Raw genomic sequence first — 144,179 nt, forward strand, 5'->3', positions numbered from 1 at the left:
CTGTACTCTAACACACGCGTCCTTGTTCCACTTATTCTCACTCACTCACGAAGGAAAAAGAAGCATAGAGGAATCTACACTCTAACACACGCGTCCTTGTTTCACTTATCCTCACTGACTCACGAAGGAAAAGAAGCATAGAGAAAGTGACGTGAGAATTGTAGAGAGAGAAAGAAGAAGAAAAAGAAGAAAGGGAGAAGAGAGGAAGGAGGAGGGTGCAGCGTCTTCCCTCATCGCCGCTGCCACTGTTTAGCCTAGAGAGAGAGAGAGAGAGAGAGAGAGAGAGAGAGAGAGAGAGAGATGCGGAGTGAGGGAAACGATAAAAAGTGAGGGAAGGAAGATGGACGAAGGTGTGGCAGTCTCCTTCGCCGCTGTTGTCACCACCGGGATCACATTGAAAGAGTTGCAAAAGGGAAGAGAAAACCGAACTTGAGGGAGAATGAGAATGGTTTTCAATGGGAATAATAGAGGAGAAATGGGTCATCCGCCGCTGCCACGGTCGCCGGAGAGTCGTATGCCGCCGTTGGAGTCGCCGTTCTGTCATTGTCAACTTTGAAAGGAGACACCACAATTGTTGTCTCCGAAAGCACCATCCTCCCTGTTCTGGTTCCAATTCCTCCATTCCTGAAACTCTACTGCTGGTTCTGCTTGGAGGTTGCTGCTGGCTGATTGATAGTGGAATGATGAAGCTGTTATGTTGATGGTGCATTCTAGCTAGCCGCTATTGCTACGATTCCATCTCCGATTTCTTTTAATTTCAACAAATTGAGGTAGGAGATATATTTTTAAAATTAAATATTTTAATTCTTGAATGACTATAAAGTTTAGTAAATAATTGGAGATATAGTTATTAATTGTTTGATTTGCGTGTTTGAAATTTTGTTTGGAGCTGTGAATGTGGATAGTGTTGATGTTATTGTGAAATTGATTGTATGTGTGTAAATACAAGTTTGTTTGATGGTAATGTACACTTTTGTAAACTTGTTTGGGAACTAATGGCGACTGAAAATTTTGATTTGGCTTGATGATATTGTGTTGGTTGTTGAGTTGAATTATGAGAAGCTAGGATTGGACTTGAAAATTGTTGAAGGATTGAAGTTAATTGTTAAACCGATTTCTTAAAATCCGATGTAGTAACCTCATAAATAAATTAAGTAATTCTATGATGACTGAAATTGCGTGGTGCTAAATTAGGAGAAAACTAAAGTGGGTCTAGTTGCTCGAGTCCAAACTTGAGAGGATTTCTAAATTAAGTGTGGAATAGGCATGGCAACGGGTACCCATGAGGGCGAAAACATGCCCCCACCCCAACCTCCATATTTAGTCCTGTCCTTGTCTCATTTTTACAACGGGTATCGAGGACTCCATATCCGCCGGGGACCGTGGACTCCACAATATCTGCGGATTTTTAAAAAATTAAAACAAAAATTGAAAATAATGAAAAAAACATATCAAGCATCATGTTCATAGTCTCCACAGACATTGACGACAAAAAGACATTAACAACATATTCATAGTCTCCAAAGACATTAACAATAAAAATATTTAATATCAAACATATTCATAAAACAACCAAAGTACCAAATATATCCAAAATCTACAAAGCATAATTTATCATACTGTAGAATTCTCAAGCCTTTTTTCATGATATAATGATAGTGATGGTAGATTTCGATTTGTTTGAATCCTACATCAAAATGAAGAATAAAATTAAAAGTTAAAATCGTAAAATAAATCAAGAATAAGTCAATAATATGAAAAAATAGTATTGTATATAATTTAGTATTTTCCTTACATCAACATCTACTTTAATGCTATTAATTGTATAGCACTCAAACACTATGTTAGCTGTGGTTTCAAGCTCATTCGAAAGCTAATCTTGGTTATACATTAAAGCCTGAGAGGCTGAGCGTTTGACCGTTTGAGGAGAGGAGATGAGAAAAATCTGAGGAGAGGCTCTGAAGCTAACATATATGAGATAATGAGAATGAGAACCGTAACCATCAATGAAAATTCAAAAGCTTCAGAGCCTCTCCTCAGATTTCTCTCCTCTCCTATCCTCTCCTCGAACGGTTAAACGCTAAGCAAAAAACCAGTCTTTTCATATATATTAGGGCATTTTAGTCTTTTCAAATAAACAGAGGTTAAACCAGTTTCCACGGGGTGGGAATCTCTACCCCCTACCCCGTTTATTATACGGAGCCCCATCCCCCGTCCCCCATTTCCAAGCCCCATACCCCCCTCCCGGTGGATAAATCCCCACAGGTAGCCGCCTTGCCAGGTGTTTTTGCTATCCCTATGTGGAATTAGTTATAAATTTTCGAAATTAGAATCTTAAATCTATTTTTCTGCATCATTATGAAAAGTGCAGCAACTTTAAATGATTATAACTCTTTTCATAATGATCAGAATTACGTGGGACAAAGTTTAGGGTGAACCTAGGATGTCTAGAGTTAGATTGGAGAATTGTGGGGTAGTTCGTTAACTGTGTGAATTATGGTAAATTTTTGAAGTATGGTTGTTGAAACTTTTTTGCTGCAGAATTTTGAGCGGGACAACAATTTTTTTGCCTCGCCACGATTGCTACAAATTGAATTTTGAGATCAAACTAATTTTGTTTGAAAGTTTGATGAATCTAGTTTATTTTTTTGAAAAGTATTATCTGAAGCAGAGAAAATAGTTTTCCAGCACTTATGTCAGCAACATCCAGTACTCAACTCCTAGAACTGAACACCTATTGCGTTTCAATCAAATATAAATAAAAGCTTGGTATATCTAGTGTTCAGTCCAAATTTTAGGGTGATCTAAGTTTTAATGAGTAAATTATGCTACTTGAAAGAAGTTGTATTCGTTAGTTTTTAAAATAGAATTGTGCAAAAGAAGAACTAGTTTCCAAGTTACATAACTCTTTCATTAGGAATGATATTGACCTGGAACTAATTGCAAAAGAAACTTAAACGAGTCTAGTTGAACCATGTTAATTTTGAGAGTTATTAGATTTAAACTGAAATTTATATTGGTTTTTGAATTGGATATTGCTGCTGTCTTTTTTGGTTTTTGAAAATGCATAACAACCTTTTTTGTAAAAATTATGTAAAATCTAAATTAAATCAGAATGCATTGGGAATAAAACTAAAACAAAGTATAGTGTTTCTAAGATACCTATATTATGAAAACGGGCTAGTACGTAATCGTTATGTGACGTATAGGAACCTTGTAAAGCAACAAGGTGTAGGGCTACTGTGAAATAGGGGAGCCACGGTTATTCCTTCATTTTTGGAGCAAGAATGGTTAGAAAATTATAATCTTTAGATTAACAGAAACCTTAGTCCGAGACGGTCGTGTGAGTATAAAATTTGTGTGGTTCTGACTTTTGAGGTCATTTGATATTTTTAAGGTAGGAAAAAAATGGATTGTCAAGACTGTTTTGGTGACAGCCTTGGATATGAAATTTAAAAAAGGAATTTCGGTATTATTGCTAAATATCTTGAAAGTACTAATATAAGAATCAATGTAAAAACTTAAATGACTCTTTGGAAAAAGATAATTGACTATTAATTTTTAGATTATAGAAAAAGTGAAATTATTGGTCTGTAAGATTTATGGTTAACTATGATATGATTATCAATTTGGCAAGGACGTGAGTTTTGTCTCACTTCGTGATTGTGATACAAAAGAAGATCTTATCCTGATTAAATGTCAATGATTTAAATATTTATAGAATAAATGTCTTGATTTTAAATTTGATGAATGGGGCCTTATCCTAAATATTTGATGAATGTAAGATTGTGAATGATTGTCCTAAATATTTGAGAATTGGATAATTGTATGTCTAGCAGGGATGGTGATTTTATCTCCATTAAGCAAACCCCTGTATAGCCCATCCGCAGACTGGTTGCTACCGGAAGAAGGCAGTTCTTTCTCCTCCGAATCATCCTTCTCAGACTCCTATAGGACCTCTTTCCCGCTAAAAGAACTGCTACTATCATTTTCGCTTACTAGTAGAGGTCTGTTGGCATTGACTAGCACTAAAGCTTCACCCAATGGTTCGTATTGGGCCTGTAGCTGCTCCGCGGGAGAAAGTGGTGCCTGTGACTCTAGAAGTATAATCACCTCAGGAGGAAGCTCAGATATGTACATATCATCATAATCAGGCACAGGTGCCGCCTGATTACTGGCTCAGCTGGAATAATCCGAGTGGAAAAAGGTTGAGTAGGTACATTCGGGATGTAACCATGAAAGGAGAAAATCATACAACATATCCGGATCAAAGTACGGGCTATCAAGAAAGTGTAGAAATGGTTTGTCTCGTAATACGTATAGTCTGATGCAAGACTCTCCAACATTGTAGCTACCGAAGCTGGAATTTTCGTACACATAGGACTGCGACATCTCATAAAACATTACTCCCGTCTCCATTTGAAGTAAAATGATTGGGATAAGAACTTGGGAGTTTTCAGTAATGTTGGTGTGAGGCTCAATTCGGTTTACCTGAATCTTACTGAAAACTTCCAAGTTCTTACCCCAACTCTTTCCCTTCAAATGGAGACGGGATACTATTCTATGAGATGTCGCAGCCCGATGTGTACGTATTTAGCCTTTTTCCGCTCAGTTCATTCTAGCTTAGCCAGGTAATCAAGCGGCACCTGTGCCTGATTATGATGATGTGTACATACTTGAGCTTCCTCCTGAGGTGATTATACTTCCAGAGCTACATGCACCACTTTTTCCTGCGGAACAACTACAATTCCAATACGGATTACTAGGTGAGGCTCTAGTGCTGGTCTATGCCAACAGACCTCTGTTGGTAGGCGAAAACAGTAGTTTTTTTACTTAGCATAGACATTGAGTAGTCCCTCACTTTTGTTAGTAAATCAAAGAGATTAGGTGAGTTTAGAGATGTTAGTTTGGGTGTCAATTTAAAGACTTTTTATATGGGCTAAATCCTAGGTGCCGTATATTCATATATGTACATATTTATTATATGAGGCGTAGACTGTAGACTAACTGAATCTATATGCATGTTAATGATGATAATTTACTTTTTGATGTATGATATGAGTTGTGAATATTTTGATAGCCTTAGTTATATTTTTGTTGTTAGTTATTCTTATATGGTTTGCTATGTTTATTCAACTACGTTTTTTAAAAAATTATCTCGTAAAATAACTATGTTTTAACAACATAGTTACTAAATTAAGATATGAATTTTGTATAGTATACCAAAAGACAAAAATTAATAATTTTTTTATTATGTTTCTTCCTATATATATTATTATTATTGTTGTTGTTGTTGAATAAAGTTTTTCATATAAGTAATATCATTCAATTGAAACTGAGACAACAGACATTTTTGTGATAAGATTTTTTTAGTTTAATTATTTTATTAGTTCTTTAGTTTTATTGAATTTTTAATTTAATCATTATACTTTTTTCTTTTTAATTAAGCTTTTATAACATATCTAATTTTGTAATTAAGTCATTATCATAATAAAAAATTAAAAACATTAGAATTAACAGAATATTTTGTTAAATAAAATGAATATACTTAATACTTGACTGAATATTCTATTTTATTTAATAAAATATTGTGTTAATTCTATTTTTTTGCCGCAATAAGAACTTAATTACAAAATTTGATATGATATAGGAACTCAATTAAAAAATATATAAAGACCTAATTAAAAATTTAAAAAAATTATAGGAACCGACGAAATAATTAAATCATTTTTTTCCAAAATTTTTTCTCATCTACCCTCTCTTTAGCTTAGGAAAAAGTTTTTTGTCCCATAAATGTCTAAATTACAATTTTTATTTAAAATTATGATTCTAACTTACAATTTATAGTCATTAATTAATCATCTTTTTATCCACAATTTACCACAATAAACATATATAAATAGTGATTTTGTTCTATAATTTAAACACGAATTTTATATATAAAATTCATGGTTTTGTTTTACAATTTACATGTGTATCTCAAATTATTGTTTAAAATAACGATTTACCTTAGAGAAAAAGACATAAATATTACCAAAATCACTCTATAAGAATTCAAGTAAAAAAACTCAATATATCCAAATAAAAATAACAATATTGGTCACAAGAAATACCACAAACAGAACTAAGAAGGATTTCCATGATTACATCTGCCAAACATGTGATTACAAAAGTTATTGGTATAATTTAAGGTTAATTGAAACAAAAATTGAGAAATATTAATAGAGGAGTATTAGAGAGCGGTAATTTTTATGATTTGTAACTATCAAATAGTCATTAATAATGATTTTAATAGTATAAGATTGATGTGAAATTTTATCTAATAGCTCATTTTTTTTTTTATTAATTATATACTGACCAAAATTTAATAAAGTTACTGATCCCCTAAATTTTTAATATTGTCAATAACAACAGTGTAAAAAGGAAAACGTGGAGACAAAGTCGCAAAAGTAAGTAAGAAGCTAGAGATGTTGAAATTGAAATTCCAACTAGCGTAGCAGCCCTAGCTAGGTCATCAACTCAGAATTTGGCATAATGCCATTGAAGACTACAATTAGTACTGTTAAATGTTGTACCCTGAATTCCATATATGACATTGTTTAGTTATCAAATCAAATAATGATATATGAACATTTTTAGTAAGCCAAGCGCTATAAACGTGCGTGCATTCTTCCTACCCTACAAATATTTATATATTATTTAGTTGGATCATTCTAATATACCTACATTAAGATAATTATGGTAATTATAATATTTTTTAAAAAGTATTATTAAATTTAAAGTAATACTTTAGTAATATTTTTTTAAAAATATTGTTAAAAATGTATTATTAAAATATATAAAAAAAGATAATTTTAATTTTAATAATATTTATATAATTATCATAATCATAAAAAATATAAAAAATACTAAAATCCACTTATTTAGTTAATTAAAATATTAGATGAAAAACACAAAATACTAGATTTTTTTTCCAACAAAGAGATTGTCCATCAAACTAGATTCAATATACTGAACAAATGAAAAGGATATAATGATTTTGAAAGAATATAAATATTTGGACACTATAAATCAATGTATTAATGAACTATTAAAAAATCGTAAAGAGAAAAACCAACAAGATAAGTCATAATTTCTTTTTATCAAATATAAGTGTTCATTTAAAATGAATAGAGTTTACAGGTAGACTTATTTGTGCCAGCAATAATTTAAAAAAAAATGGAATTCAACACAGAAGATGATTTTTAGAGGAAGAAATGGGCAAAGAGGAGGACTAAATTACCCCAAGATCGAGGAACTGGATGCGAACTAAAATTCAATCCAATTCAAACAAATTGGCTATCAAATAAAAAGTAAAATAATTTAGATGAGATTGCATCTCATTCTCAACGAATGATAACAAATTATATATCGGATATATTCAATTAGGAATTTCTTAGTTAAACTCTTTTTGAGGCGATGAAAATTTAGCTTCTCTCAGACATAGAATTTCGAACTAGTTGGTGAAGGATATGTGCAAGGAATTCAGATGTTCAAGTTAATAATTTTAGGTTAAGAATTTGTTTGGAAAGATTTAAAAGTTTATTTTTTATTTTTTATTTTTAAATTATTAAAAATTAAAGTATTATTGTTTGATATAATTTTTAAAATTAATTTATAATTTTTTAAAAAATTATTAAAGTATTTAAAAAAATAAAAAAACTTTTTTTTTCTAATTAAAAGCCGATATATCACCACAACTTTAAAATAAGCATTTTTGTAATTAAAAATTAAATATAAAATATAATATAAGTTCTTAAGTTATATTTGAACGTTGTACTTAAGACAAAAATACAGAGATAAAGATATAAAGATAAAAAGATAGATCAGAAATAATTTTTAATATTTTTATACTTTTGTATTATGTTTGAAAGTAGTAGTGAATAAAAACTTGTCAAATGTCTTTATTTTATATTTGAAAAGATAGATATAATTAAATAAATACATAACAAAAAACATTATATTCCTTTCGATTTTTTTTAAAAACCTATAATATTTTTTCGATCAAATCCCATCTTGTAATAAAAGAAAACTCTTTTCTTTGTTCTCTTGATTTTTTTTATTAAATTTCAATTAGTTCAATATTTATTTTTTCACTTTATATTCATACTCTTTCTTCATCTTCTTAACCCTTCATTTTCTTTACTCCACCTTCATACTGGATCTTCCTTTATTTTGTTCGTCTTTTCATCTTTTTCACTCTTTCTTTTTCAGTTACATACCAATAAGCATTAGAGGGAAGCAAACTTTAGAGACGATGAAGCTAAGATAATACAGATGATAACTAAGAAAAAGAAAAGGAAGAAGAAAAAAAGGACAAACTCTGGTATTTGTAAAATATATTAGAGATAAAGAAAAAAATAATTAAAATGGCCTCTAAATTCTGTGTCTCCATATATTTTAAGTGAAGATTGATAGAGAGATTTAATTAAAAAATATATATAAAGTTGTATTTTTATTTTTGTCTCTTAAATCAAATATATTATAAAATATAGAATTATTCTTTGTTTTTGTCTCTGTAATACATCTAAATACAGCTTTATATGTTAAGCTCATTTTTTAAAAAAAATTAGTTAAGTTGTATATTCAAATTAATATTGAGAGGGGGTGAGTTTGAAAAAATTTGCATTTCCCTTCCCAGAACCAAAAAGTCTTTCACAATGAACATCTATACATAATCTACTATAATTTACAAGCCTCCTTGAATACTTCATAAAATTGGATCGAATTACTTAACTAAAAATACTAATACGTAATTCCGTAAATATACTCCATGCTTGTGAGAGGACTTTAAATCTCAATAATTCTGTAACAGTGTAAGCATATTCTAACTTTAATAAGTTGATATATGTCAAATTCATTTAAGTATTGATGAAAAAAAATTAAGAATGATCAGACATTTTGGTGTTAAAAGTATATAAACACCAAGATTCTAAACTATTAACATTATAAGACTCGTAAATTTTATTATCATACAAGATGACTAATTGAATTTTGATGAACACAAAAACACGAGTTAAATATCATTATTTTCTTTGAATTACAAATATTCTCGTCCTCTTCCTCCTCTTTGCAACCTGATAATATCACCAATAAGACAATTGAAACTCTTATTTGTTGGCATACGATTGATTCTTCGACCATTATTTAAAATTTTAATCGAATACGAGAGTGATGTATGAACACCCCTGATCCATCAAGTTAACACGATTATTTTGGGAAACAATTATTTATTTATTATTATTCATATTGATATATTAAAAGATGTATCAATTGACCGTTCCACCTATATATTTCCGCACGAGGCAAAATTAAAGTGAGCCAGCCGTTTAAGCCGAGCCGAGTAAACGGTGAGATATGTCCGTACATGAAGGAATAGTGTCCGGTGTCCCATTATCATTATAATAATATTCATACATATCTGAAGGGTTTTCTAAGACATACCACTAATATAGAGTCCATTGATAGTTACTAATTTCTTGACCGTTGAATAAGAAAATCTTCCAATTAAAGGTAATCGAACGGTGGATAAGGTAAGGACCATGAATGGAGCTTAATAAGATGGAGTATGATAAAGAGATGAGATATGTGAAACATCCTCGACCAACAACGTCCCAATCGCTGATGCTGCTGCTATATATAACCTTCCAACCTTCACTCTCACGTCTTCCACGTGTCTTTTTTTAATTTGTCACATGCTTTATTTTTTTCCATTTTAAAGTTTATTTTAAAATATATTAGATTTTGTAAATTGATACCCGTGGACCGTGGTATTAATTATGACAAAGTATTAAATTTTAACCATCTTATATACATAAAAAAATTTAATTATTTATATATTAAAATATATGTAAAGTAATATATGTATTTATATATAAATATATGGTGATTAATTTTGGTCTATACATAAAATTTTTTATTAAAATTTTGAATTTTTTTCTAACAAGTGATTTAAATATATTTTTAAAGATACTACAATTAGGAAATTCGAAAAAATATATGAACTAAATGTATATTTTAAAGTTTATTATATATTAAATGTCTTGAGAAAAAAATTAAACTTTTTATTTTTTAATCCAACAGTTAGTTAAAACTCATTAACTAAACCCTTAAATGAGATTGAATTAAAAATAACTAAAAATTTGGAAAACTAAAATTGTAAATAAAATAATCAACTTATTTTTAATCCCAAATCACTTTTGAATTTTAAAAATATCTTATTGGCCTAAATATTTTAATTTAAATTATTTGATAACCTAATAAACATCTATATGCAGATGGAAAATTATTTTAACTTGGTCAAAAGCTCTTGTTTAAAATTTGAGTTTTACTAAATTTTAAAAGAGAAAAGGACAGATTTTGATTATGCCTACCATTATTGAAAGGGATTCAATAGTTTGGTTGTCCAATCCTTTTTTTTTTAATAACATAATTAACAACTTGTTACTAAGGCCAAAAGTGTGAAAATATTTTATTGCAGTTTATTTTCACCAAGTGTAGGCTGTGTAGCTGCACCATTATCTTATCTTTCGCTATTTTTCATGTCACTGTATTTTGTATTCTTATCTCTTTTACTTGATAAAAATGCCACTTCACAATATAGTGTTTGATAAATCACTATTCAATCCTAAAATTTTATACATATTACTAAAATTTTTTTACCACTGAACTACTGCTAATAACTTGTGATCTTAATAAATAATTTTTTTAAGAGAATTATCTTCCTTAAAATCTATCTCTGAGTCTTTATTATCACACGAATACTTCTTTGTTAAAATTATTATTAAAATTTTATTATTACAAATTTCACAAATTCAATTTAAAATTTTATACTTGCTATGTTAGGAATTATTATTTATCAGATTTGTTATACATTTAAACAATATTTTTTTTCAAGTCTAACTAAGTAGATGCAACACCAACAAAAATCACTCTCATTAAAAAGAGTGTGATTATACACGCACACATCTTTCTTCTAATCAAGTCATTTAGGGCTTCACGTTACCGTCGTCTTCTTTTTTGCATTCCTCCTCCTCCTTCTCCTTTTGCTCTTTTTCCTTTTTTTTCTTCGCGTGTTTTCGCCTCATCGTCATTCTTTTGTTGCTGCTGTTATTGTTGTTATTGCAGTAGAAGGTGAGGAGAAAAAATTTTGAATTGTGCAGGACAATGAATCATAAATACACTTTAATTCACTCAAAAATGAACTAAAATTATGTAATAATTGCAATACAATTAACTCAGAAATGAAACGAAATTACATAATAATTGTGACACAATTAACTCAGAAAAAAAAGAAGTAGAGAACAATGATAAAGAATCTGCAGGTTTGAGAAGCAATGTATGTAAATAATAAAATATTTCCAATATGAACTTAGAGATTTTCGCATGTAGATTTCAAGTTCAACTGAGGAGAATTTAGCTACAATAGAGGAAAAAATAAAAAAAAAGGCCTTTTAGAGAAAAGGAGTATATTCATGGTATCTTATATTAAATTCATAATTCATATCAGTATTGTTTGGGAGATTTCATTTTTTGGGGTTGTGAAGGTTGATGAAATGCTTTTTTTCTCTATTTTTGTAGAATACTTGAAAAATATTCATTGTATGCATTATTTCTTGTTATTTTTTTATTTAATTTTACTGATTTTCTAAGGTCTTGTCCAAGAGCTAAACTCAAATTTAACACATAAACTCAAAAATTGTATTAAATTTGAGTAAATCAAGAAGAATTTTGAAAAAATAAAATAAGAAGAAAAAGATGAAGAAAAAAAAATAAAGAAGAAGAAACAAAAAAAGATGATGAGGAAGAGGAGAAAGAGTTTTGAATTGTGCAGGACAACAAGTCCAAATGCACCTTAATTCACTCAGAAATGAACCGACATTATATAATGGATTGCGACACAATTAACTCATAAATGAACAGAAAATTACCATAATGATTGCCATACATAAACTTAGTTCGAAAACAAGCACACAAACAAGACTAAATCATGAACAAAAACACATCCAAAATCAATTTTGGATTAGACAATGTCATTAATATGTTTCTTCTTTTTTTTATTTGATATTTTCTTCTCTTTTCCTTAGTTTTATTCCTTTCAAGAGAGTAAATAAAAAAGAATTTTGAGAAATAAAATAAGAAGGTGAAGATGAAGAAGAGGAAGTAGTAGAAGATGAGGAGAAGTGGAGAAAGAGTTTTGAATTGTGCAAGACAATGAGTTCAAATACACTTTAATTCACTCAGAAATGAACCGAAATTATATAATAATTGTGACACAATTAATTCAGTAATCAATCAAAATTACATAATAATTACGATACAATTAACTTAGTTTGAAAACAATCACACGAACAATACTGAATTATGAACAAAAACATATCCAAAATCAATTTTGGATAAGATAACATCATCAACATGGAAAAATTCAACAACAATAACAATATCGACAATATGTATAAAAAGAAGATTATGATAACGAAAATGATAATAATTATGATGATGATGGAAGAGGAGAAGAAAAAAGAAGAAAAAGAAGAAATTCAAAGGAGAAAAGAAGGAAGAGGTGGTGGTAGAAAGAAGAAGAAGTGCATAAATTTAAAATATTTGATTGAACTTGATTATAATTATGACTTGGATGTAGAATTTTATTGATTATTTATGTCCTATTATTAAACTACTCTTCCACCTTAGCTTATGACAATAATAAAGAAGTTTTGTAGCCTACAAATTCAGTCCAATAGAATACATAAATTTAATTATAATTTTAATCTTTATTATCTTATCTTTTTTTTAATCTTATCTTTAGTTGTTCTTATCTTATCTTTATTTACTTTTATCTTTCATAAGACAATACTTTATATATATTTAATTTTACCTTCATAATTTACAATACAATTCAATCAATCAATAAAAATTCTTTTCTTTTCTTATTCTTTCACAATGTTATTGAAAAATTCAATACTATTAACAATTATAACAATGGTTATGTTATGGAGGATAAGACTTAATAAAGAGTATAAATGATTTTTTCATAATGAAAATAAAAATAACAAATACAAATACAATAGAATTTTACATTTTTGCAAATGCAATACAAAATTTTTAAAAACATTTAGCTACAATTTTAATTTTTCATTAGGCTTCATTATTTGCCAATAACTATTTTTTAGAGTTTAATTAAAGAACCAATTTTTTTAACTAATATTAGCTGATTTTTTTTGAAAGTGATATTTTTATCTTAAAGTTTTATATCATAAAGTTTAAATTATAAATTATTCAAAAAATAAAAAATTCTATAAGTCAAACGCTAATAAATTTGAATTTAATATTAATTAATTAAAAATTAGTTTCAATTTCTAAATACAAATTCATTTTTTTAAATTTGGATCTTTTAAATTTTAAATTTGTATTTTAGAGAGTAAAGTGTGATCTTTTATCTTTAAATACTTTATCTCTCATATTTATTCTTGGTCCTACCTATAAAATAAATGGTGAGAGATCACACTTTATTCTCTAAATCTCATTTTCTTATAAGAGACTTTTAATATGCAAAAATTAATTATATTAACATATACAAGAAATGGTTTTCCGATATTTTTCTATTTTGTTTTTTTCCCTCTCTGACACACTACACACTTTCTCTCTCCTCCCACTTTTGAAGTTGAAAGTTGAAACCTTTCTCTCTCTCCGTCCCAACCCAACCCAACACACACTCAGAAATCAGAATATCTTCTTCTTCTTCTTCTTCTTCTTCCTCCAAACCTCATCAACTTGATCATCTACTCTCTCACTCTCTCACTCAGTAAATTCCTTCGTACTTTCACTTCTCTCTCTCTCTCTCTCTCTCGTTCACAATTTTAATTTTGTTTTAAAATAGAAAAGGAGGAAAAAAATGTTGGTATTTTTTTTAACTTCTGTTGTAAGTTGCTTTTGATCTTCTTTTTCTCTTTATTTTTTTTTATTTAATGTTTATTATCTTATCTCACTTCTCTTTCCTTTCCTCTTTTAGATGAACTGCACCGAAAGCTCAGCTTCTCACTGAAGCAAAAGCCTTGAACTTGTTTGAAAATAAAAAAAGGGGTGAAGGGGGCATGCCTACTTTTTAGGGTATAGGAGAAGGAAGAAGAAGAACAACAACGACATCATTGATTCTTTTCAGGTTCATCTCAGAAGAGGGGAAAGAAAAAAAAACTATTTTTTTATTTGTTGTTATTATATATTTTTGCCTCCCTTTTTTGTTATTGGTGGCTTTAGACGAAAGGAGCTCAAGTTTGAAGAAGCTTTGTACTTTGTGGGGCTCTAGATGCCTTTTTTTGTTGTTCCTGATGTTGAATTTCATATATAACTCAGAAGAATTGGGGTTTGGTTCTTTATTTTGTTGATGATGTTCATGTAGAAAGGAGAGGATTCTGGGAGGTTGGTTTTTGTCTTGATTTTTGTATTTTGAAAGTAAAGTCTTTTTCTTTTTATACTTTGATTTTCATTGTTTGATTATTATGTGGGTAATGATTGAAATGAGGAATTGGGGTGTATAGTTTTGTAAGGTTGCAGCATGAGTTTCAGAGAAGAATCGGTTCCGGAAAGCACTGAGTCAAAATCAGTGAAGCAAAATGGGTTCATAACAGATACTCAGTTAACAATCGATGAGAGCCTTTTGGTTGATCCAAAACTTCTGTTTATAGGGTCCAAGATTGGTGAGGGAGCTCATGGTAAAGTCTATGAAGGAAGGTTAGTGGCAACAAAAACCCTTTTGAATTTTGATGTTAATTGTATTTCATGCCTTAAGTATTTAGTTTTGAATAATGTTTAGTTGTGATTTATGAATTATATGATAGGATACTTTGGCGCCTTTTAATCCATGTAGCTGATTCTATGTAATGGGGCAAGTATGTAAGACCCTGATCCTGCAGTTGTGGGATGCATGTCTACAATTTAGTTTTTCATAATTAATTAATTTTATTTCTCATATGGATCATTTTATTTAAAAAAAAAAATTGGATGATTAAGTGGTTGGTTTAATCAGTGAATATCTAACGTCACAAATTTCAATAACAATGTTGGGATTTTCCCTGTTCACTGCTTTGACTTATATAGGATCAACTATAAAATATGACCATGTCTATGGTATTGAGTTTACCTAAGAACAATTGACTTCAAACTCTTGATTTTTTGTTTTTAGGTTCCAATGAAAGGTCAAAATTGAACTGCTCATGGAGTACCATTCCAACTGTTATAGCTATTTGTATGTGTATCAAGTTATGTAGGTGTGGATTTAATGATTTTCCAGGTATGGAGAGAGAATTGTTGCAATCAAAGTTTTAAATCGTGGGAGCACTTCTGAAGAAAGAGCTTCCCTTGAAAATCGGTTTGCTCGGGAAGTTAATATGATGTCTCGTGTCCACCATGAGAATCTTGTTAAGGTGAGTTCTATTGTAGCTATTATAATTTCTCTCTGTGTATTGAGAAGTTATGTTATATTCTTTCGCTCGGTACTAGTATGAGTGATGATTTCCACTCTTTAGAAGATAATGCTGTCACTGATTGTTTTTTTCTTTTTATTTTTCTTTTATGGTTGCAGTTTATTGGAGCTTGTAAGGATCCTTTGATGGTGATCGTTACAGAATTATTGCCTGGGATGTCACTGAGGAAATACTTAACAAGTATCCGTCCGAAGTTACTAGACCTTCATGTTGCTATAAACTTTGCCCTTGATATTGCTCGGGCCATGGATTGGCTACATGCCAATGGGATCATACATAGAGATCTGAAGCCCGGTACTATTTTGCGTAATTTGATTAATATCATTATTGTAATTTGGTTTATTGAAATTAGATGTCTGTCATGGATGTTGTGGCCTTAGTATCCTTAGGTATTTCGGGTCTTATTTTGCTTCATTGTGAATTTGGTAGTATTAAATGTTACAAAACAGGAAAGTCTACTATTTAATCATAGATTAAAATTTAATGATAGTGATTTTATGTATTAATGCTACAGTGCAAAATATAGGTATATGTGATGTATTGAAGCCATGTTGTGTTAGTGTGGTTCTCTTCAACTTTGTTTTTGAAACTTTGACAATGCAGACAATCTGTTGCTTACGGCAAATCAGAAGTCTGTTAAACTTGCAGATTTTGGTCTCGCAAGAGAAGAATCCGTGACTGAAATGATGACAGCAGAAACCGGAACTTACCGATGGATGGCACCAGAGGTATGTTGTAACCTTGGAAGTGCTGATAAGGCTAGCTCTTCTTTTGGTGTTTAGCACCTTTGTTTATTGCATCACCATTATAATTTACTCAATCCAATGCTACCGTGTCACATGTTGACGTCCTGTTTATTCAAATTTCTTCTAATGAAATGACATTGCTCAAAAGCATTTCAAGGTATTTTAATCACTGAACAGATAAAAACCACACATTTAAGACCCTTTAGGGAGCTAAATTTTGATTGTTAAAACTATGCTGTTGATTTTTTAGCCGTTTTGGAGTTTTTCTCTTATTAGTTCTTACTTTATTTTGCCTGCTCCTTTTCGCAGTTGTATAGTACCGTGACATTGCGCCAGGGAGAGAAAAAGCACTACAACAACAAGGTTGATGTGTATAGCTTTGGTATTGTTTTGTGGGAGCTACTAACAAACCGCATGCCTTTCGAAGGGATGTCGAATTTACAGGCTGCTTATGCTGCTGCATTTAAGGTATTAAATTTGAAATATGGAGTTGTAGTTGATTGTTTCCCCTTACCTTATTCATGTAGTTCTCTACTCCAACATTTCTAATATATGCTGATGTTGAAAGATAAAGGTAAGAAAGTAATTTTGATAGTCTCTCAACCAATTAGGAATCATCGTGTATATGATTTTTGAAGTAATTATTGCCGGAGTCACATATTTTGAATAACGTGACAATATATGATTGGATTAAAAGGGGAGCCTGGTGCACAAGCATCCTGCGTTAACGGAAGGTCCGGAAGGGTGGCACCCAAAAGGTGTAACGTAGGCAGTCTAACCTGATAATTATATTAGTGATCGGTTCCACGGCTTGAACCCGTAACCTTGAGGTCACATGGAGACAATATATGATTGGATTGACGGTGTAAAATCCTTACACATATGATATATTAAATGCTTGATTGAAATATATGTATTGGCTAATCTTGATATGGTTTGTGTTTGAGGTTGCAGCAAGAGAGGCCTAGCATGCCTGAAGATATATCCCCGGATCTGGCCTTCATCATACAATCATGCTGGGTTGAAGATCCTAACCTGAGACCGAGTTTTAGTCAGATCATTCGCATGCTCAATGCATTTCTCTTCACGCTTTCGCCACTGTCTCCTCCCATGCAAGAGCCTGATGAAATCGAGCCTGAGGAAGCCACGACAAGTAATGGTACCATTACTCAGTATTCCGCCCGGAACAGAGGGAAGTTCGCTTTTATTCGCCATTTGTTTTCTTCAAAGAGGACCAAAAACTAACATCAAGTGATAACCTTTTTTTTTTTTTTCCTTCCCCCCCTTATAATCTCCCTTTTGGTGTAGATGAAAACTGAAAAAAGTTGCAATGGTATTATGGTATATAATTTTAGTGCATTTATATGAGTAACCATCTAAGGTGACAACTAGAAAGAATGTAACATGCTCCACAAAATAGAATAGAATGTTGTTCATAGACTTTTTTTTGGAAAGAGTAAGAAGAAAGAAATAGAATTGTTTAAAACACTTTTTTTTGAACATTTGCTTTGTTTTGATAAATATGATTAATTATTGTGTAATGATTAACAGTAAATCAGTTATTAATTTTTTTTAAGGGACTAATGTCTTTGTCATTGGATGGTGCATGGCTTGTATTTTTCTACTCATTTGTGGACGTTAGCTGAAGACATCACTTTGAAAATGATATGAAATTGTTAGAATGTTATTTTTCAAACAAAAATTTGGTAAGGAAAAAAAAAGGGGTTTGTTCAAATGTAATATTCTTTCATTCATTCCCTAGGAAAATTTTCAGAGTAGTTTTTAAGATAATTTATGTTGTTGACCATTAGATTTAAATAATCTTATAGTTTACGCCAGAAAGAGTAACGTGTCAATATGTATTTTAATTTGTCAATATTTTTTCATTAATATATGCGAATATCCTACAGTTATGGTGGAAGTTTGGTATCATGATTTTTTCAACGGGTCTAAACTATAAACTTCAATCTGAAATAAGATAAGTAGTAGAAGGTAGGTGTTTGAAGTTAAAGCTTTGTTTGTATGTCTTCAACTTTATTTATAAATAAATAACTATGTTATGTATGCATTAAAATTAGTTGCTAAAATTAATCACTAATATAAAATACATATTAGAATATAAATACGCATTAAAAATAAATTAAATCACACAATTTTTTATAAATATATTAGTGGTTAATTTTAGTACCTAGTTTTAGTGTATAAATAGTATTTTTCACAAATAAAAGCATATTGATATGCATGTGTTTGCCTACCAAGATGATTGTAGATTTTATTTTATAATATTACTAAGCACAAAAAAAAAATTTACAAGAAAAAATATTATTAGGGACAAAGACATTGCCATGCCAACACATTCTCATTTATTAAAAAGTAAATAATGAGTTGTAATTGATACAAAATTTATTGGGAATTTAATAGATGAGTAAGGTTTAAAGTTTTTTCAAAATAAAAAATTAAGCATAAAAAACTAAGCATGCTAATTAAGATGTATATTTTCTTAACATAGGGCCAACTTAATATTTTCACATCGTAAATATGATAATAGTTAATTTATAATTTAACCTATTGAAAAGGCCTGATCATTTTAAGCATGTATATTAAGAAAGTATAGAAAACAATGACAATTGTGAACAAGGTGAATAATAGATTAAAAAAGAAAGTAAAATTATAATTAAAAATTAGATTATTAATTAATTATTTAATTTTAGATTTGTAAAATTTGAAAAATTAGAATTAGCAATTAAACTTATTTACACTACGTACGGTTACTCTTAATCTCATCATAACCTCCCAATCTCTAATTTTTTTCTCGCCGCCACAGCCTCACCTGCGCTGTTGCAACCCCCTCCCCTCGCCGATCGTGCCAACGCCACCGTGGGCTCCCGCCGACACCATCGAAACCTCAAATTGTGTTGCTGTTCCTCGATAACTGTGGTGGATCCTTCCGCAGCCGCCTCGTATGTCCCCCTTTTTGCTGCACCCGCCGACACTGTCGTAGTCTCACCATGAATAACAACCCCTGCATTTTCCTCATGTAATCGTGGATGGAGTTCATTATGGGTAAAGAAATTTTTACTGCACCATCCTCATTAATCATTGATGATTCTATTCTTTCAGATAGCAAGTGCGCTGTACTAGGGACAACAATTCAAGTAGGTAATGAATTAAAGTTTTATTTTGGATGCGGATGTTTAGTTTCATACAAAATCGAATGGTTGTTGTTGGTGCATATGATTATTTTAATGAATAATCGGATAGTTATTTTATTAGATTCAGTTTAAGTGTAAATAGTTAATGAATGCGGGATGTTCAGTTCTCTAGGAAGCTGGATGTTTATTTTAAGTGTTACGTAAATGGTTGTTTTGTGTACAGGAGAGGCAAAATCCATTCACTCAACTAAATACATTTCATGAACACTCTTTTTAAAGTTAAAAATCTGGCCATCAACTAACCTATTGAAGTAGCGAGTGGGCAGAGTGCGACACCGGTGATGGTGTCTACCGTGCCAACCAGCGACAAAAGCAAGAAGGAATATGGTAACAAGTATCTCCGGTGAGTGGGTGAGCGTCGCGCGGTGATGGTGGATGGTGAGCCAAGCAGCGCTTCAAGGGAGAGCACAGAGCCGACCTTCTTTCCCGTGGTGGTTAAAATCGACGCCGAGGTTAGTTTCCGGAGAGAAAGAGAGATGCACGGGGCACGACGGATGCGCGACGGAGAGGCGGAGCCCATCTGCGATATTGGCTGCCGGCGAGGGGGAGAGATGTGCAGGAGAGGGGGCTACTTGCTGAGCGGTGATGGCGTGATGATCCTAGGGGGCGAGGATAATGGCCGGTGAGGGTGCGATTGACACTGATAAAGTGGGATGATTGATGAAGGTGGGGTGGCAGAGGGTTTGGAGAGAAGAAACTGTTTGAGTAAATTGGTTTGGTAAATTAGGGTTTGATATGGTTAAATTTTTTGAATAATTGGGTGGCTTTTTTGATTTGGATCTATGAAGCACGGACACTTCGCTGAGTTGCCGTATCCGTGTGTCGGACACATTTCGGATATGACACTCACCGACACTCGTCCGACATGCGTGTTTGCTGTGTCCGACCGTGTCTTAATAAAAAATAAAAAATTCTTTTCCGGACATGCTTGAACACACTTAAATACCATCTCGTGTCAGCGTGTCAAGTCTTATTCTTAACATATATTCTTGAAATAAACTTAGATATAGTATATATTTTATTTATTAGAAAAAAAATATTTTAAATACTTGATATAATTAAAATAAGACATTAAAAATAATTAAAAAATAATTTATATTTTAATATCAATAAAATATCAAAATATCATTACGATTTATCCAAAAGATACTTTATATTTTATATGTATGCGTATCCCTGTGTCTTATAAAATTTTAAAATTTGCGTGTCGGCGTATCTCGTGTCGTGTCGTGTCGTGTTCCGTATCCGTGTCAGTGTCTGTGCATCATAAATTGAATAATTTAGGGAGTATATTTTTTATTTTTTACTTGTATTAGACCAAACTCTTAGCTAATTATTTACATTGTTCAAATTATCTACCTAACGAAATTGATAAAATGCTGTACTTAACGTTTTGTAAATGGCAATTGCCAAGTGATATAATTCACCTTGTTATACAGTTTTGTTGACTAGTGTAGTAGCAACGCTTTAAAACTATTTGAGTGATACCAAATTAGTTTTTAAAAAATTCTGATGGATATATTAATTTTTAATAACTTTTAATTATTAAATAGTTTTTAAGATTTTATTCTGTTAGAAAAAATAATTTTTCATGTCAAAGTTCTTCCCTACATGAGGCATTAATATACAAATTTTAAAACCTTTCGTGTTTTCTTTTTCAAGTAAAAAATGAAATTAATTTAACTTTTTGTTTTTAATTTTTAATTGATGAATTTTATCTTTAAAAAAGAAATGATAAGATTTGAAAAATAAAAGCATCGGGAAGGGTGCTAACTTTACCAATTTATAAAAATGTTAACCTTTTTTTTATCAATTGATATTGATAAGTATGATATTTTTACATAATATTTTTTATGTGACTTTGAAAATAGGTATAAATATTCACAATTAATTTGTTTAGCATCGTTCACGCACATAACAACAATACAATACAATTTCAGTATGATTTTTTCAAAACAATTTTGTCACGCACTACGAGTCAATTTAAATTTTTAGAATCTGTCAAGATATTGTTATGCACACCATTAGAATTTTTTATAACTCTTAAAATGCTTTATTACATGCTAAATTATCTCGTCATTTTATTAGTGAGATATCACTCTAGACATTCAAATAAGAAAAACTATTATATTTAAAATTGGTCTATATCATTACGGACATCGAGCCGGAACCAAATGATGAAAAAGTTTGTCGTGATTGTATAAATCTCTGACAAACTATTTCAAGAAAATTTACGAATACAAAAGATGATAAATACTGTAAATAAAGATTAATATATGAATCCGTATTCTGACAGCATCTTTTACTGTGTTCAGAATTTCTCTAAACGGTATTATTGTCTAATTTTTATAAGGATAAATATATGAAATCATCAATCAAAAAATAAATAATTTAATTAATTTATAATTATATTTAATTAATTTTATTTGTTTTTAATTTATAATATTTGATATTAATTATTTCTCACCCCAAATTAAAATTTTGAATGATACGTTAGAAAAATAGGGACGGGAATCACGAAACTCTGCTTTCAATAATTCCGATTCTTAATATATAAAAAATTTTATAAAATATATAAAAAATATTTATTTAATATGAAAAAGAAACATTCTGATACTTAATAGAAGAAACATCTTAATACTTAGCATAAACACTATCCATGTAAAAATTTTAGATTCATCCAAAAAGACATTTGACTAATTTTTAACTGATACCCTCTTAATTCCTTAGTATTGTTATTGCTATAATCATTTAACAAAGATATCCGATCAACCTACTTGTCCATACAAATTTCATTATTTAAGTAACAATGTTATATAAAATAAAAAGTATAATATTAAACGCATGTACATCACATAATACAAGTAACAATACTGGCAAACCAGTGAAAATCGTAGGGATCGAAAAATCAAAATTAATAAAGGCATCTGCTTTCAAATTCATTTTTGGAGGAGAAGCAATAGATTATTTATGTCTTTACAATCAAAACGCGTTGCTCCGATATAGTGATAATATAGACGGAGAAGACATGTCGAACTCAATCGAACTCTCTTATGCGATCGAAGTCACAGAGCAATAGTAAATATTTTTAACGGACTCTAATGTTAGATTTATTATAGAATAAGATCGTTCCAAATAACAACATAATGTAAGTTTTAAATTGTAGATCATGATCGGAATTTTTATTTGTACTTAGTCTTCATTTTATATATAATCAATTACACTATATGTCTATTAACAATTACATAGTCATACAGAATATATTTTAAACTATAAAATATATATAAATTAAAATAAGTTTAATTATTCTATTAGTCTCTATAATTTTATAAAATTTTTAATTAAGTTTTTATACTTTTTTTTCTTTTAATTAGGTCTCTGCACTAATTTTTTTAATTAGGTCCTTCTTGACAGTAATTAGCTTAATTTTATAAGGATCCAACTAAAAAAAATTTGGTATAGAAATCCAAATAAAAAACAATGTAAGAACCAAATTAAAAAAAATTAATGTAAGAATTTAATTAAAAAAATATAAAAATTTAATTAAAATTTTACAAAATTATAAGGACCAATAGAATAATTAAACTATTAATATATATATATATATATATATATATATATATATATATATATATATGATTAGTTTGATAATTAATTTTGATGTATATATAATATTTTTTATATATATTATATAAAAAGAATTGAAAAAGGGGATCAAAAAGTTGGGAAGATAGTGGCAAGTGGTGGGTTGAATCCATATTGAAACACAAATTATGCCAGACATCTCTCCACTCACAACCAAACCCAAACTGTCAGGAGCCATATACCATACTTTTTGGCATTTTCCGGTCTTAGAATATCTCAATCAATATTAATTTAATTTGATTATGTTATTCATGAATTAACTTATAAATATAAAATTGTTTTATTTTTTTATGAGTGATTAATTTTTATGTTTTTATAATATAGTGTTATATATAAAAGAATGTTATGTATAAATGATTGATTTTGTGAATTATATATAATGATTACACTAAAATAAAGATATGTATTTTAAATTTATTGTAAACTCATAGTTTATATTTCTTTTATGTTTAATAATTACTTGATATAATTATAAAAATCTGAAAAAATAGTTTAACAATAATGGTATAATTTTAAGTTCTTTTCAAAACATTTGAAAAAAGAGTTTAACAATAATTTTGATACTTAAGTAAAATATTTGGGACAGTGTTGAAAGTTGATAATTTATTGTAAGAAAAATATGAGAAAATAAAGGAAAGGCCAACATGCATACACATCGCGATCATGCTTATTCTGTAAACGGATAAGATCCCTACAGGCTACAATATCACTAAATCTCAGAAGGTAAAGTCACGTAACCTTTTTTGGCATGAAAAATTGAAAGGCAACTATTATACATTGATACTAATTTCAATTTGTCTTGAAGAGAATTTAGCATTTAACATTATAAAATGTCATCAGCACCTACTCCATTACCATTTTAATACAATAATAATATGAACTGTATATAGAGTTGGCTTACCTTCAACTTCAACATGTATAGCTTACCATAAATAACACGACACATGATTAATAGCAACAATGCTTTTTATTTGTTTTTCAAAGGATAAGGTTTGTTTTGCTGTCTCTTTTCGAAAATGTTAAGAATACAAAAAAAAAAAGTTAAAATTTACTTTATTTAATATTTATTAGTTATCACAATAATTAAAAAATATTAAATAGAATAAATAATGACTATTTTTGACTAATTTTTTTGTTATCAAATATTTCTGTTTATTTTTAAGAGGAATGCTAGGGCCAGCAACTTTTGAGATTTATAGTCATCAAATAGCCATCAATGAGGTTTTTAGTGGTGTGAGATTAGTGTGAGATTTTATCTAATGGCTCACTCTTTTTTGCTGGTTACATGCTGGCCAGAATTTGATAAAATTGCTGGCCCTCTAGACTTTTCCTATTTTTAATTCCCCTTCTTAATTAGTAGAGATGTTCGCGGTGCGGTTTAGTTCGGATTTAAGGAAAAAAATCATCCGATCCGAACGCTTAATTTATGTGCGGTGCGGTTTGGATTGGATGAACTTTTTTTAGAAATCCGATCCGATCTGATCCGATTACAAGCGGTTTGGATCGGTTTGTATTTGTGGTTTTTTAAATAAAAAATTAAATACATATAACAAGTCTTAACATCAAATTTTAAATAATCAACAATGACATATCAAGTCTTAACAATATCTTAAAAAGCCAACGATAACATAACAATAGAAATAAAATCTTAACACATGAATAATAGTTTAATTAAAATAAATAAATAAATATCTTAACACAATATCTTAACACAACATAGGTTAATTAAAATAAATAAATAAATAACATTTTGAATAAAATATTTATTAAATAATAATAATACATGAATTATAGAAAAATGTATAACAAATTGAACATGTTATAAGTATAATTGTAAATATAATAATAAAATAATAATATTATAGTATATTGTGCGGTTTGGATTGGATTGGATCGGTTATGAAAAGTAGATTCGAAATCCGATCCAATCCAGCGGTTTGCAAAAAATAGAATCAAATCAAATCCGAATTAATGCGGTTTTAATCGGTTTTTGGTTTGGATTGGATTAAATGAGTGGTTTAATTTGGATCGATTTGAATTTGAACACCCATAAAGAATAGTATTGTAAGTGATATTACCAGGAGAACAAGCAAAATCAGTCATTTGGTTCATGAAGCTAAGAGCATCATTAAAATTATTATCAAGACAAGAACCATGGATCAAGATGTTGAAGGTGGTGGTATTTGGGGTTATACCGAGCTTAAGAGAATCGTTGAAGACTTGTTTGGAGAGGTGAATGGAATGAAAGGAATGACGGTGGCGGCGGACGAGGGAGGAGAGGAGCGAGTGGCAGGTGAGGAGGTTGGGTTTAATGCGGAGGTGCTTCATCTTGTTGAAGAGCTGGAAGGCGAGGTCGGGGTGGTCGGAGAGGGCGTAGGCGGAGAGGGAGGTGTCGAGAAGTGGCTGCGGGAGGCGGGGGCGGCGGAGGAGGAGCTGGTGGAGGGAGTGGCGGGGGTGGTCGGAGGAGATGAAGTTGAAGAGGAGGGAGCGGGCGGAGGAGTAGCGGCGGTGGACGAAGAGGCCGGGTAGGAGGGCGAGGAGGGGCTCAGGGGAGGATAAGAGAGAAGGGTGGGGAGAGTGGTGGAGGATGTGGAAGAAGGAGAGGAGGGTGGCGGAGTGGGTACGGTAGAGTTGGGTGGAAGAGAGGACGGAAAGCACCGTGGGGAGGATGAGATTTTGGATTAAGGGTTTGAGCGCGATGTGGAGGTCACGGTGGCTGGTGAGGATGGTGGTCACCGTTTTCAGCAGCTAAACATCCGATGAGGTTGCGACGGCTGCATCGGTGGTAGTGGTCATTTTTATCGCATTAGAGTTCAGGGTGGTAATCAGCTAAATGGTGAAGGAGCTGTTTCCCCTATTTTATTTATTCAATTTAATTATTTTTTATTTATTATTTTATATCTTAAATAAATACAATGTAATTTAACTATCTACATTTTATCAAGTTTTAATTATTAAATCAATTGTTCACCCAAAAAAGTTATTAAATCAATTTATAATTTCTATTTAGTTGGGCATTAATTTTTTAGCTTAATTTTGATATAAAATTGTCTGGTAATGTTCGCTGTTATCTCTTGAATAATCATACCAATAATGTAATATAAAATATGATTATTTTTGCTAATATTATATTATGTAATTAGATATATGTATAAAATTATTTTATATTAACAATACATTAAAATTATTTTATTTTTATATTAAATTTTAATAAAAGATTAGCAGTAATATTCCAACTCCAATTTGAAATATTTTTTAGTTAGACAACTTAATATTCAACAAATTTTAATTGTCAAATTAGTTTTTAATATTTTATTTTGTTATATATATTAATTTTAGATCAAATTTTGATAAAATGATAAATAAATTAATCTTTATTATTATTGTTATTTAATAAACATATAAAAACTCTAAAAATTTAAAAATTTATTTTTAGAGTAAAATTTTATAACGATTCTTGAGATTCAAATCATTATCCAGTGTAGTCTTTGAAATCCCAATTTTATCATTATAGTCTCTCATATGTAATTCCGGACACTATAATGATCTTGGGCATCTTTCTGGTAATGTTTCCGTTGTCGGGTATTGATATAGCATCACCTTACCATGCTAGAGGGTTTAACAGCTAACTTAGCTAGTATGATTTCAATTTATACCTAACTTGGTCACTTCCTTTATATTTAACCTAACTTCTCAAATCTTCAAAAATGTTAATTTTATCTTCTTCTCCTTCAATATTTATACCATAACAACTCCATATCACTATCCAAACTTATTTATACAAAAATCAATTTATCTTACTCTTCAATACTTCAATTCTTCATTTAGAATCTCAGATTTTTATAATATGATACTCCCAAATCTCTTATTATCGTGACACTCTTGCAACCTTCCAATATTTAAGCTACCGTAATCTATTCCCAACTCCATGGCTTGCATGTTTGAATTTGGAGTGGCGGCCACGACTATGAGAGCCTCTCCTACGTCTCTCAAGTTCCATTTGTTATCATTAATTTCATAAACTATAAAAAGATCCGAATGGAGATAGAGAATAAAGTAGCATGGATTCAAGTTGGTGCAACTGTTGGTGAACTTTACTATAGCATTCGCACCAAAACTAAAATTCTAGCTGTTATAGCAGATGTCTGCACTATTGTAGGAGTTTGAGGACAATTCAACAGGTGGTTATGGATTCTTGATTCGAAAATATGGATTCTCTGCTGATAACATAATCGATGCTTACATAATTAATGTGAATGGTAGGTATTGAATTTGAAAAACTAATATTTGATTAAAGTGATGAACAAACATTATTAGGTAATTATCAATTGTTTGTGTGATTTGGTTGGTTTAATATGCAGAAAAATAAAGTCAATAAACATGGTCCAAAGAACAAATCATCAAACCCACACAAATACAAACCTTGGTCCATTATAACTAAATCAAGCCCTATAACAAGCCTCTGAACCAAATAAGAGAAAAAAAAAAGAAAGATGGCCCAAATCATCCAAAGTCCATTCGGTGATCACAAAGCCAAAGCCACACACTTCACTAGGTCACCTTTCAGAAACTTAAACTCAAAATTTATTTCAATTAATTTTCTTGAAACTTCCACCGAAAGCCAAATCTTCTCTCTTTTCTCTCTTCATTGGTCACATCACTCACTCAACAAGGAAGAGAGCAGAAAATAAAAACGGTAGAAGCTAGGTTGTGGTGAATAACAAAAAGGTGGTTTTCAAATCCAAGTTTAAAGAAAGGCTACAAGCAAGAAGCTAGTCTCATTCGGTCAGAGAACATCAAAAGGTTTCTTTCCCCATTTGTGCTACACTAAGGAACTGTGAAGAATACCAAGCTTCAAGCTCAAATCAAGCAACCATGGAGACACTGGGTTAAAGATGATTAGAAGCTCATCCACGGACCAAATCCAAATTTGGGGCCAAAAAAACAATCTATGGTCAAGATTGAAGGAACTTGAAGTAAAATGATGAGAGAGAATGGGTAGGTTGCATGCAACAGAATCGAAGTTCTTTCTCTCTTCTGACCAAGCCGCTGCAAGCTCTAAGGATTGGAGAAGAAGACAGCATTGGGTTTGAACTTGATTCAACATTGGAAGCTTCACTCTTTTATAATAAGGGTAAACGGCCAAGGGTTGAAGGTAAGAGAGAAAAATAGAACACTGAGTTCAGTTCTCATAGCTACCTAAATTGTTTTGAGTTCTTCTCCTTCATGATTTACATGTTGTATTTTTTTCTCAGTTTAGTCTGTTTGAGTCTCATTGAAAAAAAGACAAATATGGTGAGATTTGTAAGAAAAAGTCAATGAGAGGTAAAAGGCAGTGAGTTAAATTTAGAGAAAAAAATCATAAGATGTCTCAGATTTTCTTTGTACATCTTTCTGTTTTGTGTCATGATCCTGTGGGGATTCCCTTGCAAGTTGGGTTAGCACTTTGCTGTTGAAAGCTAGGTTGAGTCCTAGTCAAATTCACATTGGGTTAGAATTTGAATTTGTCCCAGATAAGATTGGGTAGATCCTAGAAAATTATTAGTGTTTGTAATCTTGTGAAAAAGATAGTGAAATTCCGTCATAATTGTGATAGAGATTGGATGTAGGCTACATTGCACTGAGTAGATGAATTAGGATACATCTAGGTGTCACTATTTCTTCCCTTCTCTATTTCTGTTTTTGTAAATTCAGGAGACAAAAAGTGGAGTCTCTTATTTCGACAGGAGACAAAAGTAAAAATATCTCTTAAGTTCTTTTAATAAAACAGAAGTAATATTCAACAGAAAAGGAGGTCAAGATTCAATCCTCTCTTTTTCTTAGTCACTGATAACCATCAGTAGGTTTCTTGACAGGGAAGCTCATGGATAAAGATCTTTTCTGGGCAATTAAAGATGGTGGTGGAGCAAGCTTTGGAGTGATCTTAGCATGGAAGATCAAACTCGTTCCAGTTCCATCAACCGTGACACCGTTCAGTGTTTCCAGGACGTTGGAACAGAATGCAACGAAGCTTGTTTATAAGATGGAAAGTAGACTCGACAATAATCTAGCGTGGCAAGATGATACCACGTTAGCGCTGCGGTAGTTGAGTCATTACTAGAAAGATGTCTAGGAACCACTGCAGTGTCTGAAACTATATCTGGAGGCTACAATGGTGAAATTAGGATCTCGAATACCACATTAGATAATGACCTAAATCTTAGAGACCATTCTAAAAATTTACTTTTTATTTTCAGCATGTAGTTAAATAGTATGATGCGAGATTAATTTGATAAGTATAATAAAAATTTAAAAAGCGAATTTAAAAATTAAAATTTGTAGAAAACCAAAATGTTCAATTAAAAATTGATTGAAAATATTCTAAAAAAAATAGTATTTATTATTATGAACTTAATTTCGATGTACTATACGTACATTTAATCATGTAACATTACATTAATAAAAATAAATATTTTTTATATTAATTTCGTAAATATTTTGCGATGTTCGTGTGTCAAAATTAAACTCTATTATTATTAATAAAGTTACAATAATCTCCAAAACATTTAAAATTTTTATATCATAAATAAAAGTTTAAAATTTGTTTAGAACTAATATTCTATAAAAAAAAACTATGGTACATAAGAATTTTCCATGTTATCCTCTAAAATATTAAAAAAAGCAGACAAAGCAAAAGAAAACCAGAAGTTCCTATGGAGGAGACAAAGGCAGTGACGCTGAAGCCAATCGAAGCAACTCCGTCGACTTTCAAAGACTACGGTTAGGTCATCGAGGCTTTGCCGGACGGCGATGAGTTCGGCCCCCATGATGCTCAGTTGGACCTTTCCAAAGGGATTCCCAGGTTTCCTTTACCATCACCAATTTTTTACTCTCTAATCAAGCTTCAATTTTTATCAGCTCACAAGTATTCTAATTCCCTTTTCATACACCCTTTTGCTCCTTGTTTATTCTGGTTGGATCTTTTTCTGTCTGCCTAATTAGCTATATATAAAGTGAAAATCTTGGATAATGAGTATTATTAGAGGTTTTATTCAACTATAGATTAGTTAACTTGTATTTGATTAATCAATGAGAGGTGTTCTGTACTAATCTCTGTTCCCAATTTGTGTTATATTGGCAATATGTGAATACATAAGCATGAGTTCTTACTTCTGATTCTGCATTGCTATGCATAGTGTTTGTCCACTAGTTTAGTTTAGTTTAGTTTAGTTGAGATAGTGATTAGATTCCTTAATTTTAGGGTGATTTTGAGCTCCAACGTATGCTCCAACTTCCTGAAATGACTTTATATATAACAGGTTTTACATCATGCATATCGAAAATTATTCGCTGAAGTTTTCGAATATTACACATCATACAAGTGTGACACAATGCCTTGGTTCTATTGGTGGCCATGCTTGGTATCTTGGAGTTGCTAAGCCATCCATTGTTGAATCAGATGAACTCAAGGATAACACCGGAAAGAAGATTGTGCAATCATGATGTGGCCATTCGTACGTGCCTCTTGCCATTGATGATGTCCAAATCTTCAAGGTTTCTGGCTCCAAATTTCTTAAGCTTAATCGTGGGACATGGCATGTTGGCCCTATATTTAAAGAAGATGCAATGGACTTCTACAATCTGGAATTGAGCAATACAAATGTAAGTTTTTGGATTTCCACTAAAACTGAGACTTCACTTCTGCTTGAGATTAGCCACCAGATTTAGAGGGAAATGAAGCCAAGTTTGATTGTTTTATTTTATCTTTTTGTTCATGCATAAGGTAGATTTTTCATGTGACTTAATTCTATATACAGGTGATTGATCATACCACACACAGCTTTAAAAAAGATAATGGAGTGGTCTTTTTGATCGATGATTAATATCATAGCTTCCTCAAAGCATTTCAACTGATTATGTATACTGTGTATAATGTAATAAGAGTATAATACCACTCATGATACTGTAGTACAATTTATGAAATTTTATTATTGTGCTTCAATTGGTGTTTTCATTTTACATGAGCAAATACTTTTCTATGAGGTTGTTGACTATCTAAATAAGAGTATATTCTGATTTGCCATCAATAAACACTGAGCTTGTCTATGGTGAAAAAGAATTCCTGATTATGATAGAATTTAGAAATGGGTCATCCATAAAATTCATAATAGTCATCAGATATATAATATATTGAAGGATACAATTTTGTTTTAGTATCAAGATAAACTTTCTCAAAATATGTGGATAACAGTAGTTTTGAAAAAGTGATCAAATCAAAGCTTTAGTTTATTGCAAGATGAATATTGAAAAAAGTTGTTCTACTTTGATTTATTTCCAGAGCACATAATCTGAAGTAGAATGCCATAATACGTTGCTATGAGAAGAAAATTGTTGCTGTGACATGGAAATGAAAGACTAATAAAAAGCAATCAATCTCCACTGTAGAAGTTTTTACAGCAAATAACTCTTGAAATGAGTACTATACAAATTTGTGAATCTAGCATTTATAAATCACAATAAATTCACCAAAAATAAACTATATCAAGAGATCACACAGCTTTTGTTTACTGAGATAGATTGCTCTATCCTAAAAAAGAATGAAAATAAAGGTGCTATAATTATCAGAATTTTCAATAGAAGTTGCTGTCCTATCTGGCAGTGTTTCAACAATAAGTAACTCATTCAGCAGACCCCATCAACTGCAAAACAAGAAATTAAGATGGAACTTTATAATTCATTTCAGAGGATATTTATACTAAAATATATGGTGAGTAGTGTCTCTCACCTTGAATATATCTCCAAACATCCCTATGGGATTCCTTCTCTGTACTCCAAAAAATTTCTCTGCAATGTCATCTAGCATCTAAATCATAATTTTAGCATCGTGCCAGGACAAAAACGATCAATAAGTATCGAGTTCGAGTGTATTGGATGTGTGATCCAAAATCATTCGCAACCACTCACTTTTATTTACAATATCAACATTATATTAAAAAAAGAGTAAGAATCACTGGTTGCACATACTCATAGAACACATTAAATGTGTTTAAGGATCATGCAAGTTAGCCAACAACAAAAGATGATAAAACTAAAAATGGCTTGGTATTGTGAGTTAGCTGACCTCATGAAATGCAGGTTCCCTGTCAATACTTAACTTATAATTTACTCTCAACATATTAAAAAGAGGCAAAGCATCTCTCTCCATCCTACACCAAATTAGAAAGTTACGAAAATTCAGAAAAGTTCGCATGTAGCATGACCAATGAAACACTACAATAGAAAGTATGCTTCATTATTTCTAAACATAGAACAAAAATTGCTCAATGAATCAATGAAGGATCACAGGCAGCTTACGTTTGCAAAAGATAAGTGATGAACTGCATTAACTCTGACTTTGGAAACTCAATCTCGGTGGATTCGATTTGTGTCTTTACCGCTTCAACTAGTAGGTTGGCATCTCTCAAATTACCTTGGCACAAATACCTGTCATGCATTAGGAAACCACAGAAAAAATAAATAAATAAATAATCATAAAAAGAAAAGGGAAAAAAAATATCTACGGACTAGAATTGCAATGCAAAGAGCAAACGTTGTATAAGTATCATAAGGGAAAGAGAAAAATGATCATATAGGCAAGGAATCCTAAGTGAGAATTAATTTCTTAGTGCCTTTACCTTAAAACCGCTCGAGCAATCGCCAGATCATCTTCACCAGGATAGCACTATAATATTATGGAAAGCATATCAGTTTAACCTTCCTCCTAAGCTTATGCCAAGAATGTTTAATTTTTTCAGAAAGGATAAGTTCAAAATTGCTTGTAAGTTTGTATGTCTGAACAGAATTTGTGAAGCTCCTAACAAGGAGAAAAATAAAAACGGCATGGAGGTGTATACCTTGCCCAGAAAGTTCACCAGAGTAGAAGCAAACTTCTTTGGATTATTTTCTCTCGTAAAATGATATGTTACTTTACCTATATCCTGCATTTAAAAAGTGTATTGATATTCATTCAAGTGTAAGTGAAGCTTTCCACTGCGGAATACAAATTCATAGATCTATCAGCTCCAAAGAAGAATAAAAATGGAGTTGCTTCCCTCTTCCAGAAAAGGAATTCTATCTAAACCCCAGAACCGTCAATTATATTTTATTTCAAAACCCAATTAAAAACGAGCCACCATTTCTTACTTTTCAGACATTAGCCACCGCTTTATCTGCTATGCAATGAACATTTACATTATTATCTAAACTGTGTTCCAAAAATACTTCCTTCAAACAAACTGAGAGTATATTGGTGAAGTTTATATTTCTTCCTCTCATCTTATACCTAATTTCTTTTTTAATTATAACATCTGCCAAATTTCTAGGATGGACAGTAAACCAAATCATCCCAAATCATCAATGTTTATTTGTGTTACGTTAATTTTTTAAATATTCAAACTAAAAGAACTTTTACATATCTCCACTGACATGGGTTTCCCCCCACCAAAAATCATGCACAAGACAAAATTCAAACAGATGTTGGCAAAGCAAAAGGGGCTTGAAACAAACTCTAGAGACACAGGTATGGTCATTAGATTTAAGAGGAATGACAATGAACAAGCACTTGAAGCACCATTTTGAAACATACCACCTCAGGACTTTCCAAATATATGTATTCGGCTAGCATAATGTGCAGTTCAGGAGATCCATTACTATCTGCTCTATATTCGGCTGACCATCTGAATAGTGAATACAATACCAACCAAGCCAGAAATATTATTCAGAAGGAACATGTGATTTTATATATGGGATAAACTTAAACAGCACATATGCTGGATATTTCTATTTTGTGAAGTCTCACCTGATAGCATCTTTTAAGAATGAGGAACAGCCTTCAACACGTGCCTTTGCCGTTCCGATGTCTTTAGAAAGCTGCTGCACATCATCAACATCCCACAAGTGTTGTGGTAGTGGAACCCGAGAAAACGCCTGATAGATTTTCTTGACAAGGTCTATCATTGAGATTCATCAGTAATAAGTAGCAGATTTCATGGTTAAATATTGAGAGAGAGAGGTATGCGTATTTCTTTTCTACACTGACAAAGGGAGACCTTAAAATCATTTAAATTTCGACACACGTAGACACAAGAGTAATAAAACACTGATAAAAGACAAGATTAGAGCGCACCAAGTGTTTTTTCATCATAAGGAATTTTCCCTTTCACTAAGGTCTCCACATACATTGAAGCAAGCTCTGCTCTGCATGTAACCTTAAATATAGAGAAATGGAGCATTAGGCTTTGTCGTTTGTCAAATGTAAAAATCATTGAAGAACAATTCATCATAAAAATTAAAATTTGATTCCTGATTTTAAAATATGTGAAAATTATATAGAGCAATCAATCTAAATAAAAGGACTCATGATCCTCCATTAACCATTTTTCCTTTCCCACACCAAAAATGAAAAAACAAAAAAATGAGCTCATAGATTCTCTCACAAACATCACAACAAAGAAAACAGTCATGCACAATCAACATCTACTTGTCTGATACACTTGCAAGGAAACTAGATAATAGTTATCCTATATGCCTAAATAAAGGTCAAAAAAGTATATCTAGAAAGGCATTGATATAGAAGATGTACAACCTGCCCATGAGTCAATTGAAGGCAAGCTCCTGAATGTAGGATATCTAATGCTTCAGAATACCTCTCAGCAGATACATATCTGCAGCAAAATATTTTTTCTTCATCAATGTTAACAACTTAAAATTGATGCACATGTATTAGTTAGTAGAGAGTTGGAGACCACAGTAATGAAACTTCTCAAAATTATCCTCTTATGACTTAAACAAGCACATATCTATTTGGACGATATAAGAAAAGTACACTCCACATATTAGAAGAACAACAGGTTTTATTGGAGAATAAAAATACATAAGCATAGGGGAAGTTATATACTAAAAGAAACAATAACAATACAAAAAAAGAAAAAAAAGAAAGAAGAACATCAAGCAAAAGACTAGCAAAGCACCGTAGAGATTTAAAAAATTAAAGACTATGTTACACAAGGGACATAATAGGGAAAAAACTATAGATCCATGAAAATTTCAGCAACTCAATCTACCTATCGGCACCAAAAAACATCATAGGTTGTATACTGCCAAATAAATTACCTTCTTTTCTCCTCCCTAAAGTCTAAAGTGGCATATAAGAATATATTCCTTCAATATGCTTTTTTGCGTCTTCAATAGCCCATCCATTAACTTGAAATACGCAGATTTATTCAAACTAACTCCTTTCTGCTCTGATTTTTGAAATAGTTTCATTGCCTCTTTGTACTTCCCTTGAGTACAAAAATTACTTATCTGTTCTGTGTAATCCATGTCACCTGAACCAAGAATTTGTGAAGTGTCTTCACTTATCATATTTGGACTTGTCTCTAGGAGTTTTGACATGAATTTCTTTGCTTCCTCAGTTTTCCCAGCATGAGTAAGTGCACCAATGATGGCAGTATAAGTATATCGGTCCGGCCCCAATTTTTTCTTCTTCATCTCAGTCATGAGGTCAAATGCTTCATCAAGTTTCCCTTCTTTGCAAAGGACGGAAATCAACGTGTTGTACGTAACTGCATCAATGAGCTTACCTTTAATGATGCATGTGTTAAATAAATTAAAGGCCTTCTCGAACATACCATGTTTGCAAAGCCCTCGTAGAAGAATGTTACATGTAATAACATCCGGCTTGCATGAGTTCTCAACCATTCTATTATAGAACAAGAATGCTTTCTCTATTGCTCCCTCCCAGCAGTAACCATGAATAATTATGTTACACATAGCTTCATCGGGGGCCAAACCTTTATCTAAAAGCTCATTCAATTTATCTATAGCCTGATCAGTTTTTAAAGAATGGCACAACCCCCTAATTATAGTGTTATAAGTGACAACACTAGGAATGATCCCCTTCTTCTTCATCTCATCCCAAAGCTTCAGAACTTTGTTTGTTTATTCATTTTAAAATTATCCCATGATTAGAGTTCCATAGGTTACCTCATCGAGAATATAACCTCGCTTTGCGGCCTTCATAGTCAACTCGTATGCCTCTTTGAGCAGCTTCTCCGTGCACAATTTGTGCACTATAGTGTTCAGAGTAAAAGTATCCATCTTTAAACCTTTTCTTTCCATTTCATCCATCATCTTAAAAGCTTCTCCCAGATTTCCTGCTTTACAATAACCATTGATCATAGTATTATAAGTAAAACAGTCCGGTGAAAATCCACTCCCCACCATCTTTGCCACGACACAGCCGGCTTCATCCATCTTACCTTCCTTACAATACCACTTCACAATTATATTGTGAGTCACCGCGTTCGGCTTGACTCCCTTTCCCTTCATTTCCTCAACCAACTTGAATGCCTCCAAACTCCCCCGCCATTGAAAACAGCCGTCAATCAGAGTATTGTAGGTAACCTCATCCGGCATCACCCTCAGACTCTCCATCTCATCCCTTAGGCTAATCGCCTCCTTGATCTTCCCCTCATCGCACAAACCCCTCATGATTGTATTATAAGTCCAAATATCCGATACCATGTCGTTCGCTCTCATCAACTCGACAACCTCGGCAGCCTCCATCAACCACCTCAACTTACAATAGCCATGAACCAAGATATTATAGGTGTTCCTATTTGGGGGAACCCCGCTACCTTTCATCTCTAGCAAAACCTCCCTAACCTTACTCAATTGGCTCTTCCTACACAATGCATCAAGAATAGTATTGTAAGTGATATTATCAGGAGAACAAGCAAAATCAGTCATTTAGTTCATGAAGCTAAGAGCATCATTAAAATTATTATCAAGACAAGAACCATGGATCAAGATGTTGAAGGTGGTGGTATTTGGGGTTATACCGAGCTTAAGGGAATCGTCGAAGACTTGTTTGGAGAGGTGAATGGAGTGGGAGGAATGAGGGTGGCGGCGGACGAGGGAGGAGAGGAGGGAGTGGCAGGTGAGGAGGTTGGGTTTAATGCGGAGGCGCTTCATCTTGTTGAAGAGCTGGAAGGCGAGGTTGGGGTGGTCGGAGAGGGAGTCGGCGGAGAGGGAGGTGTCGAGGAGTGGCTGCGAGAGGTGGGGGCGGCGGAGGAGGAGCTGGTGGAGGGAGTGGCGGGGGTGGTCAGAGGAGATGAAGTTGAGGAGGAGGGAGCGGGCGGAGGAGTAGCGGCGGTGGACGAGGAGGCCGGATAGGAAGGCGAGGAGGGGCTCAGGGGACGAGGAGAGAGAAGGGTGGGGAGAGTGGTGGAGGATGTGGAAGAAGGAGAGGAGGGTGGCGGAGTGGGTGCGGTGGAGTTGGGTGGAGGAGAGGACGGAAAGCACTGTGGGGAGGGTGAGATTTTGGATTAAGGGTTTGAGCGTGGTGTGGGGGTCACGGTGGCTGGTGAGGATGGTGGTCACTGTTTTCAACAGCTGAGCATCCGATGAGGCTGTGGTAGCTGCGTCGGTGGTGGTGGTCATTTTTATCGCATTAGGATTCAGGGTGGTCATTTTTATCGCATTAGATAAAAGGGCTTAAGAAAACCAGAGAACGATTCAAAGGTGAAGTAAATGAGTAAAACGTAACTCATCCTATGCAGATTTTATTTTCCTTTTAATCTAAACCTTTTATATAGTAGCAACAAAACCATACCCGCTAGAAATAAAAAAAAAATAACATAATAATAGTAATAAATAAATCAAAATAATGTGTTTGTGATTCAAGCAAATCAAAATCATCAAAAAACATGATTTTTCAGCCAAATGCAACATCGGGTACTGTTGATGAAACCATGAAAAGGGCTAAATTACTATGATGAGATTTTCACTTTTGTTCAGTTTGGACCCAAAAATGAAAAGAGAAGATTGATGGGTATCGTACCTCTTGAGCCGGAGGTAGTTCTAATCTTCTGGATCTATGCCGCGACATGGCAACGATGATGCTCTTTCCTGCAATCCCCTTTTTGATGAAGCTCAAGAAAAATTAGAGCTTTTTCGGTTTTTCCAAATGGAAACTAAACAAAAATTGAGAAAAATAAAAAAAAGTTGCCCTTTTGAAAATAAAAAAGATTTTCTATTTATATAAGGACCAAAGGGGTAATTTTGGCTTTTACCTGAGGGACTAAAATAAAAATTTCGAAAAAGTTTGATAACCGATGTTGTTTCGAAGCTTTTGAAGATAGAGCGAGGGGGTGAGAGAATTTTGGAGGAAGATGGGTGGCGTTGGTGCTATGGTGAAGGGAGCTTCATATTCATATGATGTGTTTTGTGGTAGCTTTTTAAGGTCTCCGAGGTTAAGCTTTAGCATTCATAACAAGAAGGAGAAGTTGTTGAAGTTCAGGAGCTTCTCATCAAAGAGCACATATTCCTCTCTCCAACCATCAGATGTGTCTCGTTTGGCAAAAACAGCTCAAATTTCTCTCACCCTAGATGAGGTTTATTTTCTTTCTTTGTGGTATCGTGTATTTTATGTTTCACTATTTTGGGGTTTGGCATTTTTTTTATTATTTTGTTATTTGCAGGTTGAAGAATTTGCTCCAAAGATTCAACAGGTGATTGACTGGTAAGTATGTTCCCGGAATCTTACTATTGTTGAGCAATCACAACATCAGTTAGAATTTAGGTTTTAGTATGTTGGAATTTGAATTTAGTTTGATTAATATCTTAATCTTTGTACTATATAACTCATTTGAATTCGAATTATGAGGGTTTGTAAATTTGGTTGAGCCAAAGAATTTGCTACTTTTTTTTAAACTATGTTTCTTATGTGTTAAATTCTTTGAAAATATCAAAGTGCAGAATAAAACATTCAATTATGGTATAGCTAAAACCCAAGGAGGAATTGAGCAACTGTTGCAACTGTTGGAAGCTTTACATTTTTGTATTTTAGAGGAATTTTGCTTTGTTTGATTATGTGGATTGGTTTGTGTTGCAGGTTTGGGCAGCTTCAAGATGTTGGTCTCCAAAGCATTGAGCCCTCTATTAGAGCAAGTTCTCAATATCCTTCATCATTACTTTTCAGCTACTAGTGTTTACATGCTTATCTTTGATAGCATTCACTTTGATGTCTTGCAATATTTACACACCAAAAAATATGGTGTTTCTGAACACCAAATCTAATCCAATAGTGAAAAATAGAAGTTTTGAGTGTTAAATGGATGCCGGATTAAAATCCGATAGTGATAAAGTAGGTGTTGCCACCAAGTACAAGAATTTGGCATTCAAAGATCATTTTTTCACCCGGATTGCAAAACATAATGCAGCTTAAGAAATGGTTTATCCTAATCGATTCTCTTAAACATCCTAGTAATTAATAAATGAAATAAAATTTATTGCCTTTTAATAATTCAAGACATTGAGAGTAAATACGACTTAATTAGAATGTAAAAAGCATGTTTACAGTTTATGATGAAAAGGATATCTTATAGTTGTCCGGTTCCATCATAAATTGTTACTTCTTAATATTAAACGACAATAGCAGCAAAACTTTATCCCACTAACTAGATAAGGTCGACTACATATATTGAATAATGCTATTGCGTCCTATTATTTATCATGTGTGCAGTTACTACTTTACATTCATTTTTTGGAAATGCAAGTTTGATGCTATTGATGTCAGTTAGCCAATTTTTTCAACTAGTTTTACATGGTGGAGTGATTGATGCTGTTCATATAATACATCATTTTCTTTTCAATCATTTAAGAGTGTTTTCCTGTTCTCAATAAATTTTTCATTCCATGGTATGTGTTCTTTTACACGAGAGCAAACTAGGAATGGAAATAGGATTGATCATTGGCTTGCCTTCATAATTGGTAGTTCCTAAACTTGTTTTTTCTAACAATATCTGCAGAGACCGAAAACAATTTGTGCGACAATATTCCGGAAACATTTGAGCACACACTACAAAAAAAGAGCCTATGGTCACGGTAAAAAACCGTGACCATAGCTAGTGAAAAGGGTGACCATAGATCTATGGTCACGGTTTTGGACCTATGGTCACGGTTTTTTACCGTGGCCTATTCCTTCGTGGCCATAGGTCTATGGTCACGGTTTTTTTACCTATGGTCACGGTTTCTATGGTCACGGTTACAATTTTCAAATTTTGACACTTTAGGCCACGGTTTTTAACCGTGACCATAGGGCAATCTATGGTCACGCATAAAAACCGTGACCATAGCCATATCTATGGTCACGGTTTTGACCGTGACCATAGAAAAACCGTGACCATAGCCTCTATGGTCACCCTTCCTTAAAACCGTGACCATAGCCTTATCTATGGTCACGGTTTTGGCCGTGACCATAGCTTCTATGGTCACCCCTCCTCAAAACCGTGACCATAGCTTTATCTATGGTCACGGTTTTGGCCGTGACTATAGAGCCTATGGTCACCCCTCCTTAAAACAGTGACCATAGCCATATCTATGGTCACGGTTTTGGCCGTGACCATAGCCTCTATGGTCACCCTTCCTTAAAACCGTGACCATAACCTTATCTATGGTCACGGTTTTGGCCGTGACCATAGCCTCTATGGTCACCCCTCTTCAAAACCGTGACCATAGCCTTATCTATGGTCACGGTTTTGGCTGTGACCATAGAGCCTATGGTCACCCCTCCTTAAAACCGTGACCATAGCCTTATCTATGGTCACGGTTTTGGCCGTGGCCATAGGTTATCTATGGTCACTTTATTTTAAAATGGTGACAATAGCCTGTTTTGTTTTATGAGCTTTAATTTTTTTTAAAGCATAATCACATCTCAAAATAATGATAATCACAAAATAAATCTAAGAACAAGAAATGTAAATCATAAAAGTTTCATTATAAAATAGATATGTTTAATTTTAGTCTAAACAACAGAAATCAAAATAGAGTGTAATATATCCAATTACATGTAATACCGAGTAAAGTCTCTTTTCAAAAAGTACAGAACACATCAAAAAATTACATTTAGATAACTAAAGTGTAAGACCCATTCCATGTCATATTTGTATGGAACATATTTTCTTCACATCATGTCTTCCTGCTAGCAAAAGAAATAAACATGTTAAAATAGAGCAAAAATGCTTTTGATAATGCAATACATATGCAGCAAAGTTTAATAAGTCAATTAACTTTAAAATTTCAACCACTAAACAGGGAGTATTTGCTAGGGTTTTGATGAGCCACATAAAAAGAAAATCTTAGCCAAAACTTATACATACATGTCCCTCTTTATATAAACAACAAAGTCCAATTGAACATTCAACAACTCTGTGATCCATCAAGGTTAAATACATCACCTAAAATAAAAAAAAATGAAGTCAAAACTGCTTGAAGAGGAAGTAATGAATAAGAATTTAAATATGAAAACCAAAGCCAATTTTAAAAAATCACAACAACCAATTTTAAAAATCTTAAAAAAGCAATGGCTTTGTTTTATAATTAATAATGATCCCCCCTGGATTTTTACTTAAATGTTTAGTTAGGCCCTATATATGCGAAGTCAGTTCTTATTTTTATTTATCGAAATTTTCAAACATTCCACATTTAATTACAAAAGGAATCAATAAATGTTATAAATGTCAAAAGGAATCTATAATTTAACAAAAACAGCTAAACAAGTAAACATAGCCCTCGTGGCACTTGGCAGTTTCTAAATGGGAAGAAAATGATACATAGTATGGTCATTATCAAATTATTATCAAAATCCATGCAGCCACAGTTTGGTCCCCAACCAACCCTCTAATTAAAAGAATGACAAAGAAGTCAACAATAAAATGAATAAAAAAAGTAAAAAACTAACTTGAAAGACAAAACTCAACAGAGGTAAAAAAGGACACTAACTTTACCCGATGAATTCGATGACTTTGCCGTCTTCGTCCTTGATGGGTGAAATTGTAAGTAGGTTCCAGAAGGGCATCCCATCCTTCTTGTAATTCAGCAACCTTCCATAGTAACTCTTCCCAGCTTCCAATGCTTCCCTTATCCAAAGCCAAAGCAACAACCAAACTTCTTTATCACAACAACCAAATTTTTCTATCACAATACCAAATTCAGATCTCTATTAGAAAATCATTTTAAGCCATTTAACTTACTTGGAAACCGATCATTTTGTACAAAATCGAGGAAAAAAATAGCTAAGCTAATAGTCCTATTCCAAAGACAACTATGTATGTTTTCTCTACACCTGTATTTGAAACCACATAATTGAAAAATAAAATTCATATTGACACATGGATTAGAGAAAAAGGTTTTGCAATTAATTTCATATAATCTATGAACTAACATTCTACTGTAAAAAGTAAGTAAAATTGAACAGCATGAATATGACAAAGAACTTATTACTATATACCCTTTGTTTTTGTTGAGTCTTGAAAACTCAAGGCATGAATGTAAAACTTGACAATGATCTAGTTATACTTTTTATGTTGTTTGAACTGATATTAGAGGCCAAAAACTCACAGTGTCCAGCTTTGTTTCTCAATCTCTCTGTCCCTTTCATTCACCAATCTGCACATGGTACTGTAATGTGGAACTGAGATAACTGTTTTGAACAAAGACAAAGGACTAAGTGTGAAAACTGAAAAGTCAAAACCAAAATGGATCATCTAATCAGCATATCCAATTAGTGGCTCTCAAATAAGTACTACCAATAATGTCATGGCCAAACACCTTTCCATAACTAACTAACTAACTAACCTTGAGATACGAGACATCGAGAACTTTCAAATAGAAGCACTTCTTGCAAAGAAGGTCAACGCCAAGATCAGAAATCTCAAAGCACCACTTCAAGCTGAGGCGCTCTAATCTGCTGCAACCAACAGCGATCCTGGCCAACCCAATATCAGTGACACCCAATCACAAACAATTGAAAAAACTTAGCTAATTGCAAATTTTAAGACTTGGAACTTTTACAGACTTGAATGATCAAACTAAACCATCGTCAAATTTAGAGGTTTAGAAACAGTTAACATTGTTCAAACTTACTGTCACATTGAAACATTTATATTTAATTAGATCTACATAAGAGTTATCCATGTAGTACAACATTCTTATTTAATGTGATTCTTGTATGAAACAGAGATGCAAGTATGAGCAATAAGTAAAGAATCAATCTTAGAGATTTTAGTCTATGACATCTAAAAATTAACAATAAAATTAATTTTATTTGTATTGAATAGCTTCAGCCAAAACAGAATCAATATTTTCCTATTTGAATCAATGACCAAAACAGAGCAGTAATCAAAATAGAAAATGAATTTCCAGCCAGAGAATCAGTGACCGAAATAGAAAATACACTTCCAGCCAGAGAACTAGGGACCAAAACAGGCAGCATTATACCAAATCAATATTCAAATCAAAATAGAAACCAAATCAACTAAAATCACATAACAAGAGACACTTGAGTTACCTAATTAGAGGTTGGGCCACAACAAGGAGGTAGAGAACCAGTGACAGGGCGTGATTCAAAAGCAGCAAAGTCCAGAAGGGCAGACGATGGCGTGACAGCAGAAGCAGGAGAGGTGACAACCCACAAACGACGAGGAGAAGCATCGATTGTGACGACGAGGACGACCATTTCACGCAGATCCAATGATGACGACGGCGATGGAGCTGATAGTGACGAGGGCTGGAGGGCTCCTCTCCAGTGGCTGCAGCGCTCTCTCTCTCCTTGCGTTATGACTCTCCCGACGGCGATACGACGGCGGCGACGGTGGCGGTGACACCCACCGGCGCCGTCTCTCCTTTTCCCCCTCTCCTTCCTTGTCCTTCTCCCCCCTCTCTTCGAGCTCCACCCTTTTCTTTCTGTCTGTGTACATGGTGAGGGCTGAGTGTGTGCGTAAATTAGGGGAAAAAGGGTTGGCTTAGGGTTAGAGTTTGAAGAGTAGGTACATTAGGTTTTTATTTGGAAATTTTAATAAAATTAAGGTATAGAGTAGATATTTTTAATAAAATTAGAAATAATTAAGTTATTAAAATTTTAAATTTTAAATAAAAAATATCTAAATATTTATGAAAATTATATAAGTTGTGATCAATTTTAAATTTAAAATTTTATAATTTTGATTTAATTATTTTTTGATAAATAATTTTTTGAAAATAAAAGTATGAATAATTATAATAAATTACAAATAATCTGTTATTTATTTTCTAACAAACGGGGTTTTTAAGGTTTAATGATGAGTGTTGAGTTATAGTGGGTTCTATTTTTATAATGAGATGGTGGAGTTGTAAAGACAATAAGAGTAGATGATGGCGACAAATAACATAATAAAAAGTGAAAGTGAAGGTTAGAATTAGGATTTTTACTTTTTATATTTATTTTTATTTTTAAATTTTAACTATTTTTATTTATATTTAACAATTAATTTTTTTAATTTAAAAAATTAATTTTTAGTCAACAATTAAGATTTAATTATTAATAAAAATTATATACTAATTTTATAAAAAAATATAAAATAATATATATTAATTTTAAAATTTAATCATTTTAGGCCACCCCCAAAACCGTGATTATAGACCCTTTTAGGTTACTCCCAAAAACCGTGACCATAGACCCTTTTAGGCCACTTGTAACACCCTAATATTCAAATCCTTATGCTCGAGTCATAAGTCAATGATATTACGGTGGTACAACTCTCAGGTGGATTTTTAATACATAAATATAGGTAATTTTGAAAGGAGTATTAATCAAGAAGCCTGAAAAGAGTAGAAATAAAATCGCGAAGACGTATCACTCACGTTTCGATAACGAAAAGATAAAACGTGAAGCCGAAAGCGATATACGGATAAGGCATAAAGGAGATTAAGAGATAGATAACAGATAGATTTATATAACATAAGTAATAGCCACTAGTCGCGACCCGCGAAGTTTAGGCCGGCTAGGGTACAGTATGAAAGTAGTTGACAACACGTACATCCTAATCTCTCCCAAAGGAAACATAAGAGCCTCTATAGGCAAGTTCCAAAAGAGTTCAACACATAGTATAATCCTTTCAAAACAAAGGTGGAGAGATTCTAAGCAAAACACAAAGTAGAGGAAATAAATATCTTCGCCGTCTCTCAGACGAACCGCAGCTCACTTCTGAGCACCTGAACCTGTATCTGAAAAACAAGAGATATATACGGAATGAGAACCCCGGGCCCATGGGTTCCCAGTACGGTAAAAGTGCCAAATAAGTTCAATGCACTGCAATAAAAACTCACTAAGCATCCTAAACTCCTTTTCACCAAGTATCCAGCCTAGATTCTCACTAATCCATAAATAGGCATCTGTCGTAAGGGGATACTAAATCTAGTTCATGTTACACACGTTTCCCAACTTTCTGATTATTCCACGAATCAGACTCAGAATCATAAGCAAAGCCATCACCAGTTGTTCTGCCTTAGCAACTCTATATCAATACATCATACCCTCGCCTGGAGCTAGTGAAATCACATCACTGCGTCTACCCAGGGGGCTCAAATGATCTCATTCAAAAATCATCATCATCATGCAATCGCATCATCAATTCATCTCATCAAGAACAGCCCTCAACATACACCGACACCAACATGTGGATCTCTCAGTTGTACAAACACAAGCAATACAGACAAGTAATACACAAATAAGGTACAAGTAGAACAAGTAGCACATAATCAGGTAACATAGCATATATAATGTAGAAATCTAAAACAAATAGGCAAACCCAAACAATTCAAACATATGCAAATGATGTATGCCTGCCCTATGGCTGATGATATCATCTGTCGGTTATATAGCCAACCCGACACGTCCTGGTAGCTAACCATGGACAGAAACACCCCTTGCGGAGCAAGTAGGTTTGAGCTACAACCTCCTTGCTACTACCCGCTCAGCCCAGAGCCAGTGGAACAACCACTACTGCGGCTACTACCCAGGCGGGTGTTTAACAGCTCAACCTGGAGCGAGTGGATTCACCACTACTACCGCTACTACCCAGGCGTCACAATCTCTGACCTGGAGCAAGTGGGACGAACCACAACCCTTGCTACTGCCCAGGTATCTCAAGCATTAACCCGGAGCAAGCGGGACGAACCACAACCCTTGCTACTACCCAGGTATCTCAAGCATATATTCATTCAATCTCAATTCATATTATCAATCCTCATTGTTATCAAATCTCAAACATTAACCTGGAGCAAGTGGGACGAACCCCAACCCTTACTACTACCCAGGTATCAGAGTTACATTCATTCAAAACTCCATAATTAACTCATTTATCATAAACATCAGTTTTTGTCTCATACCCGGAGCAAGTGGACTAGCCACTGCTACTACCCAGGGAAACTCGCATCTCAGATAGTGGAAGTGCAAATCACAATTATCAATAATTCAGCATAAACATGCATGAATTCTCATCCATGGATCAACATCCATATCAGCCATCCGGCTCACGGTTAAATCCATAACCAGCCATATTCATAGCATACACAGCTATTCCGGCTCACGGTTCAATCCAGAACCAGCCAATTCATAAACAACTACGGCCCTTCGGCCAATGGCATAACAAGCACTTCCACCACCATCCCCCACATCTCCCATAATCATCAATGATCCTCATTGATTATTCATTTTCCCCTTGCTTCACTCGCAAGTTACCTCATTCACTAGCCCTTCTCGAATAGCTAGGCATATCATAATGATTTAAGATATAAGTGGTGAGATCGGAGGCTTAGAAGTATGAGATTTGGCTTTTAAAACTCAAATATCAACTTTGGCATGAAAACAATGCCACGCGTACGCGTACTCCACGCGCACGCGTGGATGTCCTTAAAAACTCATCGACGCGCAAGCGTCATGCACGCTAACGCGTGGATTAGAAATTTGCCAAATCGACGCGCACGCATCAACCACGCGTACGCGTGGATACTCTCGTGCCCCAGGCACAAAGCTGGCACAGTTCTGGCACAACTCTCTGGAAAATGGCTGGGCATTGGGTGCAGCACTATCGGCGCGCCCGCGCACATCACGCGCACGCGTGGATGGCGTTTTCTGGGAGATCGGCGCGTACGCGCCAAGTGCGCACACGCGCAAGGGGTTATTCTGCTAAAAATTTTCTAAGTTAAAAACTGCAGAATTCACAGCTTCAACCCCCAATCTTCCGACGGACATAACTTCCTCATTTTAAATCGTTTTTCACCCGTTCTTCGAACGGCATGGACATCCCGGATCCAACTTCATTTATAAACAGATTTGGCACAAAACAAAGATCCGTAGTCCAAGTTATGTCCCGTCAAAGCATGCCCAAAAACCATATTTCCATATAAAACTACAAAGTGCCATTTTCAAAACAAGCCATTTTCAACTCTTTTCAAAATCAACCAAAACATGCCAATTTCAACCCTTTTTGATACCAATCAAAATATACCAAAATCAACATCAAGCCTCCTCAACTCATACATTAACACCTTACCACAATTCACAAACCGCCATATAACCATCTTTACCTATTTCAAACAAATGGCTAAATTACAAACATATCAACATGTCATACATCCTTCCTCATCCCAATTTCCAACAATACTATTTCCAATCAACCATCATTATACATAACCAATAATCATACTCACATATATGACCACATAATATATCTCAACCAAAATCAAACATACCTCATCTATACTATTTCACCCAAAATTTACCAATTTCACACTTCAATTCCTCAAACCTCATTATTCAATAACCAACCCAATCATTCATATATTCATTATATGAAACTCATCCAATCACTTGTGTCATCATACAATGCACACATCAACTTACCTTTCTTACCTCTTTCCGGCCTCCGGCCCAAAATATACGGCCTCCGGCCCAATTTCACAATTTAAATGCATAAATCACAAATCAATACTCATTACCCAAAACATCAAATTTTCAATACACCAAGCATACAAGGCCACACAATTCTCAACCCAATCATTAATTCACATTACATATCAACTATGCATATTAGCACCAACCATTTACACAATCCAAACTTAATCCTAGGGGCATCTAGCCTAGGAATTCTCATCACACCACACGGTACTTAAATGAAACTTAAACCGTACCTCTTGTAGACAAATCAATTGAGCCTCTTCTTTAGAAGTCTCCACCAACCTTAGTCCCAAGCCTCACCAAAGCTCCTCAAGCAACACCAATCTCCCAATTGTGCACCAAGATCATCAAATACACTAACATAACCAATATCACATACATACATCAACCTAGGGCTCATAAAAATCGCAAATCACAAGGGTTTGAGCACTTCTTACCTCAGCCCATATGAGGTAGGGATAGAACCCACTTAGAATCCATGTTGGAGTATCCCTAAACACCCAAAATCACAAGATTTCAACACTAACTTCCCAAAAACGTGTAACAGTGGTGAAATTCGAAAACTGGGCAGAGATGAATGGAATACTCACCACAAAACTTAGATATAAATGTAGAGGATGAGAAGAGCGACGCGTGGCCGCAAACGGCTCGTCAATCGGAGCTCCGTAGCTCAAGTTATGGTGGTTTGAAGATCAAAGAGAGTTAGGTTTTCTCTCTTCTCTTCTCTCTTCTCAATTCAGCGCCCCAACCCTTCTTTTTAGGGTAAAATGAGCTGAAATGCTCATAACTAATGTTTATATATGTTGGGTCTTGGGCCCACTTAGGCCCAATTCACTTATTTTTGTCCGTTGACCCAATTTTGGACCAAAACCTTTAACATTAGCGCTCTAAATCGCACTTCAAATATTTCTACCTCCCCTAATTATAATTTCTCATTTCTTAATCTTATTTACTCATAATCAATTTTCTCAGCTGCAGCACCAGACAGGTCTCAGCCGGTACTGCCGGTCAAAATTCCACTGCGCGCTTTTACGCAGAAAACTATGTCTTCCGACTCGGAAAAATTCACTGAATCCAAATATCATATTTAAATCATCAAATTCCAATTGCCAAATCTTCCAACCATATTCGCTCCTACTTAACTCATTATTTAATTAATTTCGGTTAGACCGGGTATTACATTCTACCCCCCTAACAGAAATTTTCGCCCTCGAAAATTCCATCCATCCCTACGAGTACGCGAGCATAGTCTACCTTTATATCAAACACATAACAGTTCCAAGGTCCTTTTACTCTGCGCGCTTCCGTTGCCGCGCTCTGATTTCTTTATTCCTGAGGGTCTCGGTCGTTCGTTCAACGCCGACCAACAATCTCGTTCCTTACTTTTACCGTCTCATCAATAATATTGCTATCCTCGTTAATCATAGCCATCATCCCACATCGCTATAATTAATCAAAGATTTATTCGTTTTTAGAATTCAATGAGTTTGGACTAACAAGCTGACAAACTCTTAAGAATCCGCTTTCCTTTAATAATCTATAAAAGCTCTCGAGACGCATTTCTTTTGTTGAAGTTACTCAGATCAAAAATCATTTTCAAAAATATAACCAACACTCCTTCAATTCTTGGGAGAATTTTTTAACAGCACCTCCCCAAAAATTGGAGTTCACCACCCGTCACGGGTTCCCTCAAACCAATCTCAGTACCGCATTAGTATTGCAATTTAAAGGTTTCCAAACGATATCTCTGAAACCGATCATTACAAATCTTGATCAAAATCCAAGGTCACCATGACCAATCATCATAGCACTCATCTCTTGAACACGACAACTTGCACTCAATCATCATCTAAATCCGATTACGCATCAATGATAATTTTCTCATCCGTTTCAGAACCGTTAAGGCTCACAGCCACAATTAATCCCAATTATCTAGAATCATTATCTGTATAAGCTCACTAAACTTTTAAGTACTCAAAGCATAAAGCATTTTTTTTTAACCATACCCCACTTTTCCTTATTATTACCATACTATGCTAACGCTTTAGCAAGCTTTCGCTATGCCACTTTGATTTCTCGTCAAGTATTAGTTTCATCACTTATTTCCTCAAGTACTAAGCCACAACTTAACTTGACCGACAATTCAAATCGACGTTTTCAAATTCATCATTTAGGACCATCCCTTATCTATTTAAATCAAGGAACTAAAAGTCACGGGTCAATCCGTTTTACCAAAAATCTAGAATTCATCCAACTACATAACAAACACAACACATCATTCTCAACAGAAAATCATTTACATCATAGGCATTTATCCATTTGTATTAAGGCAATTCCTTACTCGGACCATCCGGTTTACTTCTCAGTCTAATATTAAGTTCGACAGTCCCAATTCTACTGTACAGGCGGTATTATAAAATCATGCACTGTCTTTTAAGCTTGATGATAATAATTACCTCAATCTTACTGTCGCAATCGGCCCGTATCCTGACTCCCCCCTTGTTGGCAATTTCTTGATACATGCCCTGGTAACCCGCACTTGTAACATACGCCTAACCCCAATCGGCATGGCCTATCTGGGTGATGACTTCCACATCTCTGACAGCTCAAAACATCCGAAGCAGCCACTATTTGTTTTTCCCTACCTTTCCCTGGGGAATTCCTATTCGTCGCAAGGTCATTTCGCCTTTGGGGAAAACGTTGTGGGTATCCTCTTCTCTTAAACTCTTGACCCCTTGTTGGGTACTTTTGATTGTGCTCCCTGCGGTGGGACTCCCGACGGTCATTCTTTGCCTCAACAACCTTCCTCACACATTCTTCAGCAATACGGCTCTTGTTCACAAGTTCAGAGAAGACCCTAATCTCCATCGGTCCAACGGAGCTCAGGATTTCACTTCGAAGTCCTCCTTCATACTTAATACACTTCCATTCCTCAGAGTCTCCCGGGGTCCCTTGACACATACGAGAAAATCTGAATAACTCCTCAAATTTATCCGTGTACTCAGATACGGACATTGTACCCTGCTTCAGTTGCAGTAATTCAAGTTCCTTGACCGTTCTAGCAGAATTCGGAAAGTACTTCTTATAAAATTCCACTTGGAAGGCACCCCAGGTGATAGGATCATTCCCCTGCTGCAGGAGACGTCGAGCCCCTTGCCACCAATGCGATGCTTCCCCCGTGAGCAGATAGGTAGCAAATTCAACACACTGCTCTTCAGGCACCAACTGCGCTTGCAGTGCTCGCTCTACGGCCTGAAACCAAGTGTCAGCTTCAGTCGGATTAGTGGTTCCCTTGAACTTAGGTGGATTAACCTTTAAGAAAGTTGCCAGTGTCATCGGGCCTTGAGCTCCTCTTCCACCATTGCCATTATTGTTTATCTGTTGCCCAAGAGCCTCCGCAGTGGCCTGCATAGCAACAGCCATATTCTCCAACGCCGCCATAAGGTTTACCGGGTTATTCGGGTTGACTTCTGGTTCCTGCGTACTAGTACGATCTCTCTCACGTCCCTGACTGGGTCCACGAGGCGCCATCTGGTTCCTATACACACCAAACAATCGATATCAAGTTGATCAGTCTCAATATCGGAAGTATAGTGCTTCAAAGTACCAAAGGTACACTCATGGACTTCATGCTAGATGTATCAGTTAGATACCCTAACTAGCACAGGCACAGACTCAGAGTATGCATTGAAGCATAAGCAGTTCCATCCCTCAGGCTCACGAGGACGAACTGCTCTGATACCATAATGTAACACCCTAATATTCAAATCCTTATGCTCGAGTCATAAGTCAATGATATTACGGTGGTACGACTCTCAGGTGGATTTTTAATACATAAATATAGGTAATTTTGAAAGGAGTATTAATCAAGAAGCCTGAAAAGAGTAGAAATAAAATCGCGAAGACGTATCACTCACGTTTCGATAACGAAAAGATAAAACGTGAAGCCGAAAGCGATATACGGATAAGGCATAAAGGAGATTAAGAGATAGATAACAGATAGATATATATAACATAAGTAATAGCCACTAGTCGCGACCCGCGAAGTTTAGGCCGGCTAGGGTACAGTATGAAAGTAGTTGACAACACGTACATCCTAATCTCTCCCAAAGGAAACATAAGAGCCTCTATAGGCAAGTTCCAAAAGAGTTCAACACATAGTATAATCCTTTCAAAACAAAGGTGGAGAGATTCTAAGCAAAACACAAAGTAGAGGAAATAAATATCTTCGCCGTCTCTCAGACGAACCGCAGCTCACTTCTGAGCACCTGAACCTGTATCTGAAAAACAAGAGATATATACGGAATGAGAACCCCGGGCCCATGGGTTCCCAGTACGGTAAAAGTGCCAAATAAGTTCAATGCACTGCAATAAAAACTCACTAAGCATCCTAAACTCCTTTTCACCAAGTATCCAGCCTAGATTCTCACTAATCCATAAATAGGCATCTGTCGTAAGGGGATACTAAATCTAGTTCATGTTACACACGTTTCCCAACTTTCTGATTATTCCACGAATCAGACTCAGAATCATAAGCAAAGCCATCACCAGTTGTTCTGCCTTAGCAACTCTATATCAATACATCATACCCTCGCCTGGAGCTAGTGAAATCACATCACTGCGTCTACCCAGGGGCTCAAATGATCTCATTCAAAAATCATCATCATCATGCAATCGCATCATCAATTCATCTCATCAAGAACAGCCCTCAACATACACCGACACCAACATGTGGATCTCTCAGTTGTACAAACACAAGCAATACAGACAAGTAATACACAAATAAGGTACAAGTAGAACAAGTAGCACATAATCAGGTAACATAGCATATATAATGTAGAAATCTAAAACAAATAGGCAAACCCAAACAATTCAAACATATGCAAATGATGTATGCCTGCCCTATGGCTGATGATATCATCTGTCGGTTATATAGCCAACCCGACACGTCCTGGTAGCTAACCATGGACAGAAACACCCCTTGCGGAGCAAGTAGGTTTGAGCTACAACCTCCTTGCTACTACCCGCTCAGCCCAGAGCCAGTGGAACAACCACTACTGCGGCTACTACCCAGGCGGGTGTTTAACAGCTCAACCTGGAGCGAGTGGATTCACCACTACTACCGCTACTACCCAGGCGTCACAATCTCTGACCTGGAGCAAGTGGGACGAACCACAACCCTTGCTACTGCCCAGGTATCTCAAGCATTAACCCGGAGCAAGCGGGACGAACCACAACCCTTGCTACTACCCAGGTATCTCAAGCATATATTCATTCAATCTCAATTCATATTATCAATCCTCATTGTTATCAAATCTCAAACATTAACCTGGAGCAAGTGGGACGAACCCCAACCCTTACTACTACCCAGGTATCAGAGTTACATTCATTCAAAACTCCATAATTAACTCATTTATCATAAACATCAGTTTTTGTCTCATACCCGGAGCAAGTGGACTAGCCACTGCTACTACCCAGGGAAACTCGCATCTCAGATAGTGGAAGTGCAAATCACAATTATCAATAATTCAGCATAAACATGCATGAATTCTCATCCATGGATCAACATCCATATCAGCCATCCGGCTCACGGTTAAATCCATAACCAGCCAATATTCATAGCATACACAGCTATTCCGGCTCACGGTTCAATCCAGAACCAGCCAATTCATAAACAACTACGGCCCTTCGGCCAATGGCATAACAAGCACTTCCACCACCATCCCCCACATCTCCCATAATCATCAATGATCCTCATTGATTATTCATTTTCCCCTTGCTTCACTCGCAAGTTACCTCATTCACTAGCCCTTCTCGAATAGCTAGGCATATCATAATGATTTAAGATATAAGTGGTGAGATCGGAGGCTTAGAAGTATGAGATTTGGCTTTTAAAACTCAAATATCAACTTTGGCATGAAAACAATGCCACGCGTACGCGTACTCCACGCGCACGCGTGGATGTCCTTAAAAACTCATCGACGCGCAAGCGTCATGCACGCTAACGCGTGGATTAGAAATTTGCCAAATCGACGCGCACGCATCAACCACGCGTACGCGTGGATACTCTCGTGCCCCAGGCACAAAGCTGGCACAGTTCTGGCACAACTCTCTGGAAAATGGCTGGGCATTGGGTGCAGCACTATCGGCGCGCCCGCGCACATCACGCGCACGCGTGGATGGCGTTTTCTGGGAGATCGGCGCGTACGCGCCAAGTGCGCACACGCGCAAGGGGTTATTCTGCTAAAAATTTTCTAAGTTAAAAACTGCAGAATTCACAGCTTCAACCCCCAATCTTCCGACGGACATAACTTCCTCATTTTAAATCGTTTTTCACCCGTTCTTCGAACGGCATGGACATCCCGGATCCAACTTCATTTATAAACAGATTTGGCACAAAACAAAGATCCGTAGTCCAAGTTATGTCCCGTCAAAGCATGCCCAAAAACCATATTTCCATATAAAACTACAAAGTGCCATTTTCAAAACAAGCCATTTTCAACTCTTTTCAAAATCAACCAAAACATGCCAATTTCAACCCTTTTTGATACCAATCAAAATATACCAAAATCAACATCAAGCCTCCTCAACTCATACATTAACACCTTACCACAATTCACAAACCGCCATATAACCATCTTTACCTATTTCAAACAAATGGCTAAATTACAAACATATCAACATGTCATACATCCTTCCTCATCCCAATTTCCAACAATACTATTTCCAATCAACCATCATTATACATAACCAATAATCATACTCACATATATGACCACATAATATATCTCAACCAAAATCAAACATACCTCATCTATACTATTTCACCCAAAATTTACCAATTTTCACACTTCAATTCCTCAAACCTCATTATTCAATAACCAACCCAATCATTCATATATTCATTATATGAAACTCATCCAATCACTTGTGTCATCATACAATGCACACATCAACTTACCTTTCTTACCTCTTTCCGGCCTCCGGCCCAAAATATACGGCCTCCGGCCCAATTTCACAATTTAAATGCATAAATCACAAATCAATACTCATTACCCAAAACATCAAATTTTCAATACACCAAGCATACAAGGCCACACAATTCTCAACCCAATCATTAATTCACATTACATATCAACTATGCATATTAGCACCAACCATTTACACAATCCAAACTTAATCCTAGGGGCATCTAGCCTAGGAATTCTCATCACACCACACGGTACTTAAATGAAACTTAAACCGTACCTCTTGTAGACAAATCAATTGAGCCTCTTCTTTAGAAGTCTCCACCAACCTTAGTCCCAAGCCTCACCAAAGCTCCTCAAGCAACACCAATCTCCCAATTGTGCACCAAGATCATCAAATACACTAACATAACCAATATCACATACATACATCAACCTAGGGCTCATAAAAATCACAAATCACAAGGGTTTGAGCACTTCTTACCTCAGCCCATATGAGGTAGGGATAGAACCCACTTAGAATCCATGTTGGAGTATCCCTAAACACCCAAAATCACAAGATTTCAATACTAACTTCCCAAAAACGTGTAACAGTGGTGAAATTCGAAAACTGGGCAGAAATGAATGGAATACTCACCACAAAACTTAGATAGAAATGTAGAGGATGAGAAGAGCGACGCGTGGCCGCAAACGGCTCGTCAATCGGAGCTCCGTAGCTCAAGTTATGGTGGTTTGAAGATCAAAGAGAGTTAGGTTTTCTCTCTTCTCTTCTCTCTTCTCAATTCAGCGCCCCAACCCTTCTTTTTAGGGTAAAATGAGCTGAAATGCTCATAACTAATGTTTATATATGTTGGGTCTTGGGCCCACTTAGGCCCAATTCACTTATTTTTGTCCGTTGACCCAATTTTGGACCAAAACCTTTAACATTAGCGCTCTAAATCGCACTTCAAATATTTCTACCTCCCCTAATTATAATTTCTCATTTCTTAATCTTATTTACTCATAATCAATTTTCTCAGCTGCAGCACCAGACAGGTCTCAGCCGGTACTGCCGGTCAAAATTCTACTGCGCGCTTTTACGCAGAAAACTATGTCTTCCGACTCGGAAAAATTCACTGAATCCAAATATCATATTTAAATCATCAAATTCCAATTGCCAAATCTTCCAACCATATTCGCTCCTACTTAACTCATTATTTAATTAATTTCGGTTAGACCGGGTATTACACCACTCCCAAAACCATGACTATAGACCCCTTTAGGTCACCCCCAAAACCGTGACCATAGACACTTTTAGGTCACCCTTTTTTGAAAAACCGTGACCATAGCCCCTTTTTGGTCACTGTAAAAAACCGTGACCATAGACCCCTTTAGGTCACCCCTAAAACCGTGACCATAGACCCTTTTAGGCCACCCCTAAAACCGTGACCATAGATCCCTTTAGGCCACCCCCCAAAACCGTGACTATAGACCCTTTTAGGCCACCCCCAAAACCGTGACCAAAGACCCCTTTAGGTCACCCCCCAAAACCGTGACCATAGACCCTTTTAGGTCACCCTTTTTTGAAAAACCGTGACCATAGCCCCTTTTTGGTCACTGTAAAAAACTGTGACCATAGACCCCTTTAGGCCACCCCCAAAACCGTGACCATAAACCCTTTTAGGCCACCCCCTAAAACCGTGACCATAGACCCCTTTAGGCCACCCCCCAAAACCGTGACTATAGACCCTTTTAGGTCACCCTTTTTTGAAAAACCGTGACCATAGACCCTTTTTGGTCACTGTAAAAAACCGTGACCATAGACCCCTTTAAGTCACCCTCAAAACCGTGACCATAGACCCTTTTAGGCCACCCTTTTTTAAAAAACCGTGACCATAGGTACTCTATGGTCACCCTTTCCAAAAAAACCGTGACCATAGCTTTTTTCTTTTGGTCACCCTAAAAAACCGTGACCATAGAGGGTCTATGGTCACGGTTTTTTACCGTGACCAAAAAAACCGTGGCCATAGACCCAAAATGTTGTAGTGACAGATGAAAATGAAGTTATCCATTAATCATGCCAACAATGTAATATAAAATATGATTATTTTTGCTAACATTATATTATGTAGTTAGATATATGTATAAAATTATTTTATATTAACAATACATTAAAATTATTTTATTTTTATATTAAATTTTAATAAAAGATTAGCAGTAATATTCCAACTCCAATTTCAAATATTTTTTAGTTAAACAACTTAATATTCAACAAATTTTAATTGTCAAATTAGTTTTTAATATTTTATTTTTTTATATGTATTAATTTCATATCAAATTTTGATAAAATGATAAATAAATTAATCTTTATTATTATTGTTATTTAATAAACACATAAAAATTCTAAAATTTTAAAAATTTATTTTTAGAGTAAAATTTTATAGCGATTCTTGAGATTCAAACCATTGTCCACTGTAGTCTTTGAAATCTCAATTTTATCATTATAGTCTCTCATATATAACTCCGGACACTATAGTGGTCTTGGGCATCTTTCTGGTAATGTTTCCGTTGCCGGGTACTGACATAGCATCACCTTGCCACGCTAGAGGGTCTAACAGCTAACTTAGCTAGTATGATTTCAATTTATACCTAACTTGGTCACTCCCTTTATATTTAACCGTAACTTCTCAAATCTTCAAAAATGTTAATTTTATCTTCTTCTCCTTCAATATTTATACCATAACAACTCCATATCACTATCCAAACTTATTTATACCAAAATCAATTTATCTTACTCTTCAATACTTCAATTCTTCATTTAGAATCTCAGATTTTTATAATATAATACTCCCAAATCCCTTATTATCGTGACACTCTTGCAACCTTCCAATGTTTAAGCTACCGTAATCTATTCTCAACTCCATGGCTTGCAGATTTGAATTTGGAGTGGCGGCCACGACTATGAGAGCCTCTCCTATGTCTCTCAAGTTCCATTTGTTATCATTAATTTCATAAACTATAAAAAGATCCGAATGGAGATAGAGAATAAAGTAGCATGGATTCAAGTTGGTGCAACTATTGGTGAACTTTATTATAGCATTCGCACCAAAACTAAAATTCTAGCTGTTATAGCAGATGTATGCACTATTGTAGGAGTTTGAGGACAATTCAGCAGGTGGTTATGGATTCTTAATTCGAAAATATGGATTCTCTGCTGATAACATAATTGATGCTTACATAATTAATGTGAATGGTAGGTATTGAATTTGAAAAATTAATATTTGATTAAAGTGATGAACAAACATTATTAGGTAATTATCAATTGTTTGTGTAATTTGGTTGGTTTAATATGCAGAAAAATAAAGTCAATAAACATGGTCCAAGGAACAAATCATCAAACCCACACAAATACAAACTTTGGTCCATTATAACTAAACCAAGCCCTATAACAAGCCTCTGAACCAAATAAGAGGAAAAAAAAAGAAAGATGGCCCAAATCATCCAAATTCCATTCGATGATCACAAAGCCAAAACCACACACTTCACTAGGTCACCTTTCAGAAACTTAAACTCGATTCATTTTAATTAATTTTCTTGAAGCTTCCACCGAAAGCCAAATCTTCTCTCTTTTCTCTCTTCATTGGTCACATCACTCACTCAACAAGGAAGAGAGAAGAAAATAGAAACAGTAGAAGCTAGGTTGTGGTGAATAACAAAAAGGTAGTTTTCAAATCCAAGCTTAAAGAAAGGCTACAAGCAAGAAGCTAGTCTCATTTGGTCAGAGAACATCAAAAGGCTTCTTTCCCCATTTGTGCTACACCAAGGAACCGTGAAGAATACCAAACTTCAAGCTCAAATCAAGCAACCATGGAGACACTGGAGTTAAAGATGATTAGAAGCTCATCCACGGACCAAATCCAAATTTGGGGCCAAAAAAATAATCTACGGTCAAGATTGAAGGAACATGAAGTAAAATGATGAGAGAGAATGGGTAGGTTGCATGCAACAGAATCGAAGTTCTTTCTCTCTTCTGACTAAGCCGCTGCAAGCTCTAAGGATTGGAGAAGAAGACAGCATTGGGTTTGAACTTGATTCAACCTTGGAAGCTTCACTCTTTTATAATAAGGGTAAACGGCCAAAGGTTGAAGGTAAGAAAGAAAAATAGAACACTGAGTTCAGTTCTCATAGCTACCTAAATTGTTCTGAGTTCTTCTCCTTCATGATTTACATGTTGTATTTTTTTCTCAGTTTAGTCTGTTTGAGTCTCATTGAAAAAAGGCAAACATGGTGAGATTTGTAAGAAAAAATCAATGAGAGGTAAAAGGCAGTGAGTTAAATTTGGAGAAAAAATCATAAGATGTCTCAGATTTTCTTTGTACATTTTTCTGTTTTGTGTCATGATCTTGTGGGAATTCCCTTGCAAGTTGGGTTAGCACTTGGCTGTTGAAAGCTAGGTTAAGTTCTAGTCAATTCACATTGGGTTAGAATTTAAATTTGTCCCAGATAAGATTGGGTAGATCCTAGGAAACTATTAGTGTTTGTAATCTTGTGAAAAAGACAGTGAAATTCCATCATAATTGTGATAGAGACTGGATGTAGGCTACATTGCACTGAGTAGCTAAATTAGGATACATCTGGGTGTCACTATTTCTTCCCTTCTCTATTTCTGTTTTTGTAAATTCAGGAGACAAAAAGTGGAGTCTCTTACTTCGACAGGAGACAAAAGCAAAAATATCTCTTAAGTTCTTTTAATAAAACAAAAGTAATATTCAACAGAAAATGAGGTCAAGATTCAATCATCTCTTTCTCTTAGTCACTGATAACCATCAGTAGGTTTCTTGACAGGGAAGCCCATGGATAAAGATATTTTCTTGGCAATTAAAGATGGTGGTGGAGCAAGCTTTGGAGTGATATTAGCATGGAAGATCAAACTCGTTCCAGTTCCATCAACCGTGACACCGTTTAGTGTTTCCAGGACGTTGGAACAGAATGCAACGAAGCTTGTTTATAAGATGGCAAGTAGACTCGACAATAATCTAGTGTGGCAAGATGATACCACGTTAGCGCTGCGGTAGTTGAGTCATTTCTAGAAAGATGTCTAGGAACCACTGTAGTGTCTGAAACTATATCTGGAGGCTACAATAGTGAAATTAGGATCTCGAATACCACATTAGATAATGACCTAAATCTTAGAGACCATTCTAAAAATTTACTTTTTATTTTCAGCATGTAGTCAAACAGTATGATGCGAGACTAATTTGCTAAGTATAATAAAAATTTAAAAAGCGAATTTAAAAATTAAAATTTGTAGAAAACTAAAATGTTCAATTAAAAATTGATTGAAAATATTCTAAAAAAATAGTATTTATTATTATGAACTTAATTTCGATGTACTATACGTACATTTAATCATGTAACATTACATTAATAAAAATAAATCTTTTTTATATTAATTTCGTAAATATTTTGCGACGTTCATGTGTCAAAATTAAGCTCTATTATTATTAATAAAGTTACAATAATCTCCAAAACATTTAAAATTTTTATATCATAAATAAAAGTTTAAAATTTGTTTAGAACTAATATTCTGTAAAAAAACTGTGGTACATAGGAATTTCCCATGTTATCTTCTAAAATATTAAAAAAAGCAAACAAAGCAAAAGAAAACCAGAAGTTCCTATGGAGGAGACGAAGGCGGTGACGCTGAAGCCAATCGAAGCAACTCCGTCGACCTTCAAAGACTACGGTCAGGTCATCAAGGCTTCGCCGGACAGCGACGAGTTCGGCCCCATGATGCTCAGTTGGACCTTTCCAAAGGGATTCCCAGGTTCCCTTTACCATCACCAATTTTTTACTCTCTAATCAAGCTTCAATTTTTATCAGCTCACAAGTATTCTAATTCCCTTTTCATACACCCTTTTGCTCCTTGTTTATTCTGGTTGGATCTTTTTCTGTCTGCCTAATTAGCTATATATAAAGTGCAAATCTTGGATAATGAGTATTATTAGAGATTTTATTCAACTATAGATTAGTTAAGTTGTATTTGATTAATCAACGAGAGGTGTTCTGTACTAATCTCTGTTCCCAATTTGTGTTATATTGGTAATATGTGAATACATAAGCACGAGTTCTTACTTCTGATTCTGCATTGCTATGCATAGTGTTTGTCCACTAGTTTAGTTTAGTATAGTTTAGTTGAGATAGTGATTAGATTCTTTAATTTTAGGGTGATTTTGAGCTCCAACCTATGCTCCAACTTCCTGAAATGACTTTGTATATAACATGTTTTACATCATGCATATCGAAAATCGTTCGCTGAAGTTTTCGAATATTACACATCATGCAAGTGTGACACAATGCCTTGGTTCTATTGGTGGCCATGCTTGGTATCTTGGAGTTGCTAAGCCATCCATTGTTGAATCAGATGAACTCAAGGATAACACCGGAAAGAAGATTGTGCAATCATGATGTGGCCATTCGTACGTGCCTCTTGCCATTGATGATGTCCAAATCTTCAAGGTTTCTGGCTCCAAATTTCTTAAGCTTAATCGTGGGACATGGCATGTTGGCCCTATATTTAAAGAAGATGCAATGGACTTCTACAATCTGGAATTGAGCAATACAAATGTAAGTTTTTGGATTTCCACTAAAACTGAGACTTCACTTCTGCTTGAGATTAGCCACCAGATTTAGAGGAAAATGAAGCCAAGTTTGATTGTTTTATTTTATCTTTTTGTTCATGCATAAGGTAGATTTTTCATGTGACTTAATTCTATGTACAGGTGATTGATCATACCACACACAACTTCAAAAAAGATAACGGAGTAGTCTTTTTGATCGATGATTAATATCATAGCTTCCTCAAAGAATTTCAACTGATTATATATACTGTGTATAATGTAATAAGAGTATAATACCACTCATGATACTGTAGTACAATTTATGAAATTTTAGTATTGTGCTTCAATTGGTGTTTCCATTTTACATGAGCAAATGCTTTTCTATGAGGTTGTTGACAATCTAAATAAGAGTATATTCTGATTTGCCATCAATAAACACTGAGCTTGTCTATGGTGAAAAAGAATCCCTGATTATGATAGAATTTAGAAATGGGTCATTCATAAAATTCATAATAGTCATCAGATATATAATATATTGAAGGATACAATTTTGTTTTAGTATCAAGATAAACTTTCTCAAAATATGTGGATAACAGTAGTTTTGAAAAAGTGATCAAATCAAAGCCTTAGTTTATTGCAAGATGAATATTGGAAAGAGTTGTTCTACTTTGATTTATTTCCAAAGCACATAATCTGAAGTAGAATGCCATAATACGTTGCTATGAGACGAAAATTGTTGCTGTAACATGAAAATGAAAGACTAATAAAAAGCAATCAATCTCCACTGTAGAAGTTTTTACAGCAAATAACTCTTGAAATGAGTACTATGCAAATTTGTGAATCTAGCATTTATAAATCACAATAAATTCACCAAAAATAAACTATATCAAGAGATCACACATCTTTTGTTTACTGAGATAGATTGCTCTATCCTAAAAAAGAATGAAAATAAAGGTGCTATAATTATCAGAATTTTCAATAGAAGTTGTTGTCCTATCTGGCAATGTTTCAACAATGAGTAACTCATTCAGCAGACCCCATCAACTGCAAAACAAGAAATTAAGATGGAACTTTATAATTCATTTCAGAGGATATTTATACTAAAATATATTGTGAGTAGTGTCTCTGACCTTGAATATATATATCTCCAAACATCCCCATGGGATTCCTTCTCTGTACTCCAAAAAACTTCTCTGCAATGTCATCTAGCATCTAAATCATAATTTTGGCATGTCAATTGCCGCATTTTAGCATCGTGCCAAGACAAAATTGATCAATAAGTATCGAGTTCGAGTGTATTGGATGTGTGATCCAAAATCATTCGCAACCACTCACTTTTATTTACAATATCAACATTATATTAAAAAAAAGTAAGAATCACTGGTTGCACATACTCATAGAACACATTAAATGTGTTTGAGAATCATGCAAGTTAGCCAACAATAAAAGATGATAAAACTAAAAATGGCTTGGTATTGTGAGTTAGCTGACCTCATGGAATGCAGGTTCCCTGTCAATACTTGACTTATAATTTACTCTCAACATATTAAAAAGAGGTAAAGCATCTCTCTCCATCCTACACCAAATTAGAAAATTACAAAAATTCAGAAAAGTTTGCATGTAGCATGACCAATGAAACACTACAATAGAAAGTATGCTTCATTATTTCTAAACATAGAACACAAATTGGTCAATGAATCAATGAAGGATCACAGGCATCTTACGTTTGCAAAAGATAAGTGATGAACTGCATTAACTCTGACTTTGGGAACTCAATCTTGGTGGATTCGATTTGTGTCTTTACCTCTTCACCTAGTAGGTTGGCATCTCTCAAATTACCTTGACACAAATACCTGTCATGCATTAGGAAACCACAGAAAAAATAAATAAATAAATAATCATAAAAAGAAAAGGGAAAAAATATCTACGGACTATAATTGCAAAGCAAAGAGCAAACGTTGTATAAGTGTCATAAGGGAAAGAGAAAAATGATCATGTAGGCAAGGAATCCTAAGTGAGAATTAATTTCTTAGTGCCTTTACCTTAAAACTGCTCGAGCAATCACCAGATCATCTTCACCAAGATAGCACTATAATATTATGGAAAGCATATCAGTTTAACCTTCCTCCTAAGCTTATGCCAAGAATGTTTAATTTTTTCAGAAAGGATAAGTTCAAAATTGCTTGCAAGTTTGCATGTCTCAACAGAATTTGTGAAGCTCCTAACAAGGAGAAAAATAAAAAAGGCATGGGGGTGTGTACCTTGCCCAGAAAGTTCACCAGAGTAGAAGCAAACTTCTTTGGATCATTTCCTCTCATAAAATGATATGTTACTTTACCTATATCCTGCATTTAAAAAGTGTATTGATATTCATTCAAGTGTAAGTGAAGCTTTCCACAGCGGAATGCAAATTCATAGATCTATCAGCTCCAAAGAAGAATAAAAATGGAGCTGCTTCCCTCTTCCAGAAAAGAAATTCTATCTAAACCCCAGAACCGTCAATTATATTTTATTTCATAACCCAATTAAAAACGAGCCACCATTTCTTACTTTTCAGACATTTGCCACCGCTTTATTTGCTATGCAATGAGCATTTACATTATTATCTAAACTGTGTTCCAAAAATACTTCCTTCAAACAAACTGAGAGTACATTGGTGAAGTTTATATTTCTTCCTCTCATCTTATACCTAATTTCTTTTTTAATTATAACATCTGCCAAATTTCTATGACGGACAGTAAGCCAAATCATCCCAAATCATCAATGTTTATTTGTGTTACGTTAATTTTTTAAATATTCAAACTAAAAGAACTTTTACATATCCCACTGACATGGGTTTACCCCCACCAAAAATTATGCACAAGACAAAATTCAAACAGATGTTGGCAAAGCAAAAGGGGCTTGAAACAAACTCTAGAGAAACAGGTATGGTCATTAGATTTAAGAGGAATGACAATGAACAAGCATTTGAAGCACCATTTTGAAACATACCGCCTCAGGACTTTTCGAATATATGTATTCGACTAGCATAATGTGCAGTTCAGGAGATCCATTACTATCTGCTCCATATTCGGCTGACCATCAGAATAGTGAATACAATACCAACCAAGCCAGAAATATTATTCAGAAGGAACATGTGATTTTATATATGGGATAAACTTAAATAGCACATATGCTAGATATTTCTATTTTGTGAAGTCTAACCTGATAGCAGCTTTTAAGAATGAGGAACAGCCTTCAACACGTGCCTTTGCTGTTCCGATGTCTTCAGAAAGCTGCTGCACATCATCAACATCCCACAAGTGTTGTGGCAGTGGAACCCGAGGAAACGCCTGATAGATTTTCTTGACAAGATCTATCATTGAGATTCATCAGTAATATGTAGCAGATTTCATGGTTAAATATTGAGAGAGAGAGAGGCATGCATATTTCTTTTCTACACTGACAAATGGAGACCTTAAAATCATTTAAATTTCGACATACGTAGACACAAGAGAAATAAAACACTGATAAAAGATAAGATTAGAGCGCACCAAGTATTTTTTCATCATAAGAAATTTTCCCTTTCACTAAGGTCTCCACATACATTGAAGTAAGCTCTGCTCCACATGTAACCTTAAATATAGAGAAATGGAGCATTAGGCTTTGTCGTTTGCCAAATGTAAAAATCATTGAAGAACAATTCATCATAAAAATTAAAATTTGATTCCTGATTTTAAAATATGTAAAAATTAAATAGAGCAATCAATCTAAATAAAAGGACTCATGATCCTCCATCAACCATTTTCCCTTTCCCACACCAAAAATGAAAAAAAAATGAGCTCATAGAGTCTCTCACAAACATCACAACAAAAGAAAATATTCATGCACAATCAACATCTACTTGTCTGATACACTTGCAAGGAAACTAGATAATAGTTATCCTATATGCCTAAATAAAGGTCAAAAAAGTATATCTAGAAAGTCATTGATATAGAATATGTACAAACTGCCCATGAGTCAATTGAAGGCAAGCTCCTGAATGTAGGATATCTAATGCTTCAGAATACCTCTCAACAGATACATATCTGCAGCAAAACATTTTTTCTTCATCAATGTTAACAACTTAAAATTGATGCACATGTATTAGTTAGTGGAGAGTTGGAGACCAAAGTAATGAAACTTCTCAAAATTATCCTCTTATGACTTAAACAAGCACATATCTATTTGAACGATATAAAAAAAGTACACTGCACATATTAGAAGAACAACAGGTTTTATTGGAGAATAAAAATACATAAGCATAGGAGAAGTTATATCCTAAAAGAAACAATAACAATACAAAAAAAAAGAAAAAAAGAAAGAAGCACATCAAACAAAAGACTAGCAAAGCACCGTAGAGAGTTAAAAATTAAAGACTATGTTACACAAGGGACATAACAGGAAAAAAACTATAGATCCATGAAAATTCCAGCAACTTAATCTACCTATCGACACAAAAAAACATCATAGGTTGTATACTGCCAAAGAAATTGCCTTCTTTTCTCCTCCCTAAAGTCTAAAGTGGCATATAAGAATATATTCCTTCGATATGCTTTTTCGCCTCTTCAATAGCCCATCCATTAACTTGAAATACGCAGATTTATTCAAACTAACTCCTTTCTGCTCTGATTCTTGAAATAGTTTCATTGCCTCTTTGTACTTCCCTTGAGTACAAAAATTACTTATCTGTTCTGTGTAATCCATGTCGCTTGAACCAAGCATTTGTGAAGTGTCTTCACTTATCATATTTGGACTTGTCTCTAGGAGTTTTGACATGAATTTCTTTGCTTCCTCAGTTCTCCCAGTATGAGTAAGTGCACCAATGATGGCAGTATAAGTATATCGGTCTGGCCCCAATTTTTTCTTCTCCATCTCAGTCATAAGGTCAAATGCTTCATCAAGTTTCCCTTCTTTGCAAAGGACGAAAATCAACGTGTTGTACGTAACTGCATCAACGGGCTTACCTTTAATGATCCATGTGTTAAATAAATTAAAGGCCTTCTCGAACATACCATGTTTGCAAAGCCCTCGAAGAAGAATGTTACATGTAATAACATCCGGCTTGAATGAGTTCTCAACCATTCTGTTACAGAACAAGAATGCTTTCTCCGCTGCTCCCTCCCAGTAGTAACCATGAATAATCATGTTACACGTAGCTTCATTAGGGGCCAAACCTTTATCTAAAAGCTCATTCAATTTATCTACAGCCTGATCAGTTTTTAAAGAATGGCACAACCCCCTAATTATAGTGTTATAAGTGACAACACTAGGAATGATCCCCTTCTCCTTCATCTCATCCCAAAGCTTCAGAGCTTTGTTTGTTTGTTCATTTTTAAAGTATCCCATGATTAGAGTTTCATAGGTTACCTCATCAAGAATATAACCTCGCTTTGCGGCCTTCATAGTCAACTCGTATGCCTCTTTGAGCAGCTTCTCCGTGCACAATTTGTGCACTATAGTGTTCAGAATAAAAGTATCCATCTTTAAATCTTTCCTCCCCATTTCATCCATCATCTTAAAAGCTTCTCCCAGATTTTCTGCTTTACAATAACCATTGATCATAGTATTATAAGTAAAACAGTCCGGCCATTCTCCACCATCTTTGCCATGACACAGCCGGCTTCATCCATCTTACCTTCCTTACAATACCACTTCACCATTATATTGTGAGTCACCGCGTTCGGCTTGACTCCCTTTCCCTTCATTTCCTCAACCAACTTGAATGCCTCCACACTCCCCCGCCATTGAAAACACCCGTCAATCAGAGTATTGTAGGTAACCTCATCCGGCATCATCCTCAGGCTCTCCATCTCATCCCTTAGGCTAATCGCCTCCTTGACCTTCCCCTCGTCGCACAAACCCCTCATGATTGTATTATAAGTCCAAATATCCGGTACCATGTCGTTCGCTCTCATCAACTCGACAACCTCGGCAGCCTCCTTCAACCACCTCAACTTACAATAGCCATGAACCAAGATATTATAGGTGTTCCTATTTGGGGAAACCCCGCTACCTTTCATCTCTAGCAAAACCTCCCTAACCTTACTTAATTGGCCCTTCCTACACAATGCATCAAGAATAGTAGGGGTGCTCGCGGTGCGGTTTAGTTCGGTTTTAAGGAAAAAAGTCATCATATCCGAACGCTTAATTTATGTGCGGTGCGGTTTGGATTGGATGAACTTTTTTTGGAAATCCGATCCAATCTGATCCGATTACAAGCGGTTTGGATCGGTTTGTATTTGCGGTTTTTTAAATAAAAAAAATTAAATACATATAACAAGTCTCAACATCAAATTTTAAATAATCAACAATGACATATCAAGTCTTAACAATATCTTAAAAAGCCAATGATAACATAAGAATAGAAATAAAATCATAGGTTAATTAAAATAAATAAATAAATAATATTATTTAATAAAATATTTATTAAATAATAATAATACATGAATAATAGATATTATAGTACATTGTGCGGTTTGGATTGGATTGGATCGGTTATAAAAAGTAGATTCGAAATCCGATCCAATCCAACGGTTTGCAAAAAATAGAATCCAATCAAATCCGAATTAATGCGGTTTTAATCAGTTTTCGGTTTGAATTGGATTGGATGAACGGTTTAATTTGGATCGTTTTGGATTTGAACACCCCTATTAATTGGTACAGAAAGTTTATTAAGATATATAATGATATATACTTTGGGATAAAAATCAATATGAATTAAATAATACGAATAATAATCTCAAAATTATAACTTAAGATCATTTAAACTCGAAATAAGATATGTATAATTACAGTTATATTATTAACAAGAATGAAATTATTAGAATTACTCATTATTTTATGAGCCAATATACTTCCAAAAAGAGATACTTTTAAGCCGGCCATAATTTTAAGTCTAATTTGGGAATTAGACGGTATTGAAGTTAAATAATATTTGTGTTAAGGAGTTGACCAATTTAACTAGCGAACCCAACCTTTTATTTTAAAATAATTAATCAATTAAAAATTTAGCCACAATTTTTCAAAAAGAAAAAATGACAAAATTAACTAAATTTAATTTCGGTTGAAAAAAATTAGTTTTCAAATTATTTGGGTTTTAGTACAATTTTGGTATTTATGAAAGAAAATACAAACGTCAAGTATATGCACTTTTTTATTTTAAATATTGGGGAGAAGATGGTGTATTATCACGTTATGAGTGTCTATGGTGCTACACCAAACTGTGATGGCTGGGCTGAAGAAATCGGACGGATCGATTTCACCACGGTAATCGAACGGTCCGATTTAGGGGCTGGGAAGGAACACAAATCGGATGGTCCGATTTGTACCCCCAGCCAGGTATCACGCATGCAAGTATGGTCCCGCACCCCTTGTAGCTAGAGTTTTGTGATTGCTGAACCCCCTCCCTCATTCTTTCACTTTCAGCAACCCACCAAAGTTTCTTCTTCTCCAACCCCTCTCTAACCCCACAGCAGCTTCTCCATGGCCTCCATTGATAACGTTTAAAATAAAAAAAAAAAATTACACCACTCTCTAACAATGCCTAGAAGAAGAAGAAGAATAAAAGATGTTAATCGTCCGGAGCTTCACATTGCAAATTATCTTGATCATCCTAACTATGTAAGTTTTTATTGTAAAAAAATTTATTTTAAGTAAAATAATAATAATTATTAAGTTAGAGATTAATAAATTATTATGATGATAATGTTAGAAATTAGTGTAGTAGTAGTGTCTGAGTATTTTAATATGATTAGTTAAATTTTAGGAATTAGTAATGTTAGAGTATAATGATACAGAGATTAAAGATTAGTGTAATAAAATTATTTAGAAGAAAGGATTATGATATATTATAATAAAATAATAAATTAATTATTGTTGTTAGCAAAATAATTAAATTAATGATAATAATAATACTGTTATTAAAAATGGAGATATAATAAATAAAATAATTAATATTAATTATTATTACTGAATTTATTAGAATAATAATAATAATAATAATAATAATAATAATAATAATAAGTCATACTGATGGTTTTATTATTTTTATTAGGATACGGTTCTAATAGAATAGAATAGATAGATACCAATGTGTGATAATAAATCGTTTAGTTAACATTAATTGTTAGTAATAAATAAATTTTTGTAGTAATAATATTTATTTATGATTAAACGTTCCTAGGATAGTAAAATAATTATTATGATTTAAGTATTATTAAATTAATTATTTTTGTTATAAGTAAAACATAAATATTTAATAAAGGATTAATGATTGATTTATTGTTATATGTATATTGTTAGAACATAATTGAATATTACTTGAATGTTAGTATATAATATGATAGTTATCTATTTAACAGTATTGTTATTATTATTATTTTTATTGGTTGTGGTTGTGGATACGTTTTACTGGTTATTTGGTAATGAAAGTTCGATTTGATCAATTTAATTTGATAATTAATTAAAATTATGTTTGTGTTTAGGGTTCTCGAATGTTGCAATGTGACCACTACATGCCGCCGGATCGGTACAATCCAATAGTGGAGGGGTATTTACGGGACACCGGCTTTTATCATGTTTCACAGATTGGAGTTGTCCAATGTCAGTCGGCATTGATTAATGCTCTGGTCGAGAGATGGCGCCCTGAGACGCATACTTTTCACTTTTCGGTTGGTGAGTGTGCCGTGACACTAGAGGATGTGGTGCTAATTCTTGGTCTTCCGACAAATGGTTTGCCAGTTACGGGACCAACACTGAGCAGTTATGAGGCTTTAGAGGCTGAATGCTTGGATCAGTTTGGTGTTGCACCTATGAAGACAGATTGCAGGGGAAGTTTCATTAAGTTGGTTTGGTTTCGAGCATTGAAAAATCGATTAGTGTTGGTTGATGAGGTCCAGATTCATAGGTACGTGAAGTGCCATATAATGTTATTGTTTGGGACCGTTATGTTTGGAGATAAGTCTGCAGCAGGAGTGCACTGGAAGTTTCTGCCGTTACTCCATAACATTGGCGGGATCATACAGTTCAGTTGGGGATCGGCCTGCCTGGCACACCTGTATAGATCGTTGTGTAGAGCAACTCGTGTCGACTGTAAGGAGATTGATGGACCGCTGACACTGTTGCTTGCCTGGGCATGGATCTGTCTACCATTCATTGCGCCGATTCCAAGCAATCCTCAAATCTTTCCGATTGCAAATAGGTAAATTTAATTACTAGACGCTTTGAAATAGTGTATTTTACCTTGTATTGATAAATGTAAGTTAACGAATCGCTTGAAGTCAGGTGGCAGAACTGGGAACGTGAGAATCGGCCATACAGATATCGTACCCTTGATCACTATAGGAGATATCTGGATCTTCTGCAAGAAGGACAGGTTTGTTGTAATAAATAAGTAGTTTTTTTCGTTTACTCGTGTTATTATTCTATGTGTAATCGTTGGTTACTTGTATAATGTGTGTAGTTTGTTTGGGAGCCTTATGCAATTGGAAGGACCGATCCGGACGTGATTCCTCCTGACATCCGTCAGCATTCTGCTATTTGGAGTGCCAGAGTTCCACTTATATCTTTTGAATGTATTAAGTGGCATGCATCTAATAGACTGAGGAGGCAATTTGGTTTGGCTCAAGGGGTTCCTGATCAGGAGCAAGACCTAGGTGAAGCACACGGCGAAGTTCTGACAGGTCCGAAGAATTAAGATTGGTCTGGAACCCACTCATTCTGGGTTATGCATTGGATGAATCGGTATAGCCATGTTCTTGTTGAGCACATGGTGCCGTCACATCATCAGGCAGATATCTACTTGCAATGGTACCGAGGTACATATGGTGACCACCTGCATCTGTCACAGATTGACCCTGAAGAGAATCAGCACGGTGATCCTATGCATGATCCGGAGAATCAACAAGAACACCCACCGCCACCACCATTGCCACCGCAACCACCACCGCCCCCCTCACAAACACAGGCACAAGAAGCGCCTGAGCAGTTTACTCCATACATTCCTGACACGCATTCTGTGGATTACTTGACTCCACCAGTATATCAGCAGTACTGGAGTGTCCCGCACCAAGAAATAGGTGAACAGGGTTCGTTTACCCAGCTACTTGGTTTCATGGCTCCTGTGCCAAGTTACTCACATCCAGCTTACGGATCCATTCCGACCGACCAGATGGCCCAACCGAGTGGGATTGCTCCAGGTAGACTCTCATTGGATACGAGACCTCGACAGCTCACTTCTTCTGGTACCTCCGGAGGTAGACTTTCTGTTGACTCTAGTATGAGTGATGATGCCTGGAGGGGTATCACACAGAGCAGAATTGAACGTCGTGTTCCGATGAATCTCATTTTAGAGAGCTACCAGCCAGGTGATGAGGCCAATGATGACTTTCTGGTTCACCATCCTAGTGGGGATGAGGTTGCAGATGAGGATGATGATGAGGATGAGGACGACGATGAGGATGAGGCGGATGGTGAGGATGATGATGATGGGGGTGATGGTCCGGACGATGGTACAGCGCCTACTGAAGGTAAAACAGTTTGTTGGATATATTGGTTTGATTTTGATCGGATTAGTCAGTTATGGAATTAATTGTGTTGATAACAATTTGTTGATTATTATTAGAGTTGATTATTGATAATTTGAGTTGATTATTGAATTAGTTGTTTGTTGAATTATTTGGTTATTTATTATTTGAATTATTTGGTTATTTATTATTTTACTTGATTAGTTGGTTATTGAATGTTTTCACAGGTACAAGCACTAGCGATAAAGGAAAAGGATACAACCTTAGAACTGACCCCCCTCGTCGGAGTGCTAGTCGGTATACCCCATCTGCTTTTAAAAAGGTTGCGAAGAAATGCAAGAAATTAGTCAAAGATGTAAGATGGGCGATCAGAAAATGATGTTGGACCTACTTATGTACCCTGTGTTGGAATTATTTATTTAGAATGTATTTCACTTATTTATGTATCATGTGTTGGACTTATTTACTTAGAATGTATTTCACTTATTTATGTATCATGTGTTGGACTTATTTACTTAGAATGTAATTGACTTATTTATGGAAATGGTTGAGAACAAGTTTGAGAAATATTTGGTTGGGACCCGAAAAGGGTAGCGAAGTCCGAGAATTAGAGGAGATGTTGTCGAAATTTTATAGAATTAAAAGTTTCGTTCGTAGTAAATGTTTAAAAAGTCACACAATAACGTAGTACAATAACGTCACATATGAAAGTCATACAATATATAAAAAGTTCAAATTCATGCACTAAATCAAGTGACCGATATGGCCAGAGCTCTATTGGGTGGTCGCACCCGGATTATTTTCACCACCACGTTGACGACATCTACTACGGCTGTGGCCCTCGGCCCCGCATTGCTTACATCTCCTAGGACGACGCAACATCCGAGTGTCCATCTCATTCAAGAAACGAGTCATCCTTGGCCGACCTTTGGATACCCGTCTAAAGAATGGATTACCAACGAATCGAGGTCCATGATAAACGGCCATGTTATTGGATTCCCAAGTGGCTTAAACCTAGCCCTGTATACTCGTCGAACCTAGTCCATCTTGTAAACATCATGTACATACAGTTGCCAATCCAGACGTTGGTTTGCACAACAAGCAAACACATGTCGACACGGAAGCCGGTCAACTTGGAACTCACCACAGTCACACCGTTGTTGACGGAGATCCACGGCATACTCCACATCACTAGGACACTCACGCACTTCGAATATCTCATTCTGTCGGTCAAAGCAACTAACTTGAATGTTACCGGCAGCCCGCTGATTTGCATGCAGTTTGGAGGTTACAATCTCAGAGAACACATGTCCTGCATTAATTCTAGCCTGAGCCTCAGCTCTTTTCCGGGTGAACAATTCATTAAGCCTGTAAAACATTGCCTTCACAAGTGCAGTGACTGGAAGATTGCGAGCCCCTTTTAGTACCGAATTGATGCATTCCACAAGATTGGTTGTCATATGACCCCATCGATATCCCCCATCAAATGCTAAAGCATACTGCTCACGCGGTATGCGATCCAACCAGTTGGTATAAGCCTCCCCCTGCTCACGTAAACGCTGATAACGCGTCTCGTACTCGCGAATTGTTCGCGAGTAACCTGTCAATTAAAAAGTGACCCACCATAAAAAACCTCATCATAATAACTGAGTTAAGGAGTAAATGTAATCGTAACTATCATACCTATGTTGACGATAAGCTTCTGCAGATACGGAGCCTTGAATTTTCTCAGAAAGTTTGACTCTATATGTCTGATGCAGAACATATGAAAAGCTCTGGGAGGAGACCAAGCTCCGTTACTTCGATCAATAGCAGACCTAATGGAATCGTGTCGATCGGATATAAGGCCCACACCATCACATCTCACAACATGTTGTCGCAAGTTACTAAGGAAAAAGTGCCAGGCCTCAGATGTTTCTCCCTCAACTATCGCAAATGCAATCGGCACGATGTTGTTGTTGCCATCCTGTGAGACTGCAACCAACAAACAACCCTTGTATTTTTCATACAAATGAGTTTCGTCTACCTACACTATTGGCTTGCAATGTCTGAAGGCTCTAATACAAGGGTAATAACTCCAGAAGACTTGGTGAAGTACACGAATATTACGAACCAAGTCATCTCCCTGATACGCAGGCATTGTTTGGAAATGAACAACTGCGGATGGCTCCTTGTGACACATAGCCTCAAACCATATCGGCAAGGCTTCGTACGAAGCTTCCCATCCTCCGAAAATTGACTCCACTGCCTTTTGCTTTGCCAACCATGCTTTGCGATAACTAATGGTGTAGTTAAACTTTGACCGTACTTCCGCAATCACTGATTTTACCCTTATAGACGGGTCAACTTCTACCAATGGCTTTATTGCTTCTGCAACTATGTTGGAATCCAGCTTCGAATGATCTTGAGAAATGGTGGCCCTAGTACAGGTGTGACTACCATTGTACCTCTTTATCTCCCAACAGAACTTTCTGGACATCTTGCTCACCCTGATCAGCCAATCACATCCTGCACCATACTGGGTGCATTTAGCATAGAATGTCGTGGGTTCTGACTCATGCACCCGATAATCTACACCTCTGCGAATTGTATATCTTTCATCGCCTTAATTACTGCCTCCCTAGAACTGAATTCCATTCCCACAGTAAATTCACCATCCGGCAGAAGGGGAAGCTCTGCTGCAATCACATCACAAATATTACAGTTGTCAGCAATAATAATCTAATAATTAAATGCCCTGGCCTGTCAGGTCGAACCACCCGATCTGGTAAAATCGGACCGATCGAACCGGTCGATCCAAATGAACCGAGCGGTTCGGTCGAACCGACCAGTCCGGTCAAACCAGTTGGTCCAAACGAACCGGACGGCTTTGTCGAACCGGCCAGTCTGATCAAATTGATCTGGTCCGGTGGTGCACGAAATTGTGATCATCAATGGTGCCATCAACATGGTACGCTCAATTGCAATCTCAACTCTTTATCACAACTTCGCACTACTAACCAGCAAGTGTACTGGGTCGTCCAAGTAATAAACCTTACGCGAGTAAGGGTCGATCCCACAGAGATTGTTGGTATGAAGCAAGCTATGGTCACCTTGTAAATCTTAGTCAGGCAAACTCAAATGGTTATGGAGGATATATAAATAAAACATAAAGATAAAGATAGAGATACTTATGCAATTCATTGGTGAGAAGTTCAGATAAGCGTATGAAGATGCTTTGTCCCTTCCGTCTCTCTGCTTTCCTACTGTCTTCATCCAATCCTTCTTACTCCTTTCCATGGCAAGCTGTATGTTGGGCATCACCGTTGTCAGTGGCTACAATCCCATCCTCTTAGTGAAAATGTTCAACGCACCCTGTCACGGAACGGCTAATCATTTGTCGGTTCTCAATCAGGTTGGAATAGAATCCATTGATTCTTTTGCGTCTGTCACTAACGCCCAGCCTTCAGGAGTTTGAAGCTCGTCACAGTCATTCAATCATTGAATCCTACTCAGAATACCACAGACAAGGTTTAGACCTTCAGGATTCTCTTGAATGCCGCCATCAATTCTAGCTTATACCACGAAGATTCCGATTAAGGGATCTAAGAGATAAACATTCAAGCCTTGTTTGCTTGTAGAACGGGAGTGGTTGTCAGGCACGCGTTCATAAGTGAGAATGATGATGAGCGTCACATAATCATCACATTCATCAAGTTCTTGAGTGCAAATGAATATCTTAGAACAAGAATAGGCTGAATTGAATAGAAGAACAATAGTAATTGCATTAATACTTGAGGTACAGCAGAGCTTCACACCTTAATCTATAGTGTGTAGAAACTCCACCGTTGAAAATACATAAGAACAAGGTCTAGGCATGGCCGTGAGGCCAGCCTCCTAATGATCTAAGATAGCATAAGACTAAAGATAGCTACCTCGATGATAATACAATAGCAAAAAGTCTTATTTATAAAGAACTAGTAGCCTAAGGTTTACAAAGATGAGTAAATGACATAAAAATCTACTTCCGGGCCCACTTGGTGTGTGCTTGGGCTGAGCATTGAAGCATTTTCGTGTAGAGACTTCTCTTGGAGTTAAACGCCAGCTTTTGTGCCAGTTTGGGCGTTTAACTCCCATTCTTGTGCCAGTTCCGGCGTTTAACGCCGGGAATACCAAAGCTGATTTGCAACGCCGGTTTGGGCCATCAAATCTCGGACAAGGTATGGACTATTATACATTTCTGGAAAGCCCAAGATGTCTACTTTCCAACACCATTGAGAGCGCGCCAATTGGGCTTCTGTAACTCCAGAAAATCCACTTCGAGTGCAGGGAGGTCTGAATCCAACAGCATCTGCAGTCCTTTTCAACCTCTGGATCAGATTTTTGCTTAGGTCCCTCAATTTCAGCCAGAAAATACCTGAAATCACAGAAAAACACACAAACTCATAGTAAAGTCCAGAAAAGTGAATTTTAACTAAAAACTAATAAAAATATACTAAAAACTAACTAAATCCTACTAGAAACATACTAAAAACAATGCCAAAAAGCGTATAAATTATCCGCTCATCACAACACCAAACCTAAATTGTTGCTTGTCCCCAAGCAACTGAAAATCAAATAAGATAAAAAGAAGAGAATATACTATAGACTCCAAATTATCAATGAAACTTAGCTCCAATTAGATGAGCGGGACTAGTAACTTTTTGCCTCTGAATAGTTTTGGCATCTCACTTTATCCTTTGAAATTCAGAATGATTGGCTTCTTTAGGAACTCAGAATCCAGATAGTGTTATTGATTCTCCTAGTTAAGTATGATGATTCTTGAACACAGCTACTTTATGAGTCTTGGCCGTGGCCCAAAGCATTCTGTCTTCCAGTATTACCACCGGATACATACATGCCACAGACACATAACTGGGTGAACCTTTTCAGATTGTGACTCAGCTTTGCTAGAGTCCCCAATTAGAGGTGTCCAGGGTTCTTAAGCACACTCTTTTTGCCTTGGATCACAACTTTATTTCTTTCTTTTTCTTTTTCTCTTTCTCTTTTTTTTTCGTTTTTCTCTCTCTCTTTTTTTTTGAATTCATTGCTTTTTCTTGCTTCAAGAATCATTTTTATGATTTTTTAGATCCTCAGTAACATGTCTCCTTTTTCATCATTCTTTTAAGAGCCAACAATTTTAAGATTCATGAACAACAAATTCAAAAGACATATGCACTGTTCAAGCATACATTCAGAAAAAAAAAGTATTGTCACCACATCAAAATAATTAAGCTAGTTTTAAGGATGAATTCGAAATCATGTACTTCTTGTTCTTTTGTAATAAAAACATTTTTCATTTAAGAAAGGTGATGGATTCATAGGACATTCATAACTTTAAGGCATAGATACTAAGATACTAATGATCATAAGACACAAACATAGATAAACATAAGCATAATTTTCGAAAAACAGGAAAATGAAGGACAAGGAGATTAAAGAATGGGTCCACCTTAGTGATGGCGGCTTGTTCTTCCTCTTGAAGATCTTATGGAATGCTTGAGCTCCTCAATGTCTCTTCCTTGCCTTTGTTGCTCCTCTCTCATGATTCTTTGATCTTCTCTAATTTTATGGAGGAGGATGGAATGTTCTTGGTGCTCCACCCTTAGTTGTCCCATGTTGGAACTCAATTCTCCTAGGGAGGTGTTGATTTGCTCCCAATAGTTTTGTGGAGGAAAGTGCATCCCTTGAGGTATCTCAGGGATTTCATGATGAGTGGGATCTCTTGTTTGCTCCATCTTTTTCTTAGTGATGGGCTTGTCCTCATCAATGGGGATGTCTCCCTCAATGTCAATTCCAACTGAATAACAGAGGTGACAAATGAGATGAGGAAAGGCTAACCTTGCCAAGGTAGAGGACTTGTCCACCACCTTATAAAGTTCTTGGGCTATAACCTCATGAACTTCTACTTTCTCTCCAATCATGATGCTATGAATCATGATGGCCCGGTCTATAGTAACTTCAGACCGGTTGCTAGTGGGAATGATTGAGCGTTGGATAAACTCCAACCATCCCCTAGCCACGGGCTTGAGGTCATGCCTTCTCAATTGAACCGGCTTCCTTCTTGAATCTCTCTTCCATTGGGCGCCCTCTTCACAAATGTCTATGAGGACTTGGTCCAACCTTTGATCAAAGTTGACCCTTCTAGTGTAAGGGTGTTCATCTCCTTGCATCATGGGTAAGTTGAATGCCAACCTTACATTTTCCGGACTGAAATCTAAGTATTTCCCCCGAACCATTGTAAGCCAATTCTTTGGGTTCGGGTTCACACTTTGATCATGGCTCTTGGTGATCCATGCATTGGCATAGAACTCTTGAACCATTAAGATTCCGACTTGTTGAATGGGGTTGGTAAGAACTTCCCAACCTCTTCTTCGGATCTCATGTCGGATCTCCGGATATTCACTCTTTTTGAGCTTGAAAGGGACCTCGGGGATCACCTTCTTCAAGGCCACAACTTCATAGAAGTGGTCTTAATGCACCCTTGAGATGAATCTCTCCATCTCCCATGACTCGGAGGTGGAAGCTTTTGCCTTCCCTTTCTTCTTTTTAGAGGTTTCTCCGGCCTTAGGTGCCATAAATGGTTATGGAAAAACAAAAAGCAATGCTTTTACCACACCAAACTTAAAAGGTTTGCTCGTCCTCGAGCAAAAGAAGAAAGAAGAGAGTAGAAGAAGAAGAAATAGAGAAGATGGAGGTGGCTTTGTGGTTCGGCCAAAGGGGGGAGAAGTAGTGTTTAGGTTGTGTGAAAATGAAGGAGTGAAGATGGGTTTATATAGGGGTGGAGAGAGGGGTAGGGTTTGGTTATGAATGGGTGGGTTTGGGAGGGAAAGTGGTTTGAATTTGAATGGTGAGGTAGGTGGGATTTTATGAAGGATGGATGTGAGTGGTGAAGAGAAAGATGGGATTTGATAGGTGAGGGATTTTTGGGGAAGAGTGGTTGAGGTGATTGGTGAATGGGTGAAGAAGAAGAGAGAGGGTGGTGGGGTAGGTGGGGATCCTGCGGGGTCCACAGATCCTGAGGTGTCAAGAAAAAGTCATCCCTGCACCAAGTGGCGAGCAAAAATGCTCTCTGTGCCAATTCTGACGTTAAACGCCGGGTTGGTGCCCATTTCTGGCGTTTAACGCCAGCTTCTTGCCCTTTCCTGGCGTTTAACGCCAGTCTGGTGCCCCTTTCTGGCATTAAACGCCCAGAATGGTGCCAGACTGGGCGTTAAACACCCATTTGCTAGCTTCACTGGCGTTTAAACGCCAGCAAGTTTTCCTCCAGGGTGTGCTGTTTTTCTTTCTGTTTTTCATTCTGTTTTTACTTTTTCAATTGATTTTGTGACTTCCCATGATCATCAACCTACAGAAAACATAAAATAACAAAGGAAAATAGATTAAATATAACATTGGGTTGCCTCCCAACAAGCGCTTCTTTAATGTCAGTAGCTTGACAGTGGGCTCTCATGGAGCCTCAAAGATACTCAAAGCAAAGTTGGAACCTCCCAACACCAAACTTAGAGTTTGAATGTGGGGGTTCAACACCAAACTTAGAATTTGGTTGTGGCCTCCCAACACCAAACTTAGAGTTTGACTGTGGGGGCTCTGTTTGACTCTGTTTTGAGAGAAGCTCTTCATGCTTCCTCTCCATGGTGACAGAGGGGTATCCTTGAGCCTTAAACACAAAGGGTTCTTCATTCACTTGAATGATCAATTCTCCTCTGTCTACATCAATCATAGCCTTTGCTGTGGCTAGGAAGGATCTGCCAAGGATAATGGATTCATCCATGCACTTCCCAGTCTCTAGGACTATAAAATCAGCAGGGATGAAATGGTCTTCAATCTTTACCAAAACATCCTCTACAAGTCCATAAGCTTATTTTCTTGAATTGTCTGCCATCTCTAGTGAGATTCTTGCAGCTTGTACCTCAAAGATCCCTAGCTTCTCCATTACAGAGAGAGGCATGAGGTTTACACTTGACCCTAGGTCACACAGAGCCTTCTCAAAGGTCATGGTGCCTATGGTACAAGGTATTGAAAACTTTCCAGGATCCTGTCTCTTTTGAGGTAATTTCTGCCTAGACAAGTCATCCAGTTCTTTGGTGAGCAAAGGAGGTTCGTTCTCCCAAGTCTCATTACCAAATAACCTGTCATTTAGCTTCATAATTGCTCCAAGGTATTTAGCAACTTGCTCTTCAGTGACATACTCATCCTTTTCAGAGGAAGAATACTCATTAGAGCTCATGAATGGCAGAAGTAAATCCATTGGAATCTCTATGGTCTCAGTGTGAGCCTCAGATTCCCATGGTTCCTCATTAGGGAACTCATTGGAGGCCAGTGGACGTCCATTGAGGTCTTCCTCAGTGGCGTTCACTGCCTCTCCCTCCTCTCCAAGTTCGGCCATGTTGATGGCCTTACATTCTTCTTTTGGATTCTCTTCTGTATTGCTTGGAAGAGTACTAGGAAGGAGTTCAGTAATTTTCTTACTCAGCTGTCCCATTTGTGCCTCCAAATTCCTAATGGAGGACCTTGTTTCAGTCATGAAACTTTGAGTGGTTTTGATTAGATCAGAGACCATGGTTGCTAAGTCAGAGTTGTTCTGCTTAGAATTCTCTGTCTGTTGCTGAGAAGATGATGGAAAAGGCTTGCCATTGCTAAACCTTTTTCTTCCACCATTATTGTTGTTGAAACCTTGTTGAGGTCTCTGTTGATCCTTCCATGAGAGATTTGGATGATTTCTCCATGAAAAATTATAGGTGTTTCCATAGGGTTCTCCCATGTAATTCACCTCTTCCATTGAAGGGTTCTCAGGATCATAAGCTTCTTCTTCAGATGAAGCATTCTTAGTACTGCCTGGTGCAGCTTGCATTCCAGACAGACTTTGAGAAATCATATTGACTTGCTGAGTCAATATTTTATTCTGAGCCAATATGGCATTCAGAGTATCAATCTCAAGAACTCCTTTCTTCTGATTCGTCCCATTGTTCACAGGATTCCTTTCAGAAGTGTACATGAATTGGTTATTTGCAACCATTTCAATTAGTTCTTGAGCTTCTGTTGGCGTTTTTTTCAGATGAAGAGATCCTCCAGCAGAGCTATCCAATGACATCTTGGACAGTTCAGACAGACCATCATAGAAAATACCTATGATGCTCCATTCAGAAAGCATGTCAGAGGGACACTTTCTGATTAATTGTTTGTATCTTTCCCAAGCTTCATAGAGGGATTCTCCTTCCTTCTGTCTGAAGGTTTGGACTTCCACTCTAAGCTTACTCAATTTTTGAGGTGGAAAGAACTTTGCCAAGAAGGCATTGACTAGCTTTTTCCAAGAGTTCAGGCTTTCTTTAGGTTGTGAGTCCAACCATATTCTAGCTCTGTCTCTTACAGCAAAAGGGAATAGCATAAGTCTGTAGACCTCAGGGTCAACCCCATTAGTCTTGACAGTGTCACAGATTTGCAAGAATTCAGCTAAAAATTGATGAGGATCTTCCAATGGAAGTCCATGAAACTTGCAATTCTGTTGCATCAGAGAAACTAATTGAGGCTTAAGCTCAAAGTTGTTTGCTCTAATGGCAGGGATAGAGATGCTTCTCCCATAGAAGTCGGGAGTAGGTGCAGTAAAGTCACCCAGCACCTTCCTTGCATTGTTGGCATTGTTGTTGTTTTCGGCTGCCATGGGTTTTTCTTCTTTGAAGATTTCTGTTAGGTCCTCTACAGAGAGTTGTGCCTTAACTTCTCTTAGCTTTCGCTTCAAGGTCCTTTCAGGTTCAGGGTCAGCCTCAACAGAAATGCTTTTGTCTTTGCTCCTGCTCATATGAAAGAGAAGAAAACAAGAAAATATGGAATCCTCTATGTCACAGTATAGAGATTCCTTGAGGTGTCAGAGGAAAAGAAAAATAGAAGGAAGAGGTAGAAAATTCAAACTTATCAATGAAAGATGGAGTTCAAATTGTGCATTTGAGGAATAGTGTTAGTCCATAAATAGAAGGATGTGAGAAGAGGGGAAAAAATTTTCGAAAATTAAGTAAAAGATTTTAAAAACATTTTGAAAAATACTAATTGATTTTCGAAAACTAAGAGTGGAAAAGAAATCAAGTGATTTTTGAAAAAGATTTTGAAATTAGAAATCAAAAAGATATGATTGAAAACTATTTTGAAAAAGATATGATTAAGGAGATATGATTGAAAAGTTATAGTTTTAAAAAGATGTGATTGAGAATATATGATTTGAAAAACAATTTAAAAAGATTTGATTTTAAAAATTAATGACTTGGCTAACAAGAAAAGATATGATTCAGACATTAAACCTTTCTCAACAGAAAAGGTAGCATACTTGAAATGTTGAATCAAATCATTAATTGTTAGCAAGTATCTTTAAAAATGGAAAGAAATTGATTTTGAAAACATATGATTGAAAAGATATGATTTGAAAAAGATTTGATTTTGAAAAATTTTGAAAACTTGAAAAAAATTTGAGTTCAAAATAGAATCTTCCCTCTTGTGCCATCCTGGCGTTAAACGCCCAGAATGGTGCACATTCTGGCGTTTAATGCCCAAAGCACTACCCTTTTGGGTGTTAAACGCCCAGCCAGGCACCTTGGCTGGCGTTTAAACGCCAGTTTGCCTTCCTCACTGGGCGTTTTGAACGCCCAGCTTTTTCTGTGTAATTCCTCTGCTGTATGTTCTGAATCTTCAATTCTCTGTATTATTGACTTGAAAAGACACAAATTAAAATTTTTTTTGGATTTTTAATGAAGAATAATCAAAATGCAACTAAAATCAAATAACAATGCATGCAAGACACCAAACTTAGCAGTTTGTATACTACTGACACTAACAAAATGAGAATGCATATGACAAAACACTCAAGTCAAGAGAATTCAAAGATCAGAGCAAGGAAATCATCAAGAACATCTTGAAGACCACTTAAGACACATGAATGGATGCAAGAAGAACAGAAACATGCAATTGACACCAAACTTAAAATGAGACACTAGACTCAAACAAGAAATATTTTTGGATTTTATGATTTTGAAATTTTTTTTTATTTTTCAAAAATTAAGTGGAAAAGAAAATAAAGATATCAAAATTCTTAATGAGAATTCCAGGAATCATACAATGTTAGTCTAAAGCTTTAGTCTAAAGAAATTAGACATGGTTAGCCAAGCTTTAGCAGGACATTACATTCAAGAGCTTAATTGATGAGAATCAATCAGCTTTGGTGATGATAATAACATCGCCTTGAAACACTAGAATTCATTCTTAAGAACTCTGAAGATAAATACCTAATCTAAGCAACAAGATGAACCGTCAGTTGTCCAAACTCAACAATCCCCGGCAACGGCGCCAAAAACTTGGTGCACGAAATTGTGATCATCAATGGCGCCATCAACATGGTACGCTCAATTGCAATCTCAACTCTTTATCACAACTTCGCACTACTAACCAGTAAGTGTACTGGGTCGTCCAAGTAATAAACCTTACGCGAGTAAGGGTCGATCCCACAGAGATTGTTGGTATGAAGCAAGCTATGGTCACCTTGTAAATCTTAGTCAGGCAAACTCAAATGGTTATGGAGGATATATGAATAAAACATAAAGATAAAGATAGAGATACTTATGCAATTCATTGGTGAGAATTTCAGATAAGCATATGAAGATGCTTTGTCCCTTCCGTCTCTCTGCTTTCCTACTGTCTTCATCCAATCCTTCTTACTCCTTTCCATGGCAAGCTGTATGTTGGGCATCACCGTTGTCAGTGGCTACAATCCCGTCCTCTCAGTGAAAATGTTCAACGCACCCTGTCACGGCACGGCTAATCATCTGTCGGTTCTCAATCAGGTTGGAATAGAATCCATTGATTCTTTTGCGTCTGTCACTAACGCCCAGCCTTCAGGAGTTTGAAGCTCATCACAGTTATTCAATCATTGAATCCTACTCAGAATACCACAGACAAGGTTTAGACCTTCCGGATTCTCTTGAATGCCGCCATCAATTCTAGTTTATACCACGAAGATTCTGATTAAGGGATCTAAGAGATAAACATTCAAGCCTTGTTTGCTTGTAGAACGGGAGTGGTTGTCAGGCACGCGTTCATAAGTGAGAATGATGATGAGCGTCACATAATCATCACATTCATCAAGTTCTTGAGTGCAAATGAATATCTTAGAACAAGAATAGGCTGAATTGAATAGAAGAACAATAGTAATTGTATTAATACTCGAGGTACAGCAGAGCTCCACACCTTAATCTATGGTGTGTAGAAACTCCACCGTTGAAAATACATAAGAACAAGGTCTAGACATGGCCGTGAGGCCAGCCTCCCAATGATCTAAGATTGCATAAGACTAAAGATAGCTACCTCGATGATAATACAATAGCAAAAAGTCTTATTTATAAAGAACTAGTAGCCTAAGGTTTACAAAGATGAGTAAATGACATAAAAATCTACTTCCGGGCCCACTTGGTGTGTGCTTGGGCTAACACTAAAGAGTAAAAATTTTTAGATTATTTGATTCTCCATTTTATAGAATTTGAACGCAGAAATTCATTATTCTTTATTTTGGACTTAATTATTTAAGCCGGATGAAAGGAAACTTTCACGTCCGATTTTGAAAGGGGGAGATCCCATTGATCCATTGGTTGGATCCTATCCAAATTTTTCGTTTGCTAGACCCGTCGTTAAAAAGCCTACTTTCTTACGATTACGAGGTTTATTCGAATATGAAATCCAATCCTGGAAATATAGCATACCACTTTTTTTTACTATACAGGGTTTCGATACATTTCGAAATAGAGAAATTTCTAGTGGAGCGGGTGCTATTCGAGAACAACTAGGCGATCTGGATTTGACAATTCTTATAAATTCTTCATTAGTAGAGTGGAAAGAATTAGGAGAAGGGGGATCCACGGGCAATGAAAATGAATGGGAGGCTCGAAAAGTTGGAAGAAGAAAAAATTTTTTGGTTCGACGTATAGAATTAGCTAAACATTTTATCCGAACAAATATAAATCCGGAATGGATGGTTTTATGTCTCTTACCAGTTCTTCCCCCCGAATTGAGACCCATTATTCAAATCGATGGGCCAGGTTGTCTCTTGCCTGCCCGTGGATTCAGCAGCAGTTCGAAAGGTTGACCTATTCGGGAATCTCCGGATCTACGCTTATTTTCAACTCCCCGAAGCATTTCGTCGCTTACTACGCCCTTCCTCGTCTCTGGGTGCCTAGGTATCCACCATAAGCCTTTCCTCGTTTGAACCTCGCCCTTAACTTGAAGGCTATGCCATCCTAAGGTGCTGCTAGATGGAAGGATCTTATCAACGTCCATGAATAATAAATCATAGCATAGATCAAACTGCCGAATCGGAAAAATTGGGTGCTATCATATAGCATAGCTTTGTATCGGCTAAGTTCACGAGTTGGAGATAAGCGGAATTATTCAGAGAATCTACAAGAAGATAAAAAAATACGAGATTATATCAAGAATTATATAAAAATAAATATAAGAATATCTTCTGGTGTCGAGGGAATAGCAGGGATAAAGATTAAAAAAAGAATTGATTTGATTCAAGTCATAATCTCTATGGGATTTCCAAAGTTATTAATTGAGGGTAAGCCTGGAAGAATAGAAGAGTTACAGATGAATTTACAAAAAAAACTCAATTGTGTGAACCGAAAACTGAACATTGCTATTACAAGAATTGCAAACCCTTATGGACATCCTAATATTCTTGCAGAATTTATAGCCGGGCAATTAAGGAATAGAGTTTCGTTTCGTAAAGCAATGAAAAAAGCTATTGAATTAACTCAACAGGCGGGGACAAAAGGAATTCAAGTACAAATTGCGGGACGTATCGACGGAAAAGAAATTGCACGTGTCGAATGGATCAGAGAGGGTAGAGTTCCTCTACAAACCATTCGAGCTAAAATTGATTATTGTTCCTATACAGTTCGAACTATTTATGGCGTATTAGGGATCAAAGTTTGGATATTTGTAAACAAAGAATAATCCAATTCTCCTTTTCTTTTTCTTTAAGGTTCCTTGTTTCGGTAAAACAAAAAAATGATAATTTTGAAAATTTTATAAGATTGAATAAAAAATATCAATTAATTTTTTTATATAAATATAATTGCTATGCTTAGTGTGTGACTCGTTGATTTTTTAAAGTGGTTAGAGTTCGACAATAAAATAAATGACTTATAGGATGAATTCATTAATAACTAAGTACTAACCAACTCATCGCTTCGCATTATCTGGATTTAAAGAATTAATCTAAAAATCGAAATAAAATCAAGATATCATATTTTGGTAGTAGAATTATAACAACTGAGATATTGGATAAAAAAAAATAAAAACGAATCTGATTATAAGTTGTAAAGCAATAAGAATATACAGATAAAAATGAAGGGTGAAAGAAAGAAAAAAGATATATCAATGATATAGAATTCGAATATGTAAAGGTCTTATGGTTATCTCATAAAAAGGGGAAGTGTAATAAAGCATCAACATTAACTAAATCCATATATAGATATATATATTCCCAAAATAAACAAATCAAGAGCACCGAGTCAATAAAAACTGAGAAGGTTGATTCAAGAAAAAAGAAATATATATAATTTGGAATTGTATTTGCGAGGCTCCATTGTAGAATTCCAGACCTAATCATCAATCGAGAAGCGATGGGAACGACGAAAACCGTGAATACCTAAGATTCATTTGACGGGAGGGATGGCGGAACGAACTAAGAACCAATTCATTTTTTTGAAGAGTCGCAGGATAACCCTAGATTACATCTAAAATAAAATGGATAAGGAGTAAATATTCGCCCGCGAAATCTTTGTTTTTTTATTTCGAAATTGAGCCAATCCAATACCACCAGAAATAAATAAAATAAGGATTTGTTAGAATCTTATGCTCTAATAGAACAACATTATCTAGTTATATATTTAACTATATATAGGGGGGGCAAATTTTCTAATAAATGTCTAGTTCTATATAAAAATCAAAACAAGATATACTAATTTCCAATTGATCAATCAATCCTATGAAATATTAAAATAAAAAAACCTCGTGATTCAATTATTCATTAAACATATGTATATACGGTATATTTTTTTATTGGTATTGGTTAAATCCATTTTTGTAATTGTTTTATTCGCGAGGAGCCGTATGAGGTGAAAATCTCATGTACGGTTCTGGAATAGCGATGGGATTTCTAAACAACCATCAACTATAACCCCAAAAGAACCAGATTCCGTAAGCAACATAGAGGAAGAATGAAAGGAATATCCTATCGGGGTAATCATATTTGCTTCGGAAGATATGCTCTTCAGGCACTTGAACCCGCTTGGATCACATCTAGACAAATAGAAGCAGGTCGGCGGGCAATGTCACGAAATGTCCGCCGAGGTGGACAAATATGGGTACGGATATTTCCAGACAAACCAGTTACAGTAAGACCAACCGAAACGCGTATGGGTTCGGGAAAGGGATCTCCCGAATATTGGGTAGCTGTCGTTAAACCCGGTAGAATACTTTATGAAATGGGCGGAGTCGCAGAAAATATAGCCAAAAGGGCTATCTCAATAGCCGCATCAAAAATGCCTATCCAAACTCAATTCATTATTTCAAGATATTAAATAATAAAAACCAAAGGAAAGAGGTCTTTTGGAGGAAAAAACATGGCAATTTTTCCTTTCTTTTGTTGAATAGAGAATATTTTTTTTACTTCAAGCCTTGGACTGAAAAACCAGATAAAATAAGAATGATATGATTCAACCTCAAACCCATTTGAATGTAGCCGATAACAGCGGAGCCCGCCAATTGATGTGTATTCGAATCATAGGAGCAGGTAATCGACGATATGCTTCTATTGGTGACATTGTTGTTGCTGTAATCAAGGAAGCGGTACCAAATATGTCTTTAGAAAGATCAGAAGTGATTAGAGCTGTAATTGTACGTACTTGTAAAGAACTTAAACGTAGCAATGGCATGATAATACAGTATGATGATAATGCCGCGGTTGTCATTGATCAAGAGGGAAATCCAAAAGGAACTCGAATTTTTGGCGCAATCGCCCGGGAATTGAGACAGTTAAATTTCACTAAAATAGTTTCATTAGCACCTGAGGTATTATAAGAAAAAACATTTTATTATTTAATGAAAATGAAATAGATAAATTAATAAATTATGTCTTACACATATATCTAATTATTAATAAAATTGGATTTCGTTTTTTATTTTTTTAATATATATTATTCTTTTTGAATAAAAATAAGTATAAAAATAAATATAGAAATATAAAAAGAAATATATAAATAAGATATTATATAGATATCTTTCTATTAAAGATATATTCTATTAAAGATATATAAATATACTAGATATCTTTCTTTAATTTTAACTAAAATATTTTCAAATTATATTACTCTAATATATATTAGAAAATATAGAACACGGAGCATGCTGATTATATCAAAAGTAAGTAAAGGGTAACATTTATTTTCCTATGGGTAAGGACACCATCGCCGACATAATAACCTCTATACGAAATGCTGACATGAATGGAAGAGGAACGGTTCTAATACCATCTACTAACATTACTGAAAACATTGCTAAAATGCTTTTACGAGAGGGTTTTATTGAAAACGTGAGAAAACATAGGGAAGGGGGAAATCTTTTTTTAGTTTTAACTCTACCATATAGAAGAAATAGAAAAGGATCATCTAAAACGCGTTTGAATTTAAAACGGATCAGTACTCCTGGTCTACGAATCTATTCTAATTATCAACAAATTCCAAGAATTTTAGGGGGGATGGGAATTGTCATTATTTCTACTTCGAGAGGTATAATGACAGATCGAGAGGCTCGATTAGAACGAATCGGCGGAGAAGTTTTATGTTATATATGGTAATCTTTCTGATATCCGAATTATAGAAAAAATTCTATCAATTTTTGTAAAAAAGTAAAGAGAGATAAAACAAAACACAAGTCTCTCATATCACTCCTCATACCTTAATGAATGCGTGAAATGGGTTTAACAGGAATTGTTATAAAGAAACGGATTCATGAGGGTTTAATTCAATATTGCTGAATCAATTTCCCCTGTGGGGTATGTTCGGGGTTGGTTCATTTATTTTCAATTTTAATAATGAAAATATCAGTCTAGGCTATATTTCTGAAAAGGTTCAACATACTCTTTATATATATTTCTACCACAGAGAAATAAAAATGCAAGTATAAATTCTTTAATTAGACTTTTTTTTAACTTCAATATTATTGGTTTTGAGGGGTACGATTAGAATAGAAGTTAAAAATTGAAGGAAACCTTATTTTCTTCCATTAAAATGGATCCGAGATTAAGTTGAAGGAATGATAAATATGAAAATACGGGCCTCTGTTCGTAAAATTTGTGAAAAATGTAGATTGATCCGTAGACGAGGTAGAATTCTAGTAATTTGTTCCAATCCAAGACATAAACAAAGACAAGGATAAGGATAATATTTCCACAAAAGCCACAAGAGAGGGCTTTGAATTATAAAGGACTGGGTGCGCAAATAAAAAAAAAATAAAAAAAGATATAGATATTGAAATTCAAACTTTTTTTTACATGAAAACTTAGAAATTATATAATATTCTCTATTATATATGATATGATTTTATAGTAATATTGATTATATATTAATATTTTTGAATATGTGAAAATTTCAAATTATTGAATGAATATAGAAATTTTATTTCGAATATTTCGAAATTTTCTTATATATATAATATATATCAATGATTATATATATATAGATTAGAACTATTCTAATAGAATACAATATAAAAAAGAGATATTAGATAGAGAGATTTTGGGGATCTAAAATTGGAAATTCTATTTTTGTTAGTTGTATATTAACACAAATATAATGCCAATTTTGAGAATATTAATTCTAGTTTCTAATTAAAAAAAAGAAATATAGTAAAACATCTGCTTTTTTGACATGAAATGAATATATCCATACATCTCAGACTTCCTTTTAGGTTATGAGATAATAATTATGAAATAATAAAAAGATAATAAGATATGGCAAAACCTATACCCAAAATTGGTTCGCGTAAAAATGGACGTATTGGTTCACGTAAACATGCTCGTAAAATACCAAAGGGCGTTATTCATGTTCAAGCTAGTTTCAACAATACCATTGTCACTGTTACCGATGTACGGGGTCGGGTAATTTCGTGGTCCTCCGCAGGTACTTGTGGATTCAAAGGTACGCGAAGGGGAACACCATTTGCCGCCCAAACCGCAGCAGGAAATGTTATTCGAACAGTAGCGAATCAAGGCATGCAACGAGCAGAAGTCATGATAAAGGGTCCCGGTCTCGGAAGAGATGCGGCATTAAGAGCTATTCGTAGAAGTGGCATACTCTTAAATTTTATACGGGATGTAACCCCTATGCCACATAATGGGTGTAGGTCCCCTAAAAAACGACGTGTGTAATGTAAAACAAAAGATAAAAATAGAAAACATAGAATAAATTTCAAGACAAGAGAAATAAACAATTCAAGGATTTGAAAAAAAGAATTGATTACTATGGTTCGAGAGAAAATTAGAGTATCTACTCGAACACTACAGTGGAAGTGTGTTGAATCAAGAGTAGACAGTAAGCGCCTTTATTATGGACGCTTTATTCTGTCTCCACTTATGAAAGGCCAAGCTGATACAATAGGCATTGCGATGCGAAGAGTTTTGCTTGGAGAAATAGAGGGAACATGTATCACACGTGCAAAATCTGAGAAAATACCACATGAATATTCGACCATAGTAGGTATTCAAGAATCAGTACATGAAATTTTAATGAATTTGAAAGAAATAGTATTGAGAAGTAATCTGTATGGGACTCGAGACGCATCTATTTGTATCAACGGTCCCGGATATGTAACCGCTCAAGACATCATTTTACCACCTTCTGTGGAAATTGTTGATAATACGCAACATATAGCTAACCTAATAGAACCCATTAATTTGTGTATTAGATTACAAATCGAGAGGAATCGCGGATATTGTATAAAAAGACTAAAAAACTTTCAAGACGGAAGTTATCCTATAGATGCAGTATTCATGCCTGTTCGAAACGCAAATCATAGTATTCATTCTTATGTGAATGGGAATGAAAAACAAGAAATACTCTTTCTCGAAATATGGACAAATGGGAGTTTAACTCCTAAAGAAGCGCTTTATGAAGCCTCCCGTAATTTGATTGACCTATTTATTCCTTTTTTACATGCGGGAGCAGAAAACTTGAAATTAGAAAAAAATCAACACAAAGTTACTTTACCCGGTTTCACTTTTCATGATACATTGGCTAAACTAAGAAAAAACAAAAAAGAGATAGAATTAAAATCTTTTTTTATTGACCAATTAGAATTGCCTCCCAGGATCTATAATTGTCTCAAAAGGTCCAATATACATACATTATTGGACCTTTTTAATACCAGTCACGAAAACCTTATGAAAATAGAAGATTTTCGGATAGAAGATGTAAAACATATCTTGGACATTTTAGAAATTCGAAATTGAAAGAAAAGCATTTTGCATAAATTGGAAATCCATTAGGTTTTTTTCATCTTTTTTTTCTTTCTTTTTTATAAAAAAGAAAGAAAAAAAAGATGAAAATATGGAGTTTGAATCTTTATCTTTAGAAAAATTTAGAAAAAATCTACATACTGAGAGTAGGTTCAAAGATGTATCTAGAGAGTAGTCCTTTCAAAGTGAATTCTCCCTAGATACCCAATATATATGAGATTTTAATTCACAAGTGAATCAATTTAAAAGAGACCTAAAGTTAGGGATTTCTCAATAGGTAATGTTGCTCCAACACCCAACCAAAGGGCTACTGCAGTACCAATCAAAAAGATGGTTGTTGATACTGGACGACGAAATGGGTTTTGGAATTTATTAACATTCTCCAAAAAGGGTACTGTTAATAATCCTGCGGGTACCGAAACCATTAAAAGAACGCCCAATAACTTATTGGGCACTGTACGAAGTATTTGAAATACAGGAAAGAAATACCATTCCGGCAATATTTCCAAAGGAGTTGCAAATGGATCCGCGGGTTCCCCAATCATTGATGGTTCTAAAACTGCTAAACCTACGTTACAAGCAATAGTACCTAGAATAACTACGGGAAAAATATATAAAAGATCGTTTGGCCATGCGGGTTCTCCATAATAATTATGACCCATTCCTTTAGCCAATTTCGCTCTTAATACAGGATCATTCAAGTCAGGTTTTTTTGTTATTGGGATAGGTGAATTCTTATTGATCCATCCTCCGAAAGAACCGGACATGATAATTTTGCATCATCCGGCTCGAGCATCAATCAAACGAACCGAGTATACCTATAGAAAAGTTTATATGTAAGAAAATGGACTCGATTCTGTTTTACGGAGTTACACAACTATCTATTGTGAAAAACTCATTTCTTATTTGTAAATGCTCAATACCCAAGTAGGCTTTCTTAAATTTATAGTGCTTTCTGGGTCATCTCAGACCTTGATATTTTTGCCCCCCTCAAAAAAAGATATCGGGACTTTTTAACATACATTTACATATTAAATTAAAGGATTTACTTGTTACTAATGGAATCTAACCCCTGTTCTTCTTTAGATCTACTTGTTTCACTCCGATAGTATCATAAATCGAGTCAATGCATAGGAAATGAATGCATTTCAATACTATTAAGTTAAGTGAAATCGATAAGACGGAATCCGTATTAGACCACTTCACTTATTTTAGTTTTAGTGGATCTTACGAAGCCCGGTCATCCAGGACATGATCAAGTCTGATCATAGAAAAGAATCTCTTCAAGTGAACCGGCCTATCCTCTGTAGGGGGGCTTGCGCGGTGGTTGGAACAAAGAGACACATTTTATTGCAAATTAAAATGTGGCAGATATGAAAAAGTTATCCATCTGCGCGATCCAATCAATAGTTCAAGTCACACACTCCCATAATCCGTTTTTTCTTCGGAGAATCCCCCTCAACTATCAACTATTCGTGTATGTCAAATAAAAAAATAAGACGCTAATTTTGTTAAGTCTTAAGTTGCAGGGAAATATCCAAATACATGTCTTATTTTTTTTAATAATCCATATTTGTAGCAATGAAATACTTTTGTTCCTCCCCAAAATAAAAAATGATTGATTAGAAATATCTAGGATCCATATTCTCTATAAAGGACCGGAGATGCCTTGCTTACGTATCATTGGAAAGTGCATTAACATAAATACAGCAGTAAGAAGAGGTAATACAAAAGTATGTAAACTATAAAAACGAGTCAAGGTAGATTGTCCTACACTAGCACTTCCCCTTAATAATTCCACGACAGACGATCCTATTCCGGGAATAGCTTCGGGTACTCCTGTTACAATTTTGACTGCCCAATAACCAATTTGGTCCCAAGGTAAGGAATAACCAGTTACACCAAAAGATGCGGTCAATACAGCCAAAACAACGCCCGTAACCCACGTCAATTCACGAGGTTTTTTAAAACCGCCGGTAAGATACACACGAAATACGTGCAGGATCATCATTAAAACCATCATACTTGCCGACCATCGATGAACAGATCGGATTAACCAACCAAAGTTAGCCTCAGTCATTATATATTGAACCGAAGCAAAAGCCTCAGTAACGGTCGGACGATAATAAAAGGTCATAGCAAACCCCGTTGCTACTTGGACTAAAAAGCAAGTAAGTGTAATTCCTCCTAAACAATAGAATATGTTGACATGAGGAGGGACATATTTACTAGTTATATCATCGGCAATCGCCTGAATCTCAAGACGTTCTTCGAACCAATCATAGACTTTATTGAAAAAGATCATATTCATATTGTGTGTTTTTTTTTTAATGAGCCTAATTGTTGGTTTTTGTAAGGAATTGATCTAGTTTTTTCATATGAATCACATTTTTTTAAATCTTTATTTTGAATGACATGACGTTTATGGATTCTATTTCTCCATTTTTGTGGCACTAATCTAGACCATCTTCTCTGAGATAAATCATATTGATAATGACTCTTTAACAACCAATTTGTCCATTGATTCATTAGAGAATTGGGGGGTTCTTGGATATAAATTGAAAATCAAATATTCTTTGTATTCCAAAAAAATAATCTTTTATTTCATTCTTAAGAAAAGGGGATTTTCGATGATATGCAAAAACATATTTTAACTTATATATGTTAATAACTCACAATCAACCACCAGTTATCAAATTTGAAAAAGAGTCAGAAGAAATGGTTCGATCCTCTTATTTTGATTTCTCGAACCGAGAGATCCATGAATCGGGATCTTAATGCATGTAGATACAGATGGTCCAATGGGAGCAAGAATTTCCAGGAACATTTAGAACTTCTCAGTTCTGAGCAGAATAGCCGTTTTCAAGTAGTGTTCGATCGATTACGTATTAATCAATATTCGATTGATTGGTCTGAGGTTGAGGTTATCGACAAAAAAGATTTGTCTAAGTTACTTTGTTTCTTTTTGTCCAAGTTACTTCCTTTTTTGTCCAAGTTTCTTCTCTTTTTGTCTAACTCACTTCCTTTTTTCTTTGTGAGTTTCGGGAGTATCCCCATTCATAGGTCCGAGATCCACATCTATGAATTGAAAGGTCCGAATGATCCACTCTGTAATCAGTTGTTAGAATCAATAGGTCTTCAAATCGTTCATTTGAAAAAATTGAAACCCTTCTTATTGGATGGCCGTGATACTTCCCAAAAATCGAAATTCTTGATCAATGGAAGAACAATATCACCATCTTTTTTCAATAAGATACCAAAGTGGATGATTGACTCATTCCATACTAGAAAAAGAGACATTATTCAGATAGCTAGAATTCTTATTATAACTATCAAAAAGACTTTCTGGTTCACTTAGAAAAGAAGGATCATTAGAAATCTCCAAAAATTGATTTTCAATATCAAAATATATGGAATAACGGTTCCTTTGGCTATTGTTATCCCTAACTAAAAGAATTTTATCAGATAGGAAATTTCTAATGTTCCTGACACCGACTAAATAATCAACATTACTGTAACTAGAATTGTCACTATCATTCCAGCTAGGAAAGTCTTTTTCCATATCAATCAAAATTGGGTCTTCACTTGCACTGGTATTTTCAACAGGACCAAAACTATCCATTGAGTTACTTAGCCCACACCTGTATTCTAACTGCCTATAAAACAGCATAGAATTGAACCACCATTTTTCCATAGAGTTTTTCCTCTATTACCATTAAAATACAATAGATGAATAGTCATTCGAAGAAAAATCATTAAACATAAATATAGAATATTCAAAATATTCTATCACATCTTTTTACTAATATATATAAATCCAATCACTAGGATTGGTAACTAGTAATAAGTTAATAAGGAGCGAGTGGGTATATAAAAAAATCATTCTTTTTGGTGAGAACACATAGTATTATTTCACTATGTATGTCACTATATGTGCTGGAATTCCTTTTCATCAATTCTAGTACCCCTCTTTTATTGCCCCCTCTTTTTTCTTCTAATCTAATCCTTTTCTCTTCATTGTATTTAATAGAAGTAATAGAATTATTGGGGTAATAGAATTATTGCGACAATTTTGAATTGGTATTTACTTGGTCCAGGATCTTTTAGCTTTTCCTTGAATCATTAGGTTTAGACATTACTTAAGGGATCTTAAATCGTTTCAAATTCAAATCCAATATAGCACCTATGGGTACATAAGAAATGTATTGAATCGATTCATTAAAAAGAATCGATTCGATCGCAACTTCGAACATGGAATTCAAAGGTATCAAATAGAAAATGATACTATGAATCATAGAACTATAATGAAATACACGATCAACCACCAGTTATCAAATTTGAAAAAGAGTCAGAAGAAATGGTTCGATCCTCTTATTTTGATTTCTCGAACCGAGAGATCCATGAATCGGGATCTTAATGCATGTAGATACAGATGGTCCAATGGGAGCAAGAATTTCCAGGAACATTTAGAACTTCTCAGTTCTGAGCAGAATAGCCGTTTTCAAGTAGTGTTCGATCGATTAAGTATGTTTGTCATTCTAAGTGGTTATTCCAGTCTGGGTAATCAAGAACTTCTTATTCTTAACTCATGGGTTCGAGAATTCCTATATAACTTAAGTGACACAATAAAAGCTTTTTCCATTCTTTTATTAACAGATTTATGTATAGGATTCCATTCGACCCATGGGTGGGAACTAATGATTGGTTCTCTCTATAAAGATTTTGGATTTGCTCAGAATGATCAAATTATATCTGGTCTTGTTTCCACATTTCCAGTCATTTTAGATACTATTATAAAATATTGGATTTTCCGTTATTTAAATCGCGTATCTCCATCACTTGTCGTGATTTATATAATATTTTATATATTAAATTATGAATATATTTAATAAAATTAAATGAAATAAATATATATTATAGATAATATATATAATAATAATTAAAATTAGGAAAAAAAAAAAAAATCAAATACAACTTCCAAAATCCTTATTTTATTTGAACTTATCTAGTTCAAAATCCTTCCAGTCTGAAAAAAAAAAAGAGGAAATGAGACTTTCATACAATATCTTAATTGAATTCTATGTAATGATCAATAATTTCAGTTTTATTCTATTCTATATCTATATGGATATTAAACTCCCAGCAACAATCACTTTTTTGAGATGGAATTGACGAACAACTAATACCATTAATAGTGTTTATGAATGTCGAATAAAAAAAATGGGGCGTCGCCAAGCGGTAAGGCATCGGGTTTTGGTCCCGCCATTCGGAGGTTCGAATCCTTCCGTCCCAGAGCATATCCATTCATGATGTATATCCTATTTGAATAAAAATTGTATCTCGGGATAAAAATGACCCTGCTCGGATCTGGTGTATCATAAGGGATTTGCCTTTTCTATTGATTCCTCCGGATTGGATCAAAAACAATTCTTGAGGGGGGTATTCAACTCCAGGGATGAGTCGAAAAATAAATCTTTATTGTTTCTACCTCCTCTTTTTTATGAAGAGAATGAATCTTTTTATCGAAGGCTCATAAAAAAATGGGTCCGGACCTCTTGCGGGAATGATTTGGAAGATCCAAAACCAAAAATAGTGGTATTTGCTAGCAACAACATAATGGAGGCAGTCAATCAATATAGATTGATCCGAAATCTGATTCAAATCCAATATAGCACCTATGGGTACATAAGAAATGTATTGAATCGATTCATTAAAAAGAATCGATTCGATTCCTTGTAGGACAACTTTATAGGAAAATAGGAAAGGAGGGGCAGAATATAAAAAATTCATTATTATTCTCACTTCAAGTCTGATTGAAGAACAAAATCTGATAGTTATATGAGTGAAATCAGACAGCTTCTATAGAAATAGAAATTCGAGATTCTATTTAGATAATTTACAAATACTATATTAGATTAGATAGTAGATTACCAGCCTATTATATATATATAATATATATATAATATATATTATATTTATCTTATATATATTATATATGGGTATATGGTCCGTAATTCTTCGCGGATAACCCCAATTTTGGTTTAATAGTACATCCCAATAGGGGGCGACCATACTTTTGTAATTTATCTCTTTCAACTTGGATGCCATGAGGCGGACCTTGGAAAGTTTTAATATAAGAGATAGGGATTCGCAAATCTTCCAGACGTAGGGCGCGAAGGGCCTTGAACCCAAATACATTACCTACAATGGAAGTAAACATGTTAGTAACAGAACCTTCCTCAAAAAGGTCTAAAGGATAAGCTACATAGGCAATATATTGATTTTCTTCGCCAGCAACCGGCTCGATGTTGTAGCATCGTCCTTTGTAACGATCAAGACTGGTAAGCCCATCGGTCCAAACAGTTGTCCATGTACCAGTAGAAGATTCGGCAGCTACCGCGGCACCCGCTTCTTCCGGAGGAACTCCAGGTTGAGGAGTTACTCGGAATGCTGCCAAGATATCAGTATCTTTCGTTTCATACTCAGGAGTATAATAAGTCAATTTATAATCTTTAACACCAGCTTTGAACCCAACACTTGCTTTAGTCTCTGTTTGTGGTGACATAAATCCCTCCCTACAACTCATGAATTAAGAATGACAGAAATAAAGCATTGGGTCGAACTCTTCTTTGGTGTCAAGGTAATAGCTATGAATAGTCATCGACTACCGGTAAAGGGTAGAAGAATGCGACCTATTATGGGACATACAATGCATTACAGACGTATGATCATTACGCTTCAACCGGGTTATTCTATTCCACCTCTTAGAAAGAAATGAACTTAAATCAAAATACTTAATAGCATGGCGATACATTTATACAAAACTTCTACCCCGAGCACACGCAATGGAGCCGTAGACAGTCAAGTCAAATCCAATCCACGAAATAATTTGATCTATGGACAGCATCGTTGTGGTAAAGGCCGTAATGCCAGAGGAATCATTACCGCAGGGCATAGAGGGGGAGGTCATAAGCGTCTATACCGTAAAATCGATTTTCGCCGGAATGAAAAAGACATATATGGTAGAATCGTAACCATAGAATACGACCCTAATCGAAATGCATACATCTGTCTCATACACTATGGGGATGCATTGAAGCATTTTCGTGTAGAGACTTCTCTTGGAGTTAAACGCCAGCTTTTGTGCCAGTTTGGGCATTTAACTCCCATTCTTGTGCCAGTTCCGGCGTTTAACGCCGGGAATACCAAAGCTGATTTGCAACGCCGGTTTGGGCCATCAAATCTCGGACAAGGTATGGACTATTATACATTGCTAGAAAGTCCAGGATGTCTACTTTTCAACGCCGTTGAGAGCGCGCCAATTGGGCTTCTGTAGCTCCAGAAAATCCACTTCGAGTGCAGGGAGGTCAGAATCCAACAGCATCTGCAGTCCTTTTCAGCCTCTGAATCAGATTTTTGCTTAGGTCCCTCAATTTCAGCCAGAAAATACCTGAAATCACAGAAAAACACACAAACTCATAGTAAAGTCCAGAAAAATGAATTTTAACTAAAAACTAATAAAAATATACTAAAAACTAACTAAATCCTACTATAAACATACTGAAAACAATGCCAAAAAGCGTATAAATTATCCGCTCATCATCCGGTCGAACCGGCCTGTCAGGTCGAACCACCCGGTCTGGTCAAACTGGACCGGTCGAACCGGTCGGTCCAAACGAACCGGTCAGCTCGGTCAAATCGGCTGGTCCAAATGAACCGGAAGGCATTGGTCGAACAGGCCGGTCCGGTCGAACTGATCCGGTCCTATTAAACCGGCCGGTCAGGTAGACCTGTCCAGTCTGGTCAAACCTGTTCGGTCAAACCGGCCGGTTCACCCGAACCGGCCATTCCGGTCTCCTTTTTTCAATAGGGACGTAAAACAGTACATTTTTCAGCCTACATGTACACTTCATAATTCAACGTTAAAGAATTACTAATTACATGCTATATTTTGCTAATTACCATTGTCTTAACAATTTCTCCTAAACTAATAACCCATGTACAAATCATACTTTCAGAAATCTTAATTTAAATTAATGGCGCACCTGCATTTGCATATTGAGGAAACTCCGGTGCATGCATGGCCTCCAAATCCAACGACCGCATGAAACTCGGCTCCACAAACGGTTGCTGATTTGCTAGTGCATTTGCCACATCCACCACATCTGCCACATCTCCCACCATAGCCTCGTCAGCTTGATCTTCGTCTACACCCGGATCAACGACCACGTAGTTACTTTCGAACTCTTCTTCACTATCACTATTGTAATCCTCCAATTCAATATCTCGGTCTGCTGCAGATTGCTCGAACTCGATATACAGTTCGATAAATGATACTCGCGACCGACTTTCGAGATACACTGAAAACATTTCTTGCATGCTCGCTTCGTCTGTCACGTATTTCCTTTGAAATTGTACGAACCCACCAAAGACAGATATAGGATATCTGTACAGAATACACGATACAATCCTTGTTGTTTGAGAATCTATCTTCTCACAAATGATACCTTTTAATTCTTCAAATGACAGTGTGAATGGAATAATAATATCTAATAGATTTTCACACACAAATTTCACTCCTTCTGACGTTTGTAATAAAATTTGACCATGATAATACACTTTTAATCTTACTCTATCATCCATGATAATAGAGAATAAGAGATCTACAAAAAAAGATGAAAAAGAGATCTACAGAGAAAAATTTGAGAGTTGGCGAAGAAGAAGAATGAAATGGGCTGCTCAGCTTGAGTAGGTAAATATATATATATATATATATATATATATATATATATATATATATATATGACACTCAAATCGGACCGTCCGACCGCATGCATGATCATTCGATATTTTTAGAACAAACAAATCGGACGATCCGATTACGAAACAGCCCGCCAAAAATTTTTTAAATCCAGAAATCGGTGGGTCCGATTTGAGTTATTTTTTGAATTCCTCCCTTAAATCGTATGGTCCGATTTCATTGTACCAAGCAATCAATTTACCGGTAAAGGCGATGGTGGAATTCAAGGTCATGCTTGCGACTACTACTCATTTCTCATTATCTCCATATAATAACAATAGGAAAAATCTAGGGGACAATAATTTTATTAAATTTTGGTCAGCATGTAATCAATAAAAAAAAGTAAGTCATTAGATGAAATTTCACACCAATCTCACACCATTAAAATTATTATTGATAGCTATTTGATGACTATAAATTACAAAAGTTACTAGCTCCTTAGCATTGCTCATAACAATATATAATATCATGCAATTGCCCCAATAAATTAAATATTATTTACTCATTCCTCATGCCCCTTTGGAGATATCTTTTAGGGGCGAGTTAGACTATTTAATTTACATGATGCATTGATATCACTAATAGTTTTAGGCATAGCATTTAAGATTCATAGTATTTTTTTATAAATATTTGTAAATAAAAAATGATTAGAAATTATAATTCATTTTTTTAAATTATTCTCTTAATTTTGAAATAAATAAAATTTAAAATTTTTTATTCTTTTAATATTTTTAAAAATAACATATATATTTAAATTTTTAACTATTTAGATTTTAAAAAAATAATTAGAAGAATGAATTAGAATTTTTAAATGTCTATACTTAAACATAAAAAATATTACAAATTTTATATCTCTTAAGAATAAGTTTTTAAAATATTTTTTAGTATGGGATATTTTCATTCCTTAAACTAGTTTTTAAAATGAATTAGAACTATGCTAAATTGACAATTCTGAAATAAATAAAGATGAAAATTCAGGTACAGTCAACTTCACGTAAAATTGATAGTTAAAAATTGTAAAATAATTTAATTGATTTGACTAAGTTTTTATTTAACTATTCTCAATTATCAATTTTACGTAAAATTAACTGCACGTGAATTTTCATCTAAAATAAATAAAAAGAAAAAGGCAAATGGGGTGGCAATGTTGCACTAAGTCATGATCACGTTCACGGGTTTTAATTACAATCTTTTGAGTCGTATCCAATTTGATGAGTTATCATCATAACAAAACCCACTATATAAGGCATCACTCCCATGCATTGTGTCCACCCTCGTGTCAAACCTCACAAGATTCACAACACAACCCACTACTGCTTTTACTTTCCACCAAAACAATATTATTGTAAAACCCTACTTTGGTCATAATATATTACTATATCTCAAGACAAAGCCAAAACACAATGCTAAAATTCAACACTCTTAAACATTTCACTCTCTTTCTTGTTTTCTTGATTGCTTCCGCGGCCGCGGCCGGAGGACACGGCGGAAGAAAACTCCTTTGGGACATGTCAAGTGGTAGGGCACCCTCCTCAGGGACACCTAACGGTGCGTCTGGGTCGGGTCATGGTCCAAACTAGGATTACAGTTGAGGATGGGGATCCGCACCCGGGGCAGGATGGGGGTATGGCTCCGGATCGGGCCGCTCCCCAACAGGTTTGGTGGGTAGAGGCTTCGGATATAGGTTTGGATCTGGGACTGGATCCGGATCCGGGTACGGATATGGATTCGGAAGTGGCAGAGCTCATGGAGGTGGATATGGGTCAGGAAGTGGTTCTGGTGGTGGTGCAAACAACGGTAACCGGTCACCAAATTCAGTATCTCGGGACAGAACCAACCATCATGGCTAAATTTATTGGCTCCTACTATATAGTTCATAGTATGATAGTAAAATATTTACTCTATATATATATTTTGCATGTGTGAGAGTGCTTGGTGTGTATGCATGAAAAAGCTAGCTAGCTATATTAAAGCTTTGAAATTGCTATATACCTAATGAAAAAATCAATATAATTTTCCAATTATCGTTTTGGGTTGATTAATTATTTTGTTTCTAATAATCTCTTAAAGAGCTATATAGCTAGCTAGCTATTTAGATGCTTGCAAGATTTGGGAATCATACCTTTTGACAAATTGATCAACGTGCCGCTACTACTACTAAAAGTTGTAAGATAGGTTAATGAAAATTTCTTTCTAATTTTTTTTGTGGTTCATTGGATATATATGTAGCTTGATGTGCTATCAACCAAAATTCTCAATCGACAGAAATTAAAAAGTTAAAATAATTACATGTTAGTTAAATGAGGCAGCCTTAATAATTATACCCTGATTATGTTAAATGTTTATGCATCAATATTTGGATGCAGATAATAAATTGATGATCTTTTTGGTGCCTGCAAAATTGTTGTCTAACTTGTCTAGAAGTAGAGATAAAATGAAGTAGGACTCATCTCTTAAATTTTGAATTTTAAGAGTAAATGTTAGGCACCATAAAAGATGCCTAGCTAGAAATTTATTATCCGACAGTTTTGTCCTCCACAAAATTTAACTAAGATTTTGACTATGAGGTTTTCAGATATCTATCAGATACGTCCCCAAAACCGTTTGATCCGATTAAAGTGGTGACGTATTAGGTTAACTGCGACATGTCACCTTCAGGACATTTTGGTCCCCATCTACGCTGGACAAAACGACGTCGTATTGGAACCAGGGGCAAAACGACGTCGTTTCGGGAAGAACAAATTCGTCCCCACTTAGACAGAGAATGCAAACGGCGCCGTTTTCATGTGGAGAACCTATTTGCCTTATAATAGTATCTTAGGGGACCTATTTGACCTATAATTCGTGATGTTAAAAGAAGTTATATTTACTTCTACGCAAACCTTAAAAACACATCTGTTCATTTATCAAAATGGTAACATAAACCTGAGAACCCAAACATGTTAACCACATAAATATTTGGCTTCAATAGCCACACAAACCAAATCAAGTCAAAAGAAGGTTTATTTTCTTCAACATAAACTAAACGAAACCATTCTAAACAACATAAAGTCTTCTTCCTCCAACATAACAAAAGGTGGTAACATAACTAAGACAACAACTTTCACACTAATTCTTAGAAGTATCATTTCTTGAAAGGCTGGTTCAACCCTGGTGTTGAAATGAATTTGAACAACTTAGATACTTTGACACTGGTTGCAGCTGATATTGTCTCAACACTAACACTCCCCAAATTCTTGGCCCTAATTACTGTCTCTTTTGGACGTCTAAAAGAAAGCTAAGCTTGGAATAAACAGTATTGTTATCACCATGTTTCACACAGAGTTCAACTGCTTACATTAAGCCACTTATAAGGAGGCATACCTTTGAATTGCCTGAGAAATTTCTTGTCGCATCGAGGGAGAATTGTCAACTTGAGTATATTGAGAGGGAGGATCAGGCTCTTGCATGCTACCAGGTCTAAATACATCAGCCTGTGTTTCCAATATTAACAAATAGGGGCAATGAAAGTACTTGAGTGTAACATCACGAATTATAGGTCAAATAGGTCCCCTAAGATACTATTATAAGGCAAATAGGTCCCCTACATGAAAACGGCGCCGTTTGCATTCTTTGTCTAAGTGGGGATGAATTTGTCCTCTCCAAAACGACGTCGTTTTGCCCCTGGTTCCAATACGATGTCGTTTTGTCCAGCGTGGATGGGGACCAAAATATCGTGAAGGTGACATGCCGCAGTTAACCTGACACGTCACCACTTTAACCGGATCAAACGGTTTTGGGGACGTATCTGGTGGATATCTAAAAACCTCAGAGTTAAAATCTTAGTTAAATTTTGTGGGGGACAAAATTATCGGATGATAAATTTTTTTGGAACCTATTTGGAGTATTTTTTTATTTTATTTTATATTGGACTTACCCAAAATCCAGTCTATATAGTAATAGTAAAGTCACACTAAAAAATACAATATTTTTAATTGTTTCTCTGTGGTACATATGATGGTAGTACCGAAGTAGTGGTTGAAACTTGAAAGTGATGGGTTGGTAATAAAGCACAATTGATAGTAAAAGTGATGGTAGAGTTTGTCAATGGATCGGAGTTCACCCTAGCTAGTTAATAATTTGGTTAGTTTTCTACTTTTCTTAATTAAATATATATATATATATATATATATATATATATATATATATATATATATATATATATATATATCCAATCTTTTTATGTATTTAATTATTTTTAAATTTTTATTGTAATTTTGTGGACATCAATATTTCATTATCACAGTTGTTTATTCAATCTTATTTACATATAACTCCAAAAAGTCAAAGAGGGTAAAAAAATACTCTATATATCTAGACAATCATGCATCCATAAGGCACATTACACTTTTATAAAATGTGGCAACGAATAATGATGATGATTAGTATTATATATTATAATTTTCACAAATGTTGTGCAAACAAATTAAATTGACGATGATAATGTCCACGATGACATGCATATTACTGATATGTTTCAATATGGAATGTGAATAACTTGAATTCCCACTTAGACCATGCCATTAATTAATAAGTTATATAATGCTACCAAATCTATGTTCTCATAATCAAAGTGATCAATTTTATGGTTCTCAGCATATACACGTGCATTTACACACCGTCACCACCCTCCACTATTTTTTTTCTATCCAGATTGAATATAACATAATCATCATCATCATAATTATTTAGTATACCTAACTTATTTGTGGGCAATACATATATTAATTATAATCACAAATTATGCTATTTTAAATTAAATAACTTATATAATGATGATCTCATTTATTGTTATAAATACTAAATTAAATAAGTTATTATTATTTTTGATTTGGAATTAAATGAGAATAAAACCAGATATTATCTTTTGTTCCTTAGATAATTATCTTTTTGGATTTTAGATATCTTATCTTTTGGGCTTTAGATACTATTTTATTTGGGCTTAAGGGTTTAATGGATGCCATGTTCAAATATAAATAGACCTTCAAGATTTCGGTCCCAATATACCAAAACCGCATTTGTTGCTTTTTTCCCATCAAAAGAGTTGCAATTCAGCCACCTAGGAATACAGAAGGCTTTGGTTAAGGAAGATCGAAAGAACCAAAACTGAGTCTTTCCATCAATTTCTAATTTCTACGAATTCAGGTACGCTTCCGCATTATGATATATATTTTTTTGGTGATTCAATATGGATGATCTGGGTTATTGAAATTAATTTATTCCAACAGTATATGTGTTAGGGTTATGCTAGGTAACTAATGACTTTTTTGAACAAGATGAATAACAGATTTTAAAATTGACCTAATTCAAGTAAAATATACTACACTTTAAATTACTCACCTAAATCTTAATATTAAAATAACTATTTATATACCTAATAAATTGAACATTCAATATATTCATTATTCATATTATTTAATATTTTTATTCTCTATTTATACTTTTTCTATATGTTAATATGAATAATGTTTCTTTTCAAATTAACCCTTCATTTGATCTTTTTTTAGTGCATTCCCAGCACTTGTTTAATCATAAATATGGGGTGAAAATTTTCAATACATCAATCATTTATTGCACAAGTAATCTACATATATGATAGGTTGTTTGGGAAATTTTAAAAGTAATTTTTTTGAGTTTTTAATTTATGAAAAGTAATAGTATTAATGTTTAGTACAATTTTTAAAATTAAATTACAACTTTTTAAAAAGTTATTTAAAAACTTATAGAAAAATTAAAAAAAATGACTTTTTTCATAATACTATTACTTTTTATCATATTTTTATAAAATAAATATTTTAAAATTAAAAATTTAAATACAAAATAATTTATTTATAAACTATTTTTAATATAATTATTTATTATTTAAATTATTTTTTTAAAAAAATTTAATTAAGTTATTTACCTAAACTGAATTGTGGATACCAATCAACTTTCAATTTGTGCACTATGCATCATAAGCTAAAATTAGAGATAAAATAAACGGTTCACCTATTTAAAGAAAACGAAAAACCCTTAGATAAGGCACATTAATTAACCGTCCAAATATAATGGACTTCAATTCCAACAAACCATGGTGGCACATAATAATTAAGTTGGCCTTGTATTGTCAAATTAAAGATTCATGCATGTATACCTCAACTAGCACTTACCAAACTTTTTCTGGGTAGTTATTTTTGCTGGCCTATTAATTATTAAATTATACAAAAAAAAATTACGATTGTTTTTTATTATTATTTACAAAGCTAAGTGTTTGGAGGCTGAAAACTGCAACGTGGTTTTTTTTACCGAATGTGATACTATACAAGTATAGTCTTTTTTTTTGAAAGAAAGTAATATTATATTAACAATGGATATTCAAGATATCCAGATTAACATGAGTACATATTTCTGATGGGATCTGTGCCAACTAAGTGGGCCACTACATTACTATTTCTCTTAACATGGGCAACATGAAAGGAGCTAAAACTTTTTAAAAGGGCTTTTGCATTAGAAATCAAAAGCCCAAACTGATTATGTGATGTATCTGAAGCCAGTAAAGCATTCACTGTGCAGTCGAGGGTTGCGTCCGATGGTAATTTTATATGGCTCACTTAGAACTGTATCGAGTTCAAATTCTCGTAGAAAAATATAGAACTATACTAATAGAGTAATAACAGAGGTGGATGTGTGAATTGATGTGTGTTATATAAGAATAAAAAAAAATTCATTGCGAAACCAAGTTGAATTGATATAATAGTTAGTTCACTAGTTCGTTTAATTAAGCTAAGTGTCGTTAGTTTAAATTCTGCCTTGTACATGTAGCAGTTCATTGGCCAGTGACAAACTTTTAAATGAAATTCAATATCGTAACGCATTAATCTTTAACTTGCCAGATCTACTTTTGAAGTCCCGACAGAGCCGCGGTAGCTTTTGATTTCCGCGCTGACAGGAACAGATCTACTCTTGAAGTAGTAGAGGCAAATGCCCCCAGTGAAAATTTAACATTTTTTTACTAGTTTTTAATAATATAGGTTAATTATTTCTACCACAAAATTAATTTTGTTCCCACAAAAAATTAATATAGGTTATTGGCAATTTTTTGCAGACATTTTTATGTTCGAAATAAGACTGAATAATAATTTTAGTCTTTTAACTAGTTGAGAAAATAAAACATCTACCTCTAAAATTATACATTAGTGCTGTTATATGAAATTTATTGAAACCCTTCAAAATTTTAAAATCTTAAATATAAAATTACAAGACTGCAAGGTTTTTTTTTTTTTTTTTGAATGTGATTATATACAAGTATATAGTCTATATAATCGCCATAATAATGTAATAATAATAATTCAGTTATGAAGAGATTATGAAATATTTGATTATACAGCATGAAATGTAGAGAAAGCACAAAAAGAAAGCAAAGCAAATAAAGAAAAAGAATAGAACTATTGAAGGTTTATTAGCAATATAATGATTACAATAATATTTTTCCATTAATCATTTCTAGTATATACTCTCTATATACTACTAATACTCTATATAGATTAATTATTTCTAGAACTAAATACTCAATAATCAATTATGCTGGAAAAAAAATTTTAACTATTCTTGAATTTTTTTTATTTTTTTTTGAATTTTGATCAAATTTAACTTCTCTTATCTCTATATCCTTTTTCAAACTCAAAATTGGTTTAGGAATAAGGCTTTTTTTTATAAAAGTAAAAATAGTAATATAATATAATATTATAATTTTTGATATTTTAAAAATTATAGAAGGTACACAAATTGAAAGATTCGATTTCTGTACCTCAATTTTTTTTTAACACAAATTGGACGATCTGATTCTTATATCTCTCACAAATTAGACAGTTTGATTTCTACTTCTCTAATTAAACGATTTCACATTTAAGAGTAACACCTCAACAGTCTATATTTTAAAAAATACCATTGCCATTGCAATATCAAAAACAAAAGTATAAGAATAACTCAAAATTTGACCTTAAATATCAAAAAATTAGGAGTAGATAATGGAGTAAATTCCCAAAGTGGTTCCTGAGATTAACGTCGTACACCAAAATCGTCTCTGAGATTTCAATTACACCAATTACGTCCCTGAGATTGGAAAAATTACACCATATTAGTCCTTGATCTATTTTCCGTTAACGATGCGCTAACGTGGCTTGATGACGTGGACCTTTGGTGACACGTGTCACCTCATGGTTTGGACACGTAGAACGGTATGATGATGTGTCAATCAACGACACGTGCATGCTGATGTGGATGGTTATGCCATGTGTCACAATGTTATTTGTCCACGTGTTATTCACTATGTCATCATTACATATGCACCAAATTAATCCCTTACTTTGCATCAAATGACTCATTTTAGTCCCTGAAATTGAATATCGTGTACCAAATTAGTTCCTTTATCAGTTTATTCTCATTTATTTTTTGTAAATTTAAAACTCTCAATATTTTCTGATACACTAATTTTAATTTTATTTTTTCTTATACAATTTTTTATAATGAATTTTTTAATTAATAATTTTAACTTGTATCATTAGAGCACATGTTAGTTAAATCCAAAATTTTATTATTGCCTCTTGTATTTATTTATATCTGTTTTTGGCCCAATTTGGGTAAACAACTTAATTAAGCTCCTTTTAAAAAAATAGTTTAAACAATAAATGCTTATATTAAAAGTAACTTATAAATAAATTATTTTGTGTTTGATTTTTTAGTTCTAAAAGTGCTTATTTTAAGATAAAAGCGATAACAAGCTTTTTATTATGAGAGAAGTCTTTTTTTTTAACTTCTTCATAAGTACTAAAATAACTTTTTAGAAAGGTACAATTTGATTTTGAAAATGTACCAGACATTAATATTATACCTTTTCATAAGTTAAAAGTAAAAAAAAAAAAAATAACTTATGAGCCTATCCAAACGGGCCTTTAATATTGTTCAAGCCATGGTTACAATAAGTGCTTATATTAATTAATAGTGTAATATATAAAAAGGCCGCCTAGCTAAGTTATAGATAAAAGGAATTATTATAATTGACAGTATAAATCTATCTTATTAATTTAGTAAGAAATCAATTATATGGAGAATCAAACATTCTTAAAACGGATGAGAATAATGAATTTATATTAGTTAACAAGTGCTTTATCAAGTATTCTTAAAATATTTATTAAGGTGTTAAATATTAAAAAGTTTGTATTAAAAAATATTATTATACTCTTAACTTAAACTCTTTACTAAATTAATATCAATATCTCATATAATTCTTTTGATAAAATATTGTAGAAAAAATTGTATAATTAAAACTAAATTTTTTAAAACATTTTATAAAAGCACTTGTATTTAAATAACTTGTGAAAAGATAAAATTAAAATTAGTGTATTCAAATATATTAAAAATTTTGAATTTATATAAAAAAAAGAACAAACTGATGAAGGGACTAATTTGATGCGCGACATTCAATTGTAGGGACTAAAATGAGTCATTTGATGCAAAATAAGGGACTAATTTGGTGCATATGTAATGATGACATAGTGGATGACACGTGAACAAATAAAATTGTGACACGTAGCATAACTCGACACGTGACAAAATAACATTGTGACGTTACATAACCATCCACGTCAGCATGCTACGTGTCACTAACCGACACATCATCATATCGTTATACGTGATCAAATCATGAGATGACACGTGTTATCAAAGATCCACGCCATCAAACTATGTTAGTGCGTCGTTAACGAAAAATTGATTCGGAACTAATATAGTGCAATTTTTTTAATCTCAAAATATAATTAGTGCAATTGAAATCTTAAAGACGATTTTAATGCACGACATTAATTTCAAAGATCACTTTAAGAATTTAATAGCAGATAATGGCTTGGTGAACAAATCTGCTACTTGCTCTCGTACCAAAGATTATAAAGTATTTGGTTCTGCAGTATAAAAGCAGAGGAGGTAAAAAAAACAAAACATATAAAGAACTATTTATGGTAGCAATAAAATGAATACAAGTATACAACACTTCTTTCATTTTTAATACTCTCCGTATATACTACTAATACTCTAATTAATTATTTTTAGAACTAAAGACTCAACAACCAATTATACAAAAAAAACTTAGCATTTTTGGATTTTTGTTTTTCCGAATTTTGATCAGTATAACTTCTCTCATTTCTACAAATTTATGCTACGATTTCTTTAATTATAATTCTAAGCAAATTATGATTGTTTAACTAGTACATAATACAAAACATAATGATCAAGGCCTCTGATAGTTAACTGCTTAGGATCAGGTTGGAAATGTATAATAAAGAATTGGGTTTTAATTTATAAAGAGGAATGTAACACACATTATGAATAATTGGACATAAGAATGTGTTACAAAAATTTTATAGGTACTCCAATTTTATATCGGCTTAATTATTTTATTTGTTTTCATAATTTTATTAAACTTTTAATTAAATTTTTATAATTTAAAATTTATAATTAAATCTCTATCTTAAATAATAACTTTTAATTAAATTCCTTCAAACTATTTTTTATTTTAAAAATACAAAATACTTTTGAAATGTTCATTTTTATTTATATTTGATGTAAAATAAATTATAAAATATTCTTAAAATAAAATTTTAATATTATTAAGTTTTTTAAAATTTAATTTAATTATAAATTTTATCTGAAAATATTAAAATAATGTTACATGGCTAGTAAATATTTTTATTTTTTATTAATACTTGGTCAGCAATAATTTACTCCTATATTTATAAATTTTTTGTATACAAAAAAGTATAAGAATTTTATGCACATAAATCAATATAGTTGCACCTACATTTTTCAGAATTTGTACACATAATTAGTAAAATTTATTTGTTAAAAATAATTTACTATTTGTGCTGGTTAAATGATGACCAAAAAATACTAAAAATTGTTAGTTTTCAAAATTTTTTTATTTATTTTAAAAACTGATTATAAACTTTTAAAGACCTAATTAAAAATTTAATAAAATTATAAAATTTAATAGAATAATTAAACCTTCTTTACAAAAATTAATGAAATTATAGTTATTATTAGCTGAAGAAACGAAAAACCAAGCATTAAACTTAAAGGGACATTATTATTAATATATATTACATTAAGATGGCAGTATCATCACACAACACCAAATAGAATTATACAAAGAGTGATGAGATTGGATTTTTAAAATTTTTTATTTGAGAGAGTAAAATATGAGAAGGTATGAAAAAAAAATAAAAATTAAAAATTATATTTTACATCCTCAATTTAAAAAAAAAAAGAATTCATTTCTAAATTAAATCTTGCTCTATATAAATTTTATACTGGAATCCATTGAACTACGTTGCTATATATAAATTTTAATCACATAAAAAAATAAAGAAAAAGACGTAGATTAGGAGAAAACAAAAAAGAATTGGAGGGCTAACTTGATGTAGAATTATCTACGACCATGAACAAGGAAGGTTATATTTATACTACAACTATATATTGTTAGAAAATTATTTTAATTTTTTAATTTATTTGTGGATAATACATATATTAATTATAATCACAAATTATACTATTTTAAATTAAATGACTTATATAATGATGATCTTATTTATTGTTATAAATACTAAATTGAATAAGTCATTATTACTTTTAATTTGTAATTAAATGAGAATAAAATCAGATATTATCTTTTGCTCCTTAGATAATTATCTTTTATATTTTAGATATATTTTTTTTTGACTTTAGGTACTATTTTATTTGTGCTTTAGGGTTTAATGGGCGTCATGAAAAGAGTCACAATTCAGCCGCGAATAAAGAAAGCTTTGGTTGAGGAAGATTGAAAGAACCACAAGATCCAAACTCTTTCATGCTTATGAATTCAGTATACTTCCGCATTACAGTATTTTCTTTCTTAATCATTTAACATAGATAGTCTTTGAATTGAGAAAATTCCAACAAGTAGTATCAAAGTCGTCTATGATTAAATCATTAAGAAATTATAAATTTATTTTATTTTAATTTGAATCTTAATTTGAGGTTGTGAAATTAGATTAAATATGTGCTGTTTTTGGATTGCGTAGCACATGTTAATAAAACTAAAAGAGTACATAAAAAGTGCATAAAGAGTACACAAATAGTACATGAAGAGCACATAAAGGATAGAAAAAGTATATTGAAAAAAAATGTTGCATTCTTTTATATATGTGCATGCCACTTTTTTTGTCTGTGCCTCGATCCTAAATATTGGAGCTGTTAATTTATAAAATCAAAAGAATTTAATTAATTTCTTAATTATTGGAGCTGTTAATTTATCATAAAGTTTTTTTATATGCACTATGATTTAATCTGTGAATATGAATATGAATATGAAACTAATTTTTTTTACAGAAAAAATTCTTCGTTTGTTTATCTTTTTTTATACCATTCTATATGGATTCATTCTTTTGGTAAATTCATTAATTTTTTTGTTTTGCATGGATTAAATCATAATGATCAATTCTAATATTAATGGATCAAAAAAAATTGGCATATAAATTGTTGCACAATTATAATCATATTTTGTTTAAAAGTCTGAAAGGACACCATTAAAATTTAATTCCTTTTGGGATTTAAGTATTTTTTAATGTTACATAAGGAAACTAGTAACAATTTGGATTATTATACTCATCTATTTTATAAAGATTTAGTTTTGGAGTAAATTGATTGAACATTATGCTGCCAAAGTAGCCTCTTTTGTGAATTGTGAAAATTGATTTACTCAAAATATTAGGAATATGATGATATGTAATTCATGCGAATATTGGTCAGCCCAAAGGAAGGTCTGTATTTAACCAAATTACATACACATATTAATGGTAAATACATATTTGGGTAACTAATTAAGAATAAAGTAATGCTTATTATTTATGCGAACAATAATCGGCCCAAAGGAAGTTTATTGTTTGGCCAAATAATAAGCATTGCACACTTTTGTTTATTTTATATTAATTATGCGGTCAATAATCGGCTTAAAGGAAGATTATTGTTTGGCCAATTAATAGAAAATATATGTAGTAATAAATAGGTTGCGAAATTTAAGTCTCCATGTGCGCATTAAGTCGGTCTAAAGAAAGGCTTAATGTGTGACAGAAATTTTGACAATATTTGATTACTGCAATGAGAGTATCACTTACAGTTAATTTTTCTATCCAAAGATTGAAAATTAATGTTGTTCTAGATATCTTAATATGGATTTTTCCCATTATTTAAGCAATGTTTATTGCATGTTTCTTTTGTTCAAATCCAGAAACTATGGCTTTAGCTACCAATGTTTCTGCACAAATTAGCAGTATTCCTATGCTGAATGGTTCAAACTTTAAAGTTTGGAAGGATACTGTGGAGATTGTCCTCGATTGTATGGATCTGGATATAGCTCTTCGAGAGGAGAAACCCACTTCCACTCCAGAAAATCTCAATGAGGTTAAAATAGAGAAGTAGGAGATATCCAATCGAATGAATATTATGATCATGAAACGCTCAATTCTTGAGGCGTTTTGGGGCTCAATTATTGAGGATAAAGATGTCAAACAGTTCTTAAATGATGTTGAAAATTTCTTTACTAAGAATGAAAAAGGCGAAGACAAATAGTCTTTTGTGCAAAATTGTCTCCATGAGGTATAAAGATAAAGGGAACATTAGGGAGTACATTATGGAAATGTCTCATCTTGTTTCAAAATTGAAAGCACTAAAGTTAGAGTTGTCTGAAGATTTACTCGTGCATTTTATTTTGATTTCCCTTCCTGCACACTTTGGACAATTCAAAGTGAGTTATAACAGTCTGAAGGACATTTGGTCCTTAAATGAGCTTATATCTCACTGTGTGCAAGAAGAAGAGAAGCTACAACAAGATAAGACTGAAAGTGCTCACATGGCTTCATCTTCTCAGTATAAAAGAAAGCGTAATACTACTGTGGATGTGCCTTCTCAACAGAAAAAGGCTAAGAAACAGGATCAAGTTTCAACATGTTTCTTCTGTAAGAAGGTGTGACACATGAAGAAGGATTGTACCAAATATGCCACCTGGCATGTAAAGAAGGGTATAATTCTTACTTTCGTTTGTTCTGAGGCTAGTTTAAGTTATGCACCTGTTGATACTTGGTGGGTAGATTCTGCTGCTACTACTCATGTAAGTGTTACTATGCAAGGTTGCATGTGGAGCCGACCGCCAAGTGAAGCTGAAAGATACATCTACATGGCAGACGGCAATATAGTTGCAGTCGAAGCTATAGGAACCTTTAGATTATGTTCCACGAGTGGATTTTACTTGGATTTATTAGAGACATTTTATGTTCTGTCATTTAGATAGAATTTGGTTTCTGTTCCTCGTTTGAACAAATTAGGTTATTTTTGTTCGTTCGGAGACAATAAAGTCGGTCTCTTGTATAATTCGAATAATATTTGCTCTAGTCATTTGGTGGATAATCTATATTGACTTGACTTAAATTAAACAAAAACTAAATGAAAATTCGGCATCATTATGGCACAGACGCCTAGGTCACATCTCTAAACAGAAAATTCAGAGGCTCGTGTCGGATGAAATTCTTGGACCCCTAAATTTGGCAGACTTTGAAGTCTGCATTGAGTGCATAAAGGGGAAAAGGACAAACGAAAGGAAATTAGGTGCCGAGAGAGCTAAAGATGTCTTAGAACTGATACATACCGATATATGTGGCCCATTCCCTACTGTTTCTTGGAATGGACAACGGTACTTTATTACGTTCATAGATGATTACTCTCGTTACGGGTATCTATATTTAATTCATGAAAAGTCCCAAGCCTTGGATGTTTTCAAGTCTTTCAAAGCTGAAGTTGAACTTCAATTTAGAAAAAAAATTAAAGCTGTCAAATCTGATCGTGGTGGTGAATACTACGAAAGATATGACGGTTCAGGTGAGCAACGTCCCGGGCCTTTTTCTCTTTTTCTAAATGAGTGTGGTATTATTCTGCAGTACACCATGCCAGGCAAACCTAGCATGAATGGTGTTGTAAAGCGAATGAACTGAACTCTTAAGGACATGGTGAGAAGTATGATTAATCATTCTTCCTTGCCTGAATCACTCTGGGGAGAAGCCTTAAAGACTGCAGAGTACATCCTTAATAGGGTGCCAAGCAAAGTAGTTAACAAAACTCCATATGAAATTTGGACTGGGAAAAGGCCCAGTATAAAGCATTTGCATATTTGGGGATGTCCAGCTGAGGCGCGACCTTGTAGGCCGCATGAAAGAAAATTGAACTCAAGGACAATTAGTTGCTACTTTGTTGGTTACGCTGAGCGCTCACGGGGGTACAAGTTTTACAATCCTGCATCAAAGTCTATTTTTTGAAACGGTAAATGCGAGATTTCTTGAGGATGTTGAGTTTGGGGGGGAAGGAAATATTAGGAATGTTGCTTTTGATGAGGAGTCTGTAACTGACAATGATCTGGTATTTGTACCTATTATTATTCAAGACACAATTATAGTACAAGAGCACAATGAGAATCCTACTGTAGATCTAATTACAGTACAAGAGAACAATGAGAATATCGTTGTTGCTCAAGATACTGCTACAGCACAGGAAAATAATGAGAATCCTCCTCAATCTCAATCCATACAGCAAGCTCAACAACTTCAAGAAGTGTCATTAAGGAGATCCAATAGAGAAAGGAGAAAGTCCATTTATGGTCTCAAACAAGTTTTTCGTTATTGGTATCACAAGTTCATCAAGTCATTACCTCATGGTTTTGAGGTAAATATCATAGATGAGTGTGTATACCGCAAGTTCAATGGGAGTAAATACATATTTTGGTCTTATATGTTAATGACATTCTACTTGCCAGTAACGATATAGACTTGTCACATGAAACTAAGAAATTTTTATCGAACAAATTCGAAATGAAAGATCTTGGTGATGCCTCTTTTGTATTAGGAATCGAGATACTAAGAGATCGCTCTCAAGGTATTCTTGGATTATCACAAAAGGACTATATCAAAAAGGATTTTAAGTAGGTATGTCATGGAAAGTTGTAGACCAATGGACACACCCGTAGCTAAAGGAGACAAGTTTAGTTTCAAGCAATGTCCCAAAATGATCTTAAGAAGACAACCATGCATGATAAACCTTATGCATCAGCACTAGGAAATTTAATGTATGCTCAAGCCTGCATACATCCCGATATATCATTTATAGTGGGAGTGTTGGGTAGATACTTGAGCAATCCAGACATGGATCATTGGATAGCTATTAAACACGTAATGCGTTATTTAAAGAGAACAAAGGATTACATGCTTACTTGTCGGAGATCAGAAAATTTGGAGATCATTAGGTACTCTGATTCCGATTTCATGGCATATGGTTGCGAAACTTTGTCACTGAGCTTCATATAGTAGATGACACTGAAAGGTCATTAAAGATATTTTGTGACAATAAGTCAGCAGTACTATACTCCAATAACAATAAGAGCTTGACAAAATCGAAGTATATAGACATCAAGCTCTTAGTTATCAAGGAGAAAGGTTAAGAAAAACAAATTTTCATAGGACATATAGGAACAGAGTATATGCTAGCAGACCCATTAACCAAGGGATTGATCCCTAAAGTCTTTCATGAGCACACTGCTCAAATGGGAGTCAATATTTGTGATGCTTTGGTTTAGTGTGAGTTTATTTTATGATATATGTCCTATGACAGATATTGAATTATTTTTCTGCAGAATTAAGTTGATGGTTTATTTCATGTTATGTGAAATATTCATTTTGCAATATTTGTATTGTGTGTTTGATCTCAATAAAGTTTTAAAGTTGGACCAGCTAGAAATAAACATGCATGAGATCACTTGGCATGTAATTTCCATATTACTCATCCAAATTTGATCTATGTCGTTAAGTATATTAGGATGGTGATTGTCGTGGTTTAGTCACGACATTAATGTGATAAAAGCTGCGGTAGTTTCATATCTAATGTATGAGACAGACTAGATTGTTAAAGTAATGAGAGAAATAGCATTCAGATGTGCGCATAAAGTTTATAAGATGTGATTATATCAAGAAAGAATATATGCATAGCCCAAGTGGGAGATTGTTAGGAAATTATTTTAATTTTCTAATTTGTTTGTGGGCAATACATATATTAATTATAATCACAAACTATGATATTTCAAATTAAATGATTTATATAATGATGATCTCATTTATTGTTATAAATGCTAAATTGAATAAGTCATTATTACTTTTGATTTGGAATTAAATGAGAATAAAACCAGATATTATCTTTTGCTCCTTAAATAATTATCTTTTGAATTTTAGATATATTATCTTTTGGACTTTAGATACTATTTTATTTGGGTTTTAGGGTTTAATGGGTGCCATGCTCAAATATAAATAGGCCTTCAGGGTTTCGGTCCCCAATATACCAAAGCTGCCTTTGTTGCTCTTTCCCCATCAAAAGAGTCACAATTTAGCAACCTAGGAATAAAAAAGGCTTTGGTTGAGTGGCTCCCTTATCTTAAATTTGAGGTCACCAAGCTAAGGCATAATCAGTTTAGGAATAGATATTTCCTTATAACATAATTTAATGCTCCAATTTGATTATCTCCACCTTCTCTTCGTTTTTTCTAGGTCCCTCTCTTTATAAATTCGTTTAAATTAAATTGTGATGCTAATTTGAATGTTAAAAATAAATATGCTAACTTTTGTTGCATTATCTATAATTTGGATGGCCCTTAATTAAAAAGATACATAGAAAATGTTAAGAATGTTAGTACTTTTTGCACCAAAAATACATATAATTCTAAAAAAAATAAAGAAACACATCACATGTCTTCATGAAATGACTCAATATCTTTCTTTTCACGTTCATATTTATTGTGTATAAAGTTATGAGTTATGACCCAATCATCCATACATATCATTCATTCACAGCTATAAAATAGATATATTATCAAAGTGGTTGACAAAACTAAAAATTAAATAAAGTTAGAGACACACATGCAGATTTACCTAATATGTCTCTTATAGTCATTTTTTAATAATTAACTCCATTTTTATAATTCCATTCCCACTTTAACCAATTTGCCCTTTTCTTTTTCAAAAGGTTAACTAAAATACTAAGGTTTAATTAAGACATTGCTGCCAATGATTAACAAACATAGTGAACAACCTAACAATTAAACTAAATGCTACTCATTGTTGTTTTTATTATATTTATTAATTGAAAAAACATTTCATGAATTTTTTTAAGGACTTGTCTCCAGTAATATTTAGGGTAAAACATTTCATTTCTTCAAGAATTTGCCTTCAGTACCAGAACATATGCATTCAGGACAAAATATTTCATGAATCTTCTTTAAGGACTTGCTCCCAATATCAGAACACGTGTAACAACCATTTCATGAACCTTCTTCAAGAACTTGTCTTCAGTATCAGAACACCTGCATTAACTATGACGATCAGTTTGTGGAAAGCGGAGTACCACCATTTCACATTTTGCTGGTTAAAGTCAGCACCTGCATTGTGTATTTGATCACTGGAGACAATAGTCGTTGAAGTCGGCAAAACATTTCATGAACCTTCTTCAAGGACTTGTCTCCAGTATCAGAACACGTGCATTCAAGGCAAAACATTTCATAAACCTTCTTTAGGAATTTGCCTCTAATATCAAAACACCCGCACCAACCATGACCAGTATACTATTTTTTTGAGTGTCTATATCATTGCTTTCCATCATTGCAACTCTCTCTTTCATTTATCATATGCATATGCATATCTCATGTATGTATATTTATATGTATAAATGAGTTGGTTTTAGATTCATGGTATCAAGAACTTTGTTTCTAATAATGTGAGTTTAATTTTGTCAATCTTTCACATTCATCATCTTTTTTGTGTCATTGTGCTCATGAACATATTTACTTATTGTATGGTGTAGGGAGGAGTTTAGCTAGTAGCTATATATATGAGTCAACTTTAATTTGTTGCATGTATTATTTATTTGTTATGGAGTTAGGTTGTATACTAGCTAGCAGCGAGACCTATTATATTTTACATGCATTATATTACATATTTGGCCAAACAAAATATACATAGATCCATCATATGCTTAGGTCTAGCTAGATTTGTGTTACACATGCACATCTTCTTTCAAATATATTAATCTAATTATCATATTATTAAATACAAACATCTATTCAAACATCTATTCGTATACTAAAATCAGTCATATTATATATTTGTGTATTATATGTGTAATTTAATTCATTTTTAATATAAATTTTATATTTTGATGATTGATTTTTGTAACTAATTTTAATATATATTATTAATGATAACACTGAATTAGTTAGTACTGACAGCTAGTTAGTTAGTATATTAGTTAATGTAATTGTTATGACACCAGAATCTGTTATTGCTTTTAAAAGAGAGCTATCTCTTTTAGCTTTTTATAGGATATGTATATATAATACAGAGCAGTGTGCTGTATTAAAGAATGAATTGAAAATTCACTTTGTATTCATTCAATGAAATTCACTCTATTAGCATTCATTCTTTGAGTCCTGCTTTGCTGTTACTCTTTCCGTTTCATGTTTTTTTGCTGTCAAGAAACTAGTGCTTCAACAATCTTTTTATGGTATCAAAAGCCTTGTTTTTGTACATGATTCATAGCTTCAAGTGCTGCTAATTTACATTCCTCGATATCTTCATCTTCCTCCTCATCATCTAATTCAACATTCAATCTACAATCATTTGACTATTCTATAGATGACAAACTCAGTAAATACAATCATAAGATTTGGCAACAACAGGCTTTGGTTGAGATTAAAATCTACTAAATATAAAGTTAAGCAATTGAAATCACAGTTGAAGATTACAAAAAGCATGGTTGAGATGCACGAGATGAGACACACAGAAAATTGTAATAAATATCGCTGCTATCGGGTATCGATACCCGGTCAGCCGAGTAACAAGCAGAAGTACTCACCACTATACTACAACGACTTCTTGTTCCAAGCCTTTATTACAATTAATTTAACCGATTAATCCTTTACGATTGTTCGTGAGATCAAAACCGGGAGTGAGTCATGTCTCCAACTCACCAATGTTGAAGGTGAGAGTAACATGGAAGCAACCTTCTGTTCAACATTTAAGAGATCTTCTCGTGCTGGTGTGCTTCTATTTTCAATATCTGATTTCTCAATTGATTGTTTTTATCAATCGCATCTTGCATGCATTTAGAAATTTATAAGTAAACAAGAATACCTCTGTTTTTGTGATCGTTTTAGTGTAATTGTCGGGTAGCAAAAAAACGATTCCGATGGCGAGCTCCCACTGTTCTCAGCAACAATAGTTTTTAGTATATTTTTATTAGTTTTTAGTTAAAATTCACTTTTCTGGACTTTACTATGAGTTTGTGTGTTTTTCTGTGATTTCAGGTATTTTCTGGCTGAAATTGAGGGTTCTGAGCAAAAATCTGATTCAGAGACTGAAAAGGACTGCAGATGCTGTTGGATTCTGACCTCCCTGCACTCAAAGTGGATTTTCTGGAGCTACAGAAGCCCAATTAGTGCGCTCTCAACGGCGTTGGAAAGTAGACATCCTGGGCTTTCCAGCAATATATGATAGTCCATACTTTGCCCAAGATTTGATGGCCCAAACCGGCGTGGCAAATCAGCCTCAGAAATTCCAGCGTTTAACGCTGGAACTGGCATAAGACTTGGAGTTAAACGCCCAAACTGGCATGAAAGCTGGCGTTTAACTCCAGAAAAGGTCTCTACATGAAAATGCTTCATTTCTCAGCCCAAGCACACACCAAGTGGGCCCGGAAGTGGATTTTTCTGTCATTTACTCATTTCTGTAAACCTTAGGTTACTAGTTTACTATTAATAGGATCTTTTGACATTGTATCTGTACCTCATGACACTTTACACATTTTCTTTGTGTACTTTCCATGGCATGAGTCTCTAAACCCCATGGTTGGGGGTGAGGAGCTCTGCTGTGTCTTGATGGATTAATGCAATTACTACTGTTTCTTATTCAATCATGCTTGCTTCCATTCTAAGATATCACTTGTTCTTAACCCGGATGAATGCGATGATCTGTGACACTCATCATATTCTCAACTATGAACGTGTGCCTGACAACCACCTCCGTTCTACCTTAGATTAAGTAGATATCTCTTGGATTCCTCAACCAGAATCTTCGTGGTATAAGCTAGAACTGATGGCGGCATTCAAGAGAATCCGGAAGGTCTAAACCTTGTCTGTGGTATTCTGAGTAGGATTCAATGATTGAATGACTGTGACGTGCTTCAAACTCCTAGCAGGCGGGGCATTAGTGACAGACGCAAAAGAATCACTGGATTCTATTCCGGCCTGACCGAGAACCGACAGCTGATTAGCCATATGCTGTGACAGAGCATAGGAACATTTTCACTGAGAGGATGGGAGGTAGCCACTGACAACGGTGAAACCCTACATACAGCTTGCCATGGAAGGAGCCTTGCGTGTTTGATGAAGAAGACAGTAGGAAAGTAGAGATTCAGAAGATGGAGCATCTCCAAAACCCCAACCTATTCTCCATTACTGCAATACAAGTAACCATTTCATGTTCTTTTGCTTTTTACAATCAATCCTGATAATTTCTGATATCCTGACTAAGATTTACAAGATAACCATAGCTTGCTTCAAGCCGACAATCTCCGTGGGATCGACCCTTGCTCACGCAAGGTATTACTTGGACGACCCAGTGCACTTGCTGGTTAGTTGTGCGGGATTGCAAAAGTGTGATTGCAATTTCGTGCACCAAGTTTTTGGCGCCGTTGCCAGGGATTGTTCGAGTTTGGACAACTGACGGCTTATCTTGTTGCTTAGATTAGGACTGTTTTATTTTTATTGGTTTAGAGTCTTTTAGTTGAGTCTAGTTCATATTTTAAGTTTGGTGTCAATTGCATGCTTTTGCTTTTCTTTTAATTTTCGATTTTTGCATGTTCTTAGTCCCTTTTTGATTCATAAAAATTCTAAGTTTGGTGTCCTCTTTGTGTTTTTCCCTTAAAAATTTTCGAAAAATTAGTGTTTGATTTTCTGAAAATTTTAAGTTTGGTGTCTTTTTGTGTTTTTCTCTTTCCTCTTTTCAAAAATCAAATCTTTTTCATAAAAATTTTTCAATCATATCTTTTTAATTGCTATTTTCAAAATCTTTTTAATTAACTAATTGATTCAGTTCTCAATTGCTTTGATCTTATTTTCTTTTTGATTTTCGAATTTTTATTTTAACTTTATTTTATTTTATTTTATTTTTTTCGTTAATTCAAAAAAAAAATTATCTATTTGCAATCATTATCATTTCCCTTTTGTCCGTTATGGACATAAGTGGGATTGATCAGTCCAAAAGGACTCTGGGTCATATGCTAACCCCATTACAGCTACATATGGGAGTAGCATCTGTACACCTCCCATCAAAGCAAGCAGCTTTGAGCTAAATCCTCAACTCATTATCATAGTGCAGCAAAATTGCCAGTATTCCGGTCTTCCACAGGAAGAACCTACTGAGTTTCTGGCACAGTTTTTACAAATTGCTGACACAGTGCATGATAAAGAGGTGGATCAGGATGTCTACAGACTATTACTGTTTCCATTTGCTGTAAAAGATCAAGCTAAAAGGTGGTTGAATAACCAACCTACAGCAAGCATAAAGACATGGAAACAGTTATCAGACAAATTCCTGAATCATTTTTACCCTCCAAAGAGGATGACACAGCTAAGGCTGGACATCCAAGGCTTTAAACAAGAGGATAATGAATCCCTTTACAATGCCTGGGAGAGGTATAGAGGTATGCTAAGGAAATGTCCCTCTGAAATGTTTCAGAGTGGGTACAGTTAGACATTTTCTACTATGGGCTTACAGAAAAAGCTCAGATGTCTTTAGACCACTCAGCTGGTGGATCTATACACATGAGGAAGACAATTGAAGAAGCTCAAGAGCTTATAGACACTGTTGCCAGAAACCAATATTTGTATTCTAGCAATGAGTTCTCTCCAGAAGAGGAAGTCATGACAGTAGTCACTGACTCTAATCCTCAAGAACAGATAATTGAGCTTAATCAACAATTACTCCTGATGACAGAACAGTTAGCAGAATTTAAAGAGATGCTCTATGAAACTAAAGTTGCTAACAAGAGCATAGAACTACAGTTGAATCAGGCAAAACAGCAAATATCTAAACAGATAACAGAGGAGTGTCAAGCAGTTCAACTAAGGAGTGGGAAGACACTGAATACCACTGCTCAAAAGAACAAAAAGCCAAACAGGGAACAATTGACAGAGGATAACCAAACCACTGTTCAAAATCCCTCTGAGGACAGTAAGAGCCCAGAGAGGAATGTTATTGGCGTTCAAACGCCAGAAAGGGAAGGAAAGTTGGCGTTAAACGCCCATTCCTTGCCCAGTTCTGGCATTCAAACGCCAAAAAAGGGAGAGAAGTTGGCGTTTAACGCCCAAACTTCACCCATTCCTGGCGTTCAAACGCCAAGGGAAGATCAGACACCTGAGAGTGCTGACAGTAATCCCTCTAAAAAGGCTTCTTCAACCACTTCTGTAAGGAATAAACCTGCAGCATCTAAGGTTGAAGAATATCAAGCCAAGATGCCTTATCCTCAGAAACTCCGCAAAGCGGAACAGGATAAGCAATTTGCCCGCTTCGCAGACTATTTAAGGACTCTTGAAATAAAGATTTCGTTTGCAGAGGCACTTGAGCAAATACCTTCTTATGCTAAGTTCATGAAGGAAATCTTAAGTCATAAGAAGGATTGGAGAGAAACTGAAAAAGTGTTTTTCACTGAAGAATGCAGTGCAGTCATTCTGGAAAACTTACCAGAAAAGCTTCAAGATCCTGGAAGCTTTCTGATACCATGCACATTAGAAGGCGCTTGCACCAAGACAGCCCTATGTGATCTTGGAGCAAGCATCAATCTAATACCTGCATCCACTATCAGAAAGCTTGGGTTGACTGGAGAAGTCAAACCAACCAGGATATGCCTCCAACTTGCTGATGGCTCCATTAAACATCCATCAGGCATAATAGAGGATATGATTGTCAAGGTTGGGCCATTCGCCTTTCCAACTAACTTTGTGGTACTGGAAATGGAGGAGCACAAGAGTGCAACTCTCATTCTAGGAAGACCTTTCCTAGCAACTGGACGAACTCTCATTGATGTACAAAAAGGGGAAGTGACCTTAAGAGTCAATGAGGATGAGTTCAAGTTAAATGCTGTAAAAGCTATGCAGCACCCAGACACACCAAATGACTGCATGGGCGCTGACATTATTGACTCTCTGGTAGAAGAGATCAATATGGCTGAAAGCCTAGAATCAGAGCTTGAGGACATCTTCAAAGATGCTCAACCTGATCAAGAAGAACTAGAGGAAGCAAAGGAATTTTCGAAAATTCCTCAGGAGGAGGATAAACCTCCCAAACCTGAACTCAAACCACTACCACCATCCCTGAAATATGCATTTCTGGAAAAGGGTGACACTTTTCCAGTGATTATAAGCTCTGCTTTAAATCCACAGGAAGAGGAAGCACTGATTCAAGTGCTAAGGACACACAAGACAGCTCTTGGGTGGTCCATAAGTGATCTTAAGGGCATTAGCCCAGCTAGATGCATGCACAAGATCCTGTTGGAGGATAATGCCAAACCAGTGGTTCAACCACAAAGGAGGCCAAATCCAGCCATGAAGGAGGTGGTGCAGAAAGAGGTCACTAAATTACTAGAGGCTGGGATTATTTATCCTATTTCTGATAGCCCCTGGGTGAGCCCTGTCCAAGTTGTCCCCAAAAAGGGAGGCATGACAGTAGTTCATAATGAAAAAAATGAACTGGTTCCTACAAGAACAGTCACAGGGTGGCGTATGTGTATTGACTACAGAAGACTCAATACAGCCACCAGAAAGGATCATTTTCCTTTACCATTCATAGACCAAATGCTAGAAAGACTAGCTGGTCATGATTATTACTGCTTTTTGGATGGCTATTCAGGTTACAACCAAATTGCAATAGATCCTCAGGACCAAGAGAAAACAGCATTTACTTGCCCTTCTGGCGTGTTTGCCTATAGGAGGATGCCTTTTGGTCTGTGCAATGCACCTACAACCTTTCAAAGGTGCATGCTCTCTATCTTCTCAGATATGGTAGAGAAATTTCTGGAAGTCTTCATGGACGACTTTTCAGTATATGGAGACTCATTCAACTCCTGTCTCAATCACCTAGCACTTGTCCTGAAAAGGTGCCAAGAGACTAACCTGGTTTTAAACTGGGAGAAATGTCACTTTATGGTGACTGAAGGAATTGTCCTTGGGCATAAAATTTCAAGCAGGGGAATAGAGGTGGATAAGGCAAAGGTAGAGGTAATTGAAAAATTACCACCACCTGCCAATGTTAAGGCAATCAGAAGCTTTCTGGGGCATGCAGGATTCTACAGAAGGTTTATAAAGGATTTTTCGAAAATTGCAAAACCTTTAAGTAACCTGCTAGCTGCTGACACACCATTTGTGTTTGACACACAGTGTCTGCAGGCGTTTGAGACCCTGAAAGCTAAGCTGGTCACAGCACCAGTCATCTCTGCACCAGATTGGACATTGCCATTTGAATTAATGTGTGATGCCAGTAATCATGCCATTGGTGCAGTGTTGGGACAGAGGCATAACAAACTTCTGCATGTCATTTATTATGCTAGCCGTGTTCTAAATGATGCACAGAAGAATTACACAACCACAGAAAAAGAACTACTTGCAGTGGTCTATGCCATTGACAAGTTTAGATCTTATCTAGTAGGATCCAAAGTGATTGTGTACACTGACCATGCTGCTCTTAAATACTTACTCACAAAGCAGGATTCAAAACCCAGGCTAATAAGATGGGTGTTGCTTCTGCAAGAGTTTGATATAGAAATAAGAGACAGAAAAGGGACAGAGAACCAAGTAGCTGATCATCTGTCCCGAATAGAACCAGTAGCTGGGGCGTCCCTCCCTTCTACTGAGATCTCTGAGACTTTCCCAGATGAGCAACTCTTTGCCATTCAGAAAGCTCCTTGGTTTGCAGATATTGCAAATTATAAAGCTGTGAGGTTCATACCCCAGGAGTACAGCAAAGTGCAAAGAAAGAAATTAATTTCAGATGCCAAGTACTACTTCTGGGATGAACCATATCTCTTTAAGAGATGTGCAGACGGAGTAATCCGCAGATGTGTACCCAGAGAAGAAGCACAAAGGATCCTATGGCATTGCCATGGATCACAGTATGGAGGACATTTTGGAAGTGAGCGAACAGCCAATAAGGTTCTCCAATGTGGCTTCTACTGGCCTACTCTCTATAAAGATTCCCGAGAGTTTGTGCGAAACTGTGACAATTGCCAAAGAGCTGGTAACTTGCCTCACGGATATGCCATGCCTCAACAAGGGATATTAGAGATAGAATTGTTTGATGTATGGGGAATTGACTTCATGGGTCCATTCCCACCATCATACTCAAACACTTACATTCTGGTGGCAGTGGACTACGTATCTAAGTGGGTAGAAGCAATTGCTACACCCACTAATGATACCAAAACTGTGATAAAATTCCTCCAGAAACACATCTTTAGCAGGTTTGGTGTTCCCAGAGTACTAATCAGTGATGGGGGCACTCATTTCTGCAATAAACAGCTATACTCTGCTATGGTTAGATATGGAATCAGCCATAAAGTGGCAACTCCGTATCATCCACAGACAAATGGGCAAGCTGAAGTCTCTAACAGAGAGCTAAAAAGAATCCTAGAACGGACGGTGATAGCCCGGAGAAAGGATTGGGCAAAGAGCTTGGATGATGCTCTGTGGGCATACAGAACAGCATTCAAGACTCCTATAGGAACCTCTCCATACCAATTGGTGTATGGGAAGGCCTGTCATCTGCCCGTGGAACTGGAACATAAAGCCTATTGGGCAACCAGGTTCCTAAACATGGATGCACAGTTAGCTGGTGAAAAGAGATTACTCCAGCTAAATGAGCTAGAGGAGTTTAGACTCAATACCTTTGAAAATGCAAAAATTTATAAGGAAAAGGCAAAGAAATGGCATGACAAGAAGTTGTCAACCAGAGTCTTTGAGCCAGGACAAAAAGTTATGCTCTTCAACTCTAGGCTCAAATTGTTTCCAGGAAAACTCAAATCCCGGTGGAGGGGTCCGTATGTGATTACAGGAGTTTCACCATATGGATATGTTGAGCTTCAGGATATTGATTCTGACAAAAAGTTCATTGTTAACGGACAGAGAATCAAGCATTATCTTGAAGGCATTTTTGAGCAGGAATGCTCAAAACTGAGACTTGAGTGATTCTCAGTGAAGGTCCAGCTAAAGACAGTAAAGAAGCGCTTGCTGGGAGGCAACCCAGTCATTAGGAGGTTATATGATTTGTTCTTACAGAGGCAAGTATCAAAAATGAAGGAATTCACAGAGTTACAGAAGGATTCAGCTCAAAAAGCAGAGAAAATGAGCTTACTGGCGAAAAAATGCCAGTAATGGGGCATTTTGGGCGTTAAACGCCAGAATGGGTACCATTCTGGGCGTTTAACGCCAGGAATGGTGCCATTTTGGGCGTTAAACGCCAGAATGGGCACCATTCTGGGCGTTTAACGCCAGGTGTGCAGCATCTTGGGCGTTTTGGAAAAACGCCCAGTGACAAAAGAATTCTGGCGTTTAACGCCAGCCAGGGCACCTGGCTGGGCGTTAAACGCCCAAAAGGGGCATCAAATGGGCGTTAAACGCCAGAATGAGTGCCATTCTGGGCGTTTAACGCCAGAAAGGTGGGGGGGACCACAATTTTGTTTTCAACCCAAATTTTTTCAAACTTTCCTTTTCTTACCCATACTCTTCTACAAAATCACACTCCAACCTATTCATCATTCACTTTCAAATCTTCAAAAATCAAAACCATTCTTCAAATCTATTTCAAATCAATTCCAAATATTGTTTAAAAACTCACCTTTCTCTCAAATTCTTTCCATATCTTCTCAAATCTCCTTTCAAATTTTTCTTTTCTTTTCGAAATCTCCCCTCCCCACCTTATAAATACACGTTTGTCCCCCCTCATTCCACCACACCATTCGAATTTCCTCTTCCTCTCTCTCTCTTCTCTTCTTTCTTTTGCTTGAGGACAAGCAAACCTCTAAGTTTGGTGTGCTTTTCCGTGATCACTAAGCCAAGATTCATCAAGATCATGGCTCCTAAGGGAAAACAAACCAATTTAAGAGGAAAGAAAGAGAATAATCCAAAGAATCTTTGGAATCAAGAGAAGTTCTTAACCAAAGAACATGAAGACCATTATCACAAGATAATGGGTCTGAGGTCAGTGATCCCGGAAGTGAAATTTGATCTGAAAGAAGATGAATATCCGGGGATCCAAGAGCAAATTCGAAACAGAGGATGGGAAGTTCTAACCAATCCTGAGATAAAGGTTGGAAGGAACATGGTTCAGGAATTCTACTCAAATCTGTGGTTAACAGATAAGCAGAGAATGACTGGAACTGCTTACCATACCTACAGAACCATGGTCAGAGGGAAAGTTATGTACTTCCATCTGGACAAAATAAGAGAAATCTTCAAATTGCCTCAACTGCAAGATGATCCTGACTCTTTTAATAGGAGGATGGTGAGAGCAGATAAAGGGTTGGATCAAGTTCTAGAGGACATATGCCTCCCTGGAACTAAGTGGATAACCAATTCTAAGGGTGTCCCAAACCAACTCAAGAGGGGAGACCTCAAACCAATTGCAAGAGGTTGGCTAGACTTTATTGGGCGCTCCATACTACCCACTAGCAACTGTTCTGAGGTCACCATCAAGAGAGCAGTGATGATTCATTGTATTATGCTTGGAGGAGAAGTGGAGGTTCATCATGTGATTGCTTGTGAAATCTACACAATTGCAAATAAGAATTCCACTGAAGCCAAATTGGCTTACCCAAGCTTGATCTCCTTGCTCTGTAAAGAGGCTGGGGTGAAGATGGGAGTAGATGAATTCATACCCATTGAACATCCAATCACCAAGAAGTCAATAGAAGGACAAATGCAAGACAACTCTATCAAAAGGAGGGCGCAGGAGTTCCTCCCTGAATTCCCTGAAATTGGCTACTGGGCCAACCTAGAAGCATCTATCACCAAGTTGCAAGAAACTATGGAGCAACTGAAGGAAGAACAGCAGAATCAGAACTGCATGCTCTGCAAATTGCTGAAAGAACAAGAGAAGCAGGGGCGTGAACTCCAAGAGATGAAACGCCAAAAGCTCTCCTCTCAAGCTGAGGGAGCATCCACTTCTCAAAATCAAGGTTGTTGAGTCCTAACTCTGTGAAAACCTCTATCATTAGGAGCCTATTTTTGCGTTTTTTTTCTTTTGTTTTCTATTCCTATTTTAATTTTTTAGTCTCATCTTATATCTATATTTGAGTCTTGTTTTTAATTCATAATTAATAAAATCTATGCCTTAAAGTTATGAATGTCCTATGAATCCATCACCTCTCTTAAATGAAAAATGCTTTAATCACAAAAGAACAAGAAGTACAGGATTTCGAAATTTATCCTTGAAACTAGTTGAATTAGTTTGATGTGGTGACAATACTTTTTGTTTTCTGAATGAATGCTTGAACAGTGCATATGTCTTTTGAGTTTGTTGTTTTAAGAATGTTAAAATTGTTGGCTCTTGAAAGAATGATGGAAAAGGAGAACTGTTATTGAGGATCTGAAAAATCATCAAAGTGATTCTTGAAGCAAGAAAAAGCAGTGTTAAAAAAAAATTTTTTTTTCGAAAAAAAAAAGAAAAAAAAATAATTTATATAAAGTTGTGAACCAAGGCAAAAAGAGTGTGCTTAAGAACCCTGGACACCTCTAATTGGGGACTCTAGCAAAGCTGAGTCACAATCTAAAAAGGGTTCACCCAATTATGTGTCTGTGGCATGTATGTATCCGGTGGTAATACTGGCAGACAGAGTGCTTTGGGCCACAGCCAAGACTCATACACTAGCTATGTTCAAGAATCACTATACTTAACTAGGAGAATCAATAACACTATCTGAGTTCTGAGTTCTTATAGATGCCAATCATTCTGAACTTCAAAGGATAGAGTGAGATGCCAAAACTGTTCGGAGGCAAAAAGTTACTAGTCCCGCTCATCTAATTGGAACTATGTTTCTTTGATATTTTGGAGTATATTCTCTTCTTTTTATCCTAGTTTGATTTTCAGTTGCTTGGGGACAAGCAATAATTTAAGTTTGGTGTTGTGATGAGCGGATAATTTGTACCCTTTTTGGCATTGTTTTTAGTATGTTTTTAGTATGATCTAGTTAGTTTTTAGTATATTTTTATTAGTTTTTAGTTAAAATCCACTTTTCTGGACTTTACTATGAGTTTGTGTGTTTTTCTGTGATTTCAGGTATTTTCTGGCTGAAATTGAGGGTCCTGAGCAAAAATCTGATTCAGAGACTGAAAAGGACTGCAGATGCTGTTGGATTCTGACCTCCTTGCACTCGAAGTGGATTTTCTGGAGCTACAGAAGCCCAATTGGCGCGCTCTCAACGGCGTTGGAAAGTAGACATCCTGGGCTTTCCAGCAATATATGATAGTCCATACTTTGACCAAGATTTGATGGCCCAAACCGGCGTGGCAAATCAGCCTCAGAAATTCCAGCGTTTAACGCTGGAACTGGCATAAGACTTGGAGTTAAACGCCCAAACTGGCATGAAAGCTGGCGTTTAACTCCAGAAAAGGTCTCTACACGAAAATGCTTCATTGCTCAGCCCAAGCACACACCAAGTGGGCCCGGAAGTGGATTTTTCTGTCATTTACTCATTTCTGTAAACCTTAGGTTACTAGTTTACTATTAATAGGATCTTTTGACATTGTATCTGTACCTCATGACACTTTACACGTTTTCTTTGTGTACTTTCCACGGCATGAGTCTCTAAACCCCATGGTTGGGGGTGAGGAGCTCTGCTGTGTCTTGATGGATTAATGCAATTACTACTGTTTCTTATTCAATCATGCTTGCTTCCATTCTAAGATATCACTTGTTCTTAACCCGGATGAATGCGATGATCTGTGACACTCATCATATTCTCAACTATGAACGTGTGCCTGACAACCACCTCCGTTCTACCTTAGATTAAGTAGATATCTCTTGGATTCCTCAACCAGAATCTTCGTGGTATAAGCTAGAACTGATGGCGGCATTCAAGAGAATCCGGAAGGTCTAAACCTTGTCTGTGGTATTCTGAGTAGGATTCAATGATTGAATGACTGTGACGTACTTCAAACTCCTAGCAGGCAGGGCATTAGTGACAGACGCAAAAGAATCACTGGATTCTATTCCGGCCTGACCGAGAACCGACAGCTGATTAGCCATATGCTGTGACAGAGCATAGGAACATTTTCACTGAGAGGATGGGAGGTAGCCACTGACAACGGTGAAACCCTACATACAGCTTGCCATGGAAGGAGCCTTGCGTGTTTGATGAAGAAGACAGTAGGAAAGCAGAGATTCAGAAGATGGAGCATCTCCAAAACCCCAACCTATTCTCCATTACTGCAATACAAGTAACCATTTCATGTTCTTTTGCTTTTTACAATCAATCCTGATAATTTCTGATATCCTGACTAAGATTTACAAGATAACCATAGCTTGCTTCAAGCCGACAATCTCCGTGGGATCGACCCTTGCTCACGCAAGGTATTACTTGGACGACCCAGTGCACTTGCTGGTTAGTTGTGCGGGATTGCAAAAGTGTGATTGCAATTTCGTGCACCAAAAAGCAAAGCCACGACGACCCGAATAAAACCAACAATAACCAAAACGACAGTCTTAAATATAAGCAAAAAGAAAAAGTATTCGGTACAGCCAAAGGGCGCCTCATAATAGGCCCCAGAATAAAGAACAAGTTACAAAACAAAACAAAGAGCAAAGGAAATCGGGAAATATCCATCCAAGCACTTAAAGAATATCAACAATCTTCCCGCCCTCCATAGTCTTCATTGCGCCAACTTGGGAGAGGTCAAGATTGGGAGCCAGCACGGCCACTTGCAGCTTTATCCCCTCCTCAGTCAGCTTAACGGCCTCACGAACCCCCTTTGCAAGCTCCTTGTTCCTTTTCTTTAGGGCAGCCATCTCCTGAGAAGTAGCCTCCGCCGAGCTCTCTGCCAACTTTAGCTTCTCCTCCAACTCCTCAACCCTTTTCTTCATGGCAGCAGTCCCACCACGGGAGGTATTCAGATCCTTCATCAAGCCATATCCCGATCCACCAGCCTGTTAATCTCTTTAGCATCCTCCTCAGCCTTCTTCTCCTGCTCAGACAACTTCGTCTTCAGAGACTCCTCCCGAGATCGTGAGTCCGTCAGATCTTTTTGGGAGTTCCGAAGCTTTACCTCCATAGCATGATAGTTGCCCAAGACAGGCTCCACCTTCTTGGCGATAGCAGTGGCTCGGAGAAGACTACGGTAGATCCACCTGGCCTGCCCGGAAAGGTCGGCCTCATGGAAAAACTCCTCGGTGCCGGGGAGCAACTGGGACTCGATAAAACCCCAGCATCAAAGTTTTTCTCCATAATCGAGAGCGCCTTCCCGGTATCTCGCTTCCTTTTCTTGGGATTACCCACAACCTTCAGCTCATCATCACCAAAACCAAAATCCTCTTCAAAAATTTCCGTCTCCACACCATCGGACCCAGCAATCTTATCGGGAGGAACAACTTTCTCCGGATGAGCCTGGTCGGCCCCGTCTGCCTGACCACTGGCCTCCCCGGTCTCCCCTTGCTCCTGACTTTTTGTAGGAGTCATCGGAGAGTCATCCTCACCCTCTTCGTTCCCCTTGATGAGATTCATCAAGTCAGCCAAAGTCTTCTTCCCGCCAGCTATGGAAACTGCGAATAAAGAAAAAGAAAGAAAAGGTGTCAACAATAGAAAATCAAGAAATAGACGAGCTCAAAGGAAAAAGGAACCCACCAACATACGACCGACCGGCCTCCCGGTCCCCCATCACTATACGGGGATTAAGGTTCTTCTCACAAAAAATGGCCAACAGAATATCGGCAATATTGCGATCTTCCGGGCTCAGCCAGTCATAAGATACCTTTATAAGATAGTCGGAGCCCGCCCCAAAACTCCAGTAAGTCGGGATCCGCCTAGAAGGGTTCATGAGCAAGAAGAGGTAGAGAAAGACATTCACTGAGATCGGCAGCTCTAGGTACTCACAAACCATCTCAAAGCACTAGATGGAGGCCCAACTATTCGGATGAAGCTGTGACGGCGCAACATCATAGCGATTTAACAAACCCATAACGAAAGGAGAAAAGGGTAGACGAAGCCCCAAGGTCATGAACATGGGCTCGTAAACCCACAACCAGTCAACAACTCGAGGGGAAGCCAAGTTCTTTTAGCAGACACGCTCCCGACCAGTAGGGACATAGACTTGATAGAGCGCCTCCTCGGGACCCCCTCCACACAGGAGCCCTGACTGTCGTAATTTCTGGAGCCCCTCCTTGGTAATCCTAGAAGGAGTATCCCTCACGTCAGAGGAAACCCAGGCATAGTGGTCGACAAAGTCGGCTAGAGGGCGCTGAGCCTAACTCGAGGAAGCAAGACGCTCGGCCATACCTACAGCGGGGGCACCACTTAGTCAAGACGGGAAGTCGGAAACCTTCAAAAATAGAAAAAGCGAAAAGAGAACTATGAATCACCCTCTAGCCCTCTATACTAACCCAGAAACGCAAGAACAAACGCAAAAAAAGCCCAGTGGCACCCCCTCTAAGAAAAAAAAGCAAAACGAAAAAACCCAGGCACACAAGCAAAAATATACGAAAACTAAAAATAAGCAACCTAAAAGGGGAGAAAAGCCATGAAAGCTTACCAGAAGAAGCAGAATATGTAAGAAGCAGATAGGAAGGAAGATGGGGCACTGGGAGCAAGAATGCTTGAAGCAACAGCTGGGAGCAAGAATGCTTGAAGCAACAGCAGGGAGCAAGAATGCTTGAAGCAACAGCAAGAAGCAGAAGCAGAAGCAGGAGCAGCAGCAGTGAGAAAGAGTAAGAGGATGAGGAGAAGGAAAAGTAAAGGGAAGAGGAGGTTACGAAATAAAAATAAGGGGAGAAAAGCGTAACCGCCGAGGAAGAGCGCCAAAAGGCAGGGGCATATTTGCCATTTCACCCAAAATTTCAAATCAATGAAATGATGGGCATTTAATGCCCAGCGCCAAAACCAAGAAAGCAACGCGAAGGTCGAAGCGACCACGCGTGAGGGACACGAAACGCCATCAACGAGTTCCCGAAAAAGAAGAAAAGTTTGCCGCCTTGGCGAATAAGACAAACGCGCCCAGCCACGAGCCCCAGACCTCAAGGTTGGCGTGTTGAGGGCACTGTTACTGACAAAGTCCAGCCCAAGAAGTCGCCGGGTCAGGGCACTGCCCCACCCAGGCCCAAACCTTCAGCAAAAGGGTTCCACGGGTCGGTCCCAAACACCCGACATGGTGCCCAACCGACTTACCACCCAAAGCATGCTATCGCTCGGGTCGGTGCCCTCAGGGTTGGTACCCGGCATCCCGACCCGAAGCACGGACGACCCGCTCACGTGGAAAGCGACAGCTCACATCCCCTATCAATGGGCCTAACCATTAATAAGCCCACCCAACATAGTATATAAGGGGAGAGGACAGCTCTCCCTCCAAGGTACGTCACATCCTTACCTAATTCTGCCACCCTCCAGTACGGACTCTGACTTGATCGTCGGAGTGTCCTTGCAGGTGGCCACCCCCCGCTCCGTTCGACCTCTGACGTCGCCAGCACACGATCTCCCTCGCTCCACGTTAGCTCGGGGTCTCCCCCTCTCTCCTATTCATCACCTACCGACAACCCGAGAACACCAGGTAACGAACACAATTCAATATGAAAATATATAAAAATCATTATAATTATTCTAAACATATTAATAACATTAGAAAATATTTTAAAAAATATTAATTATAACTTTATACGGCATCTACCAAGATATTAATAAGGATATTTCTTAATTAAAAAATATTAATTAACTTTTTTTGGTGTAGCTTTAGTCAATTTTTAAAAAAAAAATTAGTTATTATCATCATTACACACACACATATATAGATATATAAATTTAAAAATGGGTACTTAATATTTTACATAACCAAAAACATGCCTAACTCTTTATATTAAAAAAAATTTCACATAAAATTATAATTTATATTTTCGGATAAGTACTATTTTAGTCCCTAAAACATAGGGTCAAAATTAAAATATCCCTAATTTTATTTTGGATCTAAAATCATCCATAATGTTTCATTTGGTATTAAAATCGTCCCTTGGACCATTATATCCTCAGTATGATCATCTCCATCACAACTCCTTCTTCTCACTCACACTTTCAGAACAGAGAGAAGCAGAAACACAGAAAGAAGGAAAGAAGGAACCATCTCCCTTGTCCTCGCCGCCGTCGTCGTCCTTGCCCTCGCAGCGCTGCGACTCGCCCTCGCCTCACCTTACCGCGCCTGGCCTTCACCTTCATTTTGTGTTTCTCGTCGTCATTAGGGAGGTGGTGGTGGTGGTGGTCATGTTCCTCACGTTTTTTAGCATCACCACCGCGCCTCCCTTCCCCTTCCCTCCCTGCCCTCTGCCGTCTAGACTCACTATTATCACCACCACGCAGTTCCACCGTCACTGCCTTCACAAACAAGTTAAGATTCAAGTTCCTAATTTTTGTTCTTGTTCATCACAATCCCAATTCCCTAATTCTTGTTTTTGTTTTTATTCTTGTTCTTGTTTCTAGATTTTGTTGTTGCTTTTTTTGGTTCTTTGGTTCTTGTTTTGAGTTTTGATTGTTCTTGATAATTAGATTTATGGATTTTTGTTTCTTGTAATTAGAGATGAATTTGGAAATTTCTTATTCTTGTAATTGGTTCTGAGTTTCGTTAATTGTATTTAAAGATTTTTAGTTCTGAGTTTTGTTAATGGAAGAAGAAAAGAAAAAGATGATGACTAACTTGTATTTGACTGTTCTTGGTAATTAAATTTATGGATTTTTGATTCTTTTAATTGGAGATAAATTTGGAGATTTCTAATTCTTGTAATTGGATATGAGTTTTCTAATTGTATTTAAGAATTTGTAGTTTTGAGTTTTATTAATAGAAGAAGAGTGAAATGTTTGGAAAAAAGAGTATTTTTGTCATTTAAAAAAAATATTTTATTCAAAAGGACGATTTTAATATCAAATGAAATGTTGGAGACGATTTTAAATCCAAAATATGGTTAGGGACAATTTTGATTTTTGATCCTAAATCTTAGGAACCAAAACAGTACTTATTCATAATATTTCTTTATGAAAAAATATTCTAAAATTAATATTTCTTAATTATAACTTTCTATAATCTTTTATTCTGCAGGAAATAGAGTTTCTTAATTAGGATATTTCTTAATTTGAATTGCCTGATAATTTTACTTTAATTTATAGTCTTATTAATAAAATATAATTTTATTAATCCTAAATATATTTAAAAAGTTATAACACATTATCTAAAATTTTAACTAATCACATAAATTTTTATTATTATACATAAACATATTAAAAAATTACAGCACCAATAACTAACATTTTAACTAAATTAAGTTTTTGAATCACACTAACAAATACCTAATATAACAAACATAAGTCTCTAAACAACACCAACCAACAACAATTAATACTAATACTAATATTAAAAAATTAACTTACTGTTCTGGACCCGACTCTCAGGTCCCGAATCGAAGCACCTACTACTCGGTTACCTGGGCAGGGACCGCTATTTCGGCCTAGACCGGCCCAATAGCCACGAATCCCTAACTAATATTCAAATTCAAATACTCCCCTTATCTTAGCCAATAAAATAAGATAAGATAACAACCTCTAACTATATAAAGGGAACCAAGGGCTCCCTCAGATACGTGATATATTCTTAACCCTCACCTATATCTCTTATATCCATTCTTACTTGAGTGTCAGATTGTCTTTGCAAGTACAACCTCTCGTTACTCCAAGAAGATCCGATTCAAGTCACCATCCAAGACCGGCGAGTGTCTAATCCATCTCACAACTCGTACCAGCGAAGTTTATTACATTGGGCCGTTTGTGGGGACTTGCAAAGTCTTGGCGATATGACGAAAGAATTTGAGGCGCGATCCTCAAACTTTCACCATGAGTCAGACCTACCGAACCCAATGGACAAACCACGGGATGACGTCCCTCCACTGACCCACGGGAGGATAACCAGCACTGTGCACCGCCAGCCGACCCCTAACAGGTAGTGACCAAAAGAAGACGATCACCAACTCAATAAATCCAGAGCAACTGACGACCTATGAGAGAAAGCGATCTAGATAATCCAAGAGCTCTATCAAAGAGTATAAACCCTTGAAGGCTGGGTTGCTTCCAAGGAGCGATACCAGCCAGAACATGCAAGCCAAGCGACCTCCAGGAGCTGATCATGGTGAGAAACCAAGAACAAAAGGTCACACGATCGGTGACACAGGAAATGACGGGACCGCAGCGTTTCCAGAGAGCTAGGGCACCGACAACGACAGAAGGCACCGACGGGACTCCAAACGGACAAGGAGCGAGCATGTGATAATGGTAGCCATCTCATTCACCGAGAGAATCCTAAAGGCCAAGCTACCAAAGGGTTTCGATAAGCCAACCAACATGAAATACGATGGGAAAGGACCCACAGGAATATCTCATGACCTTTGAGGCCAGGATAAACTTAGAAGGTGCTGCCGATGCAGTTCGGTGTAGGGCCTTCCTGGTAACCGTAGCTGGCCTCGCAATCAAGTGGTTCAACACTCTTCCCAATGGCTCGATAGCCAATTTTGATGACGTCTCCAGAAAATTTATGGCACAGTTCACTACCAGGATCACAAAAGCGAAGCACCCGATCAACCTGCAAGGAGTCACGCAAAATCAAGACGAACCCATAAGGAAATACCTCGACAAGTTCAACGACGAGTGCTTGACAGTCGACAGGCTCACGGACTCCATAGCCAGCCTCTGCCTGACCAACGAGCTCATGAATGAAGATGTTCGAAAGCATCTCACAACCAAACCAGTCTGGACTATGCATGAAACTCAGTATGTTACAAGGGAATACATAAATGACAAAGAGGTAAGTCAAGTCGTGACAGCCAATAAACGGCAGCACGACAATATGGCACCTCGAAGAAATCCACCGCCCAAAGACAAGTCGAAGGAGCACTACAAATCCACCACCTCCAACCAACCACCCAGGGTGGGGAAGTTCACGAACTACACCCTCCTATCGACCCCAATCACGGAGATCTATCACCAGATATCGGAACGAGCATCCTCCCGACGGCTGGACAACTAAAAGAGCGAATAGGCAACAATAAAAGCCTGTACTGCGACTATCACAGAGGATACAGACACAAAACTTAAGACTGCTTTGACTTAAAAGACGCTTTCGAACATGCCATCTGAGACGGCAAACTCCCGGAGTTCACCAAAATCATTCGAGAACCTAAAAAAACCAAAAAGTGAGAAATCGTAGGAATGGGAAGAACACAATCCCAGGATGATAAGACAGGCCTAGCAGGAGAGCCCAAAAACCAACCCGATGATCATGGTGAACATCATCATAGGGAAAGATGCACCCTAAAATCCAAGTCAACGCTAAAAAAGGACCTCCGGGTACTGGTAGTAAAAGACAAAAAAAAGCACCCTCCCCTCTTGATGACGATAACATTCTTCCTCGATGACTGTTAGAACGACACCTTGAACGAAGACGCCCCTTTTGTCATATCAGCCAGGGTTGGAACCGGTCTAGTTAAGTAGATACTAGTGGAAACCGGAGCCGACTTCAAATCCTCTTCCGAGGAGCTTTTGACGAGCTAGGACTCTGAAACGAAAACTTACAAAGCCACCATAACGGAGTAATTTAGCTCGGGGACAACTTTCTCAAACCAAACGATTCTATAATACTACCAGTCACCATTGGATCCGGTAACCAAAAGAAGACCATATTCTCTAAGTTTGTGGTCTTAAAGGTTTCCAAGGCATATAATGTTATCTTAGGGAGGAAAACCATCAACGACCTCTTCACCGCCATATTTACCAGGTTCCTCATCATGAAGTTCCAAGCCAACAACAAAACCATCGAAACGATTCATGGTGACCGAGAAATCACAATGGAATGCAACAACACCATCCTAGCCATGCAGAAATAATCCTGAGCCACAGCGGGAATCTTTCTTGCCGACTTAGACGCATGCCAGGATGATCAACCCAGACCGAAATCAGAGAGAGACATGGAAAAGCTACAAATAGGGCAAACCAAAGACGATTTCACATTCATCAACAAGAATCTGCCCTTCAACCTAAAAAGTGACCTCGAGGAACTCCTAAAAGAAACTAGGGACTTATTTGTATTCATCCTGACCGACATGCCAGGAATAGACCTAGATCTGATTTCCCATCGGTTAGCTGTGGATCCCAAAGCCAAGCCAGTAGCACAAAAAAGAAGGAAAATATCCACAGACCAAGCATCCGAGGTCAAAAAGCAAGTCAAGAGCAGGCTTCATTTGAAAACTCCCCTATACAACCTGGCTGGCTGGTGCGCGAAATTGTGAACAATACTTTTTCACAACTCTCATAATCCCCGGTAATGGCTCCAAAAACTTGGTAGCTCAATACCATGGCATTACACAACTTCACACAACTAACCAGCAAGTGCACTGGGTCGTCCAAGTAATACCTTACGTGAGTAAGGGTCGATCCCACGGAGATTGTTAGCATTGAAGCAAGCTATGGTCATCTTGTAAGTCTTAGTCAGGCAAACTCAAATATATATGATGATGAACGAAAATAATATAAAAGATAAAGATAGTGATACTTATGTATATCATTGGTGTAAGAGCTTCAGACAAGTGTATGAAGATGCCTTCCCTTCCGTCTCTCTGCTTTCCTACTGTCTTCATCCAATCCTTCTTACTCCTTTCCATGGCAAGCTCGTGTAGGGTTTCACTATTGTCAGCAGCTACCTCCCATCCTCTCAGTGAAAGCGATTGCATATGTCCTGTCACGGCATAGCGGAATTCAGCTGTCGGTTCTCGGTCAGGCCGGAATAATATCCATTGATACTTTTGCGTCTGTCACTAACGCCCTAGCCTGCTAGGAGTTTGAAGCACGTCACAGTCATTCAGTCATTGAATCCTACTCAGAATACCACAGACAAGGTTTAGACCTTCCGGATTCTCTTGAATGCTGCCATCAGGTCCTGCCTATACCACGAAGATTCCGATTAAAGAATCCAAGAGATATTCACTAAGCCTCATATGCTTGTAGAACAAGAATGGTTGTCAGTCACCTTGTTCATGATTGAGAATGGTGATGGGCGTCAATCATCACCTTCATCATGTTGAAGAACAAGTGATATCTTGGATAAAGAACAAGTGGAATTGAATGGAAGAACAATAGTAATTGCATTAATACTCGAGGTACAGCAGAGCTCCACACCTTAATCTATGGTGTGTAGAAACTCCACCGTTGAAAATACATAAGAACAAGGTCTAGGCATGGCCGAATGGCCAGCCTCCAAAGGTCTAAGATAGCATAAAACAAAGATAGCTACCAAAAGTCTCTCCAAATACAATAGTAAAAGGTCCTACTTATAGAAAACTAGTACATAGATGAGTAAATGACATAAAAATCCACTTCCGGGCCCACTTGGTGTGTGCTTGGGCTGAGCAATGAAGCTTTTTCGTGTAGAGACTCTCCTTGGAGTTAAACGCCAGCTTTAGTGCCAGTTTGGGCGTTTAACTCCCAATTAGGTGCCAGTTCCGGCGTTTAACGCTGGAATTTCTTGAGGTGACTTTGAACGCCGGTTTGGGCCATCAAATCTTGGGCAAAGTATGGACTATTATATATTGCTGGAAAGCCCAGGATGTCTACTTTCCAACGCCGTTGAGAGCGCGCCAATTGGGCTTCTGTAGCTCCAGAAAATCCACTTCGAGTGCAGGGAGGTCAGAATCCAACAGCATCTGCAGTCCTTTTGAGTCTCTGGATCAGATTTTTGCTCCGGTCCCTCAATTTCAGCCAGAAAATACCTGAAATCACAGAAAAACACACAAACTCATAGTAAAGTCCAGAAAAGTGAATTTTAACTAAAAACTAATAAAAATATACTAAAAACTAACTAGATCATACTAAAAATATACTAAAAACAATGCCAAAAAGCATACAAATTATCCGCTCATCACTGGCCAATGTCGTGTAGCGAATATGCGTCGACTACAAGAACGTAAACAAAGCTTGTCAAAAGGACGCCTTTTTCCTGCCAAATATCGATAGGATAGTAGACGCCGCCTCGAGACACCAGTTTCTTAGCTTCATGGATGCCTACTTCGGATACAACCAGATACACATGTACTGACCAGACGAGGAGAAAACTGCGTTAGTAACCCCCGAAGGCGCATACTGCTACACAGTCATGCCCTTCGAGTTAAAGAACACCGGGGCCACCTACCAAAGGCTCGTCACCAAGATCTTTAAAGACCTCTTAGGGACCAAACTGGAGGTTTATATCGACGACATGCTAGCCAAGACACAAACAGGCGGGGAGCTTATTGACAACCTCAAGCTCATACTAGACACCCTGAGAAAGCACTGGATACGCCTTAATACGACGAAGTGCGCCTTCAGAATGAAGGTCGAAAAATTCTTGAGCTTCATGATCACGCAATGGGGAGTAGAAGCGAACCCAAAAAAGTGCAAGGCCATCCTCGAGATGAGCAGTCCCATAAGCCTCAAAGATGTCCAAAGGCTAATCGGGTTACTCGCCACCCTTTCATGCTTCCTCAGAGCGTCGGCCCAAAAGGCCCCCTTATTTAAGCTCATGAAAAAGAGTAAAAGCTTCAAATGGGAATCCGAATGCGAAGAAACCTTCCAACGCTTCAAAAGAGTACTACGGGAGCTTCCCATACTCTTAAAACCTAAAATGAAGAGACACTATACCTCTACTTATCCATAACAGAGGAAGCACTAGCGGCATCACTCATCCGAGAAGATGAACAAAAGACATAGAGCCCTGTATACTTCATAAGTAAGGTTCTCCAAAATACCAAAACGTGCTACTCCAGACTCAAAAGGATCACATACGCGCTACTCATGGCATCCCAACGCCTTCGGCAGTACTTGCAAAGCCGCCCCATCACAGTCCAGATGGACCAGGCTGTTAGGCAAGAGCTACAGAAGCCAGACCTGGCAAGACGGATGCTCACTTAGTCGGTTAAGCTATCCCAATACGAGATCATATTCGAACCCAAAAACGCGATTAAGGGTCAGGCCATGACAGACTTCATAGGCAAAATGACCCTGGGGAGCAAACCCACGAAATTATGGAAGCTCCACGTTGACGGCTCATCAAACACTAGCTCAGGGGGAGCGGAAAAAATACTGGAAAACAAGAACGAGATCGCTATCGAATAGTCCATTCGATACGAGTTCCCGATCTCCAACAACTAAGCCGAATACGAAGCCCTCTTAGCCGGATTGACGTTGGACAAGGAAGTCGGCACAAAAACACTAGAAGTCTGCAGTGACTCCCAGTTAGTTAGCTATCAAATAAACGGGGACTACCAAACACGTGACCTCCTATTACAACAGTACTTATCGAAAGTCAAGGAACTAACCACCGAGTTCGACGAGGTGACCATCCAGCACATTTCTATGGAACAAAACGTGAGGACCTACCTACTCTTTAAATTGGCAAGTACCAAGTCAGCCTCAGCGAATCGATTGATAATCTAAGAAGTCATCAAAACACCGTTTATTGCAACTACGACTATGGTAAACCTCACCATATCGAATCAGCACTCCTGAACCTTCCCAATCCTTTGATACCTCATCGATGAGAGCCTACTCGAGGACTCGAAGGAGGCAAAGCGTGTAAAGCAGGAAGCCCTGAAGTATACCACAATAGCAGGGCAACTGTATAAATGGGGACTGTCTCAACGCCTCATCAAGTGTATAGAACCTGGCGACACAGATTACATACTTCATGAGATTAACGAAGGATGTTACGGCCACCACGTTGGGGGCAAAACCCTAGCCCAAAAGGTCATCCGTGCTGGGTACTTCTGGCCCACCATCATCAGAGATTCCCTCCAATTGGTCAAAAGTTACAGGAAATGCCAAGTTCATGCCAACCTTCACCAAGCAGCCCTCTACCAACTCAGCATGATAATGGTAGATCAACTTTTCGGAACCTGAAAAACTGACCTCGTAGGACCTTTCCACATGGCTCCCGGACAACTTCGATTCCTTATAGTCACCACCGACTACGACATAAAGTGGATTACGGCTGAGGCACGGGCCACCATCACGACCACTCAATGCCGAAAGTTCTTCTAGAGGCAAGTCATAACTCGGGTTGGAATCTCAGAGATGGTAATCTCAGATAATGAAACCTAGTTTGCGGACAAAAAATTCAAGGAGTTCCTAAAAGGACTCGGCATCTCACAGCAATTCAGCTCAGTGGAACATCCGCAAACCAATGGCCAAGTAGAAGCGGCCAACAAGATCATCGTGAAGGGCCTCAAGAAACGACTAGATGAAGCAAAAGGCCTATGGGCCGATGATCTCAAATCCATCCTCTGGTCATA

The 144,179-nt window shown here is 35.5% G+C and overlaps 11 protein-coding genes and 4 pseudogenes across 17 annotated transcripts; 9 read left to right on the plus strand and 6 right to left on the minus strand.

The window, feature by feature from the left end:
- Nucleotides 1-13,611: 13,611 nt before the first annotated feature.
- LOC130973904 (serine/threonine-protein kinase STY13) lies at nt 13,612-17,764 on the plus strand. Of its 6 annotated transcripts, none has more exons than XR_009084315.1 (8): nt 13,619-13,852; nt 14,048-14,766; nt 15,326-15,458; nt 15,617-15,812; nt 16,122-16,246; nt 16,574-16,732; nt 16,962-17,129; nt 17,219-17,457. XR_009084315.1 is itself a non-coding variant. In XM_057898595.1 (8 exons), the coding sequence occupies exons 3-8, from the start codon at nt 14,591-14,593 to the stop codon at nt 17,507-17,509; spliced, it is 1,080 nt and encodes a 359-aa protein (XP_057754578.1). In that variant the 5' UTR covers nt 13,619-13,852; nt 14,048-14,454; nt 14,574-14,590; the 3' UTR covers nt 17,510-17,764. The 6 variants fall into 6 exon arrangements, 5 of the variants coding, with proteins under 5 accessions (XP_057754576.1, XP_057754578.1, XP_057754575.1 ...); XM_057898595.1 differs by lacking the exon at nt 16,962-17,129 and having other exon boundaries at nt 14,048-14,454; nt 14,574-14,766; nt 17,219-17,764; XM_057898593.1 differs by lacking the exon at nt 16,962-17,129 and having other exon boundaries at nt 13,612-13,840; nt 17,219-17,764.
- A 12,049-nt stretch (nt 17,765-29,813) lies between these two features.
- Nucleotides 29,814-30,983, plus strand: LOC130973031 (uncharacterized; annotated as a pseudogene).
- A 795-nt stretch (nt 30,984-31,778) lies between these two features.
- LOC130975477 (protein GET4-like) lies at nt 31,779-38,029 on the minus strand. The gene is made up of 12 exons (XM_057900269.1): nt 37,982-38,029; nt 35,342-35,964; nt 34,724-34,802; nt 34,265-34,346; nt 33,938-34,088; nt 33,725-33,815; nt 32,994-33,077; nt 32,775-32,821; nt 32,455-32,583; nt 32,222-32,306; nt 31,886-31,963; nt 31,779-31,799 (listed from the first exon to the last, which is right to left on the minus strand). Exons 1-12 carry the CDS (start codon nt 38,027-38,029, stop codon nt 31,779-31,781), a joined length of 1,518 nt encoding a protein of 505 aa, XP_057756252.1.
- Nucleotides 38,030-38,312: 283 nt separating this feature from the next.
- Nucleotides 38,313-40,030, plus strand: LOC130975479 (glutamyl-tRNA(Gln) amidotransferase subunit C, chloroplastic/mitochondrial-like). The gene is made up of 4 exons (XM_057900270.1): nt 38,313-38,534; nt 38,622-38,662; nt 39,035-39,090; nt 39,951-40,030. Exons 1-4 carry the CDS (start codon nt 38,313-38,315, stop codon nt 40,028-40,030), a joined length of 399 nt encoding a protein of 132 aa, XP_057756253.1.
- Nucleotides 40,031-60,543: 20,513 nt separating this feature from the next.
- LOC130976848 (uncharacterized) lies at nt 60,544-61,712 on the plus strand (annotated as a pseudogene).
- A 799-nt stretch (nt 61,713-62,511) lies between these two features.
- On the minus strand, nt 62,512-65,565 carry LOC130975480 (protein GET4-like). Its single transcript, XM_057900271.1, has 10 exons — nt 65,470-65,565; nt 65,018-65,099; nt 64,690-64,839; nt 64,476-64,567; nt 63,746-63,829; nt 63,527-63,573; nt 63,209-63,337; nt 62,976-63,060; nt 62,615-62,696; nt 62,512-62,528 (listed from the first exon to the last, which is right to left on the minus strand). Exons 1-10 carry the CDS (start codon nt 65,563-65,565, stop codon nt 62,512-62,514), a joined length of 864 nt encoding a protein of 287 aa, XP_057756254.1.
- Nucleotides 65,566-66,014: 449 nt separating this feature from the next.
- Nucleotides 66,015-67,636, minus strand: LOC130975481 (pentatricopeptide repeat-containing protein At2g16880-like; annotated as a pseudogene).
- Nucleotides 67,637-73,065: 5,429 nt separating this feature from the next.
- On the minus strand, nt 73,066-74,507 carry LOC130975482 (uncharacterized). Its single transcript, XM_057900273.1, has 3 exons — nt 74,093-74,507; nt 73,712-74,002; nt 73,066-73,628 (listed from the first exon to the last, which is right to left on the minus strand). The coding sequence occupies exons 1-3, from the start codon at nt 74,505-74,507 to the stop codon at nt 73,066-73,068; spliced, it is 1,269 nt and encodes a 422-aa protein (XP_057756256.1).
- Nucleotides 74,508-85,048: 10,541 nt separating this feature from the next.
- LOC130975483 (30S ribosomal protein S3, chloroplastic-like) lies at nt 85,049-86,079 on the plus strand. The gene is made up of 2 exons (XM_057900274.1): nt 85,049-85,257; nt 85,420-86,079. The coding sequence occupies exons 1-2, from the start codon at nt 85,049-85,051 to the stop codon at nt 86,036-86,038; spliced, it is 828 nt and encodes a 275-aa protein (XP_057756257.1). The 3' UTR covers nt 86,039-86,079.
- Nucleotides 86,080-87,686: 1,607 nt separating this feature from the next.
- LOC130976098 (50S ribosomal protein L14, chloroplastic) lies at nt 87,687-88,226 on the plus strand. The gene has a single exon (XM_057900860.1). The coding sequence runs from the start codon at nt 87,800-87,802 to the stop codon at nt 88,166-88,168; it is 369 nt and encodes a 122-aa protein (XP_057756843.1). The 5' UTR covers nt 87,687-87,799; the 3' UTR covers nt 88,169-88,226.
- Nucleotides 88,227-90,012: 1,786 nt separating this feature from the next.
- LOC130974089 (30S ribosomal protein S11, chloroplastic) lies at nt 90,013-90,515 on the plus strand. Its single transcript, XM_057898842.1, has one exon. The coding sequence runs from the start codon at nt 90,099-90,101 to the stop codon at nt 90,513-90,515; it is 417 nt and encodes a 138-aa protein (XP_057754825.1). The 5' UTR covers nt 90,013-90,098.
- A 93-nt stretch (nt 90,516-90,608) lies between these two features.
- Nucleotides 90,609-91,162, plus strand: LOC130974087 (DNA-directed RNA polymerase subunit alpha-like; annotated as a pseudogene).
- On the minus strand, nt 90,878-93,906 carry LOC130974088 (cytochrome b6-f complex subunit 4). 2 transcript variants are annotated; one of them, XM_057898841.1, is made up of 2 exons: nt 93,270-93,906; nt 90,878-92,349 (listed from the first exon to the last, which is right to left on the minus strand). In XM_057898841.1, exons 1-2 carry the CDS (start codon nt 93,904-93,906, stop codon nt 91,844-91,846), a joined length of 1,143 nt encoding a protein of 380 aa, XP_057754824.1. In that variant the 3' UTR covers nt 90,878-91,843. The 2 variants fall into 2 exon arrangements, with proteins under 2 accessions (XP_057754824.1, XP_057754823.1); XM_057898840.1 differs by lacking the exon at nt 93,270-93,906 and adding an exon at nt 93,024-93,266 and having other exon boundaries at nt 90,878-92,318.
- A 3,684-nt stretch (nt 93,907-97,590) lies between these two features.
- Nucleotides 97,591-98,194, minus strand: LOC130975484 (ribulose bisphosphate carboxylase large chain). The gene has a single exon (XM_057900275.1). It carries the CDS (start codon nt 98,185-98,187, stop codon nt 97,591-97,593), a length of 597 nt encoding a protein of 198 aa, XP_057756258.1. The 5' UTR covers nt 98,188-98,194.
- A 40,023-nt stretch (nt 98,195-138,217) lies between these two features.
- On the plus strand, nt 138,218-138,889 carry LOC130975485 (uncharacterized). The gene has a single exon (XM_057900276.1). The coding sequence runs from the start codon at nt 138,218-138,220 to the stop codon at nt 138,887-138,889; it is 672 nt and encodes a 223-aa protein (XP_057756259.1).
- The last annotated feature ends 5,290 nt before the right edge of the window (nt 138,890-144,179 follow it).

This window comes from Arachis stenosperma, chromosome 4, assembly GCF_014773155.1.
Source record: "Arachis stenosperma cultivar V10309 chromosome 4, arast.V10309.gnm1.PFL2, whole genome shotgun sequence".
Lineage (NCBI taxonomy): Eukaryota > Viridiplantae > Streptophyta > Magnoliopsida > Fabales > Fabaceae > Arachis > Arachis stenosperma.

What these genes read in the sequence shown, in the direction of transcription:
- LOC130976098 (XM_057900860.1), top strand. Translation starts at nt 87,800, where the DNA reads ATGATTCAACCTCAAACCCATTTGAATGTAGCCGATAACAGCGGAGCC.
- LOC130975477 (XM_057900269.1), bottom strand. Translation starts at nt 38,029, where the DNA reads ATGTCGCGGCATAGATCCAGAAGATTAGAACTACCTCCGGCTCAAGAG. An exon ending in AATAAATCTGCGTATTTCAA is followed by an intron (nt 34,803 to 35,341) that starts GTTAATGGATGG and finishes ATTTTGCTGCAG; the next exon opens with ATATGTATCTGCTGAGAGGT. An exon ending in ATTGCTCGAGCGGTTTTAAG is followed by an intron (nt 32,584 to 32,774) that starts GTAAAGGCACTA and finishes AATGCATGACAG; the next exon opens with GTATTTGTGCCAAGGTAATT.
- LOC130973904 (XM_057898593.1), top strand. Translation starts at nt 14,591, where the DNA reads ATGAGTTTCAGAGAAGAATCGGTTCCGGAAAGCACTGAGTCAAAATCA. An exon ending in GGTAAAGTCTATGAAGGAAG is followed by an intron (nt 14,767 to 15,325) that starts GTTAGTGGCAAC and finishes ATGATTTTCCAG; the next exon opens with GTATGGAGAGAGAATTGTTG. An exon ending in ACCATGAGAATCTTGTTAAG is followed by an intron (nt 15,459 to 15,616) that starts GTGAGTTCTATT and finishes TTATGGTTGCAG; the next exon opens with TTTATTGGAGCTTGTAAGGA.
- LOC130975485 (XM_057900276.1), top strand. Translation starts at nt 138,218, where the DNA reads ATGGGAAAGGACCCACAGGAATATCTCATGACCTTTGAGGCCAGGATA.
- LOC130975480 (XM_057900271.1), bottom strand. Translation starts at nt 65,565, where the DNA reads ATGTTTTGCTGCAGATATGTATCTGTTGAGAGGTATTCTGAAGCATTA. An exon ending in ATTGCTCGAGCAGTTTTAAG is followed by an intron (nt 63,338 to 63,526) that starts GTAAAGGCACTA and finishes AATGCATGACAG; the next exon opens with GTATTTGTGTCAAGGTAATT. An exon ending in GGGAACCTGCATTCCATGAG is followed by an intron (nt 62,697 to 62,975) that starts GTCAGCTAACTC and finishes ATTATGATTTAG; the next exon opens with ATGCTAGATGACATTGCAGA.
- LOC130975483 (XM_057900274.1), top strand. Translation starts at nt 85,049, where the DNA reads ATGGATGGTTTTATGTCTCTTACCAGTTCTTCCCCCCGAATTGAGACC. An exon ending in CCTCGTCTCTGGGTGCCTAG is followed by an intron (nt 85,258 to 85,419) that starts GTATCCACCATA and finishes GCTATCATATAG; the next exon opens with CATAGCTTTGTATCGGCTAA.
- LOC130975479 (XM_057900270.1), top strand. Translation starts at nt 38,313, where the DNA reads ATGGGTGGCGTTGGTGCTATGGTGAAGGGAGCTTCATATTCATATGAT. An exon ending in TTTCTCTCACCCTAGATGAG is followed by an intron (nt 38,535 to 38,621) that starts GTTTATTTTCTT and finishes TGTTATTTGCAG; the next exon opens with GTTGAAGAATTTGCTCCAAA. An exon ending in TGAGCCCTCTATTAGAGCAA is followed by an intron (nt 39,091 to 39,950) that starts GTTCTCAATATC and finishes CAATATCTGCAG; the next exon opens with AGACCGAAAACAATTTGTGC.
- LOC130975482 (XM_057900273.1), bottom strand. Translation starts at nt 74,507, where the DNA reads ATGTCCAGAAAGTTCTGTTGGGAGATAAAGAGGTACAATGGTAGTCAC. An exon ending in CTTCTGGAGTTATTACCCTT is followed by an intron (nt 74,003 to 74,092) that starts GTATTAGAGCCT and finishes TGTTGGTTGCAG; the next exon opens with TCTCACAGGATGGCAACAAC. An exon ending in GAAGCTTATCGTCAACATAG is followed by an intron (nt 73,629 to 73,711) that starts GTATGATAGTTA and finishes TTTAATTGACAG; the next exon opens with GTTACTCGCGAACAATTCGC.
- LOC130974088 (XM_057898841.1), bottom strand. Translation starts at nt 93,906, where the DNA reads ATGATCTTTTTCAATAAAGTCTATGATTGGTTCGAAGAACGTCTTGAG. An exon ending in TCCAATGATACGTAAGCAAG is followed by an intron (nt 92,350 to 93,269) that starts GCATCTCCGGTC and finishes GTTCTTTCGGAG; the next exon opens with GATGGATCAATAAGAATTCA.
- LOC130975484 (XM_057900275.1), bottom strand. Translation starts at nt 98,187, where the DNA reads ATGAGTTGTAGGGAGGGATTTATGTCACCACAAACAGAGACTAAAGCA.
- LOC130974089 (XM_057898842.1), top strand. Translation starts at nt 90,099, where the DNA reads ATGGCAAAACCTATACCCAAAATTGGTTCGCGTAAAAATGGACGTATT.